This window comes from Oncorhynchus clarkii, chromosome 16 (assembly GCF_045791955.1).
Source record: "Oncorhynchus clarkii lewisi isolate Uvic-CL-2024 chromosome 16, UVic_Ocla_1.0, whole genome shotgun sequence".
NCBI lineage: Eukaryota > Metazoa > Chordata > Actinopteri > Salmoniformes > Salmonidae > Oncorhynchus > Oncorhynchus clarkii.
In genome coordinates, this window is record NC_092162.1 from 25,812,546 (window position 1) to 25,956,724 (window position 144,179).

The 144,179-nt window shown below is 41.4% G+C and overlaps 3 protein-coding genes across 4 annotated transcripts in view; all 3 read right to left on the reverse strand.

Annotated features, from left to right (window-relative positions):
- Positions 1–20,414: 20,414 nt before the first annotated feature.
- Positions 20,415–52,953, reverse strand: LOC139367540 (family with sequence similarity 117 member Ab). 2 transcript variants are annotated; one of them, XM_071105787.1, is made up of 8 exons: positions 52,309–52,953; positions 49,653–49,798; positions 48,585–48,680; positions 39,126–39,212; positions 33,880–33,996; positions 26,937–27,099; positions 26,118–26,277; positions 20,415–23,521 (listed from the first exon to the last, which is right to left on the reverse strand). In XM_071105787.1, exons 1-8 carry the CDS (start codon positions 52,421–52,423, stop codon positions 23,263–23,265), a joined length of 1,143 nt encoding a protein of 380 aa, XP_070961888.1. In that variant the 5' UTR covers positions 52,424–52,953; the 3' UTR covers positions 20,415–23,262. The 2 variants fall into 2 exon arrangements, with proteins under 2 accessions (XP_070961888.1, XP_070961887.1); XM_071105786.1 differs by having other exon boundaries at positions 20,921–23,521; positions 52,300–52,917.
- A 3,871-nt stretch (positions 52,954–56,824) lies between these two features.
- LOC139367541 (RUN domain containing 3Ab) lies at positions 56,825–99,426 on the reverse strand. The gene is made up of 11 exons (XM_071105788.1): positions 99,060–99,426; positions 95,763–95,878; positions 95,475–95,602; positions 95,121–95,206; positions 83,711–83,800; positions 83,373–83,453; positions 66,848–67,016; positions 66,091–66,248; positions 58,999–59,112; positions 58,588–58,688; positions 56,825–58,331 (listed from the first exon to the last, which is right to left on the reverse strand). The coding sequence occupies exons 1-11, from the start codon at positions 99,170–99,172 to the stop codon at positions 58,189–58,191; spliced, it is 1,299 nt and encodes a 432-aa protein (XP_070961889.1). The 5' UTR covers positions 99,173–99,426; the 3' UTR covers positions 56,825–58,188.
- Positions 99,427–139,622: 40,196 nt separating this feature from the next.
- The window catches only part of LOC139367542 (parathyroid hormone 3 receptor), a 58,565-nt gene continuing 54,008 nt past the window's right edge, over positions 139,623–144,179 (reverse strand). Inside the window, exon 13 of the mRNA XM_071105789.1 lies at positions 139,623–140,150. Coding sequence (XP_070961890.1) covers positions 139,623–140,150 — 528 coding nt within the window. The remainder of the gene's footprint in view (positions 140,151–144,179) is intronic.

Below are 144,179 nucleotides of genomic sequence, written 5' to 3' on the forward strand. Positions count from 1 at the left end.
TGAAATTAAGCTTAACCAGCTTCAAAGACATATTGCATGATGTGAACAGCATATTCAGTCAGAAAATCATGATAGTTAAGATTAGTCATAGACTGAAATACATGACATGCACTTTGTAGACAGACTGCAAGAGGGGACAGGGAAATGTCGTCATCAACTTGATTTAGTAAGAAAATGCGTAACATAAATGCAAAAATTGAGAGGTTTGCCACCAAGGAACTATGGTTCCAGTTTAGAAGCAGGTTTGAACTGCTCCTACAGTCTTGCTTCGGTACTGCAGTTCTGACACCCGGACAAAAAATACAATTTCCATAAGCCACAGAGATGTCAGACTAGAATAATAAGACACTTTAGTCATCACCTTTGCGCACAAAACATCCATTGAATTTTTCTAAATAATTGTTTCTGAGGCGGATTTTTCCCCCCCATCACTCACAGACAAAGATATTAATATTATATATTCATCCAATGTCTGCCATGTTTTTGGATGACGTTGTCGCTGCTTGCGGTACTCACTGAGTGCTAGTGCGCATGTGATGTTGGTCTGGATGCAGCCCATTCCAGTCATTACTATGAGCCCTTCCTCCCCAAATAAGGTGCCACCGACCAACTGTGGTGAGTATATTACCTTGAAAACAACAGTTCTTTATACCTCAGTGATTGCCACAGATGAAGGGGGAAACCATGATGGGTCACATGGTGTGGAAACCTGAAGCTTCAGATTCTGCTAACAGCAGTGTTGGCCTATACGCCTACAGGGAGATACTGTTGAGGATGGATGGTTTATTGGTCAGTAATGTGGAGTGAATGCAACGTTGATCATCTGTATTTTCAAGTATTATGCTGACAGCATAACGTTATGGGTATGCTTGTCACTGGTAGGGACTGGGGAGATTGTCAGGATCAAAATAAATATGAAATGAGCAAAGCCCACGTGAAAAGTAAAAGGTGTTTTGGTTCAAGTTGGTTCCCAGCGTGACCCGAAACACATTACAGATAGACTGCTTAGAGAGACACAGCTGCATGTGAGTTCTCACATTTTTTAACATGTTTTTTACAATATGATATTTTTGGAGTTAGATAAACTTGGATTTTTCGGCAGGGACATATACAGGATGCTACCCTCCACAACATAACCTTGATACAGTCTTATACTCAGCTGGTCCCTCCCCGGATTTTGTCTTAAACACTCTTCAACAAAGCTTGTAGAGCTTTCTCTGCCCTTAACCTTGTTCTGAACACCTCCAAAACAAAGGTCATGTGGTTTGGTAAGAAAAATGTCCCTTAGAGCTTGAGGTCTTACAAGTATGGCTGGACGGTACACTGTCCTTCTCTCAGCACATATCAAAGCTTTAGGCTAAAGTTAAGGTAAGGGTGCTCCTGAGCAGCTAGATGAGATGTTCTTTACCATTCTGCCATCAGATTTGCCACCAAATCAAATCAAAGTTTGTCACGGACGCCGAATAGAACAGGTGTAGCAGTGATATGCTTACTTACTAGCCCTAACCAACAGTGCAATTTAAGTGAAAAATAGGTATTAGGTAAACCAGAGATAAGTAAAGGGGAAAAAAGGGGGGAAAAGTAAAATGACAGTGAAAATAACAGTAGTGGGGTTATATACAGGTGGTACCGGTACAATGTGCGGGGGCACTGGTTAGTCGCACTAATTGAGCTAATATGTACATGCAGGTATAGTTAAAGTGACTATGCATAGATGATAAACAGCGTAAAAGAGGGGGTTGGCAGGTGGAGGGGTGGCGGGACACAATGCAAATAGTCCAGGAAGCTATTGAGAAGCCTTTAGGTCCTAGACTTGGCGCTCCGGTTCCGCTTGCCATGTGATAGCATGGAGAACTGTCTATGACTAGGGTGGCTGGTGTCTTTGACAATTTTTAGGGCCTTCCTCTGATACCGCCTGGTGTAGAGGTCCTGGATGGTAGGCAGCTTAGCCCCAGTGATGTACTGGGCCATAATCACTACCCTCTGTAGTGCCGAGCAGGCCGAGCAGTTGCCATACAAGGCAGAGATGCAACCAGTGCTCTCGACGTTGCAGCTGTAGAAACTTTTGAGGATCTGAGGACGCATGCCAAATATTTTCAGTCTCCTGAGGGGGAATACTCCTTATAGGATACATCCCTGCACTCTATACCCATCCCTGTATACCCGTCTCAAGACCCACTGGTTGATGCTTATTTATAAAACCTTCATAGGCCTCACTCTCCCCTATCTGAGATATCTACTGCAGCCCCCATCCTCCACCTACAACACCCGTTCTGCCAGTCATATTCTGTTAAAGATCCCCAAAGCACACCCATCCCTGGGTCGCTCGTCTTTTCAGTTCGCTGCAGCTAGCGATTGGAAAGATCTGCAACAACTCAAACTGGGCAGTTTTATCGCAATCTCTTCATTCAAAGACTCAATTATGGACACTCTTACTGACAGTTGTGGCTGCTTGCGTGATGTATTGTTGTCTCTACCGTCTTGCCCTTTGTGCAGTTGTTTGTGCCCAATGTTTGTACCCTGTTTTGTGCTGCTACCATATTGTGTTTGTAACGGCAGATTTCCTCTTCGTCTGAAGAGGAGTAAGGATCGGACCAAGATGCAGCGTGGTAAGTGTTTATGATTTATTAAAATGAACTGAACACTGAAATACAAAACAATAAACGATGTGATGGAAACAGTACCGTGTGGCGACAAACACTCACACGGAAACAAACACCCACAAACCAACAGTGAAACCCAGGCTACCTAAGTATGATTCTCAATCAGAGACAACTAACGACACCTGCCTCTGATTGAGAACCATACTAGGCTGAACACAAAAACCAACATAGAAAAACAAACAGACTGCCCACCCAAACTCATGCCCTGACCATACTAAATAAAGACAAAACAAAGGAAATAAAGGTCAGAACGTGACAGTGTTGCTACCATGTGTTGTCATGTTGTATTTCTATCATGCTATGTTGTCATGTGTTGCTGCCATGCTATGTTGTTGTCTTAGGTCTCTCTTTATGTACTGTTGTGTTGACTCTCTTGTCGTGATGTGTGTTTTCTACTATATTTTATTTAATTAATTTATGTTTTTATTCCCAGCCCCCAACCCCGCAGGAGGCCTGTTGCCTTTTGGTAGGCCGTCATTGTAAATAAGAATTTGTTCTTAACTGACTTGCCTAGTTAAATAAATAAGAAATTACATCAGTTGCAGGCACCATCAGCCTGTAAAATAAAAATAAAAAGCTAATGATTTAAATGTATGCTCACTCAGCTGTGCTTCCCAAGAATGGATCTATTACCGATGTGATCATATAGCCTACCTCAAATGTTGAAATATCATTTTTTTTAAAAAGCCAATATGCAGATGCAAAGCCAATATACAGTGATAATGTATTGGGCCAATAGCTTACTGCACAAACCTCATTGCTACAGTACTGTTTTTAATTGGTTAATGCTGCATAGGCTTATGTTTTTAAGTCAAAATCAGCTTGTATTTTGACTCAAAATGATCTTGACTCAGAAAAGGTTGGTGTCCACTGTTCTAGAGTTTTCCCTGTTAACCCTATCAACCTTTCCCTTTACTGTATCAATTGTGACCAAATCTAAGCAATATTAGCCACATTCAATGTAACACCGAAAAAAAACAAACTATGTAGGAGATTTTGTTTTAGGCAGAACGCATCAGTGTAGGATTCTATTGCATTGACATGCACTACTCAGCCCGTACTTTACATAGACTGGTGTGGCATAAACCAAGCTGCAGTAGGCCAATATGCAAATAGACCATCGCAATATATGGATCTGTGCCATTTACTTTGAACTGGACTGTGTTTACAGCATGAGCGGTCGTGAGTAGATGTGCTTGTTTTGAGATCAATGCGAGAGTTGCATGTAGCCATATGTGCACATCCATTTAACTTTGCTAGTTGGTGACATTTTAGCCCAGTTTCAATAATTTGAAGTCAGCTGTAGTGGAGTGATTGCTTCCTACAAAAGCACAAAACGTGTACATTTCTAGACATCTTTGAAAAATGAGTCAGGTTAATAAGCTTTTTTTTGTCTTAAAGGAACAGTGTTGTATTTTGAATAAGCTAAGTAACCAATAGGCAGAGGGTAGCATAATTTGTCTGATTCTCTGTAATAATGGCATGGTAATAATAATGCATTTTATTTTGTAAAGTGGTTTCTTGCATCAAACAATACTACTGAACGCTGAACGATAGAACAGCTATTTAGAATGTTAAAATGTTATGGGATGGGCCTACCAGGTGACGCAGTGGTCTAGGGCACTGCTGTCAAGATTGCAGAGTTCATCTGCCCTTCAGTCCCTTGACTTTTTGGCCCTAAAGGAGACATGGATCACCCTAGAGAACACTGCTACTCAAGCTGCTCTCTCTTCATCTGACTATGTTTTCTCTCATAGTCTAAGAGCATCTGGTCATCGTGGTGGTGGCACAGGGCTACTCATTTCTCCTAAATGGAGGTTCTCTCTTTTCTCCCTCTCTCACCTGTCCTCCTCCTCCTCATTTGAATTCCATGCGGTCACTATCACTTGTCCACTCAAGCTTAACATTGTCACCTATCACCCACCAGGTGCCCTTGGAGAGTTCCTTGGCACCTTGATAAGCTCATTTTCTGATGATGGTTCACTGCTTTTTGTACTTGGTGACTTCAGCCTCCCGATGTCTGCCTTCAGTTAATTTCTTTCGAACTCTCTCTTTCCTTTCCTTTCCTTTCCTCTTTTGACCTCACCCTTTCCCAATCCCCTCCAACTCACAAGGCAGGAAATACACTTGACCTCATCTTTACTAGTGGCTGTTGTCCTACTAATCTCATTGCAACCCTCCTCCAAGTCTCCCTAGCCAGTCAGCCCCTACCCAGATGGTAATGCACTGTCCCAATCTTTGCTCTCTCTCCCATTACTCTCTCCTCTTCTATCCTATCATCTCTCCCTGCTAAATCTTTCTTCCTCCTGTCTCCTGATTCTGCCTATTCGACCCTACCCTCCTCCCTTTCCGCGTCCTATGACGCACACTGTCCCCTTTCCTCCCGGCCGGCTTGGCTCTCCCCTCCCCTCCTGCTCCATGGCTGAGTGACTCATTGCGAGCTTACAGAACAGGGCTGTGGGCAGCGAAGCGAAAATGTAGGAAAACTACATTTCCAGAGGACCTATTATCCTTTCACTTGCTTCTCGTTACCTTCTTTTCCACTGTAACCGCTGCCACTTTCTATCACTCTAAATTTCAAACTTCTGCAACTAACCCTAGGAAACTCTGTTCCACATTCTCCTCTTTCTTTAATCCCCAAACCCCTCCCTCCTCCCTCTCTGTGGACGACATTGTCAACTACTTCCTCATTTGTCAACTACTTCCTCATTCACTCAGTCTATTGAGTCCATTGGCCCCATTTATCCAGAACTACCCTACGCCTTAACCATTTTCTCCCCTCTCTCTCCAGATTAAATCCTGAAACTAGAGGTCTATCCGCACAACAACCTGCCCACTCAACCCTGTCCCCTCCTCCCTTCTCCAGACCATCTCTGGAGACCTTCTCCCATTCCTCACTTCCCTCATCAACTCATCCCTGACCATTAGCTGCATCCCCTCAGACTTCAAAATCGCTTGGGTCGCTCCCCTTCTCAAGAAACCAACACTCGACTCATCTAACGTAAAAAACTATAGACCTGTATCGCTTCTTTCTTTTCTTTCCAAAACACAAAACGATCTTCTTGACCCTAAACGGTCAGGCTTCAAAACGGATCAGTCAACCGAGACTGCTCTTCTGTGGGTCACGGAGGCTCTCCACACTGCCAGAGCTGACTCTCTGCTCTGTTCTCATCTCTGTCTTCAACACTGTGAACCATCAGATCCTCCTCTCCACCCACTCAGGGCTGGGTGTCTCAGGCTCTGCACACTGTTCCTACCAGGTGACGTGGAGAGAATCTGTGTCTGCACCACATACTCTCACTACTTGTGTCCCCCAGGGCTCGGTACTTGGCCCTCTCCTCTTCTCTCTATACAGCAAGTCACTCGGCTCCGTCATATTCTCACATGGTCTCTCCTATCATTGCTATGCAGGTGACACTTTTCTCCTTCCCCTTTCTGACACCCAGGCGACGATCCGCATCTCTGCATTGGCCCACCACCTCAAACTCAACCTTGACAAGACGGACCTGCTCTTCCTCCCGGGGAAGGCCTGCCCACTCAAAGACCTCTCCTTCACGGTTGACAACTCCACAGTGTCGCCCTCCCAGAGTGCAAAGAACCTTGGCGTGACCTTGGATAACACCCTGTCGTTCTCTGCAAACATCAAAGCTGCGACTCGCTCCTGCAGGATCATGCTCTACAACATCCATAAAGTATGACCCTATCTCACACAAGAAGCGGCACAGGTCTTAATCCAGGCACTTGTCATCCCCGTCTGGACTACTGCAACTCGCTGTCGGCTGTGCTCGCTGCTTTTGCCATCAAACCCCTGCAACTTATCCAGAACTTATGCAGCGTGCCTGGTTTTCAACCTTCCCAAGTTCTCCCATGTCACCCGGCTCCTCTGCACACTTCACTGGCTTCCAGTCAAAGCTCGCAACCATTACAAGACCATGGTGCTTGCCTAAGGAGCAGCAAGAGGAACTGCCCCTTCCTACCTTCAGGCTGTGCTCAAACCCTACACCCCAACCCGAGCACTCCGTTCTGCCATCTCTGGTCTCTTGGCTCCTGCTCAGCCCAGTCCAAGCTCTTCTATGTCCTGGAACTCCAATGGTGGAACCAGCTTCCCCCTGAAGCTAAGACAGCAGAGTCCCTGCCCATCTTCCCGAAAAGCACCTGAAACCCTACTTCTTCAGAGTATCTTAAATAATCCCCCTCCTCACCTCAACCCCCCCACCCCCCAAAAAATATGACTTTCCTGAATTAGCACTTGACTCCCCCCCCACCCCCACTTTCTAGCTCGGACTTTGCAGATAGCTACTTTATTGAGGGAAAAGTGTACTTACTATGCCTGTTATATGTGGTTGTCCCACCTAGAGGATTTTCAGTATGGCTCAGATGTGACTACCACAAAATAAATTAAAAGGGACATTTTAGGTGCAGAATTGTATATCCCATCAAGGTGTGCCACGCTTAATAAAAGGTTGGGAACCACTGCTCTACGGGCATTTCAAAGTTCCAGAGTGGGATCTCTGCTAGGTTATGGCCCATTTTATACAGAGAAATTGGCATAGTGGGCAATGTAACCAATAACAGCCCTCCTTTTACTTGTATCATTGCACATCTTGCAAATCACCGGCAGATGGCGATCATTTTGAATCCATTTTCACATTCAATATATTGACAAATTACGTTGAAACAATGTTGAGTCAACCAGTTTCCATTGAACTGAAGCTGAAATTCAAGGTTGAAATTGGTCTGGGTTTGTATATCCCTGTGATCATAAAGAACTAGTCTGACTGGTTAAACAACCATTTTTGATTTTTGATACACTGTTATTGCAACTAATCTGTTATAAAAACATCCGATTTTCACCATGCAAGAGCTTTAGAAAAAAGACAATAATGCACAGATGACACACTGACTGCAGTGATGTAGCGCAATGTTTTTTAGGTGAGGGAGCACAATACACTTTTTTAAATGACTCCATAATTTCCTCAAAGTTTGCACCAACAGATGTAGCCAATTGAATAGCATATCAATATAGAACATGCATAAAATGCAAAGACATATTGTCTTTAATACCTTCAAACACCAAGTTAGGCATAGACGACCTAATTTCAAAATAGGCCATCAATCATGAATGATAATACTTCACATTTTACGGTGAAACATCCAAACTGCTTCTCCATGCCAATCAGTTTAATGGGAATATGCATTTAGATCTTTTTTAATGACTGTTTCGTGAGTGAATTAGTGCGGATGGTGTTAACAAACTAATAGCCTTTCTTGTATTTTGTTTCAATCAAAGCATATATCCTGCCTAGTGGTGCGATCTGTTGAGCTTTGGCGCATGAGAAAACAAATTTGACAATTCAGCTTCAGCTAACCACCCTAAAATCTCATTAGAAATGAGGTGTTTTTGGTGCAACAGTAACATTATAGGCCTACTATGCAATGGTATTACAGTGCCCCTGGAAAGTATTCAGACCCCTTGACTTTTTCCACTTTTTGTTCTGTTACAACCTTATTCAAAAATGTATTAAATAGAGTGGCTTATGAAAGTATGCACTCCCCCTTTTGGGGGGTTTGTATCATTTGATTTACACAACATGCCTTCCACTTTGAAGATGCTACATATTTTTTATTGTGAAACAAACCAGAAATAAGACAAAAAAACAGAAAACTTGAATGTGCATAACTATTCCTCCCCCCCATAGTCAATACTTTGTAGAGCCACCTTTTGCAGCAATTACAGCTGAAAGTCTCTTGGGGTATGTCTCTATAAACTTGGCACATCTAGTCACTGGGATTTTTGCCCATTCTTCAAGGCAAAACTGCTCCAGCTCCTTCAAGTTGGATGGGTTCCGCTTGTGTACAGCAATCTTTAAGTCATACCACATATTCCCAATTGGATTGAGGTCTGGGCTTTGACTAGACATTTACATGTTTAGACATTTAGATGTTTCCCCTTTAACCACTCGAGTGTTGCTTTAGCAGTATGCTTAGGGTCATTCCTTCAATTCTGACTAGTTTCCCAGTCCTTGCCGATGAAAAACATCCCCACAGCATTATGCTGCCACCACCATGCTTCACTGTGGGGATGATGTTCTCAGGGTGATGCGAGGTGTTGGGTTTGTGCCAGACATAGCGTTTTCCTTGATGGCCAAAAAGCTAAATTTTAGTCTCATCTGACCAGAGTACCTTCTTCCATATGTTTGGGGAGTCTCCCACATGCCCTTTGGCAAACACCAAACATGTTTGCTTATTTATTTCTGGCCACTCGTCCATAAAGCCCAGCTCTGTGGAGTGTACCGCTTAAAGTGGAGTGCAGCTTCTTCGGGGTTATCTTTGGTCTCTTTGTTGCCTCTTTGATTAATGCCCTCCTTGCCTGGTCGGTGTGTTTTGGTGGGCGGCCCTCTCTTGGCAGGTTTGTTGTGGTGCCATGTTCTTTCGATGTGGGATGTTCAAAGTTTCTGATATTGTTTTATAACCCAACCCTGATCTGTACTTCTCCACAACATTGTCCCTGGCCTGTTTGGAGAGCTCCTTGGTCCTCATAGTGCCGCTTGCTTAGTGGCGTTGCAGACTCATGGGCCTTTCAGAACAGGTGTATATACAGTGCCTTGCGAAAGTATTCGGCCCCCTTGAACTTTGCGACCTTTTGCCACATTTCAGGCTTCAAACATAAAGATATAAAACTGTATTTTTTTGTGAAGAATCAACAACAAGTGGGACACAATCATGAAGTGAAACGACATTTATTGGATATTTCAAACTTTTTTAACAAATCAAAAACTGAAAAGTTGGGCGTGCAAAATTATTCAGCCCCCTTAAGTTAATACTTTGTAGAGCCACCTTTTGCTGCGATTACAGCTGTAAGTCGCTTGGGGTATGTCTCTATCAGTTTTGCACATCGAGAGACTGACATTTTTTCCCATTCCTCCTTGCAAAACAGCTCGAGCTCAGTGAGGTTGGATGGAGAGCATTTGTGAACAGCAGTTTTCAGTTCTTAGAGGGACGGCAGGTCTTGGTAGATTTGCAGTGGTCTGATACTCCTTCCATTTCAATATTATCGCTTGCACAGTGCTCCTTGGGATGTTTAAAGCTTGGGAAATCTTTTTGTATCCAAATCCGGCTTTAAACTTCTTCACAACAGTATCTCGGACCTGCCTGGTGTGTTCCTTGTTCTTCATGATGCTCTCTGCGCTTTTAACGGACCTCTGAGACTATCACAGTGCAGGTGCATTTATACGGAGACTTGATTGCACACAGGTGGATTGTATTTATCATCATTAGTCATTTAGGTTAACATTGGATCATTCAGAGATCCTCACTGAACTTCTGGAGAGAGTTTGCTGCACTGAAAGTAAAGGGGCTGAATAATTTTGCACGCCCAATTTTTCAGTTTTTGATTTGTTAAAAAAGTTTGAAATATCCAATAAATGTCGTTCCACTTCATGATTGTGTCCCACTTGTTGTTGATTTTTCACAAAAAAATACAGTTTTATATCTTTATGTTTGAAGCCTGAAATGTGGCAAAAGGTCGCAAAGTTCAAGGGGGCCGAATACTTTCGCAAGGCACTGTATATACTGAGATCATGTGACACTCAGAGTGCACGCAGTTGGACTTTATTTAACTAATTATGTGACTTTTGAAGGTAATTGGTTGCACCAGATCTTATTTAGGGGCTTCATAGCAAAGGGGGTGAATACATATGCACGCACCACTTTTCAGTTTTGAATTTTTTTGAAACAAGTTATTTTTTTCATTTTACTTCACTAATTTGGACTATTTTGTGTATGTCCATTACATGAAATCCAAATAAAAATCAATTTAAATTACAGGTTGTAATGCAACAAAATAGGAAAAACGCAACGAGCAGTGAATACTTTTGCAAGGCACTGAAGGCACCTCATCAATCTACACACAATATCACATAATGACAACGTTTTTTAGTTTTTTTTGCCAATTTATAACTGATAATAAACTGAAATATTACATTTACATAAGTATTCAGACCCTTTATTCAGTACTTTGTTGAAACACCTTTGACAGCGATTACAGCCTCGAGGCTTCTTGGATATGACGCCACAAGCTTGACACACCTGTATTTGGGGAGTTTCACCCATTCTTCTCTGCAGATCCTCTCTAGCTCTGTCAGGTTGGATGGGGAGCATTGCGGCACAGTTACTTTTAAGTCCCTCCAGAGATGTTAGATTGGGTTCAAGTCCGGGCTCTGGCTTGGCCACTCAAGGACATTCAGAGACTTGTCCCGAAGCCACTCCTGCATTGTCTTGGCTGTGTGCATAGGGTCGTTGTCCAGTTGGAAAGTGAACCTTCGCCCCAGTCTGAGGTCCTGAGCGCTCTGGAGCAGTCAAGGATCTCTGTGTACTTTGCTCCGTTCATCTTTCCCTTGATCCTGACTAGTCTACCAATCCCTGTCGCTGAAAAACATGGATGATACCAGGTTTCTACCAGACGTGACGCTTGGCATTCAGGCCATAGAGTTCAATTTTGGTTTCATCAAACCAGAGAATCTTATTTCTCATGGTCTCAGTGTCTTTAGGTGCCTTTTGACAAACTCCAAGTGGGCTGTCATGTGCCTTTTACTGAGGAATGGCTTCCGTCTGGCCACTCTACCATAAAGGCCTAATTGGTGGAGTGCTGCAGAAATGGTTGTCCTTCTGGAAGGTTCTCCCATCTCCACACAGGAACTCTAGAGCTCTTTCAGAGTGACCATCGGTGTAACGGTTTTCTTGGTGAGAAGGAGAGTCGGACCAAAATGCAGCGTGTAGATTGCGATCCATGTTTATTCAATAAACGAAAAACGAATCTAAATACAAACACTACAAAACAATAAACGTAACGAAAACCGAAACAGCCTATACTAGTGTAAACTAACACAGAATAAGGACACTAAGGACAATCACCCACAAACACACAGTGAAACCCAGGCTACCTAAATATGGTTCCCAATCAGAGACAATGACTAACACCTGCCTCTGATTGAGAACCATATCAGGCCAGACATAGAAATAGACAAACAAGACATCCAACATAGAATGCCCACCCAGTTCACGTCCTGACCAACACTAAAACAAGGAAAACACACACGAACGATGGTCAGAACGTGACAATCGGGTTCTTGGTCTCCTACCTGACCAAGGACCTTCTCCCCCGATTGCTCAGTTTGGCCAGGCGGCCAGATCTAGGAAGAGTCTTGGTTGTTCCAAACGTCTTCCATTTAAGAATGATGGAATCCATGGTGTTCTTGGGGACCTTCAATGCTGCAGAAATGTTTTGGTACCCTTCCCCCAGATCTGTGCCTCGACACAATCCTGTCTCGGTACTCTACGGACAATTCCTTTGACCTTACGGCTTGTTTTTTTGCTCTGACAATCCCTGTCAACTTATATAGACAGGTGTGTGCATTTCCAAATCATGTCCAATCAATTGAATTTACCACAGGTGGACTCCAATTAAGTTGTAGAAACATCTCAAGGATGATCAATGGAAACAGGATGCACCTGAGCTCAATTTCGAGTCTCATAGCAAAGGGTCTGAATACTTATGTAAATAATCTATTTTTCTATAAATCTGTTTTTGCTTTGTCATTCTGTGGTTTGTGTGCAAATTGATTAGGAAAACAATTACTTAATCAATTTTAGGATAAGGCTGTAATGTAACAAAATGTGGAAAAAGTCAAGGGGTCTGAATATTTTCAGAATACACTGTATATTTCGGTTCTGTTAAGTAAAATGCAAAATGAATCATTGTAATCTTGCAAGACATTGATTCAGCTTTGATCTAACTTTACCCAATGAGAAACATTGTGAGAAGTGATAATCTTAATAATCTTAAAATAATAAGTGATGAGTATGACTATTAGGCGTAGGCAACATATCTTGATGAGATGTCATTTTCATGGTGCTGAAAGGACAGCACCAGGATCGCTCAATGATGTTAAAGAAGTTGAACCAACTTGTGGTGCTGAAGGACAGCTCTGCCATTCGGACAGTTCAGGAACAAACAATAACAATTTGCAGCAGGCTTTTAGCCTAATAGGCCTACGACTAAGTGGTATGGCTATTTGTAGGCTATACCCCAATGTAAATACAAAAACCTGTTGCTTAATATCATTGCACTGTTAGAGGAGAGCTTCATCGCAGGTAGGCATTTAATTGTATTCTGTAGCTCACACACTGTATCATAAATCAACTTTGATTTAATTAGCTTGAACACACATCATCTATTACAATATACTATATTACAGAACAAAAGAAAACAGAGGTGAACTCAGAATGTATTTGCAAGATTAAAGATTACACATGGTATCACATCAATTGACCAAGTAGTGAACATAAATCACTACTACGTAGAATTGCAGGAAATGTATTTTAAAACAGCCATTAAATCAATATTTTGATATGGTGTATTCATGCATCTCAATGAACTATAAGCTAAATTAATTATTACCTCAAAAAATTGGCCCAATTCACATTTCCAATTGCCCGCCCTGGCATACCAAACTAGATTTGGGCCTGTGTCTCAACCAATAGCCAATGTAGGCAAAATATCCCAAGCAGGTCTACAACCTCTCTGGCTTAGGTGTCCTCGGCATAACGGTGTTGCCGTGGTCACAAAACGTTCTGGGTTCCACTGCGCAATAGGGGTCCGTGGAGTTTTATGAACATCAAGGCAGACACACAGTGAGCCTCCAACGGGCCTCCGCAGTACACACACGTAGCCTATAGTTCATCATTCTCGCCACCACCAGAGAGAAGACTGGGAAGAAACCACCAATTACATTTAGGTTGCTGTACATATTTATTTGATTTGGGATTCTATCATTTTTTATGTAACTTTAGTGGTAATTAAATATATTTAGAATTGATCAGAATACATTTTCCAGAAATAGTTTTACCAGCTCTGTGTATTCTCAAATTGAACAAAAGTGAGGGAGCACCGACAGCACTACAACCCAGACTGACACATAATACCCCAAAAAGTACACATGGAAGGAGATATGATTAAAATAGGTTTATGTCAATATTTATCAAATAATTTACAATACAGTAACAAAATCACATTGCCTTGTACTACAGGTAGGTGGTTGCCTGTTCTATATGATTCTATATGATTGTAGACACCAAGGCCTATGGGTGTCTACACCCATGTAGACACCCATAGGCCTTATACGGCATGATTCCTTTCCCCCTCAAATGGAAACGAACCTGAAGAACTACTAAAGTGAACTACGTGTCTCAGAATTATATAAGTGCTATGGGTTTTATGGCATCTGGCGAAAGTGCGTTGGCCCCTCAAACTAAATGCAATGTCGGAGAGAGGAAGTTGAGAAAGACAGGCCTATCCCTTTTTAGTTTGGAGTAGTCCATGTTGACTGTGAAGAGCTGCAAAAGACAAGCACAGAACGATATGATCTTTGATACAAGAATTACAGTGCCATACGCCATAGCAGAGTAACTGAGTGGTTCATATTTACAAAAAACATGCCTGCACATAAGTTTGCACTTCGTGACAATTACTGATGTAAAAAGGGCATTATAAAACAACATTGATTCATTCATTGATAGATAGGCAAAAGGGGGAAGGGTAAGAGCCAATTTATGCTTGATCCAAAAATGTGACCGAAGGCACCCTCCGGAGGCACGCTGAGGCCAAATTGAGTTCCGTACCACATCGCCGTACGCCCCTCAAGTTTTGTAACAACGCGGAGGGCTCCATATAGCTCCGCATCGACATGATTGGTTAACGGTAGGTGAGAGCAGGAGGTCCCGTATAAACACAAACTCACTTCCTTCACAACAGCTCTGCTCGGTGAAGCACAAGAAGTATGAATGCCCTAACTTCTGCAGAGGCCATATCACCGTAAATACTGCATGGCCATTGCAGACTTCAGATTGACCATGCAGTGCCTTCTAGTTGTAATCAGTTGCAAAGAGAAGAAGAGTGGACATTTCATCCATTTGGGTTGGCTGTATTCAATATGCATTATGTTATCATAACTATAAATTGTTTCCCGAACCAAGCTGTGAATCTAAACTACTTCCGTTTATTTATGTCCTTACTTTGTACTGGTCAGTGGGAGCCATCTTGTTCCAAGGCTCTAGGTTGTTCTTGCGATCCCATCTACAGAGACAAGACATGCAACTTCTATTACAATAATGAGCACACTACAACCCCTGTGGATAGACTCTGAAGGACCTGGCAGTATCAAAGAATAAAGGGACAATTAGTGAGTTTTCCCTCAGATGCAGAAAACACTTACATGACTGTTCTGCCCACGATGAAAACAAAGAGTGGGATTGACTATAGGGTGAGAGTAGACAGGAGAGATGAATGGACTATGAGTCAGGCAGACACCTTTTAAACATTTGTAATATATTTAGGTGGCATTCAAAACTATACATGGCATACTGTCAAATACTGTAAAAGGATCAATACCATGGGGTTCCACACTGGCACTGTGCCAACATCAATATGTTACAGTAGCCACCTCTTCTAGAACAACCAATTAAATCATATTTGACTGAATGTGCAGGTGTAATTATCATATCAAACCCATAAATATAAAATGTTTCATTACTATAGGGTCTTCCTCAAATCATTTTTATTGATTCATTGTATTTTTATTATAGGGTTGTGGTCTCTAGTAACTTCTAGGATACATGGCTTTGATCTTAGAATAATGCATAGGCCTATTCATAGAAAGAGGCACAACAGTTATAGCCTATTTAAATAACATGGAAGCTACCATTAAGCCGTTTCAACGCCTTATAGTCGATGTGAAATTCACTGCAGTGTTTGTCAGAGCAGGAGACATTCCAAATATCGGTCTTCTCAAGAAAACGTCTGTAGCGTCCAAACCTAATATGACCCATCTATGGAAAGATAAGACTCACGAACACAATTCTCGTCTGAAGGTAGCCCAGTAACACTTAAAAAAAATAGTAGTATGCTGTTGCTCCAGATACTCATCTAGTCTAAAGAAGACCAGTTTTATTGCTTATTTAATCAGAACAACACTTTTTAGTGGCAGATGTGTTGTTGCCTACCCTTACCACCTGGGGGCGGCCCGTCAGGAAGTCCAGGATCCAGTTTCAGAGGGAAGTGTTTAGCCTCAGGGTCCTTAGCTTAGTGATGAGCTTTGAGGGCACTATGGTGTTGAACGTTGAGCTGTTGTCAATTAACAGCATTCTCACGTATTGTGTTCCTTTCGTCCAGGTGGGAAAATGCAGTGTGGAGTGCAAAAGAGATTGCGTCATCTATGAATCTGTGGGGCAGTATGCAAATTGGAGTGGGTCTAGGGTTTCTGGGATGATGTTGTCGATGTGAGCCATGACCAGTCTTTCAAAGCACTTCATGGCTACAGACGTGACTGCTACGGTCGGTAGTCATTTAGGCAGGTTACCTTGGTGTTCTTGGGCACATCACACATGGGACCATGCACTATGTGCTTGCATGGCATGCACACATGGCTGGTGGCAGCATGTCGCTCTTAGACAATGTATTCTAAACAAAAACATAAACGCAACATGTAAAGTTTTGGTCCTATATTTCATGAGCTGAAATAAAAGATCCCCGAATTGTTCCATGATCACAAAAAGCTTCATTCTAAAATATGTTGTGCACAAATTTGTTTACATCGCTGACAGGTGTGGCGCATTAAGAAGATGATTAAACAACACCCTGTGCTATGGATAGTAAAAGGCCAATGGCACAGATGTCTCAAGTATGAGGGAGCGTGCAGTTGGCATACTGACTGCAGGAACGTCCACCAAAGCTGTTGCCAGAAAATGTAAATGTTAATTTCTCTACCATAAGCCGCCTCCAACGTCATTTTAGAGAATTTGGCAATACATTCAACCGGCCTCACAACCGCAGACCACGTGTAACCACACCAGCCCATTTGGTGTATAATTTTACTGCAAGAAATGTTATTATTTAGGCCCTATTTGCAGAGGACTAGTATTAATAGAGAACGTTGGTTATGTATTTATTACCGCAGAATGTCCATGTTCCAGAGGACGATTAAGACGGGATAAGATTTGTAATTTTTCCTTCTTATATATACACACTACCAGTCAAACGTTTGGACACACCTACTCATTCAAAGGGTTTTCTTTATTTTTTGCTATTTTCTACATTGTAGAATAATAGTGAATAGATCAAAACTATGAAATAACACATATGAAATCATGTAGTAAACAAAAAAAGCATTAAACAAATCAAAATGTATTTGATTTGAGATTCTTCAAAGTAGCCACGCTTCGCCTTGATGATGGCTTTGCACACTCTTAGCATTCTCTCAACCAGCATCATAATTTAGTCACCTGGGACGCATTTCAATTATTAACAGGTGTGCCTTGTTAAAAGTTCATTTGAGGAATTTCTTGCCTTATTAATGTGTTTGAGCCAACCATTTGTGTTGTGACAAGGTAGAGCTGGTATAGAGAAGATAGCCCTATTTGGTAAAAGACCAAGTCAATATTATGGCAAGAACAGCTCAAATAAGCAAAGAGAAACGACAGTCCATAATTACTTTAAGACATGAAGGTCAGTCAGTCCGGACATTTTTTACAACTTTATTTTTGCATTAATACGTGTCACATGTCAGTTTGCAAACAATGTAAAAAAATTAAATAATACTGTATATTACATACTTAATGAGTATATACTACATACTATTAGTTATTTTAGTATACTGTAAAGGAAACGGTATCCTTCCAGTTGAGCGTATTAGCATTTCGCCTGTCTACCGGAAGTTGATGCTGTTGCTATGCAACCTCTTACTAACTAACAAGTCAGAAGTTTAAAAACAGCTTAGCCAAATGCATTTAAACTCAGTTTTTCACAATTCCTAACATTTAATTCTAATAAAAATTCCCTGTTGTAGGTCAGTTAGGATCACCACTTTATTTTAAGAATGTAAAATGTCAGAATAATATTTGAGAGAATTATTTATTTATTTCATCACATTCCCAGTGGTTCAGAAGTTTACATACACTCAATTAGAATTTGGTAGCATTGCCTTTAAATTGTTTAACTTGGGTCAAATGTTTCAGGTAGCCTTCCACAAGCGTCCCACAATAAGACATAGCTGGTGTAACTGAGTCAGGTTTGAAGGCCTCCTTGGTCGCACACACTTTTTCGGTTCTGCCAAAAGATTTTCTATAGGATTGAGGTCAGGGCTTTGTGATGGCCACTCCAATACCTTGACTTTGTTGTCCTTAAGCCATTTTGCCACAACTTTGGAAGTATGCTTGGGGTCATTGTCCATTTGGAAGACAAATTTGCGACCAAGCTTTAACTTCCTGACTGATGTCTTCAGATGTTGCTTCAATATAGCCACACAATTTTCCTACCTCATGATGCCATCTATTTTGTGAAGTGCCCTCCTGCAGCAAAGCACCCCCACAACATGATACTGCCACCCTCATGCTTCACGGTTGGGATGGTGTTCTTCGGCTTGAAAGCCTCTCCCTTTTTCCTCAAAACATAAATGGTCAATATGGCCAAACAGTTTCATCAGACCAGAGGATATTTCTCCAAAAAGTATGTTTTTTGTCCCCATGTGCAGTTGCAAACCGTAGTCTGGCTTTTTTATGGCGGTTTTGGAGCAGTGGCTTCACCCTTGCTGAGCGGCCTTTCAGGTTATGTTGATATAGGACTCGTTTTACTGTGGAAATAGATACTTTTGTACCGGTTTCCTCCAGCATCTTTACAAGGTCCTTTGCTGTTGTTCTGGGATGGATTTGCACTTTTCGCACCAAAGTATGCTCATCTCTAGGAGATCGAACGCGTCTTCTTCCTGAGCGGTATGACGGCTGCGTTGTTCCATGGTGTTTATACTTGCGTACTATTGTTTGTACAGATGAACGTGGTACCTTTAGACATTTGGAAATTGCTCCCAAGGTTGAGCCAGACTTGTGGAGGTCTACAATTTTTTTCCTGAGATCTTGGCTAATTTCTGTTGATTTTCCCATGACGTCAAGCAAAGAGGCACTGCGTTTAAAGGTAGGCCTTGAAATACATCCACAGGTACACTTCCAATGAACTCTAATTATGTCAATTAACCTATCAGAAGCTTCTAAAGCCATGCCATAATTTTCTGGAATTTTCCAAGCTGTTTAAAGTCACAGTCAACTTAGTGTATGTAAACTTCTGACCCACTGGAATTGTGATACAGTGAATTATAAGTTAAATAATCTGTTTGTAAACAACTGTTGGAAAAATTACTTGTGTCATGCATAAAGTAAATGTCCTAACTGACTTGCCAAAATTATAGTTTGTTAAGTGGTTGAAAAACGAGTTTTAATGACTCCAACCTACGTATGTAATCTTCTGACTTCAACTGTATGTCCCTTTTATTTATCCTACTGTTGGTGTACAGGGAGAATACTGTAAAAACGGCCAGTGTTGTGAATTCTGTCGTTGTACATTTAAAAAGTGCTGACCAAATAGTTATATTGACTACGTCCGTCCTAGCTCACTAATGTCTTAATCGAAAAAATTGATTGCCTCTTATGCGCTCATAGTCCCCTTATGCCATAATTTGTACATCTCAATTGTCAGTAGAAATCACATTTGTTTAAGTAAGTCATCTTTTTTAAAAGGCAGTAAATGAGTCTGAATGAATTGTTTAGCTGCCAGACAAGGCTCCACTGATAGCCAGGTGTAGAAGTCGGAAGGATTCACTCCATGGTGCTGAAAAGAAAGCTCTGCTTTTGGGACAGCTTTATGTCAGCCCTAACAGTTTGTGGGCACTGTTTGTCACCAGTATAGCGCAATGAATGTATTGTTTAGTGTTGTGTAGTGGCTTTGCTGACATGAATCCGCAAAAATTTTAGGGGAGTTTGCCCCACCAAGATTTACATGCTTGGGTACTGAATAGACTGATACCTATGGATTGTGGATCAATGAAATGGGGTAAGGCTGTACAGTGCAATATGAATGTCAATACACACAATAGGGTGACTGGGGAGGTGACTCCCCACAGTCAAAGTCCAGCAATCAGCGCTACCACGGTTTTATTTGTGTAAAGGCTTCAGTTGTGTTCTGTTGGTGTCACTGCATCACTTTCAAAGAGGGCCTTTTATTTTGAAGGCGAACCGCAAATTACATTATTGTGGCTAGTTTCACATAAGCATGTCCTACTATAATTAATCAAATGAACCGACTTATAAATGTGTGGTATTTTAGATGACACCGAGCAAGATAGTTAGCTAGCTACCTATAGCTACTGAAACAGATTGTCATTTTGCTATTTTTGGTCTATTGTCTGCATTCAGCCAGCTAGCTTTCTTTCTGACCAGCACTGTCACAGAGCTTGGGGATGTGTATCTGCGCTTGTCGGACGACAATTGAATGTTCACGAAGCCACTGGACAACCTTCTACAGACATGTTGGTTTACATTTGGTCTATCCACCTTTTTACCACGTTCACGTACTAGTTAGAACGGGGTCATTTTCGACTTGCTAACTGGTTGTAGTTAATTACGTGCCTCGTTCAATTTATTAACTAATCAGAAAAGTCTGACTTTTCTATTTCCGACTGGCATATAAACGCGGAATTATTCCCATCAATACTTCTGTGTTGTGAAAGGCTATACATATGTAAAAATCTGAATTATTGTAGTTCACATAAACTATATTTAATTCATTTGTCATGACCCGCCTTTTCTCTATAGTTGACATAAAACCTAGCAGCCATAGTGTGTAATGTATGTATTTAACAGAAACGTGTATTTTTATGTTATGTTTATTCTTACAGACCTGGGTGAAGCGCACATCTGCTTCTTCATTTATGCACCAAACATATCAGATTTGTGTCATCGTCGCAGGTTGCAGCACCTGTCTGTGTTAACAATAAAACCATGGGAGCTAGCCGTGTATAAATTCTTACAGTAGGCCAATGCCTACATTTGACTTTTAACTCGACAGCAACGTAAAGAAACTTTTAAAAATGTATTATAGCCTAGTATCAATATGCCTATCGAAAAAAATCTATACAGCAACAATTATTGGGCTTTCTTGAGGCTACTGGATTGTTTCAGCCATTAAAGTACACGAATCTCCTAAAATGAAAAATCGGAGCGCGCTTATAATGGGTGGCGGAGCAGCCACTACTCCAAAACCCAAAAAGGCACGTTTTAAATTCATCAACAGGTTGATCAAAAACCATACCATTTATGCCGGGTGGCTTTTCAGAGTCTTGGACATAAAAGCAATGATTGTTGCGCTAGATGATCCGTTCACCCCCAAATATAGGTTTTAATAATGGGAGAACCAAACATGTTGGGAAGCGTGCGCTGCGCGCGTTACAGGTGGGAAATTGCAGTGTACAAAGAGTGTCTAGACTGGCCGGTCTATAATCTAATCTATTTTATCGTCAATCACCTGTATAAGAACCAAGTAGGGGTACCATAGGCTTCTGTCCCAAATGGAACCCTATTTCATAAGAGGGTGCCATTTGGGATGTAACCATAGAAAAGATGACACCTGGGAAATTCCCCCAAAACATTGAAAACGATTTCAATAATAACTATAACTACACAGAAATGTGTTCAAACATAAAATAGCTGCCACGTAAAACCTTGTCCTTGAAGTAAATAATAATTCCCCCAAATACAATTTGCTTGTCAGTCCCCTAACCTAAAACGGACAGAGTGGGGAACTGAAATGAACATCCGAACATACTTTTGAACCTTCTTTAGCTTATGTTGCAGATAACTGAAAAATACACCAAAATACATTCATACACCAAAACAAGGTTACTCTAAAGTACAAAATAAACAATAGAAATTTCAAATGGAAAGAAATAGCTGTCACTTTGTGCAAAGATTCTCAATTAACTTGATCTTGTAACCTTGGTAGAGGAAGAAAAAAAATAAACATCAAGAAAATCATCAACATTTACCAACGAGATCAGATGACTCTAGACCACTACATAGGTAGTCAGTGTCGTAAGAGTCCCCACGGAGCTATACACATATATACACAACTAGAAGAGCTATGCTCTGATTAACATGTATACATCGCCTTATTTGAAACAAAAAATAGAGGCACTAAACTTTAACAGAAATAGCACCAAACTTCTAGAAATGTCTTCTTTCACCATCACGAGGAAAAGCAGGGGAAAAAAGGAAAACTAGTCACCAAGACTCATCTTATTACCTATATAAAACTAGGCTATTAGAAAAATAATTAAAAAGCATGCAAGAAAGAAAAATATAATTCATCGAGCACTATGTTCCACTTAACACAAATGTGGCAAACTGATTTGTCATGCCTTGTATGAGAACACTAAGATGGTTAAGGGGGAAAAAAAATACATCTGCATGTGTGTGTTACTTTAAGGTTAAAAAAGTTTTTTTCAATTGAAAATTCTATATAAATATCTTTAAATACTAAAAGCAACCAGATTTTGGTGAAGAACATTTGCCTCCTTTTCTAATAACTTAAATAATTAACTGGTATTTGACAGCAGCCTTTTTCTACAATACACAAACTAATCCAGAGCAGAACATTACATTTCCAAAGAGTACAAGCTTTCCCAAGACACCTTACATACAAAGAGAGGGAAAATCTGAATCACCATTAAAAGAGAAGTGGGCCAACAGGCTCCTAAAATCCAAAACCAGTTCAATGTCGAGTTCAATGTGCATAAAGTGAGGGGTGAAGCATCGTCCCCTAGAAAAATCATAGGAAACATTGCTCTTCCAGAGAATAAAAGATGGTTAGTAGTTTGGTCAAAGCGACAAGACTACCCTACACCATCCTACCAAATGTTGAAGCAACGCAGTGTCTTTTGAGCATCATAAGATAGGGACTAATGAACATTAATACAAAAGATCAGAATTGTTGCAAAAATGACTATCGCCATTGACAAGCCAATGACTCGCAGTGTTATATGTACCATCCTAACATAGAAAATCTAATTATGTTCCGATTCGAAACCCTTATGGACCGATCTGTTCTAAAAAAGCAAATGTCATCTTGGGGACTGATTCAAGCAAATAACATAACCTCACACATTGTCTATTTCTTCTTCTTGTCATTTTTTTTACATTTTCTTTTCTAACAAAAATGACCAAATAAATTGATCCTTTTATAAAAGTATGCTTGCCTCTCAGTGGCTATTGGTCCACAAGTTAATACATTTCAGACCACTTTCAATGTGGCAGCGACTGTGGTTGGCACCCAAGGTTAAAGGCCAAAAGTCAGCTGGTGTGTCATGTCTTTTCAATACGGATAAGGGGAGAAAAAAAAAAAAAAAAAAAAAGAGTCAGAGCACAGCCAATGACACTTTAAAAAAGCTATGATGAAGACAAGAGAAATGAAAATGGAAGCCACTACTGTCCAAAAAAGATTCCCTGACATTTTTGGTCAACAGTAACAAGTTTGTAAACTCTTACTAAACTGGAGCATGGTTGGTAAAAAGGCTGTCTTCGAGCACTTTGAAACATTGTGTTTAATTTGGGGGGGCCACAATCAACAAGGCTGGGGAGAGTAACCAAGAAGTCCTCATGATGTGTAATGTAGTTTTCAAAACATACCGCTGCCTTGACATTTCCCCCTTTAATGTAGCCTCTTTTACATGGCAGTGGTGACCGAGTCGGGGTGAGGCCCCAGGTACCCAGGCGAGGGGGCCTGGTAGGGGTCTGCACCCTGGCCAGAGCAGCCCGTGGCTGGGGCCACAGCCAGGCTGCGGAACAGCAGGTCCATGGATGGGAGCAAGGGCTTGAGCAGGCTGACCGGGCAGAATGCAGAGACGCCGTGGGGGATGAAGTTCACCTTGTTGGGGTCGGGGCAGGAGGAGAAGAGGAGCGAGGACTGGGCTAGGTGTGGAAAGCTGTGGGACAGAAAGAGATGGTTGTTAGGAGCAGGATCACAAACTGTTCAAATATGTCAGTCGACCTGATATCAGGGTTCGTACACATTGACAAATGGAATTGAATGACTTTTCCTTTTAACCAAATTTCCATGACCAACAATTGACGGCGTGCGTCTCTGAAGTACAGTGTAAAAAAGTATGCGTAATGTGGTATCGACACTGGGAGGCTGCTCAGTGTCTGTCTGCTCTCTGATCCCATGTACCATCTCTTGTCGTGGAGTTAGGCACTTAACCCCCCACAAAGTAGAATACCTGTTAGGCAACAGTACGAAACATGTGGTCAACCCTCACTCTGGAGAGCTACCTTGATGTAAAACAAATAATTAGCGTATTCAATATATCAAAGATCAAATGGCTATGGTAGGCTAGAAATATTTTTATTCAGCTGAAGCAAGCCCAGAAATGTTCCTTTTCTAGATTAGTCATATTTATCTTAGAAGTGTTTACTTTGCAGGCTGACTAGCATCTATTGCAACGTCCCATACGTTAAATGCCCAAATCAACTGGAAGCATATACAAGTTTTGAACCAACATAATCCAAAAGAAAGGCTACATTAATTATTTTTTACTAAAATGAATGTTCACAATTCAAATTATTTTGATTCAGATGATTAGATTCAATGCAATTAAACCGAATACCAACTAATACAATGGTGAAGTGAATTGTTTGTTTCATCGAAAATAATTGTTTAAATGAATCATGTGAATCGTTCAAAAAAGTACATCAACTTTGTATGGCCTTATTCGTGAGTGTCGGTGATACGCTTTTTAAGGACATGAAAACATTTTAATACATGCTAATAGCTAAACACTTAACTAGAGGGTACAAGATATGTTTTGATTTGGCAACGTCACAAGACGCAGGCCTCCTAATTGTCCCTAGAATTTCTAAGCAAACGCTGGAGGCAGGGCTATCTCCTATAGAGCTCCATTTTTATGGAACGGTCTGCCTACCCATGTCAGAGGCGCAAACTCAGTCTCAACCTTTAAGTCTTTACTGAAGACTCATCTCTTCAGTGGGTCATATGATTGAGTGTAGTCTGGCCCAGGAGTGGGAAGGTGAACGGAAAGGCTCTGGAGCAACAAACCGCCCTTGCTGTCTCTGCCTGGCCGGTTCTCTGCCTCTAACCCTATTACAGGGGCTGAGTCACTGGCTTACTGCGGCTCTCTCATACCGTCCCTGGAAGGGGTGCGTCACCTGAGTGGGTTGATTCACTGATGTGGTCATCCTGTCTGGGTTGGCACCCCCCCTTGGGTTGTGCCGTGGCGGAGATCTTTGTGGGCTATACTCAGCCTTGTCTCTGGATGGTAAGTTGGTGGTTGAAGATATCCCTCTAATGGTGTGGGGGCTGTGCTTTGGCAAAGTGGGTGGGGTTATATCCTTCCTGTTTGGCCCTGTCCGGGGGTGTCCTCGGATGGGGCCACAGTGTCTCCTGACCCCTCCTGTCTCAGCCTCCAATATTTATGCTGCAGTAGTTTGTGTCGGGGGGCTAGAGTCAGTTTGTTATATCTGGAGTACTTCTCCTGTCCTATTCGGTGTCCTGTGTGAATTTAAGTGTGCTCTCTCCAATTCTCTCTCTCGGAAGACCTGAGCCCTAGGACCATGCCTCAGGACTACCTGACATGATGACTCCTTGCTGTCCCCAGTCCACCTGGCCGTGCTGCTGCTCCAGTTTCAACTGTTCTGCCTTATTATTATTGGACCATGCTGATCATTTATGAACATTTGAACATCTTGGCCATGTTCTGTTATAATCTCCACCCGGCACAGCCAGAAGAGGACTGGCCACCCCACATAGCCTGGTTCCTCTCTAGGTTTCTTCCTAGGTTTTGGCCTTTCTAGGGAGTTTTTCCTAGCCACCGTGCTTCTACACCTGCATTGCTTGCTGTTTGGGGTTTTAGGCTGGGTTTCTGTACAGCACTTTGAGATATCAGCTGATGTACGAAGGGCTATATAAATAAATTTGATTTGAACCTAGTTAGTCTGTTTATCATGTTTTATAGGCTATGCCTATCTGCTGCTGAAATGTCTGACTCGCTCTCTCTCCTTGAGCAACGGCCCACTCGTCTCGCACACATGCAGGCGATGCGTGCAAATACAGACGAGCTAAAGTGTTATTCCGATCCAGGCAGATGTTGATTTTTATTTTATTGATAAAATATTTAAAATAATAATTATTAATTTCCATTACCTTTAGGATTTTATTATTTTCTAAAACTTTTCCAGGACTGGGAAACACCATTTTAAAATTCCATTACTTTTTCAGGATTTTCATGATCATATGAACACTGTGATATTGACACACCCAGTCTCCAATAACTTTGAAACCACTGGGGGTCAGTGCAGACTCAATCTAAGAAGCCATATGTTACTGTTCATAAGCTTTTTGGAATAAATGCATGCAAGTCAGAATGTTTTGTATTTATCTATGTACCAAAGCATACATCTGTCCATACACACACGTTAGTGTGTATTTACATTTGTGTGGGCATGTACGTTTCTGTGCACATCAAACAATTACGCATGTGTGTGCTTGTACTTGCGAGAACCTACCTGGTCTCCTCACACACGCGGACCTTCTCGCAGCCCTCGGGGGGCTCCCTCTGGAAGCAGTAGCTCTTGTTGGGCCGGGGCGAGGAGGAGAGCAGCAAGGGGGATGGCTCCCACCCACCCTGGGATGACAGGAGACACAGCTCTGCACCCTCCGCCACACCTGAAGCGTGGTGTGAGAATAGGTCCAATATCTGAATAGGTCCAATATCTGTGTTTCTAAATTCCTATCACTGTTGCCCAGTTCAGATACAGCACCCGAGACGGTTTTATGCAGTTTGCTTGATCTGAATGGTCTAGCTGGGGTTTCCAAGGTTCAACATGTGAAATCTTAGCTAAAGACTTGTGACTGGCCAATCAGAACAGTGCGCTGACATAATGTGTTTAGCAAAGCAGCTAGATAGCTAGCCAAGCAGACAGCTTGCTGATATCTCACAAAGTGTGCCCTGTTTCTGGTGCATGCATTTCATGCTACAACAAGTGGAAATGTTGTATCAAAGTTGTATCACGTCATTGTAAAGAGGCACCATTACTGTGGAAACTGTCTCAACCATTTATAGCCAATTTAGCTTTTCCAGCCTGGTATTACTCAATTTTATGTTGATAAACCAAATGGGTCTTGTTCAGTATGGCGTTAAAGTTTTGAAACAGATAAACCCGGGAGGTACACCCTGAACCTGTCCAATAAGAACACAGTTTTTAATTACAAAACATTGTAACATTGCAGGTTTGTGTGCATCTTACTGAACAAGTTTGTGTGTACAGTACTGAACATAACACTGCACTGTTGATGTTACAGGGCTATATTAGGGAGAGACTGACCTGGGTCTTGATTCACAGGTAGGTCTTCTACAGAAGAGGGGGAGAAAGAGGAGCAGGGTGAGGGTGTGGGGGAGAGGGGAGTGGTGGAGGGGTCGCTCTGGGAGCCACTGCTGCAGCTCAGTGGTGGAACTGGAGCCCTGTGGCCGTCAGGAACCTCCAGAATCTGAGAGAGACAAATGAATGCAGTGAATACACTGGACAACAGGACGAGTGAATACCTCATTGTTTCTGATGGAATTCTTACTATTGTTCCACTTTTGTCACAATATCGCCATTCAGGGGTAGCACTCTCTCTGTCCTTCTCGTGGTCCACACATAGGACTATTACAAAATTATAAACTTCTAATTACTAGTCCAAAATTATAAACTTCTAATTACTAGCGTTTACATAGCCATTTAGATCTCACCCAATGTCTCCAGTTTTTCTAGTGAGGGTGTCGGGCATCAACAGGAAGTCAGAACAAAGGCCATTCAACCCCATTAAGTGTGTTCTTTCCCTGTACCTCCAGAAACCATTTATAAATATTTCAAACATTTCCATCATTCTACGTACCCAGTTTATAACCAAATTAAAAAAGACCCCACACAATAAATCCAACATAGTATTAACACCACTTAACAAATATTCATTATAGGTGAGTCGTGTGTGCGTGCTGGTGTGGGGTAAAACGTATGGCAAAAACAAATAAATGGCCAGGCATTACTTATTTGGGAGTTCCCCCTACGGCCGGATGAGGGACAACTGTCTAGTCCATTTTACCAATACTTTATGGGATATAATTATTTCCTTATGGAGTTAAAGAGTTGTAATTCTAATTTGATCTAGTCGAATTTGTTTATTTTTTATTTAACAGGCAGTATTGTTTTTTAAATACCGGTCCACTGGGGCCTGTCGGTAAATATACAAATAGATTTTCTTCACATGCCTGCCCGTAAAAGGGAAAAATATATTGGTAATGGTTGACATTTACTCCAAATGGATTGAAGTTTTCCCCACCTTGAGTGATGTGTATTACTGTTGTTTTGGTTGTTCTGGTCTTTGTTTTGATACAAATCTCACCAGATTGGGTCTGCTGTATGGTCGGGATGTCTCCCTAAGGATTGGCCCTTTAACTCCCTGACTCTAACATTGCAGCGAGATCGCCAAGATAATAGGAGTATAAGCCAATTTGGGGGGAAAATTGTTTAAACGGTGTATTCTTTTGACATTTGATCTAGAAATCTGTATAAATATATTGGTAAGATTAAGAATTGGTCATAGAGTAAATCATTTGTATGGATTAACAGTCTGGAAAATTCAGTTCACTACGGGGCTGTCCTGTACCACTTCTATAGAGTGCGACATGAGTCCATGTGGAGGGAGCATGGAGAGAGATCCTGGTCCAACTTCTCTCACACTGCTGGTGTACTTGTAGGAAAATGGACAAGGCATAATGGACTGTAAAGGACACTGGCAGCTTAGGTGAGAGACATTATCAAGGGCAAGGGTTGAAACTCAATGTCAACAGAAGTCATCTTCAATTGCGATATATTAAGTGTAAGGAAGTCTTTCCCTCGTGTTAATGCTTGTTTAATGAACATGTTTGTAAGTCATTTTCTATTAAGTTGAGACAGTCTCAAAATGAAGGAAATGTCATATAAAATTCCATAAATTTAATTGAGAACACACATACAGTTGAAGTCAGAAGTTTACATACACCTTAGCCAAATACATTTAAACAAAGTTTCACACTTCCTGACATTTAATCCTAGTAAATATTCCCTGTCAAAAGGTCAGTTAGGATCACCACTTCATTTTAAGAATGTGAAATGTCAGAATAATAGTAGAGAGAATAATTTATTTCAGCTTTTATTTCTTTCATCACATTCCCAGTGGGTCAGAAGTTGACATACACTCAATTAGTATTTGGTAGCATTGCTTTTGAATTGTTTAACTTGGGTCAAACGGTGAGAGTTGCCTTCCACAAGCTTCCCACAATAAGTTGGGGTGAATTTTGGCCCATTCCTTCTGACAGAGCTGGTGTAACTGAGCCAGGTTTGTAAGGCCTCCTTGCTCGCACATGCTTCTTCAGTTCTGTGCACAAATCTTCTATGGGATTGAGGTCAGGGCTTTGTGATGGCCACTCCAATACCTTGACTTTGTTGTCCTTAAGCCATTCTGCCACAACTTTGGAAGTACACTTGGGGTCATTGTTAATTTGGAAGACCCTTTTGCAACCAAGCTTTAACTTCCTGATTGACATCTTGAGATGTTGCTTCAATATATCCACATACTTCCCTCCCTCATGATGCCATCTATTTTGTGAAGTGCACCAGTCCCTCCTGCAGCAAAGCATCCCCACAACATTATGCTGCCATCCCCATGCTTCACGGTTGGGATGGTGTTCTTCAGCTTGCAAGCATCCCCCTTTTTCCTCCAAACATAACGATGGTCATTATGGCCAAACAGTTCTATTTTTGTTTCATCAGACCAGAGGACATTTCTCCAAAAAGTACAATCTTTGTCCCCATGTGCAGTTGCAAACCGTAGTCTGGCTTTTTATGGCAGTTTTGGAGCAGTGGCTTATCCTTGCTAAGCAGCCTTTCAGGTTATGTCGATATAGGACTCGTTTTACTGTGGATATAGATACTTTTGCACCGGTTTCCTCCAGCATCTTCACAAGGTCCAAGGTACTTGCGTACTATTGTTTGTACAGATGAACATGGTACCTTCAGGCGTTTGGAAAATGCTCCCAAGGATGAACCAGACTTGTGGAGGTCTACAATTTTGGGTTGAATCCTTTTGATTTTCCTATGATGTCAAGCAAAGAGGCACAGAGTTTGAAGGTAGGCCTTGAAATACATCCACAGGTACAATTGACTCAAATGATGTCAATTAGCCTATCAGAAGCTTCTAAAGCCATGACATTTTTTTCTTGAATTTTCCAAGCTGTTTAAAGGCACAGTCAACTTAGTGTATGTAAACTTCTGACCCACTAGAATTGTGATACAGTGAATTATAAAGTGAAATAATCTGTCTAAACAATTGTTGGAAAAATTACTTGTTTCATGCACAAAGTAGATGTCCTAATCGATTTGCCAAAACTATAGTTTGTTAACAAGACATTTGTGGAGTGGTTGAAAAACGACTTTTAATGACTCCAACCTAAATGCATGTAAACTTCCGACTTCAACTGTAATTAGTCATGCTATCTCATGTTACTGCTTAAAGAATAGTCTCGTTATATTCCAGTGTTTTTTGTAACCTGATGCAAACTTTTCTTTGAGTGACTTAGCTATACGCCCAGTCTTATGACTAAGAACCATTTAGGTGCGACCGCAGCATGCGAGACATACGGTTGAGCCCTCGTGCCATCTTAATTTGCACAGACAATCCAAATCACCTTTTACACTATGTTCCACCCAGGTTTCCCCAATCTGCTAAACTGCCACGTAGACAAAATATGTTGTACTTTTTCTATAAAAGCAGAGACCCAACTATGTTTGTTAAGCTTTTCAACTCTATACCATTCTTGGTGATGGTTGATTGCTTCATTTTTGCAAATCGTATAAATTGATGTTTGAAAGAATCTGCAGTCTCTCTTCCTATAGAATTTCTCTGACAACCCTCAAACGTTAGACATCTTTGTATCATAAACATAAATGATTAAGGGTCCGCCCCGCCACCTTGTTACACATACAACAAAACGTAAGGAATACATTTTCCTCAAGGACCCATAAGATCTGCCATCTTGGATTTTTCCTAAAATCTTCTCACAAGCCGTATATGATGGACTCCAAACTCAGAATAAGTTTATCATGTTAGTCTTTACTATGTTTGAAAAAAGCTATAGGATACAATATTAATGGTACCCAAACTATCATGCACTGACCCGACACACACCCACAAGACACATATATACAGTACCAGTCAAAAGTTCAGACACCTACTAATTCAAGGGTTTTTCTGTATTTTTACTATTGTCTACATTGTAGAATAAGGTTGAATACATCAAAACTATTAAATAACATATGGAATCATGTAGTAAACAAAACAAGTGTTAGACAAATCAAAATATATTTTATATATTTGACATTCTTCAAATAGCCACCCATTGTCTTGACAGCTTTTGCACACTTGGCATTCTCAACCAGCTTCACCTGGAATGTTTTTCCAACAGTCTTGAAGGCGTTCCCACATATGCTGAGGACTTTTTGGCTGCTTACCATCACTCTGTGGTCCGACTCATCCCAGACCATCTCAATTGAGTTGAGGTCAAGTGATTGTGGAGGCCAGGTCATTTGATTTAGCACTATCACTCTCCTTCTTGGTCAAATAGCCCTTACACAGCCTGGAGGTGTGTTGGGTCATTGTCCTGTTGAAAAAACAAATGATAGTCCCACTAAGCGCAAACCAGATGGGATGGCGTATCGCTGCAGAATGCTGTGGTGAGCGTAAATTGAATTCTAATTAAATCAGACAGCGTCCAGAAAAGCACCCCCACACCATAACACCTCATCTTCCATGCTTTACGGTTGGAAATACACACGGAGATCATCAGTTCACCAACACCGCATCTCAATGACTATGGTGCATGCAGTCACCGGAGCTAAGCCATCAAGGAGACTAGCGGGCATCTTCTACTCCACTATCGGTTTGGGGAGGGGGTTTGACAGAGTGAGCTTCACTTCTCCACCCACTTCGACCGGGCTCACACAAGTGATTGCTGTCCTCGTCATGAAATTATCAACTTTACCCTGTATATCTAAAAATGGCCATATACAGATTTTGTAAAACAAAACTGCTGGTGAAACTTAATAGAAATTAAATCTAGTGTAAGCCCCGATTAGCAGGTAGGCTATAGCCAGATAAGTTGTCTCCTGTACCTTAATTGTATTCAGGTAAAACATTTTTAACAGTGCATTTGATAACTAACCTATCAAATTACATTGGTTTCATCTCAACTAATAAAGCCTAATATTGCTCAAGCCATTTGAATGCTGAACATGCCGCGCACCAAGCAGCACAGCTTAACTAGGCTACTGATACTGCCTGGGGTTGTTCGGCATGCAAAATGTCTTACAGATCAGCATAGCAACGCGCATTCCCCACCCACCTGAGGATCTGTCTACTATATCCATCCATTCCCTGTGTTTGATGGAATCAAATTCCACTTGTCACTTAAATTTTTCTTCTGCGACTCGTTCATACTCTTGCTTGTGCCTGTCATTTTTCCCCGTTAACATTAGAGGAAATGTTTGTAATGACCTGTCAAAAAACATCTCGAAGACATGGCGGACGGAGCCAAAAATCTTACATTTGGGCTCATCAGACCAAAAGGACAGATTTCCACGAGTCTAATGTCTATTGCTTGTGTTTCTTGGCCCAAGCAAGTCTCTTCTTCTTAGTGGTGTCCTTGAGTAGTGGATTCTTTGCAGCAATTCGACCATGAAGGCCTGATTCACAGTCTCCTCTGAACAGTTGATGTTGAGATGCGTCTGTTACTTGACCTATTAATAATTTATTTGGGCTGCAATTCCTGAGGCTGGTAACTAATGAACTTATCCTGTGCAGCAGGGTCTTCCTTTCCTGTGGCGGTCCTCATGAGCCAGTTTTTTGCGACTGCATTTGAAGAAACTTAAAGTTCTTGAAATGTTCTGCATTGACTAATGTTCATGTCTTAAAGTAATGGACTGTCATCTCTTTGCTAATTTGAGCTGTTCTTCCCATAATATGGACTTGGTCTTTTACCAAATAGGGCTATCACACCCCCCCGTCACAACACAACTGATTGGCTCAAACGCATTGACGAAAGAAATTCCACAAATTAACTTCAGGCAGACCTATTAATTGAAATGCATTCCAGGTGAGTACCTCGAAGCTGATTGAGAGAATGCCAAGAGTGTGCAAAGCTGTCATCAAGGCAAAGGGTGGCTATTTGAAGAATCTCAAATATTGATTTGTTTAATACAAGATTATTAAATCAAAAAACTCAGAATGTATGTTAATCATGCCTGTCTCTAGTACATTTGAGAAAAGCAATACATCCAAAGATTAGAAAATTGCATCTTTGTTTAGAATTGTGTATAATGCTGCCATGCTTCCTCTCAGCCTGCACATAAGCCAGCACCTCTTATTGCTACTTGCAGCTATATTTAAACATTCTGTTTAGGATTGAGATTTTCTGCAAACCTGTTGAAACAACTCTTGAAGTGACAGATAGTTTAGTGATGAGCTTTGAAGGCACTAAGCACCCTGGGACTAAATACCTCCCTCTGCAACTGGATCCTGGGCTTCCTGGCGGGCCGCCCCCAGGTGGTAAGGTAGGTAACACATCTGCCACGCTGATCTTCAACACGGGGGCAACACAGGGGTGTGTGCTCAGTCCCCTCCTGTACTCCCTGTTCACCCATGACTGCATTGCCATGCACAACTAACACCATTAAGTTTGCCGACGACACAACAGTGTCAACAGCCTGATCACCAACAACCGGGGTTTGATCCCAGGCAGCCGACCGGGAGAACCATGAGGCGGCGCACAAGCGTAGTCCGGGTTAGGGGAGGGTCTGGCCGGCCAGGATGTAACTAACGCAGCAGGCCAGGCACATGCACGCTGACTTGTGTTGCCAGTTGAACTGTGTTCTCTCCGACACATTGGTGCGGCTGGCTTCCGGGATAAGCGGGCAGGTGTTAAGGAGTGCGGTTTGGCGGAGAAGGCATGACTCGAGCTTCACAGTTGCAGCAATGAGACAAGATCGTAATTGGATCACAATTGGATATCACAAAATTGGGAAGAAAAAGGGGGTGAAATATATATTTATTTTTAAACTAAGAACTAATTCAGGAAAACAGGTAAGATAACGAGATGGATAATCGCAATATCAAGAATAGATTTCCCTTGAGGAGTGAGTATTGTAGGGCTGCAATGGAAATTAGCACAATCTAAACATGTAAATGTCTTACCCAGCACTGGTGGTGGGGCGGCTGGCACACGAACATGCCCTCCAGCTCCTGGTTGAGGCCCTCCACGCTGCGGCGCAGACGAGGGGTTAGCTTGTACAGGGGGGTGGGTGGGATAGGCTGGGGGAGAAAAAAAGAGAGGCATCAACTGATTTAATAAATTTAATTCATACTTCAAAATTGACTGACATTCAGTGGAAGACTACAGTAAAACGAGACAACAGAACAATACAGTAGGACATAAAGTACACATTCATAATGTATGTGCAATGCATAGAGTAAACAAAACATTGGCATAGACAAACAAGCAAGCGTAGGGCATAGGTACACCAAACTGACACTTGCAACATGCAAGTATGGACACACAAACAGACAAGACACACACACACACACACACACACACCATGCAAACAGATAAAGCACATAAAAATGACATATCGCTCCCAGTACACATCCTCCGAGTTATCAGTTAGTGACTAAACTTTGGAAATGTTTGTAAATTAAGAACCCAGGTTTAAATAAGCCTAGTAGTGGAAATCGGTCAAAGCTTTAGTTGTGCATGAGTGAGTTAACCTAGAGCAATGGAACCATACCAAAAGTACAAATCCAGCCTATCCGGCAATAGGCAGGCTCAAGCAAACACTCAGAGAATTTGAAAGATAGTAATTTTCCATTTGAACCCAGGTTTGATATATTTTACAATATATTATAACTATTACCTTGCTTATTTCTAGTCTTCATATGTTTTGATGAGAGTAGGCCTATTTCTGGAGTGTGTATTGGCCCATACTTCCTTCTCTCCTTGCACAATGACGATAATGCAGTGCATATGGGTTGAAGGCCTATAGAAGGGTCATGTTCATTGTGTATCTTTCCTTTTCAAGACTATTCGACTCGTATCTAGATCCATGGGCTCCTATACAGAAAAAATATATTTTTGTTTAAAATGATTCGATGCGGTTTGATTAGAGGAACAAATTAGTTCGGTGCATAACATTTGTTGCATAAAGACATACATTTTCTTTTGGTTCACTGCGCCCGGCCCGCCACAGGAGTCGCTGGTGCGCGATGAGACAAGGATTTCCCTACCGGCCAAACCCTCCTTAACCCGGACGATGCTAGGCCAATTGTGCGTCGCCCCACGGACCTCCCAGAATCCAGAGTCTTTGGTAGCACAGCTGGCGCTGCAGTACAGCTTAACCACACACAAGTGATTGCTGTCCATGTCATGAAATTATCAACTTTACCCTGCATATCTAAAAATGACCATATACAGATTTTGTAAAACAAAACTGCTGGTGAAACTTAATAGAAATTAAATCTAATGTAAGCCCCGATTAGCAGGTAGGCTATAGCCAGATGAGTTGTCTCCGGTAAAACATTTTTAACAGTGCATTTGATAACCAACCTATCAAATTACATTGGTTGCATCTCAACTAATAAAGCCTAATATTGCTCAAGCCATTTGAATGCTTAACATGCCGCGCACCAAGCAGCACAGCTCGACTAGGCTACTGATACTGCCTGGGGTTGTTCGGCATGCAAAATGTCTTACAGATCAGCATAGCAACGCGCATTCCCCACCCACCTGAGGATCTGTCTACTATATCCATCCATTCCCTGTGTTTGATGGAATCAAATTCCACTTGTCACTTAAATCTCGCTGATTTATTGCTTTAATTTTTCTTCTGTGACTCGTTCACTCTTGCTTGTGCCTGTCATTTTTCCCCGTTAACATTAGAGGAAACGTTTGTAATGACCTGTCAAAAAAACTAAATGGGCTCAATGGAATACGTTCTCTTTTGTTGTATCTAAGAAACGCTAAAACTTGATCTGGGATTTAACGCACCTACATCACAAGAAAGTGAAGACAACTTATTTTGATGGGTGTCCATTTTGTGCAATTGAAAAAAAGTAATAATTTAGTACAGTTGAAATGCTTACAAATTAGATGCGCTGAATCGAAAGCAACTTCCGAAACTAAAACATTTGGATTAGTGATATGTCTGATCTCGCAAACAATGTGGAGTATGTGTCGAGCGTGTTGATTTTTAATCTGAGGGTATCCTGTTATTGACACCTCAGTTGAGTTACGAAAGAGCACGTGACAACGGTAATTAGAGGCAGTCTAGACGGCACAGGTGAATTCAGGTAGGGTAGACAGAGCAAGTGTTGGATGGTTGTAGCCCTGTTCCACCCCTTTATGTTAATGTATTTATATATGAAAATACACCAATATATTTATAGACATCTTTAATTTAACATATACAATAAGAAAATGTATGCATTAGTGCATTTAGAAGAAAATATGCAATTTGACAAATGTAATACTGAATTCCCACCAAATTCCCTAGTAGTAAAATATTTTATGTATTATAATTCAGGTAATATCTGATGGATCTTCATCCCTTGTCCAACTATTGAATTTTAGAATTGTTTTTTGGCTTTTTTTCCACAAATGTCAATGCAGTTACATGCTTATTTTAACACTGAAGGAGAGGAAGCATCAGTTATAAATGATTAGGTATTTTAAGAAGGTAGAAAGAAAGTAATATGAGCAAAACTAATTTGGGAACCGACAATTCGTATCGTTTGAATGGGTTTTCTGACTGATGCATGCTACAGTTTGGGCTCCAGCGGACTGATGCACTCGTATCTTAAACATCTGAACCGGGAACCGATGAGTATCGTGCATCTTCAAACTAAAGAAAACAAGACTGAAAACAGGGCTATACTAGCTGGGCATGACCATTAAGAAATGCTCATTTTCATTTGTTGCAAAACGTTTAAAACATTTTTGGGGCTGTGTGCCCTAATGAACACAACCCACTTCTACAGGCTAGCATCGGAAACAGTGTGTTCCACAGCTGGTGCAGAAAGCAGAAGTGGGTAGTGATATCGTCACTTTCCTGTTGCTTCACTAGTCGGCTAATTTGATTCACTTCCTCTGATATGCTGCTTTGCTTATTGACTGTGTGGTCCACCACTCAGTTCTGTAAAATTGACTGTGGTCCACCGCTCCTGTAAAAATCTGATATGGGGCTGGATAAATGTAACCACAATTAAATGCATAGACTGAGCTATGGATGCAAGGACTGACCATCCATCATATCAAAATTATTGTTTCTACCATGAGGCTACATTTTCATTTCATTTACTTTGTTTACAAACATCGGAGTAAAACAAGCTTATATTTTGGGTTCTGATGGGGTACAACAGTTGAAGTAAGCTCACGAGGCATTTACAAGTTATATTCTGGAAGAATCAATGGGTGAAGAGCATTAATTTATAAGTCCAAAAATGTTATATATATATGGCTTGAAAAAAGTTTGCATTGATTGAGTGGCTGGACAAAATGTGCACATTAACCAGGACCAGAATATGTTTACTTAAGTATATTTTTAAAAAGTATATTTTTTTATAAAAAGTATATTTTTGTATTTCTTTATTTTAACACTGAGTATACCAAACATTAGGAACACCATCCTAAAATAAGTTTTACCCCCAGAACACCCTCAATTCATCAGGGCATGGACTCTACAAGGTGTTGAAAGCTTTCCAGAGGGATGCTGGCCCATATGGACACCAATGCTTCCCACAGTAGTGTCAAGTTGGCTGGATGTCGTGCGGATGGTGGACCATTCTTGATACACGAGAAACTTGTGTGAAAAACCCAGCAGCTTTGCAGTTCTTGACCCTTTCAAGGGCACTAAAAGCTTTTGTCTTGCCCCTTCACCCTATCCATGCCTCAATTGTCTCACGGCTTAAACATCCTTCTTTAGTTCTGAAGACTGGGTCTAAGCTGACATATAGAAGCTGACATAAGGAACTGTTTTAAGATAAAATGATCCATGGAATGACTCATCTAATTTACACTGCATTCGGAAAGTATTGACCGCTTGACTTTTTCCACATTTTGTTAAGTTACAGTCTTATTCTAAAATGTATTAAATCGTCCCCCCCATATCAATCTACACACAATACCCCATAATCACAAAGCAAAACAGATGACATTTAAAAAATAAAAAAACTGAAATATCACACTTACATAAGTATTCAGACCCTTTACGCAGTACTTTGTTGAAGCACCTTTGGTAGCGATTACAGCCTCGAGTCTTCTTGGGTATGACACTACAAGCATGGCACACATGTATTTGGGGAGTTTCCCACATTCTTCTCTACAGAACCTCTCAAGCTGTCAGGTTGGATGGGGAGCGTCATCAGACCAGAGAATCTTGTTTCTCATGGTCAGAGCCCTTTAGGTGCCTTTTGGCAAACTCCAAGCAGGCTGTCATGTGCCTTTTACTGAGGAGTGGCTTCCGTCTGGCCACTCTACCATAAAGGCCTAGTTGGTGGAGTTCTGCAGAGATGGTTGTCCTTCTGGAAGGTTCTCCCATCTCCACAGAGGAACTCTGGAGCTCTGTCAGTGACCATTGGGGTCTTGGTCACCTCCTTGACCAAGGCCCTTCTCCCCCAATTGCTCAGTTTGGCCGGGCGGCCAGCTCTTGGAGGAGTCTAGGTGGTTCCAAACTTCTTCCATTTAAGAATGGAGGCCACTGTGTTCTTGGGAACATTCAATGCTGCAGAAATGATTTGGTACCGTTCCCCAGAACTTTGCATCGACACAATCCTGTCTCGAAGCTCTACGGACAATTCCTTGACCTCATGGCTTGGTTTTTGCTATGACATGCACTGTGAACTGTGGAACCTTATATAGGACAGGTGTGCGCCTTTCCAAGATCATGTCCAATCATTGAATTTACCACAGGTGGACTCAAATCAAGTTGTAGAAACATCAAGGATGATCAATTGAAACAATGAACTAGAGCTCAACTCCGAGTCTCATTGCAAAGGGTCGGAATTCTTATGCAATTAAGCTATGTTTTTAATTTTTAATATATTTGTATCGAAGAATATGTGCATAGGAGCAGCAGCCTCTAAGGTGCATGGTAGAGTAACAGGGTGGTAGCCAGCTAGTGACAGTGACTAAAGTTCAGGGCAGGGTACTGGGAGGAGGCCGGTTATTGATGATTATTTAACAGTCTGATGGCCTAGAAGCTGTTTGTCATGGAATGAGCAGGTGTTAATGTTTTGGATACTCGGTGTTTGACTCCAATAAGAGAAGTCTTACACTCGTCTAGAATACTAAGTTCATAATACATAATAAAATTCATACATTTGGACCAATTATGAATGATGTGAGCAGATGCAGGACAAAGATCACCAATGGTGGAGTGTGGGAGTCATACCTGTGTGGTGCCTGGGGAGTAGCTGCCTTGAAGGTAGTGGTGGCGGACCTTTTCGGACCTTTGCAGCAGGTGTTTCAGCTTGGCAAACTGTGACAGGCAGAGTAGTGTCAGTCAACCTCAAAACACAAACAGTCTAAGGCTGTAAGAGCTGCATTCCCATGGATTATTTTAGAACGCTTGTCTGTTTTGTAAGTGTTATCTATTGTTTTAAAATCCTCTCTGTCGCACTATTCACAAACTCTCATCACTTATTCTGTTTCAAGTTCAGTAGCCTACTTCTGCTCTCATGTTGGGTGTGTAAGATAAAATGCGCCTAGGCTTGGTCTCAATTAAAATTGCCTGTAGGCTATACGCATGGGCGGACTAGCACACGCAGTTGTCTTTCCATGGAAATTAACTTCTTAAATATGTTAGGCTATTGTTTAGGCTCCGACATTGACTGGAAACAAATATTGATAACACATTTGAGTCTGCCTGCAAATTGTCCTGCTCCCATCAAAGTTATGCAAGATTATTTTGATTAGTTCTTTGTTTTGTAGGTTATATGTTATCTATTGTATTAAAAGCAAATGTAGCAACATTCAAACTCAAAGCTTAAATCTTGCTGATTTACATTCAGTAGCCTACCCTTGTCTTTGTTGGGCGGGCGAGATCAAGAGCGACTATACAGTTGAAGTCAGAAGTTTACATACACTGAGGATGGTGTAATTAAAACTAGTTTTTCAACCAGTCTACACATTTCTTGTTAGCAAACTATAGTTTTGGCAAGTCAGTTAGGACATCTACTTCGTGCATGACAAGTAATTTTTCCAACAATTGTTTACAGACAGATTATTTCACTGTGTCACAATTCCAATGGGTCAGAAGTTTACATACACTAAGTTGACTGTACCTTTAAACAGCTTGGCTTTATAAGCTTCTGAAAGGCTAATTGACATCATTTGAGTCAATTGGAGGTGTACCTGTGGATGTATTTCAAGGCCTACCTTCAAACTCAGTGCCTCGATGCTTGACATCATGGGAAAATCAAACAAAATCAGCCAAGACAACAGAAAAAAACTTTTAGACCTCCACAAGTCTGGTTCATCCTTGGGAGCAATTTCCAAATGCCTGAAGGTACCACGTTCATCTGTACAAACAATAGTACGCAAGTATAAACACCATGGGACAACGCAGCCGTCATACCGCTCAGGAAGGAGACGTGTTATGTCTCCTAGAGATGAACGTACTTTGGTGTGAAAAGTGCAAATCAATCCCAGAACAACAGCAAAGGACCTTGAAGATTCTGAAGGAAACGGGTACAAAAAGTATCTATATCCACAGTAAAACGAGTCCTATATCGACAAAACCCAAAAGGCTGCTCAAAACCTAAAACAATTCAGACTACGGTTTGTAACTGCACATGGGGACAAAGATTGTACTTTTTAGAAAAATGTCCCTAGTCTGATGAAACAAAAATAGATCTGTTTGGCCATAATGACCATCGTTATTTTGGGAGGAAAAAGGGGGAGGCTTGCAAGCTGAAGAACACCATCCCAACCGTGAAGCACGGGGTGGCAGCATCATGTTGAGGGGGTGTTTTGCTGTATGAGGGACTGGTGCACTTCCCAAATAGATAGCATCACGAGGTAGGAAAATTATGTGGATATATTGAAGCAACATCTCAAGACATCAGTCAGGAAGTTAAAGCTTGGTCGCAAATGGGTCTTCCAAATGGACAATGACCCCAAGCATACTTCCAAAGTTGCGGCAAAATTGCTTAAGGACAACAAAGTCAAGGTATTGGAGTGGCCATTACAAAGCCATGATCTCAATCCTATAGAAAATGTGGGCAGAAATTAAAAAGCGTGTGCGAGCAAGGAGGCATACAAACCTGACTCAATTACACCAGCTCTGGAGGAATAGGCCAAAAGTCAACCAACTCATTGTGGGAAGCTTGTGGAAGGCTACACAAAACATTTGACCCAAGTTGAACAATTCAAAAGGCAATGCTACCAAATACTAATTGAGTGTATGTATACTTCTGACCCACTGGGAATGCAATGAAATAAAAGCGGAAATATTTATCTGCTATTATTCTGACATTTCATTCTTAAAATAAAGTGGTGATCCTAACTGACCTAAGACAGGGAATTTTTACTAGGATTCAATGTCAGGAATTGTGAAAAACTAAGTTTAAATGTATTTGGCTAAGGTGTATGTAAACTTCCGACTTCAACTGTGTGTGGTCTCAATTAAATAGCCTGTATACTATGCTACATGGGTGGAGAAGTTGTCTTTAACTTCCATAATATGGTAGGCTATAGTTTAGGCATGGACTGGAAATAAATATGACATGCATTTCACTCTGCTTGTAAATCATCCCACTCCTAAAAGTTATGCAAAATGTGGCTCAAGTCAAGTGTTCAGTCTCCTATATTTAATTTCAACATTTTCAAACTACACTGAACAAAAAAGATCAAAATTTCAAAGATTTTAGTGAGTTAGAGTTCATTAGGAAATCAGTCAATTGAAATGAATACAGATGCATACAGTCAGCATCTGGCGTGACCACCATTTGCCTCATGCAGCGTGACATCTCCTTCGCATAGAGTGGATCAGTCTGTTGATTGTGGAACGTTGTCCTACTCTTCAATGGCTGGGCGAAGTTGCTGGATATTGGTGGGAACTGAAACACGCTGTCGTACACGTCGATTCAAACATGCTCAAACGGGTGACATGTCTGGTGAGTATGCAGGCAATAGAAGAACTAGGACATTTTCAGCTTTCAGGAATTGTGTACAGATCCTTGCGACATGGGGCCGTGTATTATGCTGAAATATGAGGCGATGGCGGAGAATGTATTGCGCGAAAATGGGCCTCAGGATCTCATAAAGGTATTCCTGTGCATTCAAATTGGCATGGATAAAAAGCAATTGTGTTCGTTGTCCGTAGCTTATGCCTGCCCAAACCATAACCCCACCATGGGGCACTCTTAAACTGCTTGCCCACACGATGCCATACACGGTGTGTACAGTTGAAACTGTGATTCATCTGTGAAGAGCACACTTCTCCAGCGTTCCATTGGCCATCGAAGGTGAGCATTTGCCCACTGAAGTCGGTTAAGATGCCGAACTGCAGTCATGTCAAGACCCTGGTGAGGACAACAAGCATGCAGATGAGCTTCCCGAGACGGTTTAAACCATTTGTGCAGAAATTCTTTGGTTGTGGAAACGCAGTTTCATCAGCTGTCCGTGTGGCTCGTCTCAGACCATCCCGCAGGTGAAGAAGCCGGATGTGAGGCCAGTTGGACTTACTAACAAATTCTCTAAAATGATGTTAGAGGGAGCTTATTATAGAGAAGTGACCACTCAGTTCTCTGGCAACAGATCTGGTTGACATTCCTGCAGTCAGCCAGCCAATGGGACGGCAGGGTAGCCTAGTGGTTAGAGCGTTGGACTAGTAACCGGAAGGTTGCGAGTTCAAACCCCCGAGCTGACAAGGTACAAATCTGTCGTTCTGCCCCTGAACAGGCAGTTAACCCACTGTTCCCAGGCCGTCATTGAAAATAAGAATTTGTTCTTAACTGACTTGCCTGGTTAAATAAAGGTAAAATAAAATAAAAAATAAAAAATTGCACACTCCCTCAAAACTAGACATCTGTGGCATTGTGATGTGTGACAAAAACATTTTTTTTGTATTTTACAGACCTGTGTAACGATCATGCTGTTTAATCAGCTTTTTAAAATGCCACACCCGTCAGTTGGATGGATTTTCTTTGCAAAGGAGAAATGCTCACTAACAGGGATGTAAACAAACTTGTGCACAACATTTGAGAGAAATAAGCTTTTTGTGCTTATGTAAAATTTATGGGATCTTTTATTTCAGCTCATGAAACATGGGAACAACACTGTACATGTTGCTTTTATTCAGTATATGTCAACCCTATTGGCTGATATAGCCCAATAATACAATGGGCCACGTGAGAATCTCGGATATTTTAACCTATTTCTTAGTTATGATTTTCATACGCACATTTGTGGAACAGTTTACGGTTTTGTTTCTCAAAATTATTGTTGTGGTTAATCATAGAAATCTGAATTAATATGATAAAAATCTGAAAGTAAAAATGTAACTAATGTGAGAGCACCAACCTCTTGATAGCTGCCGATGGATCACGGTGTAAAGAAATGTGCGTATGGAACTCAGAGATAAGCCTACTGCTGCATTGGCCTATAGGCTCTAAATTCTATTGTCAACTAAGTAAAATACATAAGCCTAACGCTGACAAATAAAAAACACTAGAAAATATTGATGAAAATTCAGGTTCTTTCATTCGAATTCATCTTTCTACTCCGCCTGTCTGCCTCCCTTTCTATCGATCTGTCTTGACTTGAGCCATCACTACTGAAGTGCAACGTATCAAATTTATCCAGCCCTCTAGCGAAGTGACAACATTGTATCAAAAGGATCTAGCCCGAATGCCATTGCTATGGAACTTGCAACATTGTATTAACTAGCCTATTCCGGGGGCTCAGTTTCCCTTGCCAATGAGCTTGGGACAGACAGCTATTTTTGCACAAGGGAAACATTTCAGGTATTTTATGACCTTTCCACTGGACATATGGGATCATCAGAACATGATATTTTGCTCTCACACTGAGGTTTGGTGATTATCGAAGCCGGGAGAGTATGTGTGAGACTTTTCAGATACTGTGAGGGACCTATTCGTAATGGATGTTGAAAAACAAACTTTGTTGACTTAGTTTATTAGTGGTGGACATGGTGAGTTTAGACAAATCAGACATTCTCAATTGAGCACTTTCCTACATTTGCGCGGAGCAGGCAAATGGTACTTCTATGCGTGCTCCCTAAACATTATCAGAAAAACCACACTCATTGCTCACAATAATTTTAGTCATTTAGCAGACACTTATTTGGAGTGACTTACAGGAGCAATTAGTTGGCTCGATTTTCGAAACCATTGACCTTTCAGTTACTGGCCCAACACTCTTAACCGCTAGGCTAACGCCCCAAAAAGAGCAGTACAATTTTTATTTTTTTATTTTTATTTTTTTACAAAACTCAAATCATGGTTATGAAATAAACCAAAAGATGTTTCTTGCAAATGTTTCCACTCAGAACGAGAACATTAAATCATATGAAAATGGCATGTTTCTATGTTTTGTAGTAAAACATTTAGGAAGATAAGTGTTTAATGACATCATTGATGTGCATCATGTGATTTTAAATTATCAGTAGGCATGACGTCATTGGAAACTCACATTCCTCTATATTTTTACTACAAAACATGGAAACGTGGCATTTTCATTTGATTTAATGTTCTCGTTCTGAGTGGAAACATTTGCAAGAAACATGTTTTGGTTTATTTCATAACACATCCTAGATCTGAATGAATGAAATATTCTTATTCAATTATTTTTTCTTTACATAGTTGAATGTGCTGACAACAAAATCACAAATTATCAATGGAAATCAAATTTATCAACCCATGGAGGTCTGTATTTGGAGTCACACTCAAAATTAAAGTGGAAAACCACACTACAGGCTGATCCAACTTTGATGTAATGTCCTTAAAACAAGTCAAAATGAGGCTCAGTAGTGTGTGTGGCCTCCACGTGCCTGTATGACCTCCCTACAACACCTGGGCATGCTCCTGATGAGGTGGCGGATGGTCTCCTGAGGGATCTCCTCCCAGACCTGGACTAAAGCATGTGCCAACTCCTGGACAGTCTTGTGGTGCAACGTGGCGTTGGTAGATGGAGCGAGACATGATGTCCCAGATGTGCTCAATTGGATTCAGGTCTGGGGAACGGGCGGGCCAGTCCATAGCGTCAATGCCTTCCTCTTGCAGGAACTGCTGACACACTCCAGCCACATGAGGTCTAGCATTGTCTTGCATTAGGAGGAACCCAGGGCCAACCGCACCAGCATATGGTCTCACAAGGGGTCTGAGGATCTCATCTCGGTACCTAATGGCAGTCAGGCTACCTCTGGCGAACACATGGAGGGCTGTGCGGCCCCCCAAAGAAATGCCACCCGACACCATGACTGACCCACCTCCAAACCGGTCATGCTGGAGGATGTTGCAGGCAGCAGAACGTTCTCCACAGCGTCTCCAGACTGTCACATGTGCTCAGTGGGAACCTGCTTTAGCCTGTGAAGAGCACAGGGCGCCAGTGGCGAATTTGCCAATCTTGGTGTTCTCTGGCAAATGCCAAACGTCCTGCACGGTGTTGGGCTGTAAGCACAACCCCCACCTGTGGACGTCGGGCCCTCATACCACCCTCATGGAGTCTGTTTCTGACCGTTTGAGCAGACCCACGCACATTTGTGGCCTGCTGGAGGTCATTTTGCAGGGCTCTGGCAGTGCTCCTCCTGCTCCTCCTTGCACAAAGGCGGAGGAAGCGGTCCTGCTGCTGGGTTGTTGCCCTCCTACGGCCTCCTCCACCTCTCCTGATGCGCTACCAGGAGACAGGCCAGTACCTCAATGCTCAATTGTATTGAAGTCAATGTACCCAGAGGACGGAAGCTATCTGTCCTCTAGCTACACCATAGTGCTACCCTAGTGCTGTTGAGGCTACTGTAGATCTTCATTGCAAATACTTTTAATCAATTAATTGGTGACATGCAAATATATTTAGTATAGTTTTATCTAAAAAGGATAACTTTTAAATGTTTTAAGTGTGGTCCTCTCCTTTCTCCTGAGGAGCCTTTACTGACGTGTGTAGAGTGCATGTTCGCTAGCGTGTGTATGACTCTTCACAGTCCGCGTTGTTGCACAAAGTGTAGTTTTATCTTTAAAAAAATGAAATAATAATCTGATTTTACTGCTTGCACGAGTAACTTGATGTGGAATAGAGTTCCATGTAGTTTCCCGAAATCTGTTCTGGACTTGGGGACTTGTGTGTTTTGTCCCCCCCACTGAAATCACCGTCACACACACTAGATTGTATCAAATTTATTATATATGTATATATTTTTTTATCAGGTATGACAGTGTATTCTGAAATTATTCAGACCCCTTGACTTTTCCATATTTTGTTAACCTAAAATGGATTTAAGGCTGTAAGTTCTCAAGCTACACATAATGCCCCACAACGACAAAGCAAAAACTGATTTAGACATTTTTGCAAATTCAAAATATTCATAATAAAATAATATTAAATATTAGTTACATAAGTATTCACACCCTTCACTCAGTACATTGTTTGTTTTACCTTTATTTTACTAGGCAAGCCAGTTAAGAACAAATTATTATTTACAATGACGGCCTAGAAACAGTGGGCCCCTTGTTCAGGGGCTGAACGACAGATTTTTTACCTCGTCAGCTCGGGATTCGATCCACCAGCCTTTCGGTTAATGGCCTAACGCTCTAACCACTAGGCTACCTGCCACCCACAATTGTTGAAGTGCCTTCGTCAGCAATTACAGCCTCAAGTCTTCTTGGGTATGACGCTACAAGCTTGAAACACCTGTATTTGGGGAGTTTCTCCCATTCTCTGCAGGGCTTCAAGCTCTGTCAGTTTGGATTTGGAACATCGCAGCACAGCTGTTTTCAGGTATCTCCAGAGATGTTCGTTTGGGTTCAAGTCCGGGCTCTGGCTGGACCACTGAAGGACATTCAGAGACTTGTCCCGAAGCCACTCCTGCATTGTCTTGGCTGTGTGCTATGGGTCGTTGTCCTGTTGGAAGGTGAACCTTTGCCCCGGTCTGAGGTCCTGAGCACTCTGGAGCAGGTTTCATCAAGGATCTCTCTGTACTTTGCTCCATTAATCTTTCCCTCGATCCTGGCTGGTCTCTCAGTCCCTGAAATAAATCCCCACAACATGCTGCCACCACCACCACCACACTCCAATGTAGGGATGGTGCCAGGTTTCCTCCAGACGTGACGCTTTCAGGCCAAAGAGTTCAATCTTGGTTTCATCAGACTAGATAATCTTGTTTCTCATGGTCTGAGTCCTTTAGGTGCTTTTTGGCAAACTCATAGAGGCCTGTCATGTGCCTTTTACTGAGGGGCTTCCGTCTAGCCACTCTACTATAAAGGCCTGATTGGTGGAGTGCTGCAGAGATGGTTGTCCTTCTGGAAGGTTCACCCATCGCCACAGAGAAACTGTGGAGCTCTGTCAGAGTGACCATCGGGTTCCTGGTCACCTCCCTTACAAAGGCACTTCTCCCCCGATTGCTCAGTTTGGCCGGGTTGCCAGCTCTAGGAAGTCTTGGTGATTCCAAACTTCTTCCATTGAAGAATGATTGAGGTCACAGTGTTCTTGGGGATCTTCAATGCTGCAGAAATGTGATGTTACCCTTCTCCAGATCTGTGCCTCGACACAATCATGTCACGGAGCTCTACGGACAATTCCTCTGAATTCTTATTTTATAAATTTGCAAACATTTCTAAATACCTATTTTTGCTTTGTAATTATGGGGTATTGTGTGTAGATTGATGAGGGAAATGTTTTAAACCATTTTACAATAAGGCTGTAACGTAAACATTTTTTGAAAAGGGAAAGGATCTGAATACTTTCCTAATGCACTGTAGGCAATGAATATATAGCACATCTTTGGATTTCACCCACTTATCGCAAATCAACTGGTTCTGAACAATTGGAAGTTTTTACAGAGTGATATTGTCTGCTCCTCTCGCTTTGGCCACACAGAGCGCCTCTCAAAAGCGATTGCTGTCTATAAAATGTTGTAACTTTAACCTGTATATCTAAAAATGACCATATACACTGATAGTTTTGGTAGTTTTGCTTCAAACAATTGCTGATGGTGTACCTGAACATTCAAATAAAATGTATTGTAAGCCCTGTAAAGCAGGTATAACCAGATGAGTTGTCTCTCCGGTAGCTACTTTAATACCGGCAAAACACAATTTCAACAGCACATCAATAACAATAACCCTAGCAAATTACATAGGTTGTCAAAACTAATAAAGCCTAATATCACATAAGCCATTTATTGCCTGGGGTTGTGGGGCATGCAAAATTACTTGTAGATCAATGACTGAACACAGTTACATGCAGTTTGACATCACTTGTCACAAAAGAGTAGGTATTTCCAGAAGGTAGAAATACTGTAATAGGAGCCAAAGAAAAATACGAACCGGCAATTCGTAACATTTGAATCCATTTTCTGACCAATGTATGCTACATTTGGAACGGTTTGGGGTCCACGGACCCACGCACTTGTATCTTAAACATTTAAAAATCGGGGACTAATGCGCATCGGTCAATCGTTACATCCCTAATTAATATATTTTGTTTTATTATTCAAATATAAATAACCAAAGTTTCCATAATTACCAAAATGTCCAAACAATGTGCTAACTTTGGTAAATTACCGGGAGTTTTGCAACCCGTCTGTCTTTTTGAGACCTAAGAGATTTCAACTCCTGTTCTCACACAAACACTTGTGATTTCATGCGATGTGAGTGGGTGTCAGTGTATTACATGCCTCCTGTAGGTGCTCAGCACTGCCCCACGATGCAGAGCGTTTGTGCCCTTCGCTGCCTTTCCTGATCGAAGCCTCGTCTGACCACGAGTCAGGCGTCTGGAGGAGGAAGAGCAGTGTCATCATTATCATCTTCCTAAGTCACACGTAATTCCATGTCATGAGGGGTTCACCACATGGAATCAAAAGCATTTTATCCATGCCTAATGCAAGTTAAAAAACACATAAGTGCATTGGTGTCTTCAATTGTTTTTTTTAAATGTTTAGGGCATTGAATAATGTCTAATAACGTGCAACATTGACCTTTTGACTAGGACAGAGGGGACATGTAAGACATTGTGTCATGTCCATCATCTATTACTAGATATGCTTTATGCTTAAGTGACATTACATCATGCATACGGTGTTGAAAACAAATCTTTGCACAGAGAGAGAGCAGAGCATAAGGGCTTGAGGTAAGAGACTCACCCCGTACCCTTACACACACACCTAGTCTGTTTGCTGCCTCTCAAGCCTCAGAGAAATGGAGAAAGAGGGAGAGGATGTGGGCTAGTGGCGAGTCCCTGCAGAGCGCAAGCACACAGATAGGATGGGTGCAGCCTGCTGCGCAACAAAAAAAGGCCCTGTCAGCTGACTCCAGACATGTTCACACGACTGTGGTTCTCACTCCTTCAGAGAGCAGAACCACCACCTAACACTAATTTTTTTTGTCTCTCAGTACTTGCCTTTTCGCTCACTCTCAATCCTCTGCTACAAGCCCAGACCTAAATGCAACCTCTCCAAAGCCTAGACAAATACTTTTACAGGTAATTTACGGTCACTTGTGCTGGCTATTATTAACCTCAAAACATGAGTCGAATGATGTAGGCATAGCCTATTGTAGATAATTTTGTCGGTTTTTATTCTACATACATATAACTTAATGTTCCTAACAAAGCCTAACTAGCAGAACATCTATAACTACCATCCCTGAACTTAAATCAAAAACTTTGTGACTTTCCCCATTCAGATACAAAATGGAGGAAATATAACAAAAGGATATTGTCAGATAATTCAATGGGAGGTAGTCACCTGGGTTGATTGGTTCTTCCTGCAGAGGCCTGCCTGGCCCTCGGGCTCTTTGGGCCAGTGGCCCTGCAGATAGGGGCCAACAATGGCATCCAGAGAGAGTGTTCGCCGCATCCCAGGGGTCACCTGTCGCACTTTGGTCTTCTTCTCTGATAACATTGAAAGGAGAATTTTAACATGCATAGAAACGCAACATGCAACAATTTCAGAGATTTTACTGAGTTACAGTTCATATAAGGAAATCAGTCCATTGAAATAAATTAATTGGGCCCAAATCTATGGATTTCACAACTAGGCAGGTGTGTAGCCATTGGTGGGCCTTGGAGGGCATAGGCCCACCCACTTAGCAGCCAGTGCCAAACCACTGGGGAGCCGGGCCCAGCATTATAACTGACAGAAACACTCCTCAATGCCAATTGCAAGAACAGTTCGGCGGGAGCTTCATGAAATGGGTTTCCATTGCCGAGCAGCTGCACACAAGCCTAAGATCACCATGCGCAATGCCAAACGTCAGCTAGAGTGGTGTTAAAGCTCTCCGCCATTGGACTCTAGAGCAGTGGAAACACGTTCTCTGGAGTGAAATCACACTTCACCATCTGGCAGGCCGATGGACGAATCTGGGTTTGGCGGATGCAGGAAAAATGCTACCTACCCCAATGCATAGTGTGAAGTGTAAAGTTTGGTGGAGGATGAACAATGGTCTGGGGCTGTTTTCAGGCTAGGCCCCTTTGTTCCAGTGAAGGGAAATCCTAACGCTACAGCATACAACGACATTCGAGATGATTCAGTGCTTCCAACTGTGGCAACAATTTGGGGAAGGCCCTTCCCTGTTTCAGCATGACAATGCCCCATTGCACAAAGCGAGGTCCATAAATAAATGGTTTGTCGAGATCGGTGTGGAAGAACTTGACTGGCATGCACAGAGCTCTGACCTCAACCCCATTCAAATCAGGCAATGCCCACATTATTCTGACAAATTTTAGAATGTAAAAATAATGTGAATGTCAATGCATTGGGTAGGCCTATAAAGAATATATATATTTCATATTTATTTAACTAGGCAAGTCAGTTCAGAACAAAAGTTCAGAACAAATTCTTATTTACAATGACGGCCTACCCCGGCCAAACCCTAACGATGCTGGGCAAATTGGGCGCCACCCTACAGGACTTCTAATCACGGCCAGTTGTGATACAGCCTGGAATCAAACCAGAGTCTGTAGTGCCTTAGACCTCTGCGCCACTCGGGAGCCCATATATATATATATATATATATATATATATATATATATATATATATATATTCTTAAAAGCGGTAATGCATACATTTTTCCCCTATAGGCTAAAACAATTAGATATAAAATGAAAAAGTATTTGAAATTCCTTGAATTTGACTTGTCAATATTTATGAGCTCTATATAAATAAAATCACCTGCTATTGAAATGATGCACGCATCATTCACTTTCCAGTCAGATCTTGACCGGGGCAGTAATTAAATATTTTGGGGCCAGTATCTTTCAATTGCATGTGCAGTGAGCATAGGACCTATATGTCCACTACTTTGCGTAGCCATTAACGATGCTATTGATAGCCTAACCATTCTAGGGTAGATGGAAAGGCAATTAAAAAGGTAACTACAAAGTGAGCGACAGAAACACTGCTTGTCAAACAACTGTCTGGCTGGTGTGCACCTGAATTAAACGGTAACACACAACAACAAAAATAAGACATTTCTCCCAGACCTCATAAATGGTCACCTGATGTAGTTTTACGCACTGTTGTTGACACTGAAAAACAAAATTGTTTTTGAAATTCTGCTCTCTAGAGGATTTCGCAGAAAAGAACAACCGTCGACATCTGCAATAAATATATTTTGCACTTTATTTGAGCAGTCTCTTTTCTTTGCTGTTACAGTAAATCTATCCAAATCAATGTAAGAACAAGGGCATGGTAATTTAAAAGATGAATAGTCATTGTTAAGCCTGGTTCTGTACGGAATGAGGGCACAATATAGGACTCAAACTAGGTCAAGTATCATTTTTTTGGTTAAAACAAGTGTGTGGACCAAATCATGTGCTGGTGCCACCAGTGGAAAAAGTTAGTGTAGAACCCCATTACACTTCTTTTAGTTGTATTTGGTGATGGGGAGACTGATAATTCATGAAGCCCAGAAATGTGTTCAACCTGTTTTAACTAGTAACTGTTGCCGGAAGGTTCCAACAGTACAGCTGTATTACTACCACTGTTATATGGCAGTTTCAAATTAAGTCATACAATCTAAGTTATGTAGCATAGAGTAATATTAGTCATTTCTGTATATTACAGACATTTTGTCTGTTTTTGTTCAAGTGACCTTATTCAGCATTGGATGGTTGAATGGGTGTAACATTGTTTCAACCATTTCCTTTGGGAGGCAATTATTAAATTGTTCTGTTGTACATTTCACTGGTTGTCATCAGATGAAAGCAAAACTTTTGAAAGCAGTTACCATAAATGAACAATTAACAGTATAATTGCAAGACCTTATTTTCTCACACATGCTCATTTCTACCACTGTTTGTTTGGGTTTATGTTGAATGAGATACTCAATGGAAATCAAAACATGTAGGTAACCTTAGCTAGCTATATCTGTACTGTCGGTGTTTACCATACCGGACTTGCCATTTTTCAAGCTGGTCTGTGCTTTGCTGTGCAGCTGGAATGGAACTGTTGCTCTCAAAGGCTGTGGACCAGAAGTGTCTCCCCGGGTCTGGCTGACTCCGCTTCGGCAAGACATCTTCCCAAGACGGCTGCAACTCAAGGTTTTAGTTAGCTCTCGTTGGATTTCTGGTAAATGCTAGAATACCCAACTTCTAGAACTTGACTGGGGAGGTCTCACTCAAGCTAAAACAGCGGCTACCTGTTCCCTCTGAGATCTTAGCTACTTCACGTTGATAACTATTCAAGTCAGTGCGTGTTTTTAATGGGTAGCTAGCTAAATAGTGTTCTAACTGGGCTATGCCTAAGAAATAGTTAAATGGATCTTCTTTGCTCGTGCGAGTTAGCTAGCTAGCCAGCCAGCAGAGTTCCTTTGTGACGATACTGAGCAATTGCAGCACTTTTGTCAAAGAAGGAAGCAGTCCAACCTCAGTAAGTTAATAAACTACATATCACGAGTCTTCTTAGTAAACGATATATCATCAGAATTATTCGCAGTGGAACTTATTCTGATCACCAACTAAGTTGAGGTGGTCACGGTGGAGTTTCTTGCGTTGTTGATTGACGCCAACTCAAACAACTTTCACGCTCGTGTGGATGTAATTATGCGGGGTGGGTCCAGTTTTGAATCTGAGATTTGGTTGGTTAGTGAAATGTATTACCATAAGTCCATTGAGCAACTCACTACCAATCGATCACTGTGACAGAAAAAACATGTCACTGCCCAATTAATTTGTCATATTGATTTGAACGTTCTCTTGTTTTTGTTTCAAGACTGGGATAATCAAACTGGACACTGATTCAACATTTTGTCTCATAGCCTAGGCTATTCAAGCTTATAAAATGTTGCATTTCAATATTGTTGTTTAAAATGACTTTTAACCTGAAATCCTGAAATAATATTTGTTGTGCACAATGGACAGTCTTCATATGACATTCATCTATACATCCATTATTAATTAATTAATTCAATGCATAAGCATATCTTCATTCATTCTAATAACGGGCTCACTCTTATGTAATCAGTGTGTTAGTGTGTTTGTGTCTGAGGGTGGACAACGAGGTGTATCTCCGCAGAGGGGCGATTGTGGAACATGGGTGGTGTGTGACAGTGTGCGTTGTGATAGATAACTTTCCCTGAGCTGTGAGAGAGGGAGTGCCAATGCTGTGACCGGAGAGGGGATAGAGATAACACTCAAACCAGAAGTAGTAGCCTTTAACCACAAATTCTAGATCAGCATTAATCAACCAATATTTAAAGGTTACCCACTGGTAGGTACAAAGCAAAACTGACCCTAGATCAGCAATTCAAGTGGAACTTCAACCTACACCAGAGATAACAGGCTATTGCATCGGCCTCCCTGAAATGGGAGGGAGTGAATGAGCAGCATTATCACAAAGGGTCACGCTTACTACCTCATGTCCACACACACAGTGCACATACTGCATGTCTTGTGTTGCTGACCTCACAAGTCAAAAAGTGTCATGACAGAAAATCACTTACCCTTCGCAAACCTTCCATGACCTATAGCATAGCCCACATGGGGTTATACCATAGATGTGTGTGCGAGTGTGAGTGTGTGTGTATACATCATTGGGTTATACCTAGGGAACTAATCGGACAGTATGTCAACCAGGAATGTGTCCTCACTCCTCAACATCCTCTATTACCATCTTCCACGAGAGACCTACAGCAGTTGTTTGCTGTAGTCAAACAGACATAGAGGTCTGTTTGACTGTGCTAATGAATGAATGACTCTATCCTCTGACCCAGTCTTTGTTCGGCTGGTTCCTTTTTTAAAGGGGAGGGGTGTTGGTTTAATAAAAGTTAGAATACAAAAGGAGGAAGACCACAAAAGGGGAAGATCTGGTAGGTTTGGTGAAGTACACAACAGTATTGGTTCTCTTAGATCTTAAGCGTCTAATTTTGAACTTAATGGCGAATGGCGGAAACATAACAGAGCATTGTCTCATCATAGCATTTTGTACTTCCATTCAGGTCAAATAAGAAAATGCACTGAAAACAATGCAAGATAACTTTTAAATCAGGCTCGTACAAACTGGCACGTCTTTCAGAACTAGAACCCATATTTGAACCTGCATGACACAAAGACACATATCATTCAAGAAGAAGAATGGATATGGGTCATGCACTACAGTAGAGATAACATTATATTGTGACATAGCAAATGCAATAAGTCAACATATAGTACCTTCAAAAGGTACTCATACCCCTTGACTTATTCCACATGTTGCTGTGTTACAGCCTGAATTCAAAATGTATTAAGTATGTTTTTTCTCACCCAACTACACGCAACCCATAATGACATAGTGAAAACACGTTTTAATATTTTTTTCAAATGTATTAATAAAAAAACAACATAAACATCACATGTAAATAAATAAGTATTCACACCCGAGTCAATACATGTTAAAATCACCTTTGGCAAGCGATTACAGCTGTGAGTCTTTCTGGGTAAGTCTCTAACATGCTGACCACACCACGAGCGTTGCAAAATAAATGTACATATATATGCATGTTATTCAAACATTGCACTGAGACCCACACTTCAGTCCGGTTGGTTGTGGTGATGCACCTTAACGTTGGTTGCCAACCGCCATATAAAGTCCAAAGAAGAAGCCTGAAAGAGGAGAGATTTCTAGAAACAAACTCGGTTCACCATTTTATCTGTGGATTAATTGTCAGCATAGAGGACCTTGTGCATTTCAAGTAAAATAACAACCTAATGTTTATATCCCAGGACAAATTAGCTAGCAACAGCAAGCTAGCTAGCTAAATTACTCTAAATGTTTAATGCTTTTTGACATGTCCCCAAATTAATATAGTTGGTTCAGACTTTGATACTTCAACCTGAGTGTCCTGATTGCGGCTGGTGTGGGGGGCCAAAATCAACATGTGTGCGATGTCACCTGTGCCGTCTGGTCATCATGTAAGAGCTATGCACAATATTTTAACATTATTATTTTTAAAATTCTTCAAGCTCTGTCAAGTTGGTTGTTGATCATTGCTAGAAAGCCATTTAAGTCTTGACAGATTTTCAAGCCTATTTAAGTCAAAACTGTAACTAGGCCACTCAGAAACATTCAATGATATCTTGTTTCAGAAACTCCAGTGCATATTTGGCCTTGTGTTTTAGGTTATTGTCCTGCTCAAAGGTGAATTTGTCTCCAAGTGTCTGTTGGAAAGCAGACTGCACCAGGTTATCCTGTAGGATTTTGCTTGTGCTGTAATGGGTGCGTGTTGGTGGCAGGGAAGTCAGGCGCAGGAGAATGAACTTGGTATAAACGGAGTCGTTTAATAAGTGCTGACCAAACTCCAAAAAACAAAATATTTAAAAATAACAAAGTGGGTACAAAACCCGTTGCACACCAACACATACTAGCACAGTCACATACAATAAAACAATCTCAGACAATGACATGAGGGGAAACAAAGGGTTAAATGCACATGTAATTGATGGGATTGGAACCAGGTGTGAAGGAATACAAGACAAAACCAATGGAAAATGAAAAATGGATCAGTGATGGCTAGAAGATCGGTGACATCGACCGCCTTACACCGCCCGAACAAGGAGAGGGACCGACTTCGGCAGATGTCATGACATGGGTTTAGCTCTATTCTGTTTATTTTTATCCCAAAAAACTCCTTAGTCCTTGCCAATGACAAGCATAACCATAGCATGATGCAGCCACCATCATGCTTGAAAATATAAAGAGTGGTACTCGGTGATGTGTTGTATTTGCCCCAAACATAACACTTTGTATTCAGGACATGAAGTTAATTTCCTTTCCAATTTTTTTTGCAGTTTTACTTTAGTGCATTATTGCAAACAGGATGCATGTTTGGAAATATTTGTATTCTGTACAGGCTTCCTTCTTTTCACTCTGTAATTGAGGTTAGTATTGTGGAGTAACTACTATGTTGTTTATCCATCCTCAGTTTTCTCCTATCACAGCCATTAAACTCTGTAACTGTTTTAAAGTTACCATTGGCCTTATGGTGAAATCCCTGAGGGGTTTCCTTCCTCTCCAGCAACTGAGTTAGGAAGGACACCTGTATCTTTGTAGTGACGTTGTGTATTAGTACACCATCAAAGTGTAATTATTAACTTCACCATGCTCAAAGGGATATTCAATGTCTGCTTTTTTTGTTTTTACCCATCTACCAATAGTTACCTTTATTTGGGAGGCATTGGAAAACCTCCTTGGTCTTTGGTTGAATCTGTGTTTGAAATTCACTGCTCGACTGAGGGACCTTACAGATAATTGATAAATGTGGGGTACAAAGATGAGGTAGTCATTCAATAATCATGTTAAAAACTATTATTTCACACAGAGTCCATGCAACTTACTATGTGACCTGATTGTGGAATTGTGGAAAAGGTCAAGAGGTGTGAATACTTTCTGAAGGCACTGTACCATAAGTATCCCTACTTTAGCAACAACACAAGCAATGTAATGTTTAACAAAAATGTTTGTTTTATTGCTGTTTTAAATTACATACATCCAAACTCCCAACACCTGGGATGAGATGGCTATCTACATGAAGTTAAATAAAACGAGTAAGTATAATGGGAATTCATCATAATACAAAATTAATAGCATACACCCCCCAAAAAATTGCAACATCCAATATTCATACAAGTAAGTCCTACACTCACACAAAAACGCACTCATAGACAGACAGACAATTCAATCAAAACAATTCAATCCAGGTCAGAAGGATAAGTGAAAGGCAACATCCGTCCTGCGCAGCAACACAACCGTGAATTGATATGCAGTTATGTCTCTGGTTGTTTCCCCACACTTAAATTCCATGCATTCGTGCAGTACAAGAGCAATTTCATTTTCGCCATATCCTGAAAACCTGGATAACTGAATTGACTGAGTCGGCCCAAAGCTTCATTGATACTTACTTGGTAATTTGAAGCACTGCTAATTTATTCTTCACAATCAGAGTGGCCACTACTGTATGTTTAGAAATGATATAATACAAACCCTTTTGCATCCCTCAATGTTAGCTTGTGCTAACAGACTTGTAATAATGCCACGTCAGGTGTAATATGGCAACCAAAGAAAATGGCTAAGCTTCTGAATGGTGTCAAGGTGGCCCTGACAGTTCAAAGCCCTGCACTGCAAGAGTTCACAGTAGGCAGAAAGTAGATACTAGTACCGATACTACTACCGACAGACTTGCAAGACTGAAGACAGAGACAGACGAACACAGACAGATAGTTGTAATTCTACAGTACAACCCTCTAGGGAGGTGAAATGTTTTGGTCAACGGGAGAGATACATGTTTGTAGTTGCTGTAAATTGTAAATTACGATCTGTAATTGTATAATGGCTATGTTTTCAAGTAAGCAACCATATTTCCCATCTATAGGAGATGGTGCGCAGTTCAGCCGAGTAAAGACATTGAAAGACAGTGGAATTGAAGGGTTTGGGCAGGACTGCAGCTCTTCCGGTTGGTTTTCTTTTTTGACACGATTGGAGATGCATGTGATAGACAGGCTTTTCAGTCAGAGATGAGACGGTCATATAGAATGACAGTGTTTTGAAATGAGAGAGCGTTGGATTTGAGGAATGAGGGTGGAATAAAGGGAATTTAAAGGTTTATTGAGGGGGAACATCGTCCTCCTTTTGACAGCAGAAGAAAAAAAGGAACATTTGTGTTTATCTTTTTGACAAGTCCAGGGAGTCCCTCCCTGTTTCAGTTTGTCTTCACCCATTTGGTGCTTAATGAACACGACCCAGGTTTCTCATGTTGGGTTGAGCTGTGTCTCCCAGTGTTTGTGAATGGCAGTCGTTCTTTGGTGCCCTCTAGCTGGGAGAGAGGGCAGGGCTGTTGTCTGTGCTGATGTGGACCAGGCACTCGCTGGACTTAAGGCTTGCCAGGGACTTGCAGCTGGGCAGGGAGTTTAGAGAACCACACAGGACCATCATGGAAGGGGTGTAGTCTTTATCTAGGGGAAGGACATATGTTGTCAAAACCAACATGAAATGTGTGTTAGCTGTAGGTGTGTTCAAGGTTTTATATTTATGAGAGCACAGGAGTGCGTGTGCACGTGCATAATTTCTGCACGCTTGCGTGTGTGGTGATCTTATGCATGCATGTGTCCATGGCTCCATAGATGCGTTGCTGTCTGTGTGTGGTGTAATGGCATGTATCCTTATTTGTGAACAATACGGGTAGTGTGTATGAGTGTGTGACTACAGCACCTGCTGTGCACCACGCCTCTCCATTCTGCTGCCCTGCTGTATTCTGGGAGTCGGAGTCCAGGCTGACCACTGACAGCAGCTCTGTGCTGGGGAAGCTCCTCCTACAGGCATATGGGGACATAGTAAATATACTCTCGCTCTCTCAGCGCTGACACGATCCCCGATTCTACATGACAAACAATCATATCTACCTCATATCGTTCATTTCAATCTGAAAGTTCTGTCGTGTTTCAAGGCCAAGCAGACAAATATTTAAAAAACAAATATAATTGGCTGCACCTTTTCCTCCTTATTTCAATTGACTGATCAACAAAATAACCTCTTTATGAATTTAGGAACTAATTAAACCAAACTGTTGCTACATAGATGCAGTACAAAGACAAGCATTTTGCTGGGAGGATGTAGTCACACCTGCGAAAGAGCTTGCCATCGTCATGATTGTTGTAGGGCTGTTGCCATTGGTTGACGAGAGGGATTGACAGGTTTTTGGCCAAAATGTTGGAGTCACACGGAATCAGGCTCGTCCTGCAAAACACAAGAATCCCAGTATAATCAAAGCATATGCCAATTGTGTCAATATGGTAGGCTTTTACAGTGATATTCCCTGTACTTCACAGTGAATATGTGTACGCCACACCATGCTAACAATTCTAGGGAGAGAAATTTTTTTTGTAAAGTTACCCGTAATGTTACCCTAATGTTTGAGTGTCCAGTTTTCTGTTAATTAGGGGAACATTCTATCTATGTTACAATGTTCTTAGAATATACAAGATATAAGACATTAATGTTCCAAGCACATTTCATGAGAATGTTGCAAGAACATTCCTGTGTCCAGTTTTCTGAGGGTTTGGAGAATATTCAATTGATGTGACATCAAACATACACAGAACATGGTTGCCATGTTCTCAGAACGTAAGATATTAAAGTTTGAAACATGTTTAATGCGACCGTTGCAAGAACATTTCTCGTGTATCAGTCAGGATGTCACCTGATGGTCCCTTGTTTTCCCCAAAAAATTATCAATACATATCATGCCTTAATTACCACGGCCAAGCCCATCAAGGGCCTGATTGGTGATTCACAACTCTTTTTGTTTGTTGGCAAGGGATACTCACACACAGGGATTTTAACATAGTGTTTTTAGTGCATGATTGCATTGTGCATGTTCATTTAGAGTGCATTTGGAAAATTTTCAGACCCCTTGATTTTTCCACATTTTGTTACATTACAGACTTATTCTAAAATTGATTACAGTTTTTTTTCATCAATCTACACACAATACCCCATAATGACAAAGCAAAAACAGGTTTTTAAAAGTGGTTGCAAATGTATTAAAAATATAAAACAAATAGTTTATTTACATAAGTATTCAGACCCTTTGCTATGAGCTCAGGTGCATCATGTTCCCATTGAGTTTGCCAAAAGGCACCTAAAGGATTCTCTGGTCTGATGAAACCATGACAGAACTCTTTGGCCTGAACGCAAAGCGTCACGCTTGGAAACCTGGTACCATCCCTACGGTGAAGCATGGTGGTGACAGCATCATGCTGTGGGGCTGTTTTTCAGCGGTAGGGACAGGAAGCCACTCCTCAGTAAAAGGCACATGACAGCCCGCTTGGACAGACCATGAGAAACAAGATTCTCTGGTCTGATGAAACCAAGATTGAAGTCTTTGGCCTGAATACCAAGCGTTACGTCTGGAGGTAACCTGGAACTATCACTACGGTGAAGCATGGTGGTGGCAGCATCATGCTGTGGGGATGTTTTTCAACGGCAGGGACTGGGAAATTAGTCAGGACCGTGGCAAAGTACAGAGAGGTCCTTGATGAAAACCTGCTCCAGAGAGCTAAGGATCTCAGACTGGGGCAAAGGTTCACCTTCCAACAGGACAACAACCCTAAGCACACAGCCAAGACAAAGCAGGAAGGCTACCCAAAACATTTGACTTAAGTTAAAAAATTTAAAGGCAAAGCTACCAAATACTAATTGAGTGTATGTAAACTTCTGACCCACTGGGAATGTGATGAAAGAAATAAAAGCTGAAATAAATCATTCTCTCTACTATTATTCTGACATTTCACATTCTCAAAATAAAGTGGTGATCCTAACTGACCTAAGAGAGGGAATTTACTAGGATTAAATGTCAGGAGTTGTGAAAAACTGAGTTTAAATGTATTTGGCTAAGATGTATGTAGACTTCCAACTTCAACTGTATATAGCTGAGCATCTCAAAGAGAACTCCATAGTATTTTTGAACTCGACACCACATACCATGTCGAACAAACATCTGTCATTGAGAAACTTATTTTAATTAGATCAGATAGGTGCATCACTGGGGCCATAATGAATTAGTTGGATGGGAATTTGATTTCTATAGAGGGGCACATTCTTTTCATGGGACCTTCTGCATGTGCACGCGCTTGAACTTGCACACATTTTTGATTGGATATTACAGTAAAGACCATAGGCGGCGCGTGAGTTTCAAGTTTGGGGAAGCTGACAATTTATAATACCATTTCTACCAATCTCTGTTCCAGTTATGATTTTCATATGCGCATTTTCGTGGAACAGTTTAATTTCAATACGAACATTTTAATTTCTCAATCCTTGTCACGTGGTTAATCGTTCAAATTTGAATTAAAATGGCAAATATCTAAAAGTTAAAATTCAACTAATGCAAGAGCGCCAGCCATTTAACACATTGACACACTGATCGATTGGCGGTTCCAAAAATATTTTCCTATAGGCCAATGCAGCAGTAAGCGTTTAACTTCCATCGTCAACTAAGTAAAATACATAAGCCTAAAGACAAAAAAATAAAAACAGCAGAGAATATCCTCATGAAAATTCCGGATCTTTTAACCACATTAATCTCTCTACTCAGTCTGTCTGCCTCTCTATCTGTCTTTACTTGAGCTAGCATTGTATCAAATCAATCCGAGAACTTGCAACATTGTATCAACTAGCCTATTCCGGGCCCTCAGAGTTTTCCATGCCAGTGAGCTCGGTACAGACAGCTGTTTTTGAGCAAGGGAGAAGTGTTCAGGTATTTTATGACGTTTACACTGGATATATGGGATCATCCGATCATGATATTTGGCTTGGTGATTATCGGGGCCAGGAGAGTGTTGGAAAGATGTTTAAATTCTGTGAGGAACTATTATCATTCTCAATGGATGTAAAAAATATATATACTTTTGTTGACTTACTGTGTGAGGTGAAGAAAAAATGACAGCGAAGCTCAGTTTATTAGCAGTGGACATGGTGAGTTATAAATGGCCAGAAATCAGATATTTCCAAAGGGGCACTTTCCTACATTTGTGTGCAGCAGGCCAAGTACTTCTATTCGTGCTCAGGTATGCACGCTCCCTCAGCATAATCAGGACAGAGAAATCAGACATATGCTCATTGCTCACATGGAGCACTCCAAACAAAAGCCAATTACATTTTTATTTATTTTTACAAAACTTGGAATTGATGATTATGAAATAAACCAAAACTGGTTTCTTAGAAGTGTAGCAGGTTGTGAACTCTGCAAATAACGTTTCCACCACAACAATGAGAATCATCAATTACTGTAATTAATACATGCATTAACAGAAATGAATGTAACCAAATGATGGGGATTAAAGCTACATTTACTGCTGGTGACATATGTAATGGGGAATTTATCAAAATAACCATTCAAAGGGAAAATAATTCCCACAATGAAACTATGAATGCGCAAGGATTGGCTGTAGATATCGGAGCACATTCTGGAGAGCTGAGTGCATGCACTCTAGAGAGAGACACGTCATATATTCACCAAACACCCATCCCCTTCGTGTCTCAACATTTCAATTATACTCAAGACACATTATCTTCATACACATTTAGATGCTTTTCACTGACCGCAAACCAATAATCACCTAGGCTGCCCAAATTGCTACATAGGCGTACAGAGGCCCATTATCATCAACCATCACTCCTGTGTTCCAATGGCACGTTGTGTTAGCTAATCCAAGTTTATAATTTGAAAAGGCTAATTGATCATTAGAAAATCCTTTTGCAATAATGTTAGCGCAGGTGAAAACTTTTGTCCTGATTAAAGAAGCAATAAAACTATCCTTCTTTAGACTAGTTGAGTATCTGGAGCATCAGCATTTGTGGGTTCCATTACAGGCTCAAAATGGCCAGAAACAAAGACTTCTCTGATGAAACTCGTCAGACTATTCTTGTTCTGAGAAATGAAAGCTATTCCATGCGAGAAATTGCCAAGAAACTGAAGATCTTGTACAACGCTGTGTACTACCCCCTTCACAGAACAGCACAAACTGTCTCTAACCAGAATAGAAAGAGGAGTGGGAGGCCCCAGTACACAACTGAGCAAAAAGACAAGTACATTAGAGTGTCTAGTTTGAGAAACAGACGCCTCACAAGTCCTCAACTGGCAGCTTCATTAAATAGCACCCGCAAAACCACAGTCTCAACATCAACAGTGAAGAGGCGACTCTGGGATGCTGGCCTTCTCGGCAGAGTTGCAAAGAAAAAGCCATATCTCAGACTGGCCAATAAAAATAAAATATTAAAATGGGCAAAAGAACACAGACACTGGACAGAGGAATTCAAAAAGGCCAGCCAATGAGGAACGAACTGAACACTGTCCCAATAAGGGTTATCTCATAGGCATGTGCTTATTGGGCCAGTAGAGTTAGGCCCTGTCCAGAAGAAACCCTAACCCCTCCTCCCTAGGCATTTACACTTATGTAGATGAAACTACTTGATAGGTGTAAGCAATAGGGTGAATGCACTTTGAAGTAAATCTCAGCTCTGTTAAAAGTGCACTCAAGAAAATATATTTTATTGATCATAGTGATTCAGGAGTATAATTAAAACATGTTAATATGCCCAACCAACATTAGACAACTATAGAGAAAGGCCTTAAATAGCTGAAATAGGTCAGAATAGTCATATTAACCAATACTTGACATGGACATGGTGTCATACCATAGCGGGAAAGATCAGAGTACCATGAACCAGGAGATTGTGAGTTCAAATTCCAGGTGAAGACAAATTGATTAATAATTACCGTATAAAATGCACAATGTAATCAAGTGTGAAAACATCTAAAAACACTGTATGTTAAAAGTATCCCTTGCCAATAGACAAAGCGATATGAATGGATCAGTCGTTCACCAATCCGTGCCTTGATTGGTTCAGCAACAGTGACGTGATGTGTACATTTTTTTTGTGGGGGGACACAAATATTCTTGCAATGTTCCCATGAAACATGTCTAGAACATTAATATATTATGTTCTGAGAACATGGCAACCATATTCTGTGTATGTTTACAAAAACGGGAAATTCCATAATTTGGTGTGTCTCAGGTACCTCTCTAGAATGTCCCATAATTCTTAAATTGGTTTAAGATCTGGTGACTGAGATGGTCATGGCATACGGCTTACATCATTTATGCTTTCCTTCAGCTTTGTATTTACTGCAGTTTACGTTGCCCTCGAAGAGGTTGAGTGGACCTAAACCATGCCAGGAAAATACACCCCACACAATAACAGAGCTGCCAGAACCCTACCCAGCTAACAATTCTAGAGAGAGAGACATTTTTTGTTATGTTATCCGTAATGTTCCCCTAAGATTTTCCATTAGTTAGGGAAACTGCTAAGAATGTGAGAGTATATACTGTGGCCGTAAAATGTATATAGGTTCAGAACTTTTGTGAAACAGCACAGTTAAAAATATATGGCAAATATACAGTTGAAGTCGGAGGTTTACATACACCTTAGCCAAATACATTTAAACTCAGTTTTTCACCATTCCTGGCATTTAATCGTAGTAAAAATTCCCTGTTTTAGGCCAGTTAGGATCACCACTTAATTTTAAGAATGTGACGGGGGTGGCAGCAAACATTTGACTGGTACTCTACATATGGGGGATTGGAAATAATGTAGACCGTTACATTGATGGAAGCTACAATGTATCTGCAATGTTAAAGCTGATCTACCCCCCCCCCCCCCCCCCAGCAAAAATGTTTAAAATAAAATAAAAATGTGAGAGTAGGTAGTCTCCCTATCGAATCCAAGGGCATCAGCACCAATGCTAACCACTGTTTTAAAGTCACCATTGTCCTCATGGGGAAATCCCTGAGTGGTTTCCTTGAATCCATGCAACTTATTATGTGACTTGTTAAGCAAATGTTTATTCCTGAACTTATTCAGGCTTGCCATAACATTGTATTTAATTAATACATTTCAGCACTGTATTTAATTAATTAGTAAACATTTCTGAAAACATAGTTCCACTTTGACATTGTGTGTAGGCCAGTGACAGGTCTCAAACCCAGGCCACCAGCACCAAAGCAAATGGCCTAACCATTGTCCCAATAAGGGATATCTCAATACATGTGCCTATTGGGACAGTATAGTTAGGTCCTGTCCAGAAAAAACTCTAACCCCTCCTCCTCCCTATGCACTTGTGTAAATCTGAAACAACTTGATAGGTGTAAGCAATAGGATGAATTCCATTTGAAGTAAATCTCACCCCCCTTAAAAGTACACTCAAGAAAATATGTTATTGATCATAGTGATTCAGGAGTAGGATTAAAACCGGTTAATATGTCCTACCAAATTAAACAACTAAACAGAAACCCAGCTAATAATTCTAGAGGGAGAGAGTTTTTGTAATGTTACCGTAATGTTCCCCTAATATTTGAGTGTCCTGTTTTCTGAAGGTTAGTGGAACATTCTATCTATGTTAGCAAAAACCTTCTGAGAATCTTTTTTTAATCATGTTTTGGCATTAAAGTTAGTGAAAAATTATCGTAATGTTAAACACAACATACCCATAAATATTCCTGCAACAACCCCATGAAACATGTCTAGAACATTAATATCTTCTATGCATGTTTGGTGGGACGTTGACACATATGTTTCTTGCCTAGAACACTAATATTTTACACTTAGAAAAAAAGGGTTCTAATAGGGGTTTTCCACTTTTCCCCATAGCATAACCCTTTTTGGTTCCAGGTAAAACCATTTTGGGTTCCATGTTGAACTCTCTGTGGAAAAGAGTTCTATATGAAACCCAACCCTTCTTCAAAGGGTTATCCTATGGGGGACAGCTGAAGAACCGTTTTAGGTTCTAGATAGCACCTTTTTTTCTAAGAGTGTATGTTCTGAGAACATGGCAACCATGTTCTGTGTATGTTTTGTGGGACGTTGATGGAATATTCTCCTAACCAACAGAAAACTGGACACATGAGTGTTCTTGCAACGTTCCTATGAAACGTGTCTAGAACATTAATATATAACATTCTGAGAACATGGTAACCAAGTTCTATTTGACATTAAGGGAATGTTCTCTACAGTTGTGGGAATGTTTGTTGTTAGCTGGGTACCTGTATGTGTCTCTCTAGTTGTGTGTATAGTGTGTGTATGTTTGTCTACATGTACGTCGCATGCATGCTCGTGTCTGCACGTGCATGTGTGTGCGTGTGTGTAGCCACTCACAGTTGCTCCTGCAGCTCCAACACGATGGCCTCCAGCTCCCTCTTCTCCTGCTGGCTCTGCTCCTCCAGCTCCACCAGCCTCGCGTTCAGCTCCTTGTTCTCCGTCTCCACGTTTGTCAACTGGGATTCCCGCAGACGCACCAGCTCCTCCAAATAGCCCTGGAGACAAGCACACATAAGGGCTGTTTTTTTTCTGGAAGAAAACGGGCTGAAATGGAGTCAAATGGGGAGGTACTTGTCAAATAAGAAACTTGTTTTTTTGTTGTTTTGAAACGTTTTGCTACAGTGTGCCCTATGACCCAGCTACACATATCCAATGATGTCTTCCATCTACTTCTGTCTTATCAATGAGTCCTATGATAGACTACAGAGAGCAATTTGTGAGCCACATTATCTCTTGCAGATGAGGCATTTCAAGTTATGGTTGGGCAGGAGCAGCATCTTCATAAGAACAAACTGTGCAATAACATTCAGCCCTGATCTCTGAGGTAACCGTCATTTGGGGCATGCCTGGGCACGTGTATACACCACAATATAGACCTAGTGTCTAGTTTGTGATTATATCAAGGGCTAGTGTACAAGGATACACCTATGACCTAGTGTACACCTAGGAGCAACCTACCCTAGGGAGCAAGTGAGCTGTGAATAGTTATTACAGTACTTGAAGACACCCAACAACGACTATCTTGTCCCCTGTACTTGAGTGCCACTCATAGGCTTACTGTGGGGATCTACAAAGATACAAAATGGCTACCCACCTTCTGAGCGTAGACAATCTTGAACCTCTGCTCCATCTTGCGGCACTTGTTGGCCCAGCTCTCCTCGTCGGTGACCAGCGGGACGTAGGGGTGCTCAGGGACACTGTCATCGCTCGTGCTGCTGTCGATGCTCCGACGGTCGTCGTCGTCATCACTCAGGTAGTCATAGCTACACAGACAACAACAGATGACAATAATAGGCCTATTTAGGCTATGTAATATTGGGCCCGTTTCCCGAACCCAGATTAAGCCTAGTCCTGGATTAAACATCTTTCTCTATAGAGGATCACCATTAAAAGCATGTTTTAGTGTTGGCCAACGCAGCTGTTTTTATCTCAAAATCAAATAATTTCTGGGTAACAATCAAGTATCTTACTGTTATTATTTATTTTCAATTAAAATGGTCAAAAATATTTAAAAAATTGCTTCTTAGTAGAGAGCAATTTCTCAAGCAAGAAGGTTGCTAAGACTGTCTAGCTGTGGTCTGAGTGGGGAGGGGAAAACTGAAAACTAGCTGTTATTGACAGAGAGGTTTGGAACTCTCTTTTGTGCTGGGCTATTATCTAAATTTACCACCTGGTGATGTAGGCAGGCAGGCCAAAACTCCATCCCACCCAAACATGCTGAAATTTCAGGCAGTCATTTTAAACAGCTCTTACACTGTTCAACTTAATACAAAAATAGAAATGAAGAAAGTACAGTAAGTGCAAAATAAAGTAACATGGTTGACGATTTCATCTTAAATCAGCCATAAATCCCCTTGTGACAGGGGGAATGGAAGCTTGTTGTCTGTAACAGGGAGAGGCAATTGAATGCAAAATAATAATAATAATAATTGTAAGAAATTGTTAAAAACATTTCTAGCCTGTCCATCTATGGGTAACAGTGTTGACGTGTTATGGTCGACCCGCTCAGTTTTCCACCACAAAACACCAGAATATGGCCAAAAATAGTAGAACGAGCTCACCTGCTTTTGGGTCTTTCTATAAATAAAAGGGCCAATGTGTGACATCAGGGTCAACATTTTTAAATGTGATCTTCTTGCTTCACATGTGTAGTTACAGGAATAAGAGTCTAGATAGGTACAATGAGACCATAACTCTTACCAACAACAAAACATCTACATGTCGTTCAAAATGTCACATGAAACATGGACACTGCATGTTTCTTTTGCCTAGTAGCCAGGTCTGTTTGTGCTTTAGTCTACTTTTCTATATTTTATAGCCATGGTAAAGATTGATGAATAATGAAAACGATAAACAACAGAATTTCTATTTTTTTTTTTTTTTAAATAGTTGATATAATAGAATAATATAATACAATGGGTTCTGTCAACAAAATCATTGACAATAATAATAACCAATAATTAAATCATTATAATCAATTAACTCTTCAAGCAGTGTATGTGTGTGCGTGTGGGTGCGCGTGCGTGTGTGTGAAAACTAGGAAAGAGGATGCAACAAATCAAGGAAATGCAAATGAGATTCTCCCAAGGAAGGAGGAAGCAAGTATTTGACAGATATTACAATTTTTGACAGTGCCAGACTGACTGACTGACTGAGCTACCATAATACCCATGGCATGTCCAGAAACAACCCCCAGCCCCTACTGCCCAGAATCTAGACATGTGTAGATCTGAGAGGGATTAACTTGTGGTGACATGGTGAGAGCTCCACCTTACCCTCTGATAGGCTTATTGGAATGTTGGTGGTATTGCGTACACCTTTCCAATTCTCTCAGATCTCCACAAGTGTCTAGGGGTAACGGCTAGGGGTTGATTCTGGACAGGACCCCACAACCCTTTGGGTGTGTGGTGGACCTACAGCACGACACTTGAGGCATTGGTTGAATGTTTAATTCCATTGGTATACGCACGCAGATTTGCACCGGTGTAAGCTGGACACACCCATGGCACTGTATCAAGCTGATCAAACAGGTCAGGGTAGCTGGAGACCTGCTGTAAACAGTTAAAGGATATAATGTCTACTATTCACACCCGTGCTTCATAGATATGCAACCACTGACTAACTATAGCTAGGGCATATCTCTAATCAAATCAGATCAAATCTTATTGAACACATACACGTGTTTAGTAGATGATATTGTGGGTGTAGCAAAATGCTTGTGTTTCTAGCTCCAACAGTGAAGTAATATCTAGCCAGTAATATCCAACAATTTCACAACAATACACACAAAACAAACAAATCCAAGTAAATGAATTAAGAATATGTTAATATATGGACGAGCAATATCAGAGCGGCATAGACTAAGATACAGTATATAAATATGAGATGAGTAATTTAAAATATGTATACATTATTAAAGTGACTAGCGTTCCATTTATTAAAGTGGCCAGTGATTTCAAGTCTATGTATATAGGCAGCAGCCTCTAATGTGCTAGTGATGGCTATTTAACGGTCTGATGGCCTTAAGATAGAAGCTGTTTTTCAGTCTCTCAGTCCCAGCTTTGATGCTGAGCAGTGCAGTTGCCGTACCAAGCGGTGATACAGCCCTCACCTCCTCACTGCAGCCTGTCTCGTCATTGTTGGTAATGGTCTGAAAACTTGATGATTGAGTTGGAGGCGTGCGTGGCCATGCAGTCGTGGGTGAACAAGGAGTACAAGAGGGGACTGTGCACGCACCCTTGTGGGACCACAGTGTTGAGGATCAGAGAAATGGAGGTGTTGTTTCCAACCTTCACTATCTGTGGGCATCCAGGCAGGAAGTCCAGGACCCAGTTTCACAGGGCGGGGTTCAGACCCAGGGCCTCGAGCTTAATGATGAGCTTGGAAGGTACTATGGTGTTGATTGCTGAGCTATAGTCAATGAACAGCATTCTTACATAGGGATTCCTCTTGTCCAGATGGGATAGGGCAGTGTGCAGTGTGATGGTGAGTGCATTGTCTGTGTATCTATTAGGGCGGTATTTTTTTTAAACTGGGTCTAGGGTGTCAGGTAAGGTAGAGGTGATATGATCCTTGAACTAGTCTCTCAAAGCACTTCATGATGACAGACGTGAGTGCCACGGGGCGATAGTAATTTAATTCAGTTACTTTTGCTTTCTTGGGTACAGGGACAATGGTGGCCATCTTGAAGCATGTGGGGACAGCAGACTGGGATAGGGAGAGATTGTAAACACACAAGCTAGCTGGTCTGCGCATGCTCTGAGGACGTGGCTAGGGATGCCGTCTGGGCCGGCAGCCTTGCGAGGGTTAACACGCTTAAATGTCTTACTCACGTCAGCTACGGAGAAGGAGAGCCCACAGTCCTTGGTAACGGGCCGCGTCGGTGGCACTGTGTTATCCTCAAAGCGGGCAAAGAAGGTGTTTAGCTTGTTCGGAAGCAAAATGTCGGTGTCCGCGACATGGCTGGTTTTCCTTTTGTAGTCCATGATTGTCTGTAGACCCTGCCACATACATCTCGTGTCTGAGCCATTGAATTGTGACTCCACTTTGTCTCTATACTGACGTTTTGCCTGTTTGATTGCCTTACGGAGGGAATAACTACACTATTTGTATTTTGCCATATTCCCAGTCACCTTGCATGATTAAATGTGGTGGTACGTGATTTCAGTTTTGCGCGAATGCTGTCATCCACGATTTCTCGTTAGGGTAGGTTTTAATAGTCCCAGTGGGAACAACATCTCCTATACACTTCCTGATAAACTCAGTCACCGTATCAGTATATTCGTCAATGTTATTCTCGGAGGCTACCCGGAACATATCCTAGTCCACCTGATCAAAACAATCTTGAAGCGTGGATTCCGATTGGTCAGACCAGCATTGAATAGTCCTTAGCACAGGTACTTCCTCCTTTAGATTATGTCTATAGGAAGGGATTTGCCGAAAGGAGGGTGGGGGAAGGCCTTGTAGGCATCCTGGAAGTTGGAGTAGCAGTGGTCGAGTGTTTTAGCAGCGCGAGTACTGCAGTCAATATGTTGATAGAACTTCAGTAGCGTTTTCCTCAAATTTGCTTTGATAAAATCCCCAGCTACAATAAATGCGGCCTCAGGATATGTGGTTTCTAGTTTGCATAAAGTCCAGTGAAGTTCTTTGAGGGCCGTCGTGGCATTGGCTTGAGGGGGAATATACACGGCTGTGACTATAACCGAAGATAATTATTTTGGGAGGTAATGTGATCGGCATTTGATTGTGAGATATTCTAGGTCGGGTGAACAAAAGGACTTGAGTTCCTGTATGTTATCACACAATGAGTATTTAATCATGAAACATACACCCTGCCCTCCTTCTTCCTGGAGAGATATTTATTCCTGTCTGCGTGATGAACTAAGAACCCAAATGGCTGTATATCAGTATATCCCGAGAGAGCCATGTTTCCATGAAACAGAGTATGTTCCAATCTCTGATAACTTTCTGGAAGGACATCCTCGCCCTCAGCTCGTCAACTTTATTATCCAGAGACTGAACATTAGCGAGTAATATACTCAGATGCGGTGGGAGGTGTGCGCACCTCATGAGTCGGACTAGAAGTCCACTCCGAGTAACTCTTCTTCTGGCGATGTTTTGGGTCAGCCTCAGGAATCAGTTCAATTTCCATGGGGGGTATGAACAAAGGATCAGATTCGTTGTATTCCTGGTCGTAATGCTGGTAATACTGGTGAGTTACCGCCGCTCTGATATCCAAAAGTTTTTCCCGGCTGTATGTAATAACACAAAAAAATGTCTGGCTTAATAATATAAGAAATAACACATAAAAAAACGAAATAGTGCAAAGTTGCCTAGGGGCTAGAAGCACGGCTGCCCTCTATTGCGCCAATCTAGCAATAGATACTGTTGCTTTGGCTGTATAGCATAATTTAATAAGATCCCCAATGATTAGCTAGGTAGCTAGTACTGATGCGTGGGTTGACTCGGTTATATCCGCGGGACAGACGCGTTTAGGATCATTAAATATTGTATGACTGAAGGGCGGGTGGGTGGTGGGCAACAATACCTTTAAAAAGATCCATCAATGTATAATTATTGTGCAATTTATATAGGCTACATTAAGATTTTTCTTCAATTATTTTATCTGGTATTAATGCATTAGCCTAAACTTTAGGGCTACAGGCGCCAAATAGCCTACACAGCCAACCGCCAAATAATGCTTTCGGGACCTGCCAGAAAAAGTTCAGGTCAATCTATGGAGGCAAAAAGGACATTGTTTCATTCAATAAGACAAAAGGAGAAAGGAGAGTTGGAAATAAAGAGAAGGGAGGGACAGAAAAGTAATGTTTGGAAAATATTTGGTGAAGTGGTAAAAGAGGATGATAGCAGTGCCGGCTATGTTATGTGTAATGATTGTGAGGCTTTATACACATTTGACAGTCACAAGACAAGACTTCAAATAGGCCTATAAGTTCATGTCAAGGGAACTGTACCATACTGGGTTGAATGGAATCTGAAATCTGGACATTGACTAACCCAAATAACCTACTGTTTTCTGGCAAACTCCCAAGTCCTCTGATAATACTAGTCCCGTGCGAATCGACATCCCTGTGTTTTGAGAGAAATGTCTGAGTTCGACAGGTTTTGCTCGCGGTTTGAGCAAGAAAACAATAACTGATCTGATAAAATGAAAGGAGTGCTGCTCATAGCCTATATATGAAGGGCCAAAATGTGTCACCTTTCACAGTGAATGCTTTTGTTTGTAACTTTTGTGCGAATGAATGGAACATCACCAAATGCATCATTAAATGCATATTGTGCCGTGTTTTATACAACCTTGCTGTTAATAAATCACAAAGCAGCATACAACTGAACTAAACAAATGGAACAAGTTCACTTTCTCATCCATAGCCTAAAAAAGCATATCAAGTGCAAGTTAGCTGTTTAGCTCATATCTGAAGGCTGGGGGGCATTTAGGACGTATTCTACTCCGGATCGCTAAAATATTTGAATGATTATGATCACACTTCCTCAATTCCAATATTATGATGACACTATACCAAAGATGGTTTGGTATGATTTAAAAACTTGGGAACCAAACTTGAGTTATCCGTGTAGCTAGCCTTTTATCGCCTGGACTTGTTGAAACATGTTCACGCCTTGAAAAATGGATTTAGTCTTCTAGGGCAACATATGACATAAGAGAAGCTACATTTATCTAATTATAGACACGTTTATTAACAAATAACCTCCCAAAATGTCGGATATTACACTTACGGGATCTCCATACAAAAAAAGAGTTGGACAGCAATATCCAGGAATTTCACAGGATCAAGGTCAAAGTGTAATTAATTTGTTAAATACTTAGTATATGATACAACAACAAACAACAGTATCATAAATGTAAGGAAAGAAACGTAGTGTTTAGTGTCACACGATTTTTGCTAAATCTGTGAAGACTCCAAGCATGACAAAGGGTTTAAACTAGGGCTGACCCCATTTAGTCGACTGGTCGATTGTTTAGTCGATGGGATGTTGGTCGACTGAGATTTCTTTAGTCGAGCAGTAGCAATTAAAAAATCTATCATGGTGTACAAGACTAATTCATTGTGGAGGCCGTGGGATGGCACAATCCATCACTCTAAGACATGTGCTACTGAAATTGTATATGGTGCAACACTAATAAAAATTATATTATTTTATAACAAATGCGCTTTCTCCCACATTGGATACTGGCCACTGTCTGCGGTTCTGAAAAACATCAGTGCGCTGTTGAATTGGCATATTTTCCTAGACCATGTTGCTATGTGCATAATAGCAAAGTTAACCAGCATATTGGTGATGAGAAAAATGCGGCGGAGGAAGCAGCAGAATGAAGAGACAGGAAAACAACCCTTGCCTTATTGTCTAAATGTGACCCGTTTCAGGAAACTAAGCATACAATGCCTTGCGAAAGTATTCGGCCCCCTTGAACTTTGCGACCTTTTGCCACATTTCAGGCTTCAAACATAAAGATATAAAACTGTATTTTTTTGTGAAGAATCAACAACAAGTGGGACACAATCATGAAGTGGAACGACATTTATTGGATATTTCAAACTTTTTTAACAAATCAAAGACTGAAAAATTGGGCGTGCAAAATTATTCAGCCCCCTTAAGTTAATACTTTGTAGCGCCACCTTTTGCTGCGATTACAGCTGTAAGTCGCTTGGGGTATGTCTCTATCAGTTTTGCACATCGAGAGACTGACATTTTTTCCCATTCCTCCTTGCAAAACAGCTCGAGCTCAGTGAGGTTGGATGGAGAGCATTTGTGAACAGCAGTTTTCAGTTCTTTCCACAGATTCTCGATTGGATTCAGGTCTGGACATTCTAACACCTGGATATGTTTATTTTTTAACCATTCCATTGTAGATTTTGCTTTATGTTTTGGATCATTGTCTTGTTGGAAGACAAATCTCCGTCCCAGTCTCAGGTCTTTTGCAGACTCCATCAGGTTTTCTTCCAGAATGGTCCTGTATTTGGCTCCATCCATCTTCCCATCAATTTTAACCATCTTCCCTGTCCCTGCTGAAGAAAAGCAGGCCCAAACCATGATGCTGCCACCACCATGTTTGACAGTGGGGATGGTGTGTTCAGGGTGATGAGCTGTGTTGCTTTTACGCCAAACATAACGTTTTGCATTGTTGCCAAAAAGTTCAATTTTGGTTTCATCTGACCAGAGCACCTTCTTCCACATGTTTGGTGTGTCTCCTAGGTGGCTTGTGGCAAACTTTAACCGACACTTTTTATGGATATCTTTAAGAAATGGCTTTCTTCTTGCCACTCTTCCATAAAGGCCAGATTTGTGCAATATACGACTGATTGTTGTCCTATGGACAGAGTCTCCCACCTCAGCTGTAGATCTCTGCAGTTCATCCAGAGTGATCATGGGCCTCTTGGCTGCATCTCTGATCAGTCTTCTCCTTGTATGAGCTGAAAGTTTAGAGGGACGGCCAGGTCTTGGTAGATTTGCAGTGGTCTGATACTCCTTCCATTTCAATATTATCGCTTGCACAGTGCTCCTTGGGATGTTTAAAGCTTGGGAAATCTTTTTGTATCCAAATCCGGCTTTAAACTTCTTCACAACAGTATCTCGGACCTGCCTGGTGTGTTCCTTTTTCTTCATGATGCTCTCTGCACTTTTAACGGACCTCTGAGACTATCACAGTGCAGGTGCATTTATACGGAGACTTGATTACACACAGGTGGATTGTATTTATCATCATTAGTCATTTAGGTCAACATTGGATCATTCAGAGATCCTCACTGAACTTCTGGAGAGAGTTTGCTGCACTGAAAGTAAAGGGGCTGAATAATTTTGCACGCCCAATTTTTCAGTTTTTGATATGTTAAAAAAGTTTGAAATATCCAATAAATGTCGTTCCACTTCATGATTGTGTCCCACTTGTTGTTGATTCTTCACAAAAAAATACAGTTTTATATATTTATGTTTGAAGCTTGAAATGTGGCAAAAGGTCGCAAAGTTCAAGGGGGCCGAATACTTTCGCAAGGCACTGTATGTAGTGGGTCACTACTTCACAGGAGAGCCGTTTGAACATAAACTTTTTTTTAAATCAAAATGCATTTTTTTTGCAGAAACGCCTTCTCGAACATGTGAACTTTCATGTGCCTTAATAATGAACTTGTATACCATCTGTAAGTATGAATAAAAGTGTTAAATTATTAGCCTAGTTAGTTTAGCCACAGAAAAAGTCAGCAACCTTCCCGCTAGCCATGATTGGCTGAGATAATGAGTGTGCTGGAAATGCAGAGAGATGAGTTTGGATTGGTCTGCCATATAGCACACTTCTGTCTATTTGAGATGGTCAATATGTGTAGGTAATCCTGTCTAATTTGTCTTTTTTATGTATAGCGTAGAAGTGCTGCATAAGTGTTGCTCTCCACTTTCTGGAGGACCAAGTTTTGAAATCAATGGAATTGGAGTATGATAGCTAAGGAGATGGAAAAAAACACCTGTCTCCGGATTACATCTTTAAACTAAGAGCAACCATGTCTGTAAAAATATCTGAACATTATGAAGTGGATATGAACACACACGTACTAATTTACATGCTTGCTTACACATACAGACGTATACGCACACGTGCGCACACACACACACACACACACACACACACACACACACACACACACACACACACACACACACACACACACACACACACACACACACACACACACACACACACACACAATCTCGCTCTCTTCTATTCTCTCCCTCTCTCTCTATTGTTGAGAACTGTTTTATAATTGAATATGTTTATTGTTTGTCTATATTTTTTATGTATTTGTCTACAAGTTTATATATGTTTACAACAAGCAAGGGGAAGATATCAGAATAGAGGCAATGGGGAATAATAACATATTGTATGGCATATATTTGTACTGTAGTGAAGCCGTCTCTAGAGTAATGCAAGGTCTCTTTCATGATCATGTGAAACGTCAATTGCTATGGAAATGCTGGGATGTGTATTTCAATTATGTTAAAAGTAATTATGATGCAACTATGATGGTGATACGATATGGATTACAATTATCATCATGAATATTAAGGCTATACACACTACGTTACACACATAGACACTTAACCATGCAAAGATGGCAGAGATATTATTTATTTGGACATCAGTCTTACTCTTATACAGACATTGTACACACTCTTACTAAATCACATCCAATATCATACACATCAACCTACTCAGATTTACTACACACATAATATCTTGTCTGAATTTTCTAACATCTGTGGCATTGGCACACAGGAAAGGAAATAAAACAAGTCCGTTAAGAAAAAAATACTATTTTCAATGTCAGCCTAGGAACAGTGGGTTAACTACCTGTTCAAGGGCAGAACGACAGATTTGTACCTTGTCAGCTCTTGGATTTGAACTTGCAACCTTCCGGTTACTAGTCCAACGCTCTAACCACTAGGCTACCCTGCCACCCTTGGAACCTAATTCTAAATATCAGACATTTAAAAGCTCTAGTTTTGACCATCATAATACCTCTGATGACAGTAACTTTACAAACACTAATTATGGTCAATTTAGGCTGAGAATAATATCTAGTTACGGTAAGGGGTGAAATAAGTATAGCCAGTTATAATTGTAATGGTTTAGCAGATTATAAAAAAAGAAAATCAGTCTTTACATGGCTAAACGGAATATAATATATACCGTTTACAGGAAACTCAATCTACATCCTTAGATGTAAAAAGGAATGGGGTGGTGAAATAATTTTCTGTCATGGACAGAAAATAACTAAAGGAATTTGCAGAAAGTCGTTACTGAAGATGGAGTCATCTATGATTCTCCGAATGATATTTTAAAAGAGGAAGCTAATTATTTTAGGCAGATGTTCTCTTTTACATATCATCCTCTCCCACTGAATGAAGATTATGGTAAGGAATTCTTTCCAAAATTTTTTACAAATGTACAGAAAGATCAGTGAGAAGGCCAAATTACAGAGGGAGAACTTTTTGAGGCTATTAAATCGTTTCAGTCTGGAAAAACCCCAGGGAATGATGGCATCAAGTATTTTTTGATATACTAAAAGCTCCATTGTTAGATTGTTTTAACTACTCCTATAGAAATGGTAGTCTGTCAGGTACTCAGCAGGAAGGTCTGATTTCTCTATTATTAAACAAGACCCATATGGCAAATATAAAGTTTTATCTAAAAAACTGGAGGCCCCTTACACTTCAATGTTGTGATGCAAAAATACTAGCGAAATGCATAGCACTCAGAATTAAAAGGGGTTTACCAGGTATTGTTCATCCTGATCAGACAGGTTTTTAACATGGACGATACATTGGAGATAATATACAACAACTAGAAATAATAGAACATCGTGAAACATATAAGAAGCCAGGAATGGTATTTATAGCGGATTTTGAAAAGGCATTTGATAAAGTAAGACTGGATTTTTTTTCAATTCTGGTAATTCTCTTACAAAATGGGTAAAAAATAATGTATAGCAACCCCAGGTGTAAAATAGTAAATAACGGCTACTTCTCAGAGAGTTTTGAATTGTCAAGAGGAGTTAAACAAGGATGTCACCATATCTATTCGTTATGGCCATCGAAATGCTATCTATTAAAACCAGATCCAATAACAACATTAGAGGATTAGAAATCCAAGGCTTAAAAACAAAGGTGTCCATGTATGCCGATGACTCAAGTTTTATATTAAGTCCTCAAGCTAGATCCCTGCAATGTCTCATTGAAGATCTAGATCATTTTTCTGTACTCTCTGGACTAAAGCCTAATTATGATAAGTGTACAATATTACGCATTGGATCTTTAAAAAATAAAACGTTTACATTACCCTGCAGTTTACCTATAAAATGGGCTGATGGTGAAGTAGACATACTCGCTATTGATATCACAAAAGATAGAAATAAGCTCTCACCATGACTTTCAATAGAAAACTTGTAAAAATAGACAAGATCCTTCAACCATGGAGAGGTAAATACCTGTCTATTTATGGAAAAATTGCCCTGATTAACTCCTTAGTCATATCTCAGTTTACTCATTTACTTATGGTGCTGCCTACTCCTGATGATTCGTTTTTCAAATCATATGAGCAAAAAATATTTGGATTTATCTGGGACGCTAAACCGGACAAAATAAAACGTGCCTATCTATATAATGAATATGTATTGGGTGGGTTGAGATTATTAAATACAAAAGCACCAAACCTCTCTCTAAAAGCTTCACTCATTCACACGTTTTATTTGAACCCTAAATGGTTCTCAAGTAGATTACTAAGAAAAGCTCATCCATTGTTTAAAAATGGCCTATTTGTCTTTGTGCAGATTGCCATGTCTCATTTTCATTTTCCATCAATTGAACATTTTCAAACAAGCATTGTTTGCTTGTTTGGCAACAATTTCAATTCCACCCCCCTGAAAAGATAGAACAAATATTACAACATATATTATGGCTGAACTCAAATGTGCTGGTTGATAAAATACCTGTATTTATGGAAAATATGTTTCAAAAGGGTATTTTGTTCTTAAATTATATTGTAAATTGGAATGGTAGAGTTATGATGTCCTTCTTGGAGTTATCAGAATTGTTTGGGAAGGTCTGCTCAATCCAAGAGTACAACCAATTCAATACAGCATTACCCCCAAAATGGAGGAGGCAGGTGGCAGCGAGAGGACGTAGGGAACTGGTCTGTCTGCCCAATATAAAGGATCAAAACTGGCGGAGGAATAAAAATAGCATAAATAGGAAAGTATACCAGTTTCATTTGAGGACCAGGATGTTGACAACTGTGCCATACAGATTGCAAAAGAGTTGGGAAGAGATGTTTGATGTACCGATTTCATGGTACAGGGTGTATGAGATGATATATAAAACAACGCAAGATTCAAGACTTCGTGCTTTTCAGCTAAAATTATTATATAGAATTCTTGCCACCAAAAAAATGTTGAATATTTGGGTCATAAAATCATGGAAGCTCTGCAATTTTGTTGTGAGGATACAGAATCAATAGACCATTTATTTTGGTATTGCCCTCAGGTAGCCTGTTTCTGGTCTCAGGTTCAGGAATGGCGGAAAATGCATAGCATTTATTTTTAATTTTGAAATAAAACATAATAAAAAGTACATTTGAATGGGATCTTGGTGGGTTCGGGTTCACGTTTTTTGGCCTGGTGGTAGATCGGTCAACGTGCCCTTGAGCAGGGCATTGACACTGGATGCTTCTGTGTGTCGCTCTGAATGGGAATCTGTTGGATGACTGGTATGATGTAGTTGTTGAGCGGCTTCACTGCAAGTATATTGTATGTTTCAAATATTCAATAAATACATTTTTCAAAATATTTTTAAAAAGGGCAACCATGGCATCCATGACAGGAGACGTGTCCATCTATGATGTAATGTTAAACGGGTAAGATAGTCTAGCTAGCTACATTTTCTGATATTACATGTTTCTAATTTTGACAGAAAGTGGTTTCATTTCAAGTTAGTGTATTGTTAGCTAGCTACCTAATGTTAGCTGGCTGGCTAGCTAATGTTACATATATGATCTTATTATTTGTATCTCAGAGCCATTTGCTTAGCTAGTTATATCATAATGTTAGCTAGCTAACATTGAACCTGGTTGGTTAGCTACCTGCAGATTGATGCAGGGTAGTAACGTCATGAGTTGGGATTATGGTTCATTGTTTAGCTAGCAGGCTAGCTAGCTACATGTCTTAACAAAAGACTCTACTATGCAAGTTTCGAGTGCGTTCGTAAATTCAGTCTGGCCAGTCTACTCTGATTTCAGAGCCCTCTCATTTGAGTGTACCAGAGCGCAGAATAACTGATGAATTTATGAAAGCTCAACACCCGCTGAATTTGGCCGGTGTCAGTAAAAAAGCGTAAATACATTGTTTTCAGCAACACAGTTGCAGTCACCAACGCTCTGGATAACATGAAAACAGCCTAACCAGCTCTGCTAGGGCGAGTAAAATGGTCAGAGTTTGGGTGGGGACTAAAGCTTAAGCGGGTGTGAATGATGCTGAATGGGTGTAGACAAAGAGGAGTTCTCAAGTAGGGGCAAAACATTCAAAGGCCATTTTCTCAAAAGTGAGGATACAAGTTTATCAACTTTCAAAGCAGAATTACTTTCCCATTGTTCCTCAAATGCAGTGTATGATATACTATTTTGTAGCTCTGTGTCTCTGCTTTTATCCAATGTCAAAAACACAATTTAAAATTTTGCTACATAAGACCGAATCAAGGCGGTCGGTCACAAATAGATAGATATTTGTGGGCTATACTCGGCCTAGTCTCGGCCTTGTCTCAGTATGGTAAGTTGGTGGTTGAAGATATCCCTCTAGTGGTGTGGGGGCTGTGCTTTGGAAAAGTGGGTGGGGTTATATCCTTCCTGTTTGGCCCTGTCCGGGCGTATCATCGGATGGGGCCACAGTGTCTCCTGACCCCTCCTGTCTCAGCCTCCAGTATTTATGCTGCAGTAGTTTATGTGCCGGGGGGCTAGGGTCCGTTTGTTATATCTGGAGTACTTCTCCTGTCTTATCCGGTGTCCTGTGTGAATTTAAGTATGCTCTCTCTAATTCTCTCTTTCTCTCTTTCTCTCGGAGGACCTGAGCCCTAGGACCATGCTTCAGGACTACCTGGCATGATGTCTCCTTGCTGTCCCCAGTCCACCTGGCCGTGCTGCTGCTCCAGTTTCAACTGTTCTGCATGCGGCAATGGAATCTTGACCTGTTCACCGGATGTGCTACCAGTCCCAGACCTGCTGTTTTCAACTCTCTAGAGACAGCAGGAGTGGTAGAGATACTCTTAATGATCGGCTATGGAAAGCCAACTGACATTTACTCCTGAGGTGCTGACTTGCTGCACCCTCAACAACTACTGTGATTATTATTATTTGACCATGCTGGTCATTTATGAACATTTGAACATCTTGGCCATGTTCTGTTATAATCTCCACCCGGCACAGCCAGAAGAGGACTGGCCACCCCTCATAGCCTGGTTCCTCTCTAGGATTCGGCCTTTCTAGGGAGTTTTTCCTAGCCACTGTGCTTCTACACCTGCATTGCTTGCTGTTTGGGGTATTAGGCTGGGTTTCTGTACAGCACTTTGAGATATCAGCTGATGTACGAAGGGCTATATAAATACGTTTGATTTGAAATTTGATTTGAAATTAAGAGAGAGGAAACCGCAACGAAATTACGTCTATAATCAATAGAATAACTGCTAAATGTGCCTGGCTTTATAAATCATCCTTATACAGTGCCTTCATCCATATTCAGACTAGAGGTCGACCGATTAATCGGAATGGCCGATTAATTAGGGCCGATTTCAAGTTTTCATAACAATCGGAAATCTGGATTTTTGGGCGCCGATTTTGCTGATTTAAAAAATATATATATTTTATTTTATATACCTTTATTTAACTAGGCAAGTCAGTTAAGAACACATTCTTATTTTAAATGACGGCCTAGGAACGGTGGGTTAACTGCCTTGTTCAGGGGCAGAACGACATATTTTCACCTTGTCAGCTCGGGGATCGAATCTTGCAACCTTACGGTTAACTAGTCCAACGCTCTAACCACCTGCCTCTCATTGCACTCCACGAGGAGCCTGCCTGTTATGCGAATGCAGGGTCTGAACAGTTATGTAAAATAAGGTATTTCATTTTTTTATTTTTAACAAATTTGCAAACATTTCTGAAAACCTGTTTTTGCTTTGTCATTATGGGCTATTGTGTGTAGATTGATGAGGGAAATATAGTATTTAATGTGAGTGAGAGGTGCTTCAGAGCATGGCGATTGGCAGCCGGGAGAAGGGAATTATAATTATTATATTCAGCCCAAAGGCACAACGGCCACTGGCCACAAAAGGCATGGATTTTTTTAGGGGCATTACGGCCACACAAGGGGGATGCCGCCGGAAAATTCGAGGCATTATCCAGTGCTTGTCAAATTGTGAATGAGAGACTCATCGAGAAACAGCTCGTGCCTTTCATACTTTTTTCAAATAATCATTAGAGTCTCATCATGCAACCTTAGAATGTATTAAAAATCAAAACATATAGCCCATTGTTTGTATTACAACTAAAGATGGATAAATAACTCTAAATTAAGCATATAGGAGTACCTGTTTCTTTGTTAACCGCTCAACACAGAATGCATGTGCGCACTCCCTCAAATTGTTGGAGAAAATATCCTTTCTATTTTATTCAACTATGTTCAATTGTATTTGTCCTACTATAAAATATTGCAACCAAATCTTGTCTGTTAAATGAACTAGTGTAGCCCACAACTATGTGGCATTAGGCAGATCTGTGCCAAACATAAGGACAAGAGTTTTCTATTCTGTTCTTCTGAAATAGACTACATTTTGCTCATATCTTGTTTCTTAAGACATGTCTAAAAAAAAAAATGGATTTATTGTGGAGTAAGCTATATTACAGGGATTTCTTAGACTTGTAGATGTTCCAAAGGCCTGCTTGTAGGCTATGCTAAATGTGTTTATGTTAATGAACGGTAACTTACCGTGAGACTGGCAGTTACTTGCTTGACAATCACTGGCTGACAAAATGTCATGACCGCCACAGCTCTAGGAACGACCCCCCTAAAATTCAGTTCAGTTGAATTTCGTTCATACTGTGTGTCGCGTTCTATAGTCATTTATCAATGAAAGCAAATGAACACACATCCCACTGGTTGAGGAGCTGGACCACGCATGAGAAAGTAATTCCTTTCCACAACAACGACACACTCCCAGCAGTGACTTATTGGTGAGATGCACAACACAAGGACAATGTTTCAATCCCCATTGGGATCTTACGCTAAAAACAAGGACAATATTTACCCCGTCAAAGATTCCAATAAAGATCCATATTATTTACTTAGGATTAATTGTAAAAAAATAAAAAATAAATGTTCAAACCTCATGATTATTTAAACTGTCTAACACTATCATAACACCAGGTTGTAATACACAAGGTTGTTTATGTTTCATGGTCATTTCAGTCTTTATAAACCATGTATAAACAATGTATTGTCCAATGTTTGTTTAATCAAGATTGTGGCTTTAACATAGCTCTACATTACCTCTGTGTGAACTTTAGGTATGGCGTGTAGTCGATGACGGCAGAGGATTTTCCATCCAGGGCCTCCCCCTTTAGACAGAAACTGTGGACAGAAAGTCATAACCCAATCAAACACGGACCTATGGACAGCAACCTTGTTATATGACTATGTCCATCACAGAATAACAAGGCCCTCTTGAGTTCCTCTCCTGGTGTCTCTCTGCCATTGTTGCTGTAACTTCCTCAAACTTTCTCAAGGCCTTGTTTTTTAAAAGCATTTACTGACAAATGCATTTTTTAAAAGCACTAAAAAAACAATTGATTTCTCTGATTTCATCGAGCATGTTCTCCCAGCCTCACCTGAAGTCTATGGCTCCGAGTCCAATAAGCATCCCTGTTAGGACCGTGGCTTCTTCCCTTAGCATGATGGCCCCATCACCATAGAACCTCCTGTAGCACACACACACATAAATATAGGTGCGTCAGGTACCCTAGGTGTTTGTTGGGATTGTTAGTTGTCATTAAGGTTGTGGCGGTCATGAAATTTTGTCAGCCGGATATTGTTATGCAAAAGACTGCCGGTCTCACGTTAATTAACATGTTCAGCATCTCCAGGCCTCCACGGAGTCCACACATACAAGCCACAGATGCACGCATTTAGAACATTTTTAAAAAGTCAAAGTAATCAATTTAATATACACCATCACAATAAATCCATTATTTTAGTCAGGTCTAAAGAAACATTATGATGTGAAGAATGAACAGAATATGGAGGGCCTACTGTATGTTATCTGGCTATGCTCAATGCCATAGGCTGTAGGCGTGTTAATTTAGCTGACAAGATATGCTTATAAGTCCTGTGCCATTATTTTATATTATACGATTTATAGTAAGAACAATATAATTGAACTTTTCTGAATAAAATAGAAAGGGTTTGAAACAGGGCCTATATGCTTGATATAGAGTTATTTGGCAACTTTAGTTGTGAATGATACAAACCTTTGAAAGTCTTATAAATCAAAACATATATAGGCTGCATGATGCGACTATAGGCTATTGATGATTTGAGAAAGTCGCAAAAAAAGCTTGTGCTCTGTTCCTTGCCTCATGCTGCACAGCTGTTTTCTCTTCAAGAGATCATATATTAACCCACATGATGTCAGCTGGTCCTTTTGTGGCAGGGCTGAAATGCAGTGGAAATGTTTTTGGGGGATTCAGTTCATTTGCATGGCAAAGAGGGAATTCATCTGATTACTCTTCATAACATTCTGGAGTATATGCAAAATACTATCATACAAACTGAGGCAGCAAACTTTGTCAAAATTAATATTTGTGTCATTCTCAAAACTTTTGGCCACGACTGTATATCCACAGTAAAACGAGTCCTACATCAACATAACCTGAAAGGCCGCTCAGAAAGGAAGAAGTCATTGCTCCAAAACTGCCATAAAAAAGGTTTGCAACTGCACATAGGGACAAAGATCGTACTTTCTGGAGAAATGTCCTCTGGTCTGATGAAACAAAAAATAGAAATGTTTGGCCATAATGACCATCGTTATGTTTGGAGGAAAAAGGGGGAGGCTTGCAAGCCGAAGAACACCATCCCAACCGTGAAGCACGGGGATGGCAGCATCATGTTGTGGGGGTGTTTTGCTGCAGGAGGGACTGGTGCACTTCACAAAATAGATGGCATCATGAGGAGGGAAAATTATGTGAGGCAGGAAAAGTATGTGGATATATTGAAGCAACATCTCAAGATATCAGTCAGGAAGTTAAAGCTTGGTCACAAATGGGTCTTCCAAATGGACAATGACCCCAAGCATTCTTCCAAAGTTGTGCAAAATGGCTTAAGGACAACAAAGTCAAAGGATTGGAGTGGCCATCACAAAGCCCTGACCTCAATCGCATAGAACATTTGTGGGCAGAACTGAAAAAACATGTGCGAGCAAGGAGGCCTCCAAAACTGACTCAGTTACACCAGCTCTGTCAGGAAGAATGGGTCAAAATTGTAGAAGGCTACCCGAAATGTTTGACCCAAGTTAAACAATTTTAAGGCAATGCTACCAAATACTAATTGAGTGTATGTAAACTTCTGACCCACTGGGAATGTGATGAAATAAATAAATGCGGAAATAAATCATTCTCTCTACTATTATTCTGACATTTCACATTCTTAAAATAAAGTGGTGATCCTAACTGACCTAAGACAGGGAATGTTTACTAGGATTAAATGTCAGGAATTGTGAAAAACTGAGTTTAAATGTATTTGGCTAAGGTGTATGTAAACTTCCGACATCAACTGTATATATATATATATATATATATATATATATATATATATATATATATATATATAGGTCATGCCTCCCGGGTGGTGCAGCAGTCTGAAAATCAATCTGTAGTTTTTCCTAATTACATTTTGTGCCATGATGTAAAATGGCTGTTTTGTAGATTTGTGAACATATCAAAATACTTAAACTTACATGCAGAATACCTGCTGTTAACTTTTAAATGATTGGAATGAATTATCCAAAGAGAGTGTAAAGATTTTCACTGCATCTCAGTGCCAAGAGGCTTTACTTCAGTCCCTGGATCGAATACAGGCTGTTTCACATCCGACCGTGATTGGGAGTGCCATAGGGCGGTGCACAATTGGCCCAGCATCATCTGGGTTTGGCCGAGGTAGGCCGTCATTGTAAATAAGAATTTGTTCTTACCTGACTAGCCTAGTTAAATAAAAGGTTACATTTTAAAAAACAACTGGCGGCAACCGCGGCGCAATCAATAGGAGATGAACAGTGGCTGGTGCTGAAAATATAGCTAACTTGTTATGCAAGTGTTGCACACCAACATATGGAGAAAACCTACACCAGTCGAGCAATTAATTTTAACAATAATCTTCATTTTAATTTGACTTTACAAACAACAAGATGGCTTAATTGGAGTCTATTTCTTTGGAGCCCAGACCTTTATAAAATAACAACTGGCTGAGGTAGTCAATGAGGCTTAACAGTCTATTAAAAATTGGAATTGTTTTTTAGGCCTAGTTACAATTGCAACTGGTCAAAAATGTAGCATCCTACATAAAACAATCATTTAAAGAAATAAGTCTGCACGTTCAAACTAAAACAATGTAACTAATAATGAAAAGCGTAAATTTGTAAAGTAATTGGAAAGGTAGAGACAAATGATTTGTGACATTGTGGTTACAATAAAGAATGTAAACAAGATGTGATCAAGATGATGTGTTTTTATTTACAGTAGTGATGGACAATTGGAAACAGTTTGAAAACAATTTGAAAACAGGTTTTCAAACACTTGTTTTTCACAAGTGTACTGTAGTACTGTAGCAGGTGTAGCACATCATGCAAATGTTTCCTATTAGCAGGACGATATAATTTTTATAGCGCGGCTACTGTTGTGAAAATCCCTCGACTTGCAATGTATTCGATGCTTAAGTACTCTAAAGTGTTACATTTTCTAACTCAAAACAACAGTACAGTATTTCTTCATCAACATCTTTATGCTTTCGTTAATAAAATAACGAGAAAAAATACATTCAAATGCGGACGCTTATTTTAACTACATTTTAGTCACACTTCCACCCAGCTCCACGACCACAGGTAAAACCTTGCTGAGATGATCAATGTATTTGTTGCATTGTTGTATCGTCAATTTCTCAAGACAAAACATCTTGATGGCCTTGACCAGTTCATTTTTGCTTGTCGGCTTGGCAGAGTTACAGAGTGTTTTCAGTTGATGCCAAACAAGTTAGATCAGGTTTAAATCAGGAGACCTACATGTAGAGATTAAAAAAATAGATATATACCGTAGGCCTACCATAGGTGTTGTAGGGCTTTCATTTATTTATTTTGTTTTTATTTAACCTTTATTTTACTACATAAAGGTCTACATACTCTGCTGGCGTCTTGACCCAGTTTATGCCCCCATTTGCAATGCAAACCCGGGCAGCAGTGTGTTTTGGGTCATTGTCTGCATTTGGAGAAGAAATAAAGACATTTAGCGTAACAGCCAACATAAGGAACAATAATAGAAATATACATGTAAATAGGTCTAAACATAAAATATTGCCATAATCCTACCTTGAAAGAAACAATGTAGTCCCCAGAAACACCTCTCTGACATAGGGTCCAGCATATCTCTTGGTGATTTCTTCCTCAAATAAGTCTCGAGCCATGCATGATACCTGAAAAACAAGGCAAGAGTGAATTATCGTGGAACACATAACAGTCCGTGAGCTGTAGGCTACAATATTTGATGTACCTTTTGCTTTGTAAATAGCCAAACTTACCATCAAAAATGCGGGCCTTGTCTCTTGCGAGAAATTGCCCCCCACACATGGAGTTTGAGCGGATGCTTGGGACTCGGCTTGCTTGATATTCTTCCTTTTTTTCTGTAACAATTTTGAGCAAATTGCTCAAGGGCCACGGTTGATTCGTCATGTCATTGAATGTCTTGCCAGCTTTGATCCATGCCAGTCAACACATATCTTAAGAACATCATGTTCAATTATTTTCCATGATATTCTTAAGATATGTGTTGACTGAATATAAGCAAGTGTCTGATGTCTGTTAAATAATCAAGTTAGGTTTCTCCAGAAATAAATATGCTAAATAACAAACTGGCTTTATTTACAAATTAGTGAGAATGTCTCACCCCATGTTCAAGAATTGCCTTTTTCTCGCTCACTCTAGGTTAAATGAAAACGAAATCTCCAAAATATCGTTACTTTTTAAACAAAGCGATTATTATTAATTAATTTAGAATGATATAAAAGCCCCTTAGATATTGTCACGGATCTTAACGGAAAATGCTCCTTAGATATTAATTTAGAATCCTCCAATCCTCTAAATGTAATTATTGTCAGAGAGTCACATCATTTAATTTTTTATATTTTTAGATATACTGTAGGCCTACCATAGGCAAAATTAGTCTCACTAGTGTTGAGTAATGTGATGTTAAAAGTGGTGTAGGTCTTATTTATTTAAAAAGCATATTGAAGCAATAGGATTTGAAGCAATGAGATTTCAGCATCATTTCGCGCTGCTCTGAGACAAGCATGGGGACTGGTCTTGATAAATCAATGATATTTTCATTTTCACTGAATCTCCATTTGGATATAGGTTAGACTAGAATTTGAAAATTGGGGTGCAGAAATGTTATGCTCTTAGTGTAACCTTTATTTCACTAGGCAAGTCAGTTAAGAACAAATTCTTATTTACAAGGACAGCCTATTCCTTCCTCCCCGTCTGGGAGTTGAAGCCTGGTCTCCGGCGTGCCCTGCCCGCACAACACAGGGATTCTTTAGCTAAATAGCCCAGTACTGTACTGACGACCGTCACGTTGTACAGCTCCATATTTTCCGTTCCATCCTAACGGAAACCCAGAGGGTTTTTGTTTTTCTTGGAACAGAAACACCATAATATTAATCAAATTAATTAAGCAAATACCAGTCAAAAGTTTGGACACACCTACTCGTTCCAGGTTCTCTTTATTTTTACTATTTTCTACATTGTAGTATAATAGTCAGGACATCACAACTATGAAATAACATATGGAATCAGTTAAAAACAAATTCTTACTTACAAGGACAGCCTACTCCTTCCTCCCCGTCGGGGGAATTGGACACCGGTCTCCCGCATTCTCTAGTACAGGCATGGCCTGCTCTCCCTTATGTAAGGAATTAGGCAATTTCCCATGTTTACTACAGTATGTATTGTAGGCTATGTTTACTTGTCAGACAGCACAGTAGCCTAATAAACAAATGCAGGTGGCTTATATATTCAAAAAGCTTTAAATGCTTTATTTTACAAATGTAAAAGCATATATTGTACAGTACTGTATTTCTTCATCTGCATCTTTATGCTTTTATGAACAAAATAATGATAAAAATACTCTTTCAAAATACTGATGTTGATTTAGTTATGGATCCATAACAAATTACTATGGGAATAAATCTCGCTGATTTACAGAAATATTGGAACAAAGTTGTCTAATGAAGGCAAACAATTTAGAATCCTCCAATGCTGTAGCCTACTCCCAACTGTCACATTGTACAGCGCTATATTTTCCATTCAATCTTAACGGAAACCCTGAGGGTTTCATTTTTCTCTGAATAGAAACACCATAATATTAATCAAATTTATTAAGCCACATTTCTTAAAATCAATCCCATGTACTATATTATGGCAAAGGTTTTATATTCTCTAGTAATGCCAACATGGGAGACTATCAAATGCTTCTCAATGTTGCCCTCTGGTGGTCAAACTAGCACTAACCTTGCATTAACGTAACAAGTTACTGACAATTAAATAACGTGCCATAGAATGCGGTATGACACCACTTTTAAAGGAGGAATATGTAGATATTCCATAAAAAATCTGCCGTTTCCAGCTACAATAGTAATTTCGAACATTAACAATGTCTACACTGTATTTCTGATCAATTTGATGTTATTTTAACGGACAAAAAATTTGCTTTTCTTTCAAAAACAATGACATTTCTAAGTGACTCCAAACTTTTTAACGGTAGTGTATATTACTTTGTATATGTTTTCCCCATTTCCCCGGTTTTCGCCATTAAGCAGCGAGTCGGAGTCAGAGGCCGAGTCTTCTCTGGTCTCTACTCCTCCCGTTACGGGATCTGAGACGCCGAAGCTTCCCACCATTAGCTCTGACAAATTGAAAACTCTAGTCATTGGCGACTCCATTACCCGCAGTATTAGACTTAAAACGAATCATCCAGCGATCATACACTGTTTACCGGGGGGCAGGGCTACCGACGTTAAGGCTAATCTGAAGATGGTGCTGGCTAAAGCTAAAACTGGCGAGTGTAGAGAGTATAGAGATATTGTTATCCACGTCGGCACCAACGATGTTAGGATGAAACAGTCAGAGATCACCAAGCTCAACATAGCTTCTGCGTGTAAATCAGCTAGAAAGATGTGTCGGCATCGAGTAATTGTCTCTGGCCCCCTCCCAGTTAGGGGGAGTGATGAGCTCTACAGCAGAGTCTCACAACTCAATCGCTGGTTGAAAACTGTTTTCTGCCCCTTCCAAAAGATATAATTTGTAGATAATTGGCCCTCTTTCTGGGACTCACCCACAAACAGGACCAAGCCTGACCTGCTGAGGAGTGACAGACTCCATCCTAGCTGGAGGGGTGCTCTCATCTTATCTACCAACATAGACAGGGCTCTAACTCCTCTAGCTCCACAATGAAATAGGGTGCAGGCCAGGCAGCAGGCTGTTAGCCAGCCTGCCAGCATAGTGGAGTCTGCCACTAGCACAGTCAGTGTAGTCAGCTCAGCTATCACCATTGAGACCGTGTCTGTGCCTCGACCTAGGTTGGGCAAAACTAAACATGGCGGTGTTCGCCTTAGCAATCTCACTAGGATAAAGACCACCTCCATTCCTGTCATTATTGAAAGAGATCATGATACCTCACATCTCAAAATAGGGCTACTTAATGTTAGATCCCTTACTTCAAAGGCAATTATAGTCAATGAACTAATCACTGATCATAATCTTGATGTGATTGGCCTGACTGAAACATGGCTTAAGCCTGATGAATTTACTGTGTTAAATGAGGCCTCACCTCCTGGCTACACTAGTGACCATATCCCCCGTGCATCCCGCAAAGGCGGAGGTGTTGCTAACATTTATGATAGCAAATTTCAATTTACAAAAAAAAAATGCAGTTCGTCTTTTGAGCTTCTAGTCATGAAATCTATGCAGCCTACTCAATCACTTTTTATAGCTACTGTTTACAGGCCTCCTGGGCCATATACAGCGTTCCTCACTGAGTTCCCTGAATTCCTATCGGACCTTGTAGTAATAGCAGATAATATTCTAATCTTTGGTGACTTTAATATTCACATGGAAAAGTCCACAGACCCACTCCAAAAGGCTTTCGGAGCCATCATCGATGGGTTTTGTCCAACATGTCTCTGGACTTACTCACTGTCACAGTCATACGCTGGACCTAGTTTTGTCCCATGGAATAAATGTTGTGGATCTTAATGTTTTTCCTCATAGTCCAGGATTATCGGACCAACATTTTATTACGTTTGCTATTGCAACAAATAATCTGCTCAGACCCCAACCAAGGAACATCAAAAGTCGTGCTATAAATTCACAGACAACACAAAGATTCCTTGATGTCCTTCCAGATTCCCTCTGTCTACCCAAGGACGCCAGAGGACAAAAATCAGTTAACCACCTAACTGAGGAACTCAATTTAACCTTGCGCAATACCCTAGACGCAGATGCACCCCTAAAAACTAATAACATTTCTCATAAGAAACTAGCTCCCTGGTACACAGAAAATACCCGAGCTCTGAAGCAAGCTTCCAGAAAATTGGAACGGAAATGGCGCCACACCAAACTGGAAGTCTTCCGACTAGCTTGGAAAGACAGTACCGTGCAGTACCGAAGAGCCCTTACTGCTGCTCGATCATCCTATTTTTCTAACTTAAATTGAGGAAAATAAGAACAATCCGAAATTCCTTTTTGATACTGTCGCAAAGCTAACTAAAAAGGAGCATTCCCCAAGAGAGGATGACTTTCACTTTAGCAGTGATAAATTCATGAACTTCTTTGAGGAAAAGATTATGATTATTAGAAAGCAAATTACGGACTCCTCTTTAAATCTGCGTATTCCTTCAAAGCTCAGTTGTCCTGAGTCTGCACAACTCTGCCAGGACCTAGGATCAAGAGAGACGCTCAAGTGTTTTAGTACTATATCTCTTGACACAATGATGAAAATAATCATGGCCTCTAAACCTTCAAGCTGCATACTAGACCCTATTCCAACTAAACTACTGAAAGAGCTGCTTCCTGTGCTTGGCCCTCCTATGTTGAACATAATAAACGGCTCTCTATCCACCGGATGTGTACCAAACTCACTAAAAGTGGCAGTAATAAAGCCTCTCTTGAAAAAGCCAAACCTTGACCCAGAAAATATAAAAAACTATCGGCCTATATCGAATCTTCCATTCCTCTCAAATTTTAGAAAAGGCTGTTGCGCAGCAACTCACTGCCTTCCTGAAGACAAACAATGTATATGAAATGCTTCAGTCTGGTTTTAGACCCCATCATAGCACTGAGACGGCACTTGTGAAGGTGGTAAATTACATTTTAATGGCATCGGACCGAGGCTCTGCATCTGTCCTCGTACTCCTAGACCTTAGTGCTGCTTTTGATACCATCAATCACCACATTCTTTTGGAGAGATTGTAAACCCAAATTGGTCTACACGGACAAGTTCTGGCCTGGTTTAGATCTTATCTGTCGGAAAGATATCAGTTTGTCTGTGAATGGTTTATCCTCTGACAAATCAACTGTAAATTTCGGTGTTCCTCAAGGTTCCGTTTTATGACCACTATTGTTTTCACTATATATTTTACCTCTTGGGGATGTTATTCGAAAACATAATGTTAACTTTCACTGCTATGCGGATGACACAGCTGTACATTTCAATGAAACATGGCGAAGCCCCAAAATTGCCCTTGCTAGAAGCATGTGTTTCAGACATAAGGAAGTGGATGGCAGCAAAGTTTCTACTTTTAAACTCGGACAAAACAGAGATGCTTGTTCTAGGTCCCAAGAAACAAAGAGATCTTCTGTTGAATCTGACAATTAATCTTAATGGTTGTACAGTCGTCTCAAATAAAACTGTGAAGGACCTCGGCGTTACTCTGGACCCTGATCTCTCTTTTGAAGAACATATCAAGACCATTTCAAGGACAGCTTTTTTCCATCTACGTAACATTGCAAAAATCAGAAACTTTATGTCCAAAAATGATGCAGAAAAATTAATCCATGCTTTTGTCACTTCTAGGTTAGACTACTGCAATGCTCTACTTTCCGGCTACCCGGATAAAGCACTAAATAAACTTCAGTTAGTGCTAAATACGGCTGCTAGAATCCTGACTAGAACCAAAAAATGTGATCATATTACTCCAGTGCTAGCCTCTCTACACTGGCTTCCTGTCAAAGCAAGGGCTGATTTCAAAGTTTTACTGCTAACCTACAAAGCATTAAATGGGCTTGCTCCTACCTATCTCTCTGATTTGGTCCTGCCGTACATACCTACACGTACGCTATGGTCACAAGACGCAGGCCTCCTAATTGTCCCTAGAATTTTTAAGCAAACAGCTGGAGGCAGGGCTTTCTCCTATAGAGCTCCATTTTTATGGAACGGTCTGCCTACCCATGTCAGAGACGCAAACTCGGTCTCAACCTTTAAGTCTTTACTGAAGACTCATCTCTTCAGTGGGTCATATGATTGAGTGTAGTCTGGCCCAGGAGTGGGAAGGTGAACGGAAAGGCTCTGGAGCAACGAACCGCCCTTGCTGTCTCTGCCTGGCCGGTTCCCCTCTTTCCACTGGGATTCTCTGCCTCTAACCCTATTACAGGGGCTGAGTCACTGGCTTACTGGGGCTCTCTCATGCCGTCCCTGGAAGGGGTGCGTCACCTGAGTGGGTTGATTCACTGATGTGGTCATCCTGTCTGGGTTGGCGCCCCCCCCCCCCCCCCCCCCCAAGTGCTTGTAAAATTGTGAATGTGAGACTGAGGAAGTATGTTCAGCCTGCGCAAAAAACAAAGCACAGCTCACGCCTTTCAATCAACTTTTTTCAAGTCATCATTAGAGTCGCATCATGCAGCCTTACAGTGTATTAAAAATCTAAACATATAGCCCAACATGTGTAAAACAACTAAAGTTACATTAATAACGCTGAATTAAGCATATAAAAGTACCGCTTTCGCTCAACACAGAATAGCCGCATGTGAGCACTCCCTCAAGTCGTTTGGAGAAAATATCATTTTTATTTTATTCAGCTACGTTCAATTGCATTCTTCATATTAAAAAAATATATAAAATAATGACATGGAATTATAAGCAAATCTTGTCTGCTAAATGAACTAGTGAAGCCCACAGCCATTTGGCATAGCCAGATCAGGACCAAACATAAGGACAACTCAGAGTATGCTATTCTGTTCTTCTGAAATAGACTACAATTTCTTCGTATCGTGTTTCTTTAGACCTGTCTAAAATAATGTATTTTTGTGAAGGTTTAGGCTATATTACATGGATTTATTAGACTTTAGATGTTCCAAAGGTTTGCATCAGTGGCTTGTAGACTATATGTGGAGGCCAGGAGATGTGAAATATGTTTATGTAAATTAACGCTCAATTACCTTGAGACCGACAGTTATTTGCTTGACAATCACCGGCTGACGAAATGTTGTGACTGCCACAGCCCAAGTCCTGACTCATGACTCCCAGTGCAGCGGTAATACAGTCAAAGCAACAGCCCTAGTTGTCATGCTATGCACCCAGTTTGTGTGCCTGCATTAATTGTTTGTGCACACTGTATGGTTGTGGCTTAGTTCAGGTATGGTTGTATTGTGGACTTTGGTGAACATTGTATAGTCATAGTGGCTGTCAATAGTTGCTCATGATCATGTGATGAGGTAGCCCCACCTGCGAACTTCAAAACCAGTCTCTGCCCTGAGGCCAAGATGGAATATCCTCTTGGTCTAACACGTTGGTTGCTCCCGTGGGTCACGTCTTAGACCGTTAGTCCAAGAGGAAATTCCCTCTTGGTCCGAGGGAAGACACTGGTTTTGACATTCGCAGGTGGGGCTACCTCATCACGTGACCATGAGCAACCATGCCAGACTCATATCCGCTACAATAGATTGGTTGAGGCATGGTTGCACTGTAGTCAGAGCATACTGCTGACCTGGTTGTCCGACTGTCCCTCAGGGCAGTGGATATGTATTCAGAGAGTCTCTTCTCCATCAGGGCTACTCGAATCCAGGCTCGACCCTGCAGAAGACAGACAGGCAGACAGGCAGACACTATTAATCACATTTATTTATTTGTTTATTTGTCAGGGACCATGTACAACATGCCATTGCACCAGATTTAGCTTGATAGCTACATTTAATCTGTATTCCCTGCCAAATGCCAGTGAGACAAACATAGTGCTACTAGGCTTTAAGTAAGTAAGTAAGTAAATAAGTAAGTAATAAGTAAGTAATAAGTCAGTCAGTTATTCAGTCAGTCTAAGTAAGTAAGGATGCCGATCTCTTGCCTTGGCCCGCGAGGTGCTGATGTTCTCCATGTTTTCAATGCTGCTGATGCAGCTGTTCTGGACCTTTCCGCAGGCCAGCCTGATGAAGTCCCAGTAACTGCGCTGTCCATCAAACCAGCTGCCCGACCCTGACCCCGCCCAAAGAAAGGGTCACTCTCAAAACACTGCTTTTTGGAATGCATCCCTCTTCTGATTGTGATACTTTAAAATGTTATGTCTTTGTGTACTGGCAACTATTCAAATTTATTTGATAGTATGTCAATGTTCTATGGTTTATGCTAGTTTTACCTGTGAAGCCGTGGCTGAGGATGTGCTCGAGGACAGCTGCGAAGTTGATGAACTCCTCTGATGAGTCATCGATGGGCTCGGCGGTGTACTTCTCCAACAGAGTCTTTACTGAAAACCTATCAGGAAGAGAGAGATGGTTAGTTAGTAGATGGTCACTACTAACTGATCCTTTTTCCACCAATCAACACAAAGATTGTTTCATGTGAATGTTGAGGGTGGTAACAGACAAACAATTACAAACTATACTTGAAGCAACTTGTCATAATACCTTCATGAGACTATAATATCATTACAAATTAGGAAAATCAAATAATGATGCCAATAATTTTAGAAAGAACAGGAGTCTGTCAGGAAGCTCTCAAAAGAAGAGTCAATCAGCTTTTACCGGGTGGCTCAAATTTACAACACTGCATGGATAAGACACTTCTAGGAAATTACTCAGTGTAGAAAGAAAACAGCACATGCTCCAACAAAAGTAATAACAGTATAATTTGTAAGTTCAATGTGACAAAGACAAGATCTGCCTATTGTAGGCCTATATGTTCCTCTACATACAATACGTTTTTCCTTTCACCAATATGTTGTTATGGTAACTAAGAGATATTTCTTGCAGAGCAAAACACTCATGCACTAACTTTTACGCTAAATCATTCAGGAAGTCCTTTCACAGAATGTCCAATGAGACGGAGCTATATTACTGGGTGAAAATAGCCATTTGGTCGCACTGGCCCCTGCTGAATAACCATTTCAAACCTCCTACATCTCCTAAGGTCATTAGACTCTGATGGGTAGGCTACTGCAGAGCCAGATAGATAAGGATACTATAATAGAGTCTACAGTCTTAGTGTTTGGTCTTGTTTTGCACCCTAAAGCACTGCTCAGAAATATTAGCGTGCCTCCCGGGTGGCGCAGTGGTTAAGGGCGCTGTACTGCAGCGCCAGCTGTGCCATCAGAGTCCCTGGGTTCGCGCCCAGGCTCTGTTGTAACCGGCCGCGACCGGGAGGTCCGTGGGGCGACGCACAATTGGCCTAGCGTCGTCCGGGTTAGGGAGGGATTGGTCGGTAGGGATGTCCTTGTCTCATCGCGCACCAGCGACTCCTGTGGCGGGCCGGGCGCAGTGCGCGCTAGCCAAGGTTGCCAGGTGCACGGTGTAGCCTCCGACACATTGGTGCGGCTGGCTTCCGGGTTGGATGCGCGCTGGTTGGGTTGTGTATCGGAGGACGCATGACATTCAGCCTTCGTCTCTCCCGAGCCCGTACGGGAGTTGTAGCAATGAGACAAGATAGTAGCTACTACAACAATTGGATACCACGAAATTGGGGAGAAAAATGGGTAAAAAAAAAAAAAAAAAAAAAAAATATTAGCGTGAGACTGTATGTAAATGGAGGGCCATTCATGTTCAGGTGGTCAGTCACTGTGATGAATTTCAGGGAGGGGAGCGAGCGAGCGAGCAGGCAGTCAGGAGGTCAGCCAGTGACACACACACACACACACACACACACACACACATCACAATGCTTATTCTAACGGTAGTTTGGTAACAAGCCCAGGCAGGGAAGCAAGTGATTTCACTCTCCATTGTTCGGAGGGTAACAATGTCTCCTTCAGCTACACTGGGGCATCCCGGATACAAGAGAATAATTGGTTGACAATACGGGAAGCCAGCAGTGCATATATTCACCTGATTTTTCATTGTACTTAAAAGGAGCTAGGGCAAGACACGAGAATTTATATCCAGGTAGTCATTTTTTCTTTAAATTCTAATGTGATCTACTGGATCATAATGTAGAATATGCTCTATATTTTTAGCTCTGATACAACTATAGGGACACTAGTGGCAAATCATTGGATCTGATTCATTTGATTCAATGCAAGTCGATCTTTGAGGACTGCAACCATAGAAATACAATGTATTGATGCTACTAATAAGATATTGTCAACTTCCTGTCTATGGTTATTTTGCTCACTGCTCAATGTCAATTTCTCACTGTCAACCTATGAGTGCAACTATTACTGATTTTGCACAGACATTTTTGGGGGTTTCAAATGCAACTGGAGCCAAGTCAATTTTTAGGCAACTAATTTCGAATTCACCGGTGGTATCTTGTGTGACTATAAAAGTCTGTCCGCGACCAGGCACAGTAAAATAATTTGTTTGCAAAAGTTACTGGCCTGCCTTACATCATAGAAGGCCCTTCAAAATATAATTACTATTGTGATGCATAATTGCTATGGTAATTTGGAATGTTCAGTCAATGAGCCCCACTGGGCACAGACGTCAATTCATTGTCTATTCTACATTGGTTCAACGTAATTTTATGAAATTAAATTACATGGAAACAACATTGACTGAACCAGTGTGTGCCCAGTGGAGCATTATGGGTAAGGTAGTCAGTCTACAGTTTCCAAATTGGCCCACAAATGCACACATCATATGCATTGTGACAGCACTGTTACTTACCTAAGGTAACCACTGCATTCCAAAAACAAAACCTGGGAAAAAAAACAATAATACAAAACACAGCGGAATATAAAGTGGCCAGTGGCATGTAATTGGGTGACGAGCTTCTTTTGAGCCTAAAATGAAGACAAATACTGCAAAATTGTGGGAGGCGATTCCCCTGTTCTGTGGCTTACTGTATAACACTATAGATGACTGGAACCTTAAAAAGACTAAGGACCACTTCTAAGGACATTGCATTTCCAATGACTCAACATTGCAATAGCCTATTACTCATCTTCCTATTGTAGGCAATTTTAATGGTCTCCTGAGCCTATGTATCCTGACTCCCTGGGGTACCAGCTGCTATGCTATGTCCTTGCCCATAAAAGGTTGTCGTCATAGCAACGACACCATCCGCGAGGAGACATGATGACATGAGACACTCAACTCACAAGAGCCAGGTCGATGGAAAGGATTCATTAACAACTTTAAAAAACAGTCAAGCTTGTGCTGTGTTAATATATTTGTAGTATCGCTCATGAACATTAAATAATAACGATATGCCCCCATCCAAGTCATCTTGTTACAGTATAGGCCTATGGATGACGTAATTGCTTCACAAGCTACAGTATGGCTGCTGTAGCCTATCTTGCAAGTGCTCTGTATTGAAGGGGTGGTGGAAATGCTGGGTCTCTTAGTTTTGAAGGTTGAGTGTAAATGTCAAAATGATTCATAAGAAAAACAGGAGATAGCACATCACAATACGCTATTGTAGACCTAAACCTAAGGAGTGAGCGAAATCTATAGGCACACCCATTTTGTAATAGCCTACATCTTAAAAATGCGCACATTACCTGCAAACGGTGATGAGGTTCTTGCGCTCCACCGCAACACTCCGAGAAATAGAGGATGTTTTTTTTGAGACATCAAGCATAGCCATAGTTGCCTGCACACAACTCGGCTCCATACGGAGATGGCGGCACCGCTCAGCCCACTGTTATGAATCCTGCACCACAGGACCCCTCCCTGCACAGGCGATGCTCCTCATCCACTTTTCTGTTGTTAGGGGTAAAAAAAAAGATGACACTTTTCTAAAGACACCCTCGCATACCTCCACGTTAAAGTCTACAAGCTGAACCTCGGGACCTGCATTGACAATAACAGAGAGCCGAATAATCTATACCGGTATTCCGCTCTCCTCCTGCTCTCTTCTCAGTCGGCGAAATGTCCTTCCGTAGGACGAGGCTCTCGACAAAGAACCGGTTGGGTGATTGGTTTAGCTTTCTTGAGTGCGTGACGTCACACAGACGCTATACTGTCTGTTATTATTTTATTCTATATTTTTATTTAACTAGGCAAGTCAGTTAAGAACAGATTCGTATTTTCAATGACGGCCTAGGAACTGGCTTGTTCAGGGGCAGAATTACAGATATTTATCTTGTCAGCTCTGGGATTTGATCTAATGCTCTAACCACTAGGCTACTGTTTCTGTATGATATGTTGGATAAAGGAATAAAGACAGACACCAATTTCAGGTTCAATAGCCTTGTTTGTGCATTGTACAAATCCCTATAACTGGAGTCCGGGGAACAGTCCGGCTAGTCGATTACCTATCAACTAGACTCCGTAACAGCTACCTGCCGCCAAACCACTAGGCTACCTGCCATTAGCTAGCTCATCCATTGTCATGAGCAGTAGCACATACCTAATGATCTGGGAAACCCAACTTCAGCTTTTGATCACTAAATTAATTGGGAAATAAATTAAAGCTTCCCCAGCTCTACCAATTAATTTTAGTTTCACTGTCCAATCATTCCCCCCAAAATGTGCCCACTAATTGCAATGTTTACCTTTCCATAAACTGTCTGGTATGCATTACCAACGTGGTATTGGAAACCCATTGTTCGAGACTGGTGTTTGCTTGTTTGCAGACTTTTTTGTTCATCTTTGACAGTGCTACTGATAGTCGTGGTGGTGCTTGGCTTGCACGTGCAAATTCCGAACACACAACATTCTATAATAGAGCTGTGTTATTTGAAGTGTCATTAATGCGTCAAATAGTGTTATTGTCAAATAGTGCTATTTGACATGTATCTTTTTTGACACGCAAAGACCCAAACAGGGTTCCATAGTATGTCATGAAGGCAATATCAGTGACGCAATTACTGTGTAACTCCGGTAGGGCAACATCTGAAAAATAGCGCACTTGGTAGTGTGTACCGGTGCTCGACCAGTCGCGAAAGCCAAAATCACCCACGAAAGAGAACGGTTGATTGTCAAGGGCAATGAATTCCATTATCTTGGCGTTAATGGATTTCGCCTTTGAGTTGTCTCACTGAAATGTTCTTACTCTTTCAAATGACTGCTCAACTTGTTGACTGCTCGATCCACACAGCAGACATTGTGGGCTAGGTTAGGAATGCTGTGTTGCACATGTAGCGCAAACTTTTATGTGGTGTCATTGTGTCATGTACCTACATTATATAGGTATGCACGTAAGCTTTGACATCTCTTTTGCACATCGCCTATTAAACTAGACATCGGGCCAATACCGATGTTGGCATTTTTATCTAATATCGTCCGATTCCGATATGCTCACCAATATATTGTGCATCCCCACACATAATGTAACATCACTGTTTGACTCAAGTGATAATACTGAGCCGTGCGACACATTAACAATCCCTCCATCTACTGAAAAGCTCATGCAGTCACAGCTAGTACAGTTGATGCTACTCCACCTACTGACAAAGCTCATACAGTCACAGATTGCACAGTCAAAACGACACCAAATACCGATTTTGCAAGCTATGAGAAGCTTAGCAAGACATTTCTCCCACATGTTCCCGTACTGTTATATAAATATTCATACACATAGCTCATATAAACAAAGACATTCCGTCGTAAGAACACATACACCCAGCCATAAGACTGACCCCCTCTTCCTTATATAAACACACATCTCATCTCCCTCTAACTGGCCGGTCCCAAGAGCAAAGAACTTTTGCTGTGCACCAATGGGGCCCGCTCTGGCTAGAGCAAGGCCCGCCTCCAACCCTCCGACCAGTCAAGAAGACCGAAACGACAAGACTCCACCTACTTTATTCTATGTATAAAAATGTGTGTAACCATTGTATAGGCCTCTTTTTCACCTGGCTCCTTGCCGAGTTATGTGAACTAGGTCCGTGCACGTAAAACTGCGGGACAAGATATCTCTGACTCATTAAAACTGTCTTTCGTTACAACTGAAATCCACTCTGTCCAGCGTCCGTGATTTGGTCTCAACTCTCCAGTATTTGAACACTAACAGAATTGGTAGCAGAGGTTGGTTGTTCTTGAATTCGATCTATTATAAGTTAGTGTGAGAGGACGAGACTGATCACGGCTAAAAAATCAGACGGAAGAGTGACTTCCCCAGCCATTCATCTTGCCTCAGGAAATCTGATCGGAGCGCTCTATATAAAGGTGAGCAGAGCCCGTTATATCGAAATCTGCATATTGTATTATAGTCTAAACCAAATTTTGATCAGAAAGTACTGGGCGTGAGTATGAATCGGTGCCCAAATTTTTTACATAAGAACCTAAGACATTGATTAAAGATATCTTGTTTTGTAAAAAAAAAATATATATATATATATATATTCTTATTAATGGGCCTATACTCAGTTATTTTAATAGGAATGTGTGAATTGTGATTGACCAATGTGTTAAATTCCTCCAGGGACCCTATTTGTTCTGAAATCTGCATAGAAAACTGTCCTAATTATATATGTATTGGGTTGTGTATAGAGGTGACGTTAAATAGTGGCTGTGTTTTAACACGTAATGGACACAATTATGGATGTTGGAAATTCAATGAGAATTTCATACGAATGAATGAATTATAGATGAACCGAATCTGCAAGTTAGGTCTTGTGGAGGTGTGGTTATAGATGAACCGAATCTGCAAGTAAGGTCTTGTGGAGGTGTGGTTATAGATGAACCGAATCTGCAAGTAAGGTCTTGTGGAGGTGTGGTTATAGATGAACCGAATCTGCAAGTAAGGTCTTGTGGAGGTGTGGTTATAGTTGAATGATAGATGAACCGGATCTGCAAGTAAAATCTCCTGTTGATACATATAACATCGAATAGGTCTTGTGGAGGTGTGGTTGGATTGAATGAATCTGCATGAAAAATGCCCTATTAAAAAAGCTGTGTATTATTTAATAGGTTTTGTAAGAGGTGTAGTCGAGTAGATACAGGATATGTAAGTTTGGCCTTCCACTAGACAGAGATCGGGAATGATGTGGCTATTGCACATCAAACAATAAACATAAGATGAACCAGAGTTGACATTCCATGATTTGGAGATGGGGGAAATTAAATTGAAAGAAACGTTTGTCGCGGAGTAGGTTGGGATACGTAACTGGGCTATTAGGCACACGTGCTGAAAGACAAAGCCACCTTAGTATCGAATGGCCGTGCAACTTTGACAGCAGCCGGGCTGGAATACTGATTTTCGTTTTTTTTTCATTCCTGTTGATATTGCCTAAAGTTTAAAATTATTCTGACAATTGCTATAGAATCGCTGGAATTTACTGATATAAGTTCATAAAGGAACTTACTGAATTGTTTCTAGAAAGTATTTAAATAAGCCGCCGAGCTTAGTACAGACTTTGTTTTACAGACGCTAAAAGCTACACACTGATTTTGGGGTTTTTCTATTCTATCCATATTTCCTAAATATATAGAATTATTCTGACAATTGCTATAGAATCGCTCGAATTTACTGATATAAGTTCATAAAGGAATTTACTGAATTGTTTACAGAAAGTATTTAAATAATTCACTGAACAACTTTTAGTTGTCTAGAAATTCTATCTATATTTCCTAAAGAGCTAGAATTACTCTGAAAATTGTTATAGAACCGCATATATTCACTGATATATTGTTCCAAAAGGAAATCGCAGAATCATTTATAGAAAATACCTAAACGAATCGCTGAACAAATTCAAATAAAATACCGGTGAAATACACACGTGGCGGGCGTCACATACTGATAACCCCCTTTGTCTCGACCAGGGACAGGCTAAGCATACAACGATAGAAATAAACACCACATAGTAAGAATTGAATATACCTAAATAACGCATTATACACATTATCAGACGAACTAGATAAAATGTCTGCAGCTACCACGCCCAAACTAAAATTCAATGATTATTTAGATCAGAGTATGATTGATAGAGCGGGAGGTAAAAAACAGTATGGGAAAGTGGAGAAAGTGTGGAAAGGATTACGGATAAGATGGACACAAGCAGGTTATTTTAGCGGAGGACCACCTACAGGGGGGAAACTCCAAGATATGCAGACAGAATTAGAGGACGCAGTAGAGCATGCAAAAGCGAGTGAGGCGGAGAGAAACAACATACACAGGTTCAAAAAAGTAGGTACAAGAGAGAGAGAGAGAGCAGAGGGGGAGCTCAAGATAGGTACATGGGCCATACAGGAGAGTAGGAGGGTGCTGCCCAAAAACACACCAGACATGATGGGCGTGGCTATTGTGGCGTCGGGGGATGTTAAAGCTCCGCCTGAGAACTTGCCCACGGCTCCCCCTGTGGCCGTTTCTCCCTCACTATATCCACAATTGACAATGGAGGCAGTTCAGCCCCAGCCATACTCAAAGGGACAAAATCACCGGAGCCCGTCACACAACCCATTCCTACCCAGGGCACCTCCCACAATACAGGCTCCAGTTCTGAGAATAGACCAAGGGGAGTTAAAAGGGGAAATTACCCTGGGGATAACGGCTGGCCATATGGTATGTGAACAGTTCGAAACTGGGATTCCAGGAGCAGGAGACCTCCCCCAGGAACGGAGGCCGCAATGCTCCTCTGTGAACTCTCTCACCTCTGAAACCAGAGGACACTTACAAACAAGATTAGATTCAAACCACTTCTATCAGACGGATAGGGAGGACTGTCATCAGAACATGGATATCGAAAACGAAGAAGAAATTGACATGGTGCTCACCCCAGCTCCGATGGGAGCTCCAAACGTGACTAAGATGCAGGAGCTGCTGAAATCATCAATAGCTCGAGCTAAGGAACTCAGGGAGCTAATAGCTAACCAAGATAACAACAGAGAGGGAGCCTACCGTGTGGAAGGCATAAGGAGAGGAACAGTAACCAAAGTTACCGAATCAATGGGGTCCGAAACACTCCGTCGGTCCTCCAGAATTGCTGATAGAAGAGAGCGAGAGCAGGAGATGGCAGGACAGTACCCCCTGCGACCGACACCAGGTGATGCACACACTGTGGAGTACCAGCCCTGGAAAATGACTGATTTAACAACACTGATGGGACAGATGCCTAGCCTACATGGAGGAGCTTCAGCGTGGCTACTTCAACTGCAGACACTTACGTCAGGCCTGCAACTCTGCCTAGGAGACATGAAAGCACTTCTAGCAAGAGCCACCGACCACGGAACCATGGAGGCCCTCATGACAGCAGCTGACCTTGGATGGCGGGCCCCAACACTGCCCATAGACCACTTCCGTACCAGATTATGGGAAGTTCTACGGAGAGCATACCCTACAGAAAGAAACCATGCCACCTTATCCTCCTTTACAATCAACCCAGGTGAGCAACCTGCAGCATACCTGGACAGGGCTAAGACCACATGGAGATCGGTCCACGAAGAACCATTCGATCACACTGATACCACACTCAGCATGTGGAAGGAAATGGTGGTCAACGGGTGTCCTGGAGATGTTAAAACCAAACTCAGAGGAACGGTAGGGTTGATTGCACTTCCTCTGACCCAATTCAATACGCATGTGCACCACCATGTGACCCAGCACAACAAGGAAAGAGGGGGTGCTGAGAGCCAGGTGCAGTCCCTCCAGGTACAACTCCTGAAACTCCAATTGAAGGAAGCACAACAAGGAGAAAAACCTAAGAAACAGATGGTGGCGGAAGAAACGAAGGAGCCGGGAACCAAAACAGACATCTCCCAAATCGTGGCACAGACTGTCTCTCAGATGATCCAACAGCAGGCAGCCCCACCACCCCAATACCCTCACCCACAGCAGTATATCCTGCAACAACAACACCCAGTATGGGCTCGACGGGGTCCCTACACTGGACAACACAGAGGGGGAAATTACCAGTGTTTTAACTGCGGAATTACCGGTCATTTTGCCAGAGATTGCATGAAACCACTCTCCCCGCAGCAACAGCAATGGAGAGCAAGAGGAAGTGGGGGAAACCCACCTCTGCAACATCAGCAACCAGGACCCACACCCATGCATCAGCAACAGCCAGCATACAACCACCCAGAATCTAGCCACATGCAGCAGGAGCAGCAAGATTACAACCAACCCTCCCACTTCAACACCTGATCACCCAGTAAGAATGATGAGGATGCCACTCCTGCCGATGACCACACTGTCTGAAGCCCAAGAAGTGTACTGGCTAAAATGCCTACCCACAGGGCCTGCCACCCCTCACATCCAGTTTAAGTTCAACCAACTGAAAGCTCAAATCTACACTCTGCACCCATATAAGACTCCCCAAGCTGAGATCCATTGCACACTCAATGCAACAGAAACTGATGACTGCCTCTACACTGCAGACTGGGACGAAGACATGATGCACCTGACCCCACCTATCAGGTGTTGTACCATTGGGTGTGGCCCAGAGGGGGTGGCAGCACCGGTCATCCTACGATCAAGGAACCTCCATGCACCCCTGGCCTGGACGGCTGAAGCATCAACAGCCATAGCATTCCTGAAAACAGATCTATCAGCGGCAGCAGCTCTGACTGCACCTGACTACAAGAACAAGTTCCATTTGGATGTTTCTGAAAGGGAAGGATTCACCTCATCCGTCCTATTCCAGAAACAAGAGGGGGAGAGAAGGGTCTTGATGTACTACTCTTCAAACTTGACCACATTGAGGTAGGACAGTCAACATGCTCCAGATACGTTGCTGCAGTAGCAAAAGCTATTGAAAAAACAGCTCACCTCGTGATGTCACCCTTCAATCAGCCATCATCCCTCAACCAGCATCGGCCAAATTAGCTGAAATCATCGGATTGACGCAGGTCCTCATCAGAGGAAAAGGAAAGACTGAATATCTATACAGACTCAGCCCATGCCCATGAAGCAGGCCACACTGATGGACCCAGAACTTTTATGAGAAACACATGGCCCCACACACGAAGGCAAACTAAAGACCCTCCAAAAAGGCCTCGCACATCTGGTGGCACCCTCACATAAAAAATATGACTGACTTATTTTATGACGATTATTTATTTTGTGACGAATGCAATGGTTGTGACAGACACAACCCAAAGAAACCATATCAAACACCAATGGGCTCATACGTAATACCTAATGCATGTTTTCAGGATATTAGGATAGATTACACCGACATGGGCCCCAAAAATTTATCTAAAGGCAAACTCTATCTCCTAGTCATAGTAGATAGGTTCTCCAAATGGGTAGAGGCAATACTAACAAAAGGGGAGGATGCTAGGTCAGTCTTTGAGTGGCTACAAACCAAACTAATACCCAGGTATGGCATCCCAAGACAAATCAAATTTGACAAATGGCTCACATTTAACAAACACCTGAGACAGGTGGAAGAAAGATTTGGCATAACCCACAGATTTGGATCTGTGTACAGGCCCCAATCCCAAAATCTGGTGGAACGTCAAACCAAAAGCAAAAGCTAAGATAGCTAAAGTATGTGCCTCATGGGATAATGACTGGTAGAGTCATGCATGGTCCACCAAGGGAGGGAGGTCATATGCCCGCCCTTGATGTACAACAAATTGTAATGTCTAATTATGTGAAAAAACTGACGGTTCTCTCTGCAGCACTCTCTACCCAGGTTCACAAGGTCCAGGAGGGGGAGCTGCCGGGGGACACGACACTACTGAAGGTAAAGGTTGGTGACGGGGTGAGGGTTACAGTCCACAAGAGAAAGTGGCTGGAACCCAGGTGGACTGGACCGTACGAAGTGAAGGAGGTTACTTCACACTCAGTCCAGGTCAAAGGTAAATCAGGCACACCTTGACACCGCCTTACACATTGCACCCCAGCCCCAATTCCTTCTAGAACACTGACTGAAGTCAGAGCTGATTTGAGCGGCCTAAATTCGATTCCAAATGAAGACACTCCTTCCTCAGGTGATGCGGCATCAAACTCCGCCTCCCCTGAGAAGGGAACCTCGCCCAGTTAGAGGGAAATTTCTCCCTCTCTGGGTGAGGCTGGGGATATCTGGTCCCTTATTTGTGATATTCATACTGATATTTGGAGTAACCCTAGGACTTTCACATGGTTAATTGAACAACTATTTCACCCTGCCACATCACATACACCAACCCCTACACATGTCCCTAACTCCTTTCCTGATATCACTCCCTCCAATCACTCCCGTCCCAAACGTAGCACTACACCTACAGACCCACCATGCAAACCAGACAAGGTTAGGAGCACCACCTTATGTATACCCACGATTGCAACCGCCACCTTTCTGCTATAGTTTTCACGTCTAATAGACGTGAAGAGGGGGATTTGTTATATAAATATTCATACACATAGCTCATATAAACAAAGACATTCCGTCGTAAGAACACATACACCCAGCCATAAGACTGACCCCCTCTTCCTTATATAAACACACATCTCATCTCCCTCTAACTGGCCGGTCCCAAGAGCAAAGAACTTTTGCTGTGCACCAATGGGGCCCGCTCTGGCTAGAGCAAGGCCCGCCTCCAACCCTCCGACCAGTCAAGAAGACCGAAACGACAAGACTCCACCTACTTTATTCTATGTATAAAAATGTGTGTAACCATTGTATAGGCCTCTTTTTCACCTGGCTCCTTGCCGAGTTATGTGAACTAGGTCCGTGCACGTAAAACTGCGGGACAAGATATCTCTGACTCATTAAAACTGTCTTTCGTTACAACTGAAATCCACTCTGTCCAGCGTCCGTGATTTGGTCTCAACTCTCCAGTATTTGAACACTAACAGTACCTACCTCACAGCCGGTGTCCACACCGCCCTCTACAACACAAAACAGTGACACGCCATGCAGAAGCCTGCAGTCTGGGCTGACGACACACCCAAAACACGAGAAGATGATCTCCTTAAGAGGCCTCTCCTACCTCCACCGTGGGGATTTGAAAATACAGAGTGGTCAAATTGGTGACTACACATCAGACATCACCTACAACAGTGTGTGTAAGCAGTTAGAGGAAGGAATCAAAGAAGACTTCAGTGATTCGGAAATGGTCAGAGGCGTGCTCAGAATAATAAAACCAGAACATTTCAAAGACATGTTGATAAATAAAGAGGAAATTACAGTAGCGGAGCTCAAGGGGTTCCTCCAGGCCCACTTAAGAGAAAAGAACAGTACTGAACTATTCCAGGAGCTAATGGGCGCTAGACAAGATCAGCAAGAGACACCACAACAATTCCTCGACCATGTGATAGGGCTAAAACAACGAATCCTAAATTACCTGATGCAGGCATAAAATACAGTGCAGCCACTGTTCAAGATGTTTTCCTACACACTGTGCACAAGGGGCTTGGGTGTAAATGCACCGAAATTCGCTGAGACCTAAAACTCCTACTCTCAGGTAACGATGTCAGTGACGAGACAATATTGAGACTTGATGAGAATAGCGAGTGAGGAAAGTGAAAGACAATGAAGGAAAGGCTCCATGCTTCGTCAACACACATCACATGCACACAGATAGCAGTCAGGGGTAGACGCAGTACCAGACTCCAGTGTCAAACCAAAGGCATCTGGGCGTAAAACCAAGATTGACACCATGGAACAACTTTCAGCCAAAATAGATGCACTCACGAGTAGGGTTGCACATTTTGAGGAATATTCAGAGGTGTAAATTTTCCGTGGGAATAAATGTGAATATATGGGAATTAACGGAAATATATACAAATTCATATTAATACCATTTAAATGTAGATGTGTTTTGCATAGGATATATTCTCCATTTCATTTGGAGACAGAAACATAAACCTTTAACCTTATAATAAGTAGACATAATTGAAAATGATTCAATCATTCCAATTGAAATTTTAAAAACTATTTAGTTACGAATTGAACTTTAATTAAATGAGTTGACTCTTCACATGGGATGATTTCATTGAACAACAAAATAAAGGGTATATTGAATAAATTTGCCCGGATGGTCACCAATTTTTCAACATTTGTATTGGTCAGCCTGTTGCGTGCTTTGGTGTGTGTGTTCCCAAACAAGGACCAGTTACGCTCTGAGGCGGCTGATGTTTGGAGGATGATGGCGGGAACAGGGGAAAGAGCCTCAGATCCACAAAGTCCCTTCCACCAGGTGGCTGATGAGATATGTTGGCATGACTGCCAAATTGCAACTCCATTCCAAAGCCCTTGCTTGGAAGTGTACTTCGCCAGACTGCCAATAACCTTGCCCTCATCCAGGCCAAGGTGGCGAGACACAGTAGTGATGACACCGTAGGTCTTGTTGGTCTCTGCACCAGACAGGATACTCTTGCCAGCATACTTGGGGTCCAACATGTACGCAACATTGAGCTACAACTGGCTAGGCAGTTGGTAGTCTAAATCCTGTCTGGTGTTACTGCTGTTCCTAAAGCCATTGACATGTGTTAGCCTACTGTAACCACACACACAGTGTGTGTGTGTGTTAAGGTTGGGCGGTTGTGTACAAGCCTACATTGCCTAATTGTGCCCCATAGCGATCCTCGATAGTAGATCGCTATTGGGGGGGGTCTTTCTTATGGCTACCCATGTATTATTTGGAAAGTAATAAATATATTTTTAAAAGCATTCATGACTTGCATAAACGTAATATACTAACTATTACTCCTGTTAAAAATATGAAATGTATTACAATTGGTGAAGAGCACATTATGACTTGTTTAGGACTCGAAACTCAGAGTTTAGGACTTGAGACTTGACTTGAGACTTGTTGGTCTTGACTTGGGACTTGACTTGGGACTTGAGTGCTAAGACTTGAGACTTACTTGTGACATGTAAAACAATGACTTGGTCAATGACTCTGTCAGATAGTGCCGGTGGCATGTTCCTGTAAAGATGAGAAAAAAAATAGCAAAAAATACCCATAGTTCAGCAGTTAGATGAAACAATTCCTTTGTAAGATAAAAGTTTTAAAATGAAACATGTGGAAACAGGTGAATTAACACTCCTCAGTTAGCAGGCTCAAGTAAGCTAAAACCCACATGTAAGCAAATACTAACTAGTTGAAATTGTTAACAAGTTTGAAATGATTTAAACACACTTTGCTCTAGGCTACTATTTACTAGTTAACAAAAAATCATATATGGCTTATGAAATATATTCACCCCACCCAGTATTGTAATCAAAACTTACCAGAAAGCATGTAGTCCTTGGCTCAGACAGTGTAGTAGGGTGGGCTCAATAGCATCTCATTAGTGTGTACGATCTTGAGAATCAGATGTACATGTGATGGAAGAGTGCACTGCACATGTGATGGAAAAATGCACTGTGCATGCAGTGTCATGCGCTGACCTTAGAGATCCTGTTTATGTCTCTGTGTTGGTTTGGTCAGGGTGTGATTTGGAGTGGGTATTCTATGTTCTATTATTTGTATTTCTATGTTTTGGCTGGGTAGGGTTCTCAATCAGGGACAGCTGTCTATCCTTGTCTCTGATTGAGAACCATACTTAGGTAGCCCTCTTTCCCACCTGTCTTTGAGGGAAGTTGACTTTGTTTATGGCACATAGCCTAAAGCTTCACGGGTTGTTGTAGTGTTTATTGTTTTGTTAGGCGTCTTTTTCTAATAAAGAGAACATGTATGCTCACCACGCTGCACCTTGGTCCTCTTCATTCTCAACTGCCGTGACATGCAGAGAGTTACAATTCCATTGAATTGGGGATAATTTCACCAAAATATGCCACAAGACCTAAAATTGCTTTATGTGTATCCCACAAAAAATGTTTACTGTTATAAGCAATTGTCTTTGATGATTTTAAGTAAAATTCCCCAAATTCCAGGGCTTAACTCCCCATGGAACATTTTTGGGAAAATTCCGGACATTTACCGGAAATTTTCCAACACTATGCAACCCTACTCTCGAGCATAATCGATTCAATGAAACAGTCAATATTGCTTATTTTTCAGTGAGTAAGGTCACAGGGCCATGGGCTGTGAAGAAACCAAAGCACCAGGGAAACTGGAGCCGGTCGCTGCAGGGGGACGCCCATTGACCGGGCCCCGACAACCATCCCAGGCTAATAGTGCCCAAAGAACTGAGCTTAATACAGAGCCATGTGGTAATACCAATACTCCTCCCTGTATCACACCAGAAGTAGTCAGCGTACAACAGAAACGTAGGCTGAGAAAGATTTCCACTTTACCATCACCAGACCCACCAGCTGCTAAAAATGAACATGTTGTAAGACTCATAGAGAGAAGAGCCCTGACCCAATGTAACTTGAATGGCTTAGCAGTAAGTGCTTTGCTTGACACAGGAGCTCAAGTCAGCATGATAGATTGTATTTGGAAAGACATACCTGATCTTGATATCAGATAACAAATTGAAATCATTAACAGTGATAAAGAGCTGGAGGTGTATGCAGTAAATGGAGACCTCATCCCTTTTGATGGTTGGGTTACCATAACAGTAAACTTACATGGGAATGGGGACCACAGCCTGTTAATAAACGTTGCTTTCCTAGTGAATAGTTTACCACTGGAGAGGCCATTGCTTGAGTTCAATGTACTTGAAGAACTGGTCCAAGGGCATCCAGAAAGACTCATACCTACCCTCATTACCCTACTCTTTGGGGCCATCTCTGTCCCGATTGACAATGCAAAGGCCATTGTGAGCTGTATGCAGACCGTAAAACCCAATGTGCAACAAGGATGCCTGAGACATCCCCGCTGGCCAGGTAGCTTGGATTAAGTGTAGAGTTCCGCTCAGTATGGACCAATCCGATGCCCCAGTGTTGTTTGAGCTAGATGAAAACGGTATGTCGCTACAGCAACTGGATATGGGTGAAGGCTTGCTAGAAATCCAGGACCAATGGAGGCCATATGCTGGTAGGCAACAACACAAAACACATCATCATCCTGCCACGAAAGACAGCTCTGGGCAGTATTCAGCCCATTCAGAAGATGGTTGAAACAGTCTCATCCAGCAAATCAGAATTCAATGCGAATGTCAACAGTGTTACCAGCCCACCAGCTGATGTAAACCCATCACTGTGGCACCCGCCAGTTGACATCAGTCACCTAGACAAGCGGCAGAAAGAGACAGCCAAGAAGATGTTATATAAATAATCAGCAGTGTTTGCTCGAGACAGCAATGACCTTGGTTGTATTCCAAGCCTGCAATGTCACTCAACCTCAAAGATGACATTCCTGTGCAGAGAGTGTACTCATCAGTCCCGAAGCCATTGTTCCAAGAAGTTAAGGGGTATATTTAGCGCCTCTGTATTGACTACCGCTTGTTAAACCAGAAGACGGTACCTGACAGGCACCATTTTCCCAGAATCAAATACCTAACAGACACGCTTGGTGGCTACTCCTGGTTCAGCACCTTAGACCAGGGTAAAGCCTACCATCAAGCACATGGCTGAGCTCTTTAATCACCACTTCATTAAGTCAGGATTCCTATTTGACTCAGGCATGCCTCCTTGCCAGTCCAACATTTCCTCATCTCCCACCCCTTCTAATGCGACTATCCCCGATGCTCCTAACCTCTTTTTCCCCTGCCCCGCTACAAAGTTTCTCCCTGCAGGCAGTCACTGAGTCTGAGGTGATAAGGAAGCTCCTTAAACTTGACCCCCATCTGGGTCAGATGGTTTAGACCCTTTCTTCTTTAAGGTTGCTGCCCCTATCATCGCCAAGCCTATTTCCAAACTTTTTAACCTGTCTTTCCTTTCTGGGGAGGTTTCCATTGCTAGGAAGGCAGCCACAGTTCGTCCTTTATTTAAAGGGGGAGATCAAGCAGATCCTAACTGTTATAGGCATATTTCTATTTTGCCCTGTATATTAAAAGTGTTGGAAAAACTTGTCAATAATCAATTGACTGGCTTTCTTGATGTATATACAGGGCCTTGCGAAAGTATTCGGCCCCCTTGAACTTTGCGACCTTTTGCCACATTTCAGGCTTCAAACATAAAGATATAAAACTGTATTTTTTGTGAAGAATCAACAACAAGTGGGACACAATAATGAAGTGGAACGACATTTATTGGATATTTCAAACTTTTTTAACAAATCAAAAACTGAAAAATTGGGCGTGCAAAATTATTCAGCCCCTTTACTTTCAGTGCAGCAAACTCTCTCCAGAAGTTCAGTGAGGATCTCTGAATGATCCAATGTTGACCTAAATGACTAATGATGATAAATACAATCCACCTGTGTGTAATCAAGTCTCCGTATAAATGCACCTGCACTGTGATAGTCTCAGAGGTCCGTTAAAAGCGCAGAGAGCATCATGAAGAACAAGGAACACACCAGGCAGGTCCGAGATACTGTTGTGAAGAAGTTTAAAGCCGGATTTGGATACAAAAATATTTCCCAAGCTTTAAACATCCCAAGGAGCACTGTGCAAGCGATAATATTGAAATGGAAGGAGTATCAGACCACTGCAAATCTACCAAGACCTGGCCGTCCCTCTAAACTTTCAGCTCATACAAGGAGAAGACTGATCAGAGATGCAGCCAAGAGGCCCATGATCACTCTGGATGAACTGCAGAGATCTACAGCTGAGGTGGGAGACTCTGTCCATAGGACAACAATCAGTCGTATATTGCACAAATCTGGCCTTTATGGAAGAGTGGCAAGAAGAAAGCCATTTCTTAAAGATATCCATAAAAAGTGTCGTTTAAAGTTTGCCACAAGCCACCTGGGAGACACACCAAACATGTGGAAGAAGGTGCTCTGGTCAGATGAAATCAAAATTGAACTTTTTGGCAACAATGCAAAACGTTATGTTTGGCGTAAAAGCAACACAGCTGAACACACCATCTCCACTGTCAAACATGGTGGTGGCAGCATCATGGTTTGGGCCTGCTTTTCTTCAGCAGGGACAGGGAAGATGGTTAAAATTGATGGGAAGATGGATGGAGCCAAATACAGGACCATTCTGGAAGAAAACCTGATGGAGTCTGCAAAAGACCTGAGACTGGGACGGAGATTTGTCTTCCAACAAGACAATGATCCAAAACATAAAGCAAAATCTACAATGGAATGGTTCAAAAATAAACATATCCAGGTGTTAGAATGGCCAAGTCAAAGTCCAGACCTGAATCCAATCGAGGATCTGTGGAAAGAACTGAAAACTGCTGTTCACAAATGCTCTCCATCCAACCTCACTGAGCTCGAGCTGTTTTGCAGGGAGGAATGGGAAAAAATGTCAGTCTCTCGATGTGCAAAACTGATAGAGACATACCCCAAGCGACTTACAGCTGTAATCGCAGCAAAAGGTGGCGCTACAAAGTATTAACTTAAGGGGGCTGAATAATTTTGCACGCCCAATTTTTCAGTTTTTGATTTGTTAAAAAAGTTTGAAATAGCCAATAAATGTCGTTCCACTTCATGATTGTGTCCCACTTGTTGTTAAATCTTCACAAAAAAATACAGTTTTATATCTTTATGTTTGAAGCCTGAAATGTGGCAAAAGGTCGCAAAGTTCAAGGGGGCCGAATACTTTCGCAAGGCACTGTAGTATTCTCCCGGGTATGCAATCTGGTCTCCGCTCAGGTTATGGATGTGTCACTGCAACCTTAATGGACCTTAATGTCACCATTGCCCTTGATATTGTGCTGTTATTTTTATTGACTTGGCCAAAGCTTTTGATATGGAAGACCAATCCATTCTTGTGGTATTGATGTCTCTGAGGGGTTGTTGGGCTGGTTTGCTAACAAACTCTCTCAACGAGTGCAGTGTATAAAGTCAGAAAATCTGCTCTCTCAGCCACTGCCTGTCACCAAGGGAGTACCCCAAGGCTCAATCCTAGGCCCCACGCTCTTCTAAATTTACATCAACAACATAGCTCAGGCAGTAGGAAGCTCTCTCATCCATTTATATGCAGATGATAGTCTTATACTCAGCTGGTCCCTCCCCGGATTTTGTGTTAAATGCTCTACAACAAAGGTTTCTTAGTGTCCAACAAGCTTTCTCTTCCCTTAACCTTGTTCTGAACACCTCCAAAACAAAGTCATGTGGTTTGGTAAGAAGAATGCCCCTCCTCCCACAGGTGTTATTTCTACCTCTGAGGGTTTAGAGCTTGAGTACTTGGGAGTATGGCTAGATAGTGCACTGTCCTTCTCTCAGCACATACCAAAACTGCAGGCTAAAGTTAAATCTCACTTGGTTTCCTCTATCGTATTTGTGCCTCTTTCACCCCAGCTGCCAAACTAATCCTGATCCAGATGATCATCCTAGCCATGCTAGATTACAGAGACATAATTTATAGATCGGCAGGTAAGGGTGCTCTCGAGCGACTAGGTATTCCTTACCATTCGGCTATCATATTTTCCACCAATGCTCCTTATAGGACACATCACTGAACTCTATACTCCTCTGTAAACTGGTCATCTCTGTATACTCATCGCAAGACCCACTGGTTGATGCGTATTTATAAAACCCTCTTTAGGCCTCAATCCCCCCTATCTGAGATATCTACTGCAGCACTCATCCTCCACATACAACACCCGTTCTGACAGTCACATTCTGTTAAAGGTCCCCGAAGCACACATCCCTGGGTCGCTCCTCTTTTCAGTTCGCTGCAGCTAGTGACTGGAACAAGCTGCAACAAACACTCAAACTGGACAGTTAAATCTCAATCTCTTCATTCAAAGACTCAATTATGGACACTTACTGAGAGTTGTGGCTGCTTTGTGTGATATATTGTTGTCTCTACCTTCTTGTCCTTTGTGCTGTTGTCTGTGCCCAATAATGTTTGTACCATGTTTTGTGCTTCTCCATGTTGTGTTGCTACCATGTTGTTGTTATGTTGTGTTGCTACCGCACTGTGATGTCATGTGTTGCTGTCTTGCCTTAGGTCTTAGGTCTCTCTTTATGTAATGTTGTGTTGCCTCTCTTGTTGTGATCTGTGTTTGTCCTATATTTATATTGTATTTAAAAACAAAATATCTCAGGCCCCCTCCCATCATTATAAATAAGAATTAGTTCTTAACTAACTTGTCTTGTTCAATTTAAAAAATGACTCAATCTCGGTCTTCAAAGTTTGAATCTGATCCATATGCACCTTCATCAGATGAACAGAACGGTACCGCCCTGAACCCCCATCGATTACAGTGGCCTATGAGAGAAATGGTAGACAAATTAAGAAATCAAAGTGACCCCAACACACAAATGCTGCGTACACATTTTAAGAATATAGCAAAGCATCTTGTTTACATTCTTTATTGTAATCACAATGTCACAAATTATTTGTATCTACCTTTCCAATTACTTTCAGAGTTTGGGATTTACAAATGTGTGCTTTTCATGTCATTTTTTGTTCAATCCAGTTCGGATTTAAGTACAACTTTTGAGTGACACCTTTAGTGAGAGGTCTAATGCTTTAATATTTAACTTCTTGGTGACAGGGGGGCAGTATTGAGTAACTTGGATGAATAAGGTGCCCAGAGTAAACCGCCTGCTACTCTGTCCCAGATGCTAATATATGCATATTATTAGTAGTATTGGATAGAAAACACTCTGAAGTTTCTAAAACCGTTTGAATGATGTCTGTGACTCTAACAGAACTCATGTGGCAGGCGAAAACCTGAGACAAATCCAACCAGGAAGTGGGAAATCTGAGGTTTGTAGTTTCACTTAGGTGATTGCCTATCCAATATGCTGTGTCTACGGGGCCAGATTGCACTTCCCAAGGCTTCCAGCAGATGTCAACAGTCTTTGGAAAGTTGTTTGAGGCTTCTATTGTGGAAGGGGGTCGAATAAGAGCTGTTTCAACAAGTGGACTAGGCTGAGGCCAATCAGTTGTTTACTGCGCGGTCACGCGGGCGCGCTGTTCCTTCTTTTTCCTCTGTAATGAATACGCTATTGTCCGGTTGGAATATTATTGAAGATTTATTATTAAAAGACCCTAAGGATTGATTGTAAACATTATTTAACATGTTTCTACAAACTGCAATGGAACTCTTGACTTTGTCTGGATTTTGCGCTCGCGTATTGTGCCTTTGGAATAGTGAACTAAAAGCGCAAACAAAACGGAGGTATTTGGACATATAGAGTGCCTTGCGAAAGTATTCGGCCCACTTGAACTTTGCGACCTTTTGCCACATTTCAGGCTACAAACATAAAGATATAAAACTGTATTTTTTTTGTGAAGAATCAACAACAAGTGGGACACAATCATGAAGTGGAACGACATTTATTGGATATTTCAAACTTTTTTAACAAATCAAAAACTGAAAAATTGGGCGTGCAAAATTATTCAGCCCCCTTAAGTTAATACTTTGTAGCGCCACCTTTTGCTGCGATTACAGCTGTAAGTTGCTTGGGGTATGTCTCTATCAGTTTTGCACATCGAGAGACTGACATTTTTTCCCATTCCTCCTCGCAAAACAGCTCGAGCTCAGTGAGGTTGGATGGAGAGCATTTGTGAACAGCAGTTTTCAGTTCTTTCCACAGATTCTCGATTGGATTCAGGTCTGGACTTTGACTTGGCCATTCTAACACCTGGATATGTTTATTTTTGAACCATTCCATTGTAGATTTTGCTTTTTGTTTTGGATCATTGTCTTGTTGAAAGCCAAATCTCCGTCCCAGTCTCAGGTCTTTTGCAGACTCCATCAGGTTTTCTTCCAGAATGGTCCTGTATTTGGCTCCATCCATCTTCCCATCAATTTTAACCATCTTCCCTGTCCCTGCTGAAGAAAAGCAGGCCCAAACCATGATGCTGCCACCACCATGTTTGACAGTGGGGATGGTGTGTTCAGGGTGATGAGCTGTGTTGCTTTTACGCCAAACATAACGTTTTGCATTGTTGCCAAAAAGTTCCATTTTGGTTTCATCTGACCAGAGCACCTTCTTCCACATGTTTGGTGTGTCTCCCAGGTGGCTTGTGGCAAACTTTAAATTACACTTTTTATGGATGTCTTTAAGAAATGGCTTTCTTCTTGCCACTCTTCCATAAAGGCCAGATTTATGCAATATACAACTGATTGTTGTCCTATGGACAGAGTCTCCCACCTCAGCTGTAGATCTCTGCAGTTCATACAGAGTGATCATGGGCCTCTTGGCTGCATCTCTGATCAGTCTTCTCCTTGTATGAGCTGAAAGTTTAGAGGGACGGCCAGGTCTTGGTAAATTTGCAGTGGTCTGATACTCCTTCCATTTCAATATTATCGCTTGCACAGTTGCACAGTGCTCCTTGGGATGTTTAAAGCTTGGGAAATCTTTTTGTATCCAAATCCGGCTTTAAACTTCTTCACAACAGTATCTCGGACCTGCCTGGTGTGTTCCTTGTTCTTCATGATGCTCTCTGCGCTTTTAACGGACCTCTGAGACTATCACAGTGCAGGTGCATTTATACGGAGACTTGATTACACACAGGTGGATTGTATTTATCATCATTAGTCATTTAGGTCAACATTGGATCATTCAGAGATCCTCACTGAACTTCTGGAGAGAGTTTGCTGCACTGAAAGTAAAGGGGCTGAATAATTTTGCACGCCCAATTTTTCAGTTTTTGATTTGTTAAAAAAGTTTGAAATTTCCAATAAATGTCGGTCCACTTCAAGATTGTGTCCCACTTGTTGTTGATTCTTCACAAAAAAATACAGTTTTATATCTTTATGTTTGAAGCCTGAAATGTGGCAAAAGGTCGCAAAGTTCAAGTGGGCCGAATACTTTTGCAAGGCACTGTATATGGACGTAATCGAACAAAACTAACATTTCTTGTGGAATGTGGAGTCCTGGAAGTGCATTCCGACGAAGATCAGCAAAGGTAAGTGAAGATTTATAATGCTATTTATGACTTTTGTTGACTCCACAATTTGGCGGGTAACTGTATGGCTTGCTTTTGTGGCTGAACCTGTTCTCAGATTATTGAATATTGTGCTTTTGCCGTAAAGCTTTTTTGAAATCTGACACAGCGGTTGCATTAAGAACAAGTTTATCTTTAATTCTATGCAAAACATGTATCTTTCATCAAAATTTATGATGGGTATTTCTGTTATTTGATGTGGCTCTCTACAATTTCTCCAGATGTTTTGGAGGCATTTCTGAACATGGCACCAATGTAAACTGAGGTTTTTGGATATAAATATGAACTTGATCGAACAAAACATACATGTATTGTGTAACATTGAGTCCTGGGAGTGTCATCTGATGAAGATTGTCAAAGGCTAGTGATTAATTTGATGTATATTTCTGCTTTTTGTGACACTCTCTTTGGTTGGAAAATGGCTGAATGCTTTATGTTCTGCTTTCGCCGAAAAGCCTTTTTGAAATTGGACACTGTGGTTGGATTAACGAGAAGTGTATCTTTAAAATGGTGTAAAATACTTGTATGGTTAAGGAATTTTAATTATGAGATTTCTGTTGATTTGAATTTGGCGCCCTGCAATTTCACTGGCTGTTGGCGAGGTGGGACGCTAGCGTCCCGAACGATCCCAGAGAGGTTAACCTTTTTGGGATAGGGGGCAGAATATCGTCCCCAGAGCTAACTGCCTCAAACTCTGTACCAGATGCCAATATATGCATATTATTATTAGTATTGGATAGAAAACACTCTGAAGTTTCTAAAACTGTTTGAATGATACCTGTGAGTATAACAGAACTCATATGAAAAATCCAACCAGGAAGTGGGTCATCTGAGGTTTGTAGTTTTTCAAAGCTTGGCCTACCGAATACATATTGAGATATAGATGAGGTTGCACTTCCTAGGGCTTCCACTAGATGTCAACCGTCTTTTGAAACTTGAATGAGGATTCTACTATAAAGGAGGGGCTCATGAGACCTGTTTGAGTCAGTGGTCTGGCAGAGAGCCTTGGTCTCATGACAAGCGCTCCCGACACTGTTACCTCTCGTTCCAGTGCTTCTCTGAAGACAAAGGAATTCTCCGGTTTGAACATTATTGATGTTTTATGTTAAAAACATCCTAACGATTGATTCCATACATCGTTTGACATGTTTCTAAAGGACTGTAACGGAACTTTGAGTTTTTGTCTGGATGAAGTGCCTGCGCCTCATGAAGATGGATTACGGGACTGAACACGCTAACAACAAGTGGCTATTTGGACATAAATTATGGAACTTTATGGAACAAATCAGTCATTTATTGTCGAACTGGGATTCTTGGGAGTGCCTCCTGATGAAGATCATCAAAGGTAAGTTAATTTTTATGGTGTTGTTTCTAACTTTGTTGATTCCAAAATGGCGGATATTCCTCTGGCTGTTTTGGGCTCTGAGTGCCGATCTCAGATTATGCTTTTTCCGTAAAGTTAAAAAAAAAATCTGGCACAGGGGTTGCATTAAGGAGAAGTCTATCTTAATTCTGTGAATAACACTAGTATCTTTTATCAATGTTTATTATGAGTATTTCTGCAAAATCACCGGATGTTTTGGAATCAAAACTACACGTAAGGCACCAATGTAAACTGAGATTTTGGGATATAAATATGCACATTATCAAACAAAACATACATTTATTGTGTAACATGATGTCCTATGAGTGTCATCTGATGACGATCATCAAAGGTTAGTGATTCATTTTATCTATATTTCTGCTTTTTGTGACTCCTATCTTTGGCTGGAAAAATGGCTGTGTTTTTTCGACTTGGTGGTGATCTAACATAATCATATGTTGTGCTTTAGCTGTAAAGTATTTTTGAAATCGGACACGATGGGTAGATTAACAAGATGTTTATCTTTCATTTGCTGCATTGGACTTGTTAATGTGTGAAAGTTAAATATTTCAAAAAATATTTTTGAATTTCGCGCACTGCCTTTTCAGCGGAATTTTGTCGGAACCCTGCGCTAGAAAGTTTAATGATATATGCCCTCCAAATTCATATCTAAGGGGAATTTTTCGTGACATTATTAGTTACATTGTTTTCGTTTGAACGTGCAGACCGGCACTAAGAACAGCGGGAACGTTTCCCTAGTCTGCGCCATTATTAGTGCAATGCACCTTAAAGTGTTGCTCTGTGCTACCCCGTGGGGTGGGGTGGGGGTCCACAATATTTTGGAGATTATAACGTAAAATGAGCGAGAAAACGGCCATTCTTGAACATGGGGTGAGACGTTGTTACTAATTTGTAAATAAAGCCAATAAAGTTTGTTATTTAGAATGATTTATTTCTGGTTTTAGAGGGAGATACCTAGATGTGTGGATTCCAGGAAGTGGATCCCCAGGTGTCAACAGAACCCCCCTTCGGAGAGTGACTCGGGTGAAGCAAGACTGGCTGAAGGTGTGGCGAGTCTGGAAGACATGTTCCCGATGGACCATGAAGTGGCGCCAGAGCACGCCTCTCTAGTGGGCCGGTTCAGCACGGCCCAATTGGAGGATCCCAACCTGGCCAGCGCTCTCCAGCAGGTGACCATGGTGGACGGAAAGTCAGATCACCTACGCCCATTTTTCTTTAAAGAAGAAATTGCTGTATCAGGTTCTGAAGAAGAATGACAAATTTATGGAGTTGTTGTTGGTGCCCTGTCCCTTTGTACAACATGTCCTGCAGTTGGTGCACTCCCACCTTCTTGGGGCTCACCTAGGGATGGAGAAGACCTTAGACCGGATCAAGGCACGATTTTACTGGCTAGGTGTAAAGAGAGCAATGGAAGACTACTGCCGCAGTTGCCCGGAGTGCCAGCAGGTGGTGCTAAAACCACACTTCCGCAGCCCCTTAATTCCCCTACCCATTGCTTCCGTCCCTTTCAGCAGGATCGCAATGGACCTGGTGGGACCTCTACCGAAGAGCAACCGAGGGCAACAATACATCATGTTGATTCTGGATTATGCCACCAGGTACCTGGAAGCCATTCCCCTGCGCACCATGGCCACCAATGGAATTTCACATGAGTTAGTCATGCTGTTCTCCCAAGTAGGCATCCCCGACGAGATATCAACCAACCAGGGAACCCCGTTCATGTCACGAATCATGAAGGATCTCTTCAACTAATGAAAAATAACCCAGTTACGCACCTCAGTGTATCACCCGCAGACCGATTGGTTGGTGGAAAGATTCAATCAAAACCTGAAGCAGATGCTAAAGAAGGTGATAGAGCCGTATGGAAAGAATTGGGTCCAGCTGCTACCCTCCCTAATGTTCTCGATCCGAGAAGTGCCCCAAGTTTCAACAGGATTCTTTCCCTTTGAACTCCTGTACGGGAGACGACCCCGAGGACTGCTGGCCATGGCTAAAGAAGCCTGGGAACAGCAACCATCGCCCCATCGAACCATGGTGGAACACATAGAAGATATGAGAGACCAGATAGCAACCCTGTGGCCCCGGTACGGTAACACATGCTGGAGGTCCAAGTGTGGGGCACAACAACGAGCCTTCCAGCCAGGAGACAAAGTGTTGGTGTTGATCTCCACCTCATAATGTAAGTTTTTGGCCCGATGAAACGGCCCATACGAAGTCCTGGAGAAGGTGGGGGAAGTTAACTATAGGGTCAGACAGCTGGGACGTAGGCATCTGACCCAGATTTACCATGTGAATTTGTTAAGAAATGGAATGCACATGATGTACTCTACTCTATATTCCCAAAGAAGGCAACCACAGAGACCAAGCCGGCGGAGGTGCCACTGGGGAACCAGGATGTGTTCTCCAGTGAACCAGGACACCGATCTGGTACAGCACAGTATCATCACCGAACCCGGGAAAAAGGTGTGGTTGAGACGATACCGCATACCGGAAGCAAGGAGAGAGGCCATCAGGACAGAAGGTAAAGAATGATGTTGGAAGCTGATATTATCGAAGAGTCGAAAGTGAGTGGTGCAGCCCCATAGTGTTGGTGCCGAATCCAGACGGCACTATTCACTTCTGTAATGATTTTAGAAAGGTAAATGAAATGTCAAAATTTGACGCCTACCTCATCCCCCGAATTGATTAACTAATTGAACGGCTAAGGACCGCCTGATTTATAAGCACGCTCGACCTGATGAAGGGTTATTTGCAGATGCTCTTAGCTCCCGAGGCGCGGGAGAAAACTGCTTTCGCCCCCCTGACGGGCTGTTCCACTACAAGAAGCTGCCCTTTGGGTTGCACCGGGCCCCGGCCACCTTCCAGAGGTTAATAGACCAGATTCTCCATCCCTATGTGGTGGCCTACCTCGATGATATTTTGATCCATGGGAGTGAGTGGGAGACGCATCTAAACGGTATTGCTGGCCTTACAGAGGGCGGGGTTAACAGCTAACCCAAGGAAATGTCGGCTCGGCCTGGGGGGGCTGGGTACCTGGGGTACATAATCGGGAGGGGATGTGTTAAACCCCAGGTGAAGAAGGTGGAGGTGATTTGGGACTGGCCCCGCCCCCTCAACAACAAGCAGGTACTCACGTTTGTGTGATTGACTAGTTACTACCGGAGATTTATTCCCCACTTTGTCTCCCTAGCCAGCTCCCTGTTAGATCTGACCAGGAGCCGTCTGCTCGCCTAGGTGACATAGACCGAGGAGAAAGACGGAGAAAGCCTTCCAAGACCTAAAGGGGGCATTGTGTTCTGGACCTGTGCTGGTGACACCGGACTTCTCGAAACCACTGGTGTTACAGACCGATACGTCCAAAACAGGGGTAGGTACCGTCTTATCACAGCTACAAGAAGGTGAGGAACACTCAGTCGTGCACATTAGCCGGAAGCTGTTGCCGCGGTAACAAAAATATTCCACGGTGGAGAAAGAATGTCTAGCGATCAAGTGGGTGCTGGACACGCTGAAATATTACTTATTGGGACGGCACTTCACCCTTGTAACGGACCATGCACCACTGGTTTGGATGTGACGGAATAAGGACAGTAACACCCGGGTTGGCAGGGAGATGTGAAGGGAGTGGTGATTGAAGGGTGATCTTGCAGCCCGCTGGCTCCACCCCCGAGCCTTATCTGGACTTCCTGTCCCAACGAGGCAGGCCTGTGTGTCATTAAGCCATGGAGTGCTTGGGGATGAAAGAGGAAGCGGGCTGCACAAACAGGGAGAGGACTGAGAGGGAAACCTGTGTTATGGAGAGTGTGAGAAGAGAGAGAATTAGCTGTGTGATTACCCATTGTGACCTGGACTGTCTGATTTCCCCCACTGTGTACCGAACCAGTTTGGCTGAGGACCCGTGTTTTAGGATTACTCCTGGAGAACGGAACGGAGAATGAGAACGCAGTGTGTACTGTGAACTGGTTGCTGAATTCCCCCCTTTCCCACAGTGTGCAAATCTATCCATGGTTATAATTCATGGTTCTTTAATAAAGAAACTATACATAAATAAACTACAAAAACAAGAACCGTGAAAACCCGAAACAGTCCCGTGTGGTACAAATACTGACACAGGAGACAATCACCCACAAAACCCAACACCAAACAGGCTACCTATATATGGTTCCCAATCAGAGACAATGACTAACATCTGCCTCTGATTGAGAACCATATCAGGCCAGACATAGAAATAGACAAACAAGACATCCAACATAGAATGCCCACTCAGATCACACCCTGACCAACCAAAACATAGAAACATACAAAGCAAACTATGGTCAGGGTGTGACATAAGGCCAAAGTTCCTCCGACGCATAATGGTCATATGGGCGGGTATTTCAACAATTTACAACATAATATTTTTTTTTACTGTTGCCTAGGTTTTTAACTTGAACCCATATGTGTGTATCTAATATTTTATGACAAGATGTACCTCTGTGATTAATTTGGATTGATTTTGCACACAAGGGAATTTAATTGTTTCCACACCCACCATGTGAGCAATGGTCATGTGAGGTGAAATGTGTATATTTTGGGAAGTGGGCACTTAGTTTGTTTGTTTGAACTGATGAAGATCCGTTTCAGATCGAAACGTTGTCAATAAAACTGGGATTTGGGAGATTTAACAGTGTCTGAGCCTCCATGTTCTTTACTGAAATAAAAGATCCCAGAAATCTCCCATACACACAAAAAGCTTATTTCACACAACCGGAGACCACGTGTATGGCGTTGTATGGGCGAGCCGTTTGCTTCTGTCAACGTTGTGAACAGAGTGCCCCATGGTGGCATTGGGGTTATGGTATGGGCAGGCATAAACTACGGACAATGAACACAATTTAATTTTATTGATGGCAATTTGAATGCACAGCGATACCATGACAAGATCCTGAGGCCCATTGTCGTGTCATTCATCCTCCGCCATCACCTCATGTTTCAGCATGATAATGCACAGCACCATGTCACAAGGATCTGTACACTTCCAGGAAGCTGAAAATGTCTCAGTTTTTCCATGATCTGCATATGCACCAGACATGTCACCCATTGAGCATGTTTGGAATGCTCTGGATCGACGTGTACAACAGTGTGTTCCAGTTCCCGCCAATATCCAGCAACTTCGCACAGCCATTAAAGAGGAATGGGATAACATTCCACAGGCAACAATCAACAGCCTGATCAACTCTGTGAAGGAGATGTGTCACGCAAATAAATGGTGGTCACACCAGATACTGACTGGTTTTCGGATCCACGCCCCTACTTTTTTTTTTAAAGGTATCTGATACCAACAGATGCAAATCTGTATTCCCAGTCGTGAAATCCATAGATTAGGGCCTAATGAATTTATTTTAATTTACTGATTTCCTCATAGGAAATGTAACTCAGTAAAATATTTGAAATTGTTCCATATTGTGTTTATATGTTTGTTCCGTATGAATTAATTGCATTCATTATTACACCATGCCATCAATTGTCAGTTCTAAAAATGTGTTTTTCTTTTCTAGGCTCATCTATTTTCCTGCATGAATATGACAGTTGGTGGTTGGAGAAGGTCTCTGTTGCCGCTGAGCTGGAGGAGCGTTTATTAATCCTGCTGTAGGGCTCATTGCGGCCAGCACTAGTAATTCAAACAAATGACTTAAATGAACGAGTCACTCAGATAAACGAATCATAACTCTCGAGTCAGTAAAAAGAGGTCGCGAAATGCACATCATTACAATGAACAGCTGTTTGCAGAAGTGGGAAATAGCGGCAAGGTTGCTGTAGACTCCCACATTCACCAGTTGTCTTTGACAGCTTAATTATGGGATACTAGGCCATACATATGCACGGTAAAATAAGGCTGAGCTTTAGGAGAGGAAAATCCATAGGCCTACAGTTGTAAGGGCAATTGGACAATTGTATCCTACACAAATGTCAACACCCTCCAGGTCATTCCACAGAAGCCAGAGCCATGCATGCACGATTGCACATTGAAACTGAGGGGCCATATGCCCATTCATTGGTTAGGAGATAACTATACAAGATATAGCCTACACAAAAATGTATGCAAACATATTGCATATTGCCATTTAGAGCATTTGGAGCATGTGGCACTGACATCTCTATAAACCCTCAACTTCACACTATTATTTAACCTCTGCAGTCAATTATTTTTTTAAAACCTAATGCATTCTTATAGGAAATGATTCTAGGCTGTTTCACTGTGGCATGAATGGCATCAGACTTTTCCATTTGGCCTATTTGTTCTCATTGTTGGCCACCAGATGGTGGATGTAGACCATATTTTATCCATTCAGTTGCACAGTTTGAAACTATAGTATAAGTAAGGTTGAATCACGTTTGAGAGAGACCATTTGGATGAAGTTAGATTGATTTATTTTTTAAAGAAATAAATGTGCATTATATGAAACCTACACAGCCTGACATAGTGTAGGGCAATTTACAACATTTACAGTTTTCCTTCTTCCAATAAGCTGGTAATTGAAATGTTAGTAGAATGTTAATTTCGGCTATAGGCTACACTATAGTGTGTAAGTATGACATGTGTAGACAGCCTGGAGAAGGATGTTCAGGAGGTCAGTGTGTCTGCTCTAAGCAAACAGGAAGAGACTAGACCAGAGATAGTTAAAGGGAAAGAGAACCACTATGTCTACCAACGTTTATGTCACTGACTGGAAAAAAAAAATGTCACAACTAGGGTCAATATCACTTCAACAGTGCCTCTTCTTGTGTTCTCTCCAATGGTCTGGGAAATTAAAGTGATTCCAAAATGTTTTCAAAGGGCCATCCAACGTTGTTGTCTGTTAACAGTAATGGCAGTCCTTTATATTTGCCCACTGATAATTAAGGAACCTCTATTATATCAAAGGAGAGCTGCAAGAATTTGACAAGAGTCATTCCAAAAAATGTCTAACCAATAAACTATTATTGGATTATTTGGAGCATTCAGTCTCTTGCCATTTTCGTTCATACTCGCATGGGCTGAAATGTCCTCCTTGGCTTGCCAAGTGGCCTTTGAATCCCCCATTTGTTCTAAAACAGGTATTATTAGATGTCTTAGCCACCACCACCATTTTGTGTTGGTATTTATCTTCGCTGTGCTATGTGTATAAGAGACACTGGCGGGTTATGAGTCAGGTTTTGCCACTGAGACTCGAGTCCTGCAGACACAGCCTGGCTAAGTCTTGCTCCGGGGACGAGACCTCATGGCCGGCTGTGAAATTCCAGACCCGGTCGCGAGGGCGTTTGGGACAGAGAAGGGTTTCGGGAGCGAAGGTCTTTAAGTTGCCCTTCCAGGTGCAGAAGCTTCCACTGACCACCTCTCTTGGTCCTCTTGTCTGTAACCCCAGTTTTCACGCACATTGGAGTTCTGAGGGCAGCACTGCCTCGAAGGCAGAAACAAATGTTGTCGATTAAGATTAGGCAAGTAATCACAATTGGTTAAAGTTAGTGTAAGGGGTTGGGTGAAGTTTAATAAATAAATAAATTGGTTAAGTTTAGGGGTTGGGATGAGGTTAGAAAACAAAAAACAAACCAGCGACCTTGAGTATGGCAACCCACGTCTATCTGCAATTAATATTCAAGGTTACACAAGCCTGTAACAAAAGGAGAGTTTAGACTGACCATTGTGGAAATAATACAGTCAACTGTGAGAGAAAAAAAGAAAGCGATGAAAAACTCTCTTTTTTTGCCATCACCAGCTTGGGTAAACCTTCCCTGAAACGTACAGGTCAATATTTGCCAGCGGCGGAAACGTGATCATCTCTAAAGCAGGCCTAGCAGGAATACAGTCAGTGCCACAGAATGCCTTTTGCGGTTAATGGCGAGAGAAGAGAGAAGGTGTGTGTGTGTGTTTGTTTACGTCCCACTGGGCAGCCCATGTATTTTCAACATTGGCATTTTGGTAATATTTGGTTGAGCTCTTGATCAAGGAGAATTCAACCTTTATTCACCCACTCAAAAAGACAGCCAGAAGTTAGCTGAATTCCCAGTGTTATCACTGCGCTTTCAACCATTTAAAAGCAAAAAGTTCAAATGGGAATACAATGTCAAAGATTTTGTATTTATATAACAGCTTAATGTTAGCACTGTGCTTCATCTAATAGCACATCCAAATTACATGGATTGCAGTTGAGATTTAATGAAAAGTATGATTATTATAGCAATTGTGAAAATCTACACCAATGCATGGAATCTTGAACATGCACACTTTTTAAGATTACACAAGAAGACATTGCTAGTTACATTAAGTCTTCTGTAATGTGGCCATGGATGTGTTACTCGTTTTAAGGTTGAATAAATACTGTTACATTAGTTTGTAAGATAGTGTTAACTTTTGGCTATTTACTGTATTACAAAAGTATTATTGAATTGTGTTTGGTTGACAACGCAAACAAATATCAACATTTCAAGGATATCTAATGCTTGGATAGATTCATCTGAACCACTGGTTAAATCATATTTGTTTTACTTACATTTTTGGTTTAGTTGGAGACGTGAATCCAACATATAGTTTGTTAAAACATGTCAACAAGTTAATAGGCTATTTACTGTGTTGCAAAAGTGATACTGAATTGTGTTTGGTTGTCAATTCAACCAAATATCAACATTAATTCCAGTTTTTCTACAAATTTATAATTGATACAGTACTTTTAGAAAGTAATAACACCCCTTGACTTTTTCCACATTTTATTGTGTTAGAGCCTGAATTTAAAATGGATTCAATTTAGATTTTGTGTCACTGGCCTATACACAAGTTAAATAAAGGTTCAACATTTAAAAAAAAAAAAAAAAACAATACCCCATAATGTCAAAGTGTAATTATGTTTTTATACATTTTTACAAATTAATTTAAAATGAGAAGCTGAAATGTCTTGAGTCAATATGTTTTCAACTTCTTTGTTATTGCAAGCCTAAATAAGTTCAGGAGTAAAGATGTGCTTAAGTCACATACTAAGTTGCATGGACTCTGTGTGCAACAATAGTGTTTAACATGATTTTTGAATGACTACCTCATCTCTGTACCCCAGACATACAATTATCTGTAAAGTCCCTCAGTCGAACAGTGAATTTCAAACACAGATCCAACCACAAAGACCATGGAGGTTTCCAATGCCTCGTAAAGAAGGCCACCTATTGGTAGATGGGAGAAAAAAGCAGTCATTGAATATCCCTTTGAGCATGGTGAAGTTATTAATTACACTTTGGATGGTGTATCAATACACCCTGTCACTACAAAGATGCGGGCGTCCTTCCTAACTCAGTTGCCAAAGAGGAAGGAAATCACTCAGGGATTTTCCCACAAGGCTAATGTTGACTTTAAAACAGTTACAGAGTTTAATGGCTGTGATAGGAGAAAAGTGAGGATGGATCAACAACATTGTAGTTACTCCACAATGCTAACCTAAATGACAGAGTGAAAAGAAGGAAGCCTGTACATAATACAAATATTCCAAACATGTATCCTGTTTGCAATATGGCACTGAAGTAAAACTGCAAAGAAATTGGCAAAGAAATGAACTTTATGTCCTGAACACAAAGCGCTATGTTTGGGGCAAATCGAACACAACACTTCACTGACTACCACACATAATATTTTTAAGCATGATGTTGGCTGCATCATGTTATGGGTATGCTTGTCATCGGCAAGGACTAGAGAGTTTTTGGTGATACAAATAAATGGAATAGGATAGCCTGGTTCGGTCTGCTTTCTAACAGACACTGTGAGACAAATCCACCTTTCAGCAGGACAATAACCTAAAACACAAGGCCAAATATACACTGGAGTTGCTTACCAAGACAACTCATGTTCCTGAGTGGCCTAGTTACAGTATTGACTTAAATCCACTTCAAAATATATGGCAAGACATGACAATGGCTGTCTAACAATGATCAACAGCCAACTTGACAGAGCTTGAAGAGTTTTTAAAAGAATGTGCAAATATTGTACAATCCAGGAGTGCAAAGCTCTTAGAGACTCACCCAGAAAGACTCAGGAGCCATAATCACTGCCAAAGATGCTTCTACAAAGTATTGACTGAGGGGTGTAAATACTTACAGTATGTAAATTAGATATAGCATTTTTTTTAAATGTGCAAACATTTCTAAAAACATGTTTTCACTTTGTCATTATGGTGTATTGTGTGTAAATGGGTGAAAAAAAAAACATTTAGAATTCAGGCTGTAACACAACAAAATGTGGAATACGTCAAGGGTTAAGAATACTTTCTGAAGGCACTGTATATGTTTTGTCTATTTATTGTTGAACTCTAGGTTGAATTGAAACAATAGCTGTTGATGACTTTGCAAATCATCAAGTCAACTCAATCATCAAGTTTGCAGATGACACAACCATAGTAGGCCTGATTACCAACAATGACGAGACAGCCTACAGGGTGGAGGTGAGAGACCTGGCGGAGTGGTGCCAGGAAAATAACCTTTCCCTCAACGTCAACAAAACGAAGGAGCTGATCGTGGACTTCAGGAAACAGCAGAGGGAGAATGACCCATCCACATTGATGGGACCGCAGTGAAGAAGGTGGAAAACTTCAAGTTCCTCAGCGTACACATCACTGACGATCTGAAAGGTCCACCCACACAGACAGTGTGGTGAAGAAGGCGCAACAGCGCCTCTTCAACCTCAGGAGGCTGAAGTAATTTGGCTTGGCCCATAAGACCCTCACAAACCTTTACAGATGCACAATTGAGAGCATCCTGTCGGGCTGTATCACCGCGTGGTATGGAAACTGCACCAACCGCAACCGTAGGCCTCTCCAGAGGGTGGTGCGGTCTGCCAAACGCATCACCGGGGGCACACTGCCTGCCTTACAGGAAGTGGTGATTTTAGCATGTAAATCTTGGTTGGAAAAAAAAAAGAAGTGGGATGCATGCCAGCAAAGCCACTACACAACACAACATTAAACAATACATGAATTGCACTATAATGGTGACAAACGGTGCCCACAAACTATTAGGGCCTACATAAGCTGTCCCAACAGCAGACTCCCAACAGCGGTCCCAACACCTTACCACTGCTACACCTGGCTCTCAGCGGAGTCATGTCTGGCAGCAAAACAGCTCATTCAGCCACATTTACTGCCTCTTAAAAAGACATAGCTGATATGGCTGACTTGCTGAAACAAATGTGGTTTTAACTGACAATTGACATGTACAAACTATGGCATAAGGGGATGACAAGCAGATAAGAGGCAATCCGTAACTTCGATTAAGACATAATGAGCGAGCTAGGACGGACGTAGTCAATATAACTATTTGCTCAGCACTTTTGAAGTGTACAGCGACAGAATTCAGACATGGGCCGTTCTTACAGTGTTCTCCCTGTACACCGATTCAGAACCGTAGGATAAATAAAGGGGACATATAAGTAGACAATGAAAACTCTTTCAATATTCGATGATTACATTTCTCAAAAACAGGTTATAGGCTACATGTGCACCACCAAGTCAAAACAGTAGGTGAAATTAAGAGGTGAAAATATTTCAAATTATTAGGGTGAGGCTCCTAACAGCTTACTACACAACATACACTTAGTATACCTTTCTTAGCTACAGTATACATATCTCCCTGGCATATTACATCATTTATGCAGCAGCATACAAGACATTGTTGGACTCTTCTTGTTGTGCTGTGCTCACTTGAACAGGAAGGTGGCGCGACGGTCCTTCGTGGGCAAGTTTTGTCATCAAACTTTGTCATAAAAGTCTGGAATTCTCTGGATTTATGGTGCTTTCAAGACAACTGGGAACATGGAAAACAAGTTTAATCATGATGACGTCAGTGATCTTCAGGTCGCAGCTCTAGAAAGAGGCCTGTGTTCCTAATTACAATTCTGAGTAAGATGAAAGTTCAAAATGTATTTTCCCAGGAGTAGTTTTTCCAGAGTTCCAAGTTGTCTTGAACTCACTAAAGTCCGATTTTGCAGTTCTGAGTTAACAGCTGTTTTGAACATGGCATAAATCATGCTTCATTGACAGCATGGCCAATGTTGAATGTTTATCATTTAAAACTAGGAAAAGAGACCCTTAATCTTAGACTTGGAACAGCACAGCCACTCCACTGAATAGCAGGCTAATGATTGCTTTACCCACTGATTCCTTCCAAACCACTCATTGTTGAATTTACGATTTCCAACTTGTTGTGTAGTGTTTCAATCCAATGGCCGATGAGCACCGATACGTTTTATCTATAATTTCTCTTTGTTATTTCTCTTCATATGACAAGGATTAAAAAGGATTTGCCAGTAGATTGTCGACTTGATTCATTATGATGACTGCTAGCTAAGATTTTGAAAGTATGATGTTGACATGATCAGTCCAATCAAAGCTACTGTTGATATAACGTGATTTGACGTCATTTTATCTGTGGCCAATGACCTTGAGCCTTCTTGGATGGGCACTTCTAATGTAACTCTATGGCAGCACCCAAGGGGCTAGAGTGCTTGTGCTCTACCCTATGAGTGACAGAACACTGAGCCAATCACAGCGCAAAGCTCCATATTTTCTGCTGGCTTGCCCCACCACCACAGAATTCACTGCATTCTGGAGCTGCATTTTGGAGCTCCCTTACTCAAGAAAACAAAAAAGAGACCATGTTTGTATGCAGCTTTATTTACCCAATGCAAACTAATATGTGACACGTATTAATGCCAAAATAACATGCTAAACAGGCAAGCCGTTTTATTTATTTTTTCTAAAAATGTGGGGCTCAAAACAGGGCTCTGAATGACGGGTCGCCACTGTCTCCAGGACACCTACAGCACCCGATATTACAGGAAGGACAAAAAGATCATCAAGGATATCAACCACCCGAGCCACGGCCTGTTCACCCTGCTATCATCCAGAAGGTGAGGTCAGTACTGGTGCATCAAAGCTGACCGAGAGACTGAAAAACAGCTTTTATCTCGAGGCCATCAGACTGTTAAATAGTCATCACTACCCGGTTACTCAACCCTGCACCTTAGAGGCTTCTGCCGTATATAAATAGACATGGAATCACTGGTCACTTTAATAATGGAACACTAGTCACTTTAATACTGTTTACATACTGTACAGTATATCATGTATTCTATTCTACTGTATTTTAGTCAATACCACTCTGACATTGCTCGTCCTAATATTTATATATTTCTTAATGACATTATTTTACTTTTAGATTTGTGTGTATTGTTGTGAATTGTTAAATATTACTGCACTGTTGGAGCTAGGAACACAAGCATTTCACTACACCCGCAATAGCATCTACTAAATATGTGTGAACAAATAAATGTTATTTTATTTGATTTGAAATGCTATAGAGGCCTAAAGAGTATCATTGATGATACATGACTCATAAAGTATGGGTTACATTTAATTTGCTCTTATGATCCTACCCTTTGTAATTACTTTGATAGCAGCAGTGAATATATTTTGTTATTACGTAAGAGACCTCTTAAAACCCTGGATGGCAGACCAAATTAAAAGCTGTAGATAGATCAACTCTCCAGTAGGAGGTGCTGCCCAGTCTTTAGTTTTTCTCTGATAGTGGATATAACGTTGAAGATCTGACGTTGTTTCAAAGGTAGAAATTCAACATTTTATGCAAGGTTGGTTTATGTTGAAAATTGGTTACATGGATGACATAATCCCAGTGGTGGAAAAAGTACCCACTTGTCATACTTGAGTAAAAGTAAAGATACCTTTAATAGAAAATGACTCAAGTAAAAGTGAAAGTCATCCACTAAAATACTACTTGAGTAAAAAGTCAAAAACTATTTGCTTATATCAAAAGTAAATGTATAAATAGTTTCAAATTCCTTATATTAAGCAAACCAGACGGCACCATTTTAATAATATTTGTTTCAATTTACAGATAGCTAGGGGCACACTCCATCCCTCAGACATAATTTACAAACGAAGCATGTGTCCGCCAGATCAGAGGCACTAGGGACGAAAAGGGATATTCTATTGATAAGTGTGTGAATTGGACCATTTTCCTGTCTTGCTAAGTATTCAAAATGTAGCGAATACTTTTGGGTGTCAGGGAAAATGTATGGAGTAAAAAGTACATTATTTTCTTTAGGAATTCAGTGAAGTAAAAGTAAAAAGTTAAGTAAAGTACAGATACCCCCAAAAATTACTTAAGCAGTACTTTCAAGTTTGTTTCCTTAAGTACTTTACATCGCTGCTTAATCCTATGTTTGAAATTTCACCCTCAAAACAACAGTTGATGACTTTTTTCAAATCCACTATATTTTTACAAGTAGATTCACAATACATTGACAGAGTTGATTCAACTAGTTTGTGCCCAGTGTGTGTGTATGTGTGTGTGTGTGTGTGTGTGTGTGTGTGTGTGTGTGTGTGTGTGTGTGTGTGTGTGTGTGTGTGTGTGTGTGTGTGTGTGTGTGTGTGTGTTGAAGGCTAGCATTGGGCATGGTAGTTGTCACTCACACACATTATGCAATATATAGTATTTTCAATGCTCCTATGATGCCCAGACTGTGTAACTGTTATTGTAATTGTGAGATGCAAGGCTCCCTTGCAAAAGAGACCTTGGTCTCAATGGGACATTCTGAAATTCAGCTCAAGTCAGAACCTTCAAGAGACAACCAGGGAGGGTCAGCTCTCCTCAACCGATCATCCCACCCTCCTCCTCCCCTCCACCCCCTACACCAGACAGCTGAGTCCAGTCTGGAAAAGACAACACAGAAGATCCAAGGGAGGAAGAATCACAAAGTCTCACTTTTTTTGCACATCAGAGCAACTGTTCAGGAGCCGCACTTTCCGATTGCTAATGGAATAAAGTGTTGCTGTTCTGACATTGGAAAGTTTCAGTGGCAACTAATTGCAATGTCTGGCTACTTCAAGGGGCACCATTCTTGCCCACCTAAAGTTGTGGCAGTGGCTCTGAAATCTCCAGATCAGGTCCATTTGTCTACAACAACAACAAAAATGTCTATCAATCTGTCTGTCTAATGCATGTCTGTCTAATGCACCTTAATGCATGTCTTCCCTCATCATCTGGTTCCATTCAGCCCTTTAACCACCCATTCACCATGTATCCATTCCTCCATCCCCCCATCCCATCCATCCATTCATCCATCCCCCCCATCCCATCCATCCATTCCTCCATCCCCCCATCCCATCCATCCATTCCTCCATCCCCCCCATCCCATCCATCCATTCCTCCATCCCCCCCATCCCATCCATCCATTCCTCCATCCCCACATCCCATCCATCCATTCCTCCATCCCCCCCATCCCATCCATCCATTCCTCCATCCCCCCCATCCCATCCATCCATTCCTCCATCCCCCCATCCCATCCATCCATTCCTCCATCCCATCCATCCATTCCTCCATCCCCCCCATCCATTCCTCCATCCCCCATCCCATCCATCCATTCCTCCATCCCATCCATCCATTCCTCCATCCCCTCATCCCATCAATCCATCCCTCCATCCCATTCCTCCATCCCCCCATCCCATCCATCCATTCATCCATCCCCCCATCCCATCCATCCATTCATCCATCCCTTCTACCATTTACTTACTAACTCTAACAAAGGACACAGAAAGTCTCTGGGCCACCTGTAACAGTACCTAACCTGTGGGTATAAGAAGTTATTTTAAGAAAGCCTCTTTTCTCTCTTTTTGACTTCTCTTTTGAGGCAGCAGGACTGAAAATGCTCTAGGGCAACTTGTGCACATAATCTGTGCAGACACTGGCCCTGTTTGCCCAAGCCTGGCCTGGCATGCCTTGGCATGGAGTTAGACAGTGGAGTGAAAACACATTCAGCAATGTGCAGTGGTGGAAAAACTACACAATTGTCAAAAGGAAAGATACCTTTAATAGAAAATGACTCAAGTAAAAGTCACCCAGTAAAATACCACTTTAGTAAAAAATCTAAAAGTATTTGGTTTTAAATATACTTAAGTATCGAAAGTAAATGTAATTGCTCAAATATACTTAAGTATCAAAAGTAAAAGTATAAATAATTTCACATTCCTTATATTAAGCAAAACAGACGGCACAATTTTATTTTCTTTTTTAATTTATGGATAGCCAGGGGCACACTCCAACAGACATCATTTACAAATGAAGCATTTTTGTGTTTAGTAAGTCCACCTGATCAGAGGCAGTAGGGATGACCAGGGATGTTCTCGTGATAAGTATGTGAATTGGACCATTTTTCTTCTCCGGCTAAGCATTCGAAATGTAACAAGTACTTTTGGGTGTCAGGAAAAATTTATGGAGTAAAAGTACATTATTTTTGGGGTGAATGTAGTGGAGGAAATAGTAATGTAAAGTACAGATACCCCAAAAACTACTAAAGTAGAACTTTAAAGTATTTTTACATAAGTACTTCACACAACTAGAAATGTGGCACTTTTATCTTCTCCAAAACGTTGTAGTGCCCACAACTGTACTGTACATCCCCAAAACCCCTTGACAAGCTCATCGAAAGGTGAGCAAGACTGTAGGGCAAAAATGCAATTCTATGGAGTAAGAGTTTGACAATGCATGGTTTATGTTATCAATACCACAATATACCGTACATAATCTGTCAACACTTTTCCCAAAAGATAAACAATGAAAATGGGTGTTACAACATGGTGAGTGATCTTTAAGGATTGAAATATACAATTATTAATTTGATTATTTAAAAATTACAATACATACCTGACTGCCTAATATAGCCTATTATAAAGTATTCAGACCCCTTACCTTTTTCCATATTTTGTTACGTTACAGCCTTATTCTAAAATGAAAAAAATAAATAAAACATCTCACAATCTATAAGCAATACCACACAATGACAAAGTGAAAATAGTTTTTGTAATTTTTGAAGATCTATTAATAATAAAAAGCAGAAATACCTTCTTTACATAAGAATTCAGACCCTTTGCTATGAGACTCCAAATTGAGCTCAGGTGCATCCTGTTTCCATTGATCATCCTTGAGATGTTTCTACAACTTGATTGGAGTCCACCTGTGAACAATTAAATTGATTGGACATGATTTGGAAAAGCACACGCCTGTCTATATAACGTCCCACAGTTGACAGTGTATCTCAGAGCATAAACCAAGCCATGAGGTCGAAGGAATTGTCTGAAGGAATTGGCCTCAGTAATTGGCCGCCCTGCCAAACTGAGCAATTGGAGGGGGGGGCTTGGTCATTGAGGTGACAAATAACCCGATGGTCAATCTGACAGAGCTCCTCTGTGGAGATAGGATAACCTTCCAGAATGACAACCATCTATGCAGCACTCCACCAATCAGGCCTTTATGGTAGGGTGGCCAGACGGATGCCACTCCTCAGTAAAAGGCACATGACAGCCTGCTTGGAGTTTGCCAAAAGAAACCTAAAAGACTCTGACCATGAGAAATAAGATTATCTGGTCTAATGAAATCAAGATTCTTTGGCCTGAATGCCAAGTATCACATCTGGAGGAAACCTGCCACCATCCCTAGGGTGAAGCATGGTGGTGGTGGCAGCATCATGCTGTGGGGATGTTTTTCAGCAGCAACGACTGGGAGTCTAGTCAGGATTGAGGGAAAGATGAACAGAGCAAAGTACAGAGAGATCCTTGATGAAAACCTGCTCCAGAGCGCTCAGGACCTCAGACTGGAGCGAAGGTTTACCTTCAAACAGGACAACGACCCTCAGCACACAGCCAAGACAACGCAGGAGTGGCTTCGGGAGTCTCTGAATGTCCTTGAGTGGCACAGCCAGAGCCTGGACTTGAACCCAATTGAGCATCTCTGGAGAGAACTGAAAACAGCTGTGCAGAAACTTTCCCCACCCAACCTGACAGAGCTTGAGAGGATCTGCAGAGAAGAATGGGAGAAACTCTCCAAATACAGGTGTGCCAAGCTTGTAGCGTCATACCCAAAATATTCAAGGCTGTAATTGCTGCCAAAGGTGCTTCAACAAAGTACTGAATAAAGGGTCTGAATATTTATGTACAGTAAATGTGATATTTACGTTTGTTTTATTTTGATTACATTTGCAACAATTGAAAACCTGAAAACCTGTTTTTGCTTTGTCTTTATGGGGTATTGTGTGTAGATTGATAAATAAATAAAAACAATTTAATACATTTCAGAATAAGGCTTTAACGTAACAAAATGTGGAAAAAGTGAAGGGGTCTGAATACGTTCCGAATGCACTGTACATAGCAAGTGTGCTATCACTATCCAAAATAACAATTTCTTTACATCTGTAAAGAAGGTAAATCTGTAAAGAAGGTAAATCCTGAGCTGATATTTTACTGTTTTAGACATGTGTTTTTGTTATTTTATTAATCTATTATTGTTTTATGGTAAAGTGTATTGGGATTTTAAATGCACCAGTTTTGCTCATTGGGCGATGGGCCCCAGGTAAGGATGTCTTCAAATGCAGCCTACTGCTGCTTATTCATTGCTGTAAAAGCTTAATTTCCATGTTTTTCTCAGATAAAAAATTACATCTCACTACAATAGACGAATAGTGCATGAATTGTTAGGCAGACAGAGAAGAGATCAGAGAAAGCAGACAAGCAGACAGACAGGCAAATATAAAAGGAAAAACAATAGTCTGTCAAAAAAATATGGCACGTGTAGAAAGGCATGCAGGACTCCACATTCCATAATGGGTGCAGCAACTCACTAGTCATTGGGTTCTTTATTACAACCACTGATAAATTAAATCACCAATCATGCTACAAGTACATGTTTTTTCTTCATGATCCTTGGATCAATGTTCTATTGATAATCGTTTCATCAGACCAGTTTACACACAATGATTCTTTAACCCCAACTAAATGTACTTAGCTAAGTCTTCAGACATCAGTCAAACGAAGGATTCAGGGGAGATTCAAATAGGTCATTGGAGATCACTTGAATGGAGCCTTGATATGGATCCATGGCAGGAATCTGGATAAGTAAAGCCTCTGATACAGTGATGCTCTCACTGTTAGACGCCATAGATCTGACAGTTCCAGTTCACAAGATGGTCTCTAGTTCCTTTAGAGACAAAGAGCAGCAGGGGTCCTCGTCTCCCAACCGCTGGGGCACAGAGACTGCAGGCTCTGTCTTGGCTCCACCACCACCCCCTTGGATCCCCTCGCAAGCAGCCCTGGGGTTCCTGGGAAAGACACTAACACCGGCCTCAGCTCCAGCCCCCACTGCAGGCTTCCAAATAACAAGTTTCTGCCTGGGGGTCTCCATGTTGCTGGGCACGTAACCTGGCAGGTTGGTGAGGGGGTGGAAGGAGGAGGTGAGGCGTGGCTGCCTGCTTCCCCCTCCCCCATTGCTTCCCCCAGCTCCTCCCATCCCGGGGGCCCCTGCCCCATTCAGGGACATTCCTCTGGGATTGGCCACAGTCAGACTCACGCTGTGGGTGGTGGTGTGTGACATCATGCCGCCATAGTAGCAGCTGCCCCCGCCCCCACTGCTGGTCACCCGGGTCTTCTGTTTGAGGTCCAAGGCCAGGCTCCGCCGTAGCCATGCCTTCTTTACCTCCGCCTGCACCTGGGAAGACAGGAATTAAAGTGGAACTGACAGTGTTTAAGCAACATTAAATCTTATAAAAATCTGCTACACTTTCTGACAAGCGAGCACTTAGATATGCTCGTCTTCATAAATTCATTGATTGTTTGGGAATGACAGACTAAGGCAATTGTGAAAATGCTATGGCAATAAACAATGAGAAAGCGGCGTGTGTTTGGACAAATAATAGACACTGCTGTAAATAAAACCTAATAAAAACATCTGTCTCATCCGGGACCAGAGTCTACGCCGACCGGTGCACCATAACCAATCAGAGCTACAGTAGCCCTTTATGCAAAAAAAGCTATTTGCCACACGGGCCTGCCATCATTCACTTTGAACCGGACTGTGTGTTTACAGGCAGTAGTAACAGCACGACTTTAGATTATTAGAACACATTTTTTGCAAAAGCCACAAAAATATGTAAATATCACGGGAGTCTTACATTTGGGAACTTTACAGTCCTATTGATCAAACAACCATGAAAAGGTAGGCTCTCTCTCCCTCAGTTATGCACATCAACAACAAGATCAAATACTAATAGCAAGAGCAAGATTAGCTCAAATCTAACAAGGGAACATTAGATAATTAGATTAGATGTTCGTAAATTCAGAGCATTGTCAGATAGTCTGTTCGTAAATTCAGAGCGCTTCTCTCTCCAAGCGTTCAGACTGCACACTTAAGTGATAATGCCCGAGAAGCCGGTGTTTGGAGGATATATTGGCACAGGTGTTGTTAGGCCCGAGACGAAACACTTGCTTCGAGGGCATTATCACTTTTATACAACGGGTTACCAACATATTCAAATAATAATTGACACATTTTCATTAAAAACGTTATTTTGTTAAATTTATTCATACTATTTCATCCTTCCACAAGATATAGTTCCGACACAAATCTAGGGTTGCTACCCAAGCCGGCTGGTCATTCATTCTATCGGTTTGGTTGCCAGAGACGCGACCCAGTCGTTCAGTCTTTTTGTTCTGTATCTATGGACGCGACCCAGTCATAAGTGTTCCATTGACATACTGGCTGGCAACATTCTTATCCCTTGTTTGCTAGGTAGCCAACTATGGCCTTACAGTCACGTCAAGCCGTGCAGCCAGAATAACAACAGTAGCTGCATTTACATTTGTTTAAGCTGTTTTCTCACAACATTTATTTCGATACATCCATAACAATGAGCTAAAGAGACACGATTTTGCTTGGTATAAAAATCACGTCAACCTGAAGCTGGAATGACTGCAAAGTAGCTGCACTTCATTTCGTTTGACCTTTTTTCAATTGACATTGCTTTGTATATATCTATAAAAATTATGGCAGCTGATTCATGATTTCGACTGGTTGAGAAATGCTGCCTGTTTGTCTGTTTGTCTCGTCCCGACTCCTGAGATTTTTGCAGTTCGTTCCAGTCATTGGCAGCAGAGAACTGGAAGGAAAGACAACCGAAGGAGGAAATGGCTTTGGGGGTGACCAGTGAGATATACCTGCTGGAGCACGTGCAACGGGTGAGTGCTGCTATGGTGACCAATGAGCTGCGATAAGGCGGGGCTTTACCTAGCAGAGACTTGTAAATAAATGCATAGTCACTTCACCCCTACCTACATGTACAAATTACCTCAACTAACCTGAACCACTGCACAATTATTCGGTACCGGTACCTCCTGTATATAGCCTCGTTATTGTTATTTTATTGTGTTACTTTTTACTAATTATTTTTTACTTAAGTTTATTTGGTAAATATTTTCTCAACTCTTCTTGAACTGCACTGTTGGTTAAGGGCTTGTAAGTAAGCATTTCACGGTAAGGTCTACACTTGTTGTATTTGGCGCTGTGACAAATAAAGTTTGATTTGATGTCACGCCCTGACCATAGAGAGCTTTTTTATTCTCTATGTTGGTTAGGTCGGTGTGTGACTAGGGTGGGTCATCTAGGTGATTATATTTCTATGTTGGCCTGGTATGGTTCCCAATCAGAAGCAGCTGTTTATCGTTGTCTCTGATTGGGGATCATATTTAGGCAGCCATTTCCCCTTTGTGTTTTGTGGGATCTTGTCTATGTATAGTTGCTTGTGAGCACTATAGCAGCTTCACATTTTTGTTTTGCATTTATTGTTTTCTTTGAGTTTCACTTCATAATAAAGAGGATGGAACCATACCATGCTTTATCTTGGTCCACTTATTATAACAATCGTGACATTTGATTAGATTAGTTACATTCATCCGTTTTTGTCCAAAATATTATGTCATTGAAACTGAAACAGTGCATCCCGAATTGGTGGAGGCAGCAAATAATGTACCAGGCCAGCTGTGATTCACAACCAGATAGCAATATTTTTTGGACTACCAAGAAATGTATTGGTGAATTATATTAATCATGCAATGAACTGCATATACCTTATAATGACAAAGCAAAAAGAGTTTCAGAATTCTTTTCAAATTTATACAAAAAATGCACTGAAATATCACATTTGCATAAGTATTCAAACCCTTTACTCAGAACTTTGTGGAAGCACCTTTGGCACCTCAGTCCCTGCCGCTGAAAAACATCTCCACAGCATGATGTTGCCACCACCATGCTTCACCGTAGGGATGGTGCCAGGTTTCCTCCAGACATGACGCTTGGAATTCAGGCTATAGAGTTTCTCATGGTCAGAGTCATTTAGGTGCCTTTTGGCAAACTCCAAGCCGAGCTGTCTAGTGCCTTTTACTGAGGAGTGGGTTTCGTCTCGCCACTCTAGCATAAAGGCCTAATTGGTGGAGTGATGCAGAGAAGGTTTTCCTTCTGTAAGGTTCTCCCATCTCAACAGAAGTACTCTGGAGCTCTGTCAGGGTGACCATTGGGTTCTTGGTCACCTCCCTGACCAAGGCACTTCTCCCCCAATTGCTCAGTTTGGATGGGCGGCCAGCTCTAGGAAAAGTTTGTGGTTCCTAACTTCTTCCATTTAAGAATGATGGAGGCCACTGTGTTCTTGGGGATCCTCAATGCTCCAGAAATTCTTTGGTATCTTTTCCCAGATCTGTGCCTCAACACAATCCTGTCTTGGAGCTCTACAGACAATTCCTTCAACCTCTTGGCTTCATTTTTGCTCTGACATGCACTGTCAACTGTGGGACATTAATAGACAGTGTGCCTTTCCAAATCATGTCCAATCAATTGAATTTACCACAGGTGGACTCCAATCAAGCTGTAGAAACATCTCAAGGATGATCAATGGAAACAGGATGCACATGAGCTCAATTTTGAGTCTCATAGCAAAGGTATTTTGTTTTTTAAAATTCTTAATACATTTGCAAATGTTTCTAAAAACCTGTTATCGCTTTGTCATTATGGGGTAGTGTGTGTAGATTGATGAGGAAAAAAATGTATGTAATCCATTTAAGAATAAGGCTGTAATGTAACAACATGTGGAAAAAGTAAAGAGGTCTTAATATTTTCAGAATGCACCGTATTCTGCCAACAATGTCTGCAAGGAGCCTTACATATGAAACAGCCTACAAGGCAGCATCCTGATTCATCAGCCTGTGAGTATTCCAGGAATAGAGCTCACCCACTCCATACGCACAAAAAGGTTATTTATCTCGAAATTTGTTCACAAATTTGTTTTCATCCCTGTTACTGAGCATTTCTCCTTTGCCAAGATAATCCGTACACCTGACAGGTGTGGCATATCAAGAAGCTGATTTAACAGCATGATCATTACACAGGTGCACCTTGTGCTGGGAGAATAAGGAAATCACTAAAATGTGCAGTTTTTTCACATGCCCCAGGTAACTCGTTTTGAGGGAGCATGCAATTGGCATGCTGACGGCAGGAATGTCCACCAGAACTGTTGCCAGATAATTTACTGTTCATGTTCATCTACCATAAGCTTCCTTCAACATCGTTTTAGAGAATTTGGCAATATGTCCAACCGACCTACAACTTCCGACCACGTGTATTGTGTCATGTGTGAAAGAGGTTTTCTGGTGCCAACATTGTGAACAGAGCCCAACATGGTGGCAGTGGGGT

Bases quoted from the DNA above. Each gene is read 5' to 3' on its own strand.
- LOC139367540 (XM_071105786.1), bottom strand. From the start codon at position 52,423: ATGTCTTGCCGAAGCGGAGTCAGCCAGACCCGGGGAGACACTTCTGGT. The intron at 49,799-52,299 runs GTATGGTAAACA...CAATGTTATCAG, and splicing joins CTTGAAAAATGGCAAGTCCG to AGAAGAAGACCAAAGTGCGA. The intron at 23,522-26,117 runs GTAGGTTCTCGC...TCTGTCCCACAG, and splicing joins CGCGTGTGTGAGGAGACCAG to CTTTCCACACCTAGCCCAGT.
- LOC139367541 (XM_071105788.1), bottom strand. From the start codon at position 99,172: ATGGAGCCGAGTTGTGTGCAGGCAACTATGGCTATGCTTGATGTCTCA. The intron at 83,801-95,120 runs GTCAGCAGTATG...TGTGTGCTACAG, and splicing joins AGGGACAGTCGGACAACCAG to GAGGTTCTATGGTGATGGGG. The intron at 66,249-66,847 runs GTGGGTAGCCAT...GCTTGTCTCCAG, and splicing joins AGATTGTCTACGCTCAGAAG to GGCTATTTGGAGGAGCTGGT.